At 39.6% G+C, this 133313-nt stretch overlaps 1 protein-coding gene across 1 annotated transcript; it reads right to left on the bottom strand.

The window, feature by feature from the left end:
* Window positions 1-23609: 23609 nt before the first annotated feature.
* On the bottom strand, window positions 23610-115434 carry PREP (prolyl endopeptidase). The gene is made up of 15 exons (XM_082302535.1): window positions 115205-115434; window positions 113836-113910; window positions 107482-107615; window positions 103164-103294; window positions 99665-99874; window positions 98320-98441; window positions 88820-88925; window positions 72762-72953; window positions 63406-63603; window positions 59714-59817; window positions 39643-39779; window positions 33911-34005; window positions 30659-30790; window positions 26353-26509; window positions 23610-25583 (listed from the first exon to the last, which is right to left on the bottom strand). Exons 1-15 carry the CDS (start codon window positions 115424-115426, stop codon window positions 25289-25291), a joined length of 2310 nt encoding a protein of 769 aa, XP_082158661.1. The 5' UTR covers window positions 115427-115434; the 3' UTR covers window positions 23610-25288.
* Window positions 115435-133313: the final 17879 nt, after the last annotated feature.

The raw sequence follows: 133313 nt of genomic DNA, 5'->3' as shown, positions 1-133313 counted from the left end.
AAGCTGTAGGAGACTTTGTGGCCCTGGATCAAGAGAGAGGCTCAGCTGTGGCAAATGCTCTGCACAGAGGGTGGGAAGGCAGCTGGCCAAGGGGCCTCAAGGGCCAGCTGGGAACACGTAGCAGAAAGGGCAAGATTAGTTCCAGCTGGGCTGGACAGGACCCTGAACACTTGAGCAGGCATCTTTGGGCCAGTCCCACTGCTTAGCCATGAAACTGGGCATCATGAATTTCTGACTGCTTGCAAACAGCTCTCTTCTCACACCTGCTATTGGATTTATGGGAGTGCCTTAGACACACCTATACCTGGACATGATTCATTCTATGAGAAGCCTGGCAGCTCTGTAAAACATGCAGAAAGCCTTGCTGTTGGCTTCTCCACTGCCCTGTCTCCAGATGCCTCTTGTACTGTTGCTGCAGCCAAGGCAGGGTTACCCAAGCAGGCATACAAAAGTGCCCCCTTAGAGCTGGCACCAGACCTTCCCTTGGCTGTGCTGGCAATTTCCCCCAGAGGTTTATGACTTCACTGTCTAGAAAAGAGCCCCATCTCTTTCCTCAGCAACTGCTTAGGGAGGGACTGACAGCATCAGATGGCTGCTTTCTGCATTATCTTTGAAGTTAACTAATAGTGTTCCCTGCATCATGCTGTCCTCTAAGAGGAGAAGTTATCAATAACTGTTTAATGGGAAGATTTTTTCTATTTTCTTAGACTTTTTAAGTGTTTAATACATCTCTACTGCATTTTTCTTTCCCTGCATTGTCCTTGGCCAATAAAAATAAGTTATGAAGCAGGGGACATGGTAGCAGGTGGCATGATGAATTACCTCTTTAAGAAGCGATGTTCTTTTCCACTATGGATGTAATGTTCTTCCCAGGTAGTTGTACAAGGGCTCTTCTGTAGGAGCTCTTAGACATTTTGGAACGGGAATTAAACTCTCTGTGTACTTTGAGAAGCTTTCAGCAGATTTATGTATAGTTGAGTTCTAATGAAGCTCCTTTGCCCTTTATTTGCAAGTAATGAAGTAAACAGAATCAGGTTTGTATTTCTGTAGTGAACTAGTTTTTATTGCTATCACTTACAAGCAAGGCATCAACCAAGTTGTGTCATAACACAATGTAATACTGTAATTCAGATCATATCCAGCCTGCAGAACTGAGCAAAATTCAAACTGGAAACCTTTTTTAAAATGTCATTCAACTAACAGTGTTCCCTGCCAGGTACAGATAAAATAGTTTTAATTTATAGTTTAAATTTAGGGAAAAGGCCTTTTTTTTTTTTTTTTTTTTTTTGCACATCAGTAAAATAAAATGCTAAATAGTACATTTAAATTTTTATCTTTCCACATGTAAAGGTTCTCAGATAATAGACTTGGAATTGAGTATCTCCATACCCTCAGCTGTAGTTAAGGTGGGAGAGCCTTAGCTGCTTCTTCACTCAGATTTCCATAAGGAAGGATGTGGGAGACAGCTCCCTGACCAAGTGGCCTCACACCTTGAAGCAGCCTGACCACAGAGATTTCTCCTTCTGGAAACTGCTTCTTCCCATCCTGAGCTCATTTCAAACACCATCATCTGGAAGAGGTGGAAGAAGTACCCAGTGTAGGATTTAGCTGTAACAAAAATACGCAAATCCCAGTCAGTGGCTGCTGCTGGAGGAGATGTTTAAATTCACTTAAGTGAGTGCTTTTCTGGGTTTAGGTTTGTAAAGGGCCCTCTGTGGTTTCTGCATGCGGCCAGAGTCACTCTGCTCAGGGCACTCCACAGCCCTTGCTGGGCTGGACCACAGGAGAACCAGGGTCAGGCTCAGAGCCTGCTTCTCTCACCCTGAAAAAGCATAGCCCTGCAAAAATTTCATCTGTTGTCAAATGCAGGAAGACGAGAAGGCTCTAAGAATTCTATGGGGCAAAAAGAAGAGTGCAAAAACCAGGTGTGTGTAGAAAGCCCAGTGTTCAGAGTACTCAGTGTGGGAGAGGAAAGATCTGCGTTTTTTCAAGATTGTTTCCACTTTGCAGCTGATGTAGTTTAATGCCAAGTTACAGAATCAAATCTGCAAGCCAGCACTAAAGCTGGACTGTGTGCCAAAGCCACTGCCCCATGGCATCGCTGCCTCATTCTGGTACACCCCACAGACGCTGAGTATGTCCAGGTTAGGGTTAGGGTGTTCAGAAGCTGGCAAAGAGAGCACAGTCAGTGCTGGTATGGCGAAAAAGGGATTTAGATTTGAATTGTTCTAGACCTCCAGCTGTGTGGATGGGTGCTTTAACCATGAGTCTGTTGGGGATGTGGCTGAATCATGGCTCTGGGAGACAAGCTGCTTCACTGGGCTGATGTTTGTTGGCATCGCTGCAGAGCTGTAGTTTAGTTCATCCCCCGAGTAAGGTGTCTGCTCAGGAGTGAGAATGTAAAGTTAAAAATACAGAGTGTAAACCTAAAAGCTGTTCAAAGCATTATGTAACTGTGGAAGGTATCAACTGTGGAAGTGAAAAAGTTATGTTATTGTCAGGCAAATAAAGCAGATACTTTCCATCACAAATGTCTAAAGACTTCAGGAATGGAGATTATTTCTGTTAGCAGAATCTGATACTCTCTCTTGCTGAAGTTCTGAGCTGTCATCAGCCTCCTACTAGATGTTTCTGGAATAAGGAAAGAAACCTTTAATTCCCAGCCTAAGCTTGCATGTCAGATATTTCAGTAGTTACATAAAGTTTTCAATAGCTGTTAGATATACACTTCTTATTTTTAACTCTACACTCTCACTGCTCATTTTGCTTTTTCACCTTCTCCCAGCTCTCACCCTTCATCTATTCCCAGAAGCCTTCTGCCTCAGTCCTTACCAATCAAGCTACTTTCACAAGCACCGTCATTAACAATAGATAAAGATCTTTTAAATAAATTATTATCTTTACTCCGAAAGATCCAGATGACCAGATGTGCTAATGCAAGAGATCTCTTTGCCTGGGGGAACCTGTATTCTGGTTAAAACCAAGTTTGGACTAGCTTAGAGTCGCACCAATTTCAGCTGACACACATACAACGCCATTTACCTCTTGTTTCATCCACCGTAGCACTGTGTTATGAAGATGCATCTACAACAATGCATTAGGTTAATTGCAGGTGGAAACTCTGGGTAACATAAGTCACTGAGCCCTAGCAGTGAACAGAACCAAGGTGAGCCCTAGTGGGCAGGCTTGTCATGAAAGCTTATGAAGTTTAAGAAATGCTACTCAAATATTTATCAAAAAAGCCTCCTCTTCAAACCAAACTTTATATCTTAAAGTATTCAAAGAGAGAAAAATCCTGTAGCATGCCAAGATCCATGTAGGTATAGGAGAGTGGCATGGCACGTGGAGAATCCTGTCCATATTCTGGACCCATTGAAGTATAGCTGGATTATGGAAAAATCATTGCAAACATCTGTTCTTGCATGTGGTTGCACTAGTTTAGTTCTAGACATACCTGTGTTATCAGTAATACTGAGATATGAGGCTGAATTCCACCACACATTCCATATTTCTGATCTGCATGGTTTGACTTGATAATCTTAAAGGTCTTTTCCAACCTAAATATTTCTAGGATTCTATGAATTGTGGTCATCAATACAAAGAGGACTCCAACCCTGTAAACGGGTTCCCCTGTTATTAACTATCTCCATCATGATCACTGTTTTTACATTCTGCTTCAAAAAGAAAGCTTTGCAGAGAGCCACAGACAGCAAGGATGCAGTTATATTTAATTCAAAGGTATAAAAATAGGAAGTGAGCATTCACTTTATTATGCTGCTAATGAATTATAAAATGTATATCATCAAAATAAATATTCTTGAAATTACTTCCTAATGAATCAGTTACACAATGTGCCTACTCAGTTGTGTCAATGATTAATTATATTCTTGCCTCCTTCCTGGAATACAAATGCTTTTATTAAAGCAATCCAATGACAGTAAGACAACAGACTCATTCTTATGGTCATTCATTTGGCTGTGGATTGATAGAGTATTCCTTTCAGCGTCTTTAGAGTGCATCTGAACAGCTGCAAGTGGCTGTGACATAAATGAAAGTTCATGTCACCTTAAGCAGAATGAGATGAAAGAAAGTCTATTCATCCAGTTTCAGCTTATCAGTGCACAGTCATTAAATACTAATATTATCTGGAGCACTGTGATAAATACAGAGCACACCGTGCCAGCTGCAGGCATCATCAGATGGGAGCCTTTTTACAACATTCTGATGCACAGAGGTGAATTATTCCAGAATATTAAACATTTCATTAGCTCTCGGCTTCAAGATACAGCTTTAGAAGCAGCCAGTCTCATGGAAAAAATTCTTATCACCAAATGCAAAACTTACAAATTGGTATTTATGAAGTTCAGTGACTGCCACCATGAAAGAGTCTCTGAAACCTTTGTGTAGGTGAGTGACATCGTTCTGCAAGGCTGAAAAGCAGTTGCTTATTTGCATAATGGCATTCACCTCATTGTTGAAAGATTAGGATTCATTTAATGAAAGTGGTCATGGGCGGAGAAAAATGCTTTTGTACTGAATGTAAATAAGGCAATCCTGCACTTAGGTATTCCTCTGGCTTCCTAGCATAAGACACATGGAAAACCTTGACTGCCAGCTACCCTTGGCACTGATGGGCTTCATGTCAGTGAAGATAATTAATAATGTTGCTTCTTATGCCCAGCTGCTTAGATGTCAGTAAGCAGGTTACTTTAATCTAGTAAGTCAACATCTGCAATTACATGGAAAGAAAGAAGCACTGGAGAATTCATTTAGTACGGTCTGTGCTGCATAATGCAAAGAGACCAATTTACGATGACAGGAAATGAGGGTGGTAGTAACTAAGAGTATACCACATGCAGCTGTAGGATGCAATTCTTTCACAGTATATGGTTTACCTAAAATTGATGAAAGTTAAAAGAAAAACCGAAATACAATTAAGCCATTATGAAGAATATCCAGACATAAAGAATCAATCTTTTATGTGCTCTCTGTATTAAAAATGTTTGATTCAAGTGAAATTTTAGTAAAAAAAATGCTCAGAGTTACCTGGTACATAGGCTGCTGCAAAACAAAATGGTAACTTACAGAAGAAGAAAGTAAAGTTTTTTAAAATGTGAGTATTTTGTAAATGCTTCGGATGACAAAGAAAAGGCGGAGTGCCTGAACCACAGCTGACTGCACTTGATAGTGCTCTTTTTCTTCAAAGTGCAACAATTACATGTAGGGAAAATGACATTTAAAAAAAAACACAGCAAAGAAGAACACAGTTTCCTTCGCCTATTAAAATTCCTCTTTCTTGGTTCAATCCTGACTTTGTTTTTGCACATGCATCTCACTGAATTTAGTCAGTAGCCCTCTGGATGACCCCTCTCCAAATCCATCACAGAAAAGGAGACCCTTGCTGAGTTGAGGGGAGCTTAGGGGTAGCTCTGGACGAGGAAGGATTTGGGGTAGGTTCTACTGTTGAAAGTCACATGGGGTAGAACCCACACCATGTTTGCACTGACTCTGTCCCTTTCAGCAGTGAAGTCCTGTGGCCTGGCCAGCCTGGACAAGGCAGGCTCTGACCATGGGTGGCAGGATGATGGGTGCCTCCCAGGCCTGCGCATGGTGGGGAGCAAGTCCTGCAGGATGTGTGGAAGGGAGGGAGGGAAAAGCCAAGTAAAGGCTCTGTCCTTGTAGTCTGCTGGCGTTATCCCGCCTGGGCAGAGCTGTGGCCGGTGCCTCTGTACGGCGTACAGAGCCATGCGAGGGAGGGCAGAGGTGCCGAATGCAGGGCAGCAGCCTTCTCTCCTGGTCCAGGCCCTGACTTGGCACCATCTCCCTAGTTTGCTCGGGCAGAGAAGCCCTTGCAAGAGCTACTCGGACATTCCTGGCAAAATCTGTTTTTCCCTGATACTGCCAGGAAGCGCCTGGCTAGCTGGGCTGATTAGCCTGAAGTAGCATCTGTGACCAGCTTCCTCCTGACACATGAATTTGCTTGTTCCTTCCTCATTCATTGATGTACAGATGAAAAAAGATACAAGCACTGGGGAGCCAGCCCATTGTCTGTGTGGTGTGGCATCAGGACAGCCGCCGTTTCCTCAGAAAAACTCTCCTGGGGCTGCCATGGCACCAGAGAGCATCTGGCTCCTGGACCATTCCCACAGATCCCTCCCTCCTCCTCACCTCCAGATGCTCGCCCAGACTGCCCATATGCAGGACCAGACCGACCGACCATGGGAAACAGCCAGAGAAGAAGCAATTACTGGGTTAATGATCTCCTTTGTGACTACAGAAGCAGATTTCTGTGCTGTGGAAATCAGCAGGAAGGTGCAAGCACAACAGAATATGAAAATTAGTGAGTACTGGTACGTCAGGGCTCGGGGACTTCTTTTCCCCAAACAGGAATGTGTTGTTGTCACTGAGCAGCATGTATGTGAAGCACCTCTGCTGCCTGTGTATTAACTGTACAAATATATTACTGGCACAGCCCAGTGGGGGGGAAACGGATACATTAAGGGAGGATGGAGTTCAGAATATATATACTCATAGCAGGCACACATACACAAGCTTAGATAAGAAAATGGATAACAATTGAAATTCAATTTAGGGACTTCACGGCTTATTTTTTCTGGAAAGTGTCATCCACTTCAACATATTCCTTTATCTTGTTCTCCCTTAATAAGGATATTGTCTTTCAATTGAGTTAATTCTCCTTGTTGCTTAATTACTTTAAAAGAGGATTTCAATTACTCTTTTTATAATCTGTTGTCAGACATGCTTGCCTGCACTTTTTTATAGCAATGGAGAAATTTTTTTCTTTAGTCTTTCCTGGCATTATCTTTGCAATTTGCAGTGTATGCTTTGGCTAAACACATTCAGCCAAAAAATAACACAGACAGATCTAATTGCAGACATACAGGCGAAAACGTACCTTCAGTGGGATTGATCTCAAGAAGTATTTATGAAAGTGGCAACTGAATTGTGTTCCTGGAGGCTGGAAATCTGGGAAGGTCATTCTGCTTACTAATGTGGATTGCCTGCCACAATGCCAACAGGCTGTGTATCACTGCACACATAAAATTAATAGATGCTACTAAAAACTGCACTGCTTTTGCAGTTATTACATGCACAGAAAATTGTATCTGTATGGATGACATGCTCAAATACTATAGTGAATGGCTGCATATGGAAATCAAAGGGGAATAAATAAAAAATACCATGCTATTATTTTTTATTTCTGCTTCAGAGCTTTACTTTCTGGAGCAAACAGAAAGTTGTGTGGACAGATATGTACCAGAGATTTATCCAAGTTAATTTTCAAACCACAGCCCTCTGAGCAGGCTAATTTACTGTGCTACGGCATTTCTGTGCAACAGCTGTAAAGTAGACATACCTGGTTGAGTGCGAAGCTGACTCAGAGCTGTCTGTGCTTGCTTAGTCCTGCAGGCACATAAATGCACTAGAAATCGTGTCCAGAAGTTTTCAAGAAGCAAGGTGGAACCTAGGGGCTTTAATATTTTACTTTTTTTGGTTACTATTTGCACTGGTTACAAAGCATTACACAGGAAAAAATAAGAAGTGGAAACACAATTTACTATACTACATTTTACCAAATGGTCTGTGCAGTAAAGCAACAACAAACTAAAAAACAACCTCGAGAGAGTGATATGCCTGCAGAGCTCCAAAGTATTTCCCAATGTGCTGGTCAGCTCATGTTTATCACTAAACAATACTGTAGCACTAGCTAGAATACAATGAATAACACAAGATCCAACTTGAACAGTGTGAGAATCTCATCCTGCTGCAAATTGCTGGGAAGGGAAGAGAAAGGAAGGGAAGAGCAAACTAATGTGAAAAACATGCAAAGCACAAACATTAGGCTGGATTTAGAGAGCTGCAAGTTATTTTACAAGCGTTATAAATGGGATGTTTTTTCATTTAAATTAAGATTTTGAGATCTCATCTAGCTTACACTATAACCCAAGCATCAGCATTAAAATGAATATCAATAAGGGGTTGGAAACATTTGCAGACAATCTAGTCTCAGTCTTTACCCTCATGTGCAGGCCAAGCAAGCAGTGCTGCAGCCTGGTGATTAGCAGGAAGCAATTCCTGTGTTTGGCTCCACAGCCTAATGCTCCATGCCTGGGGAGCAGCTGATTCTCCTGCTAATGCACCCTGCAAGCTCTGTGCTCCTTTTTGTCAGATGAGGCTCAAAGGAAGGAGTATCCAGAAATAACAGGATCACCTACTATGTTAGAGTTCATCCTGATCTTTTATATTGAGATAATAATTTAATCCCTCCTTCATGAGTTTTGATATCCCTTCCTACACTAGTGGAGAACAAGCAGAAGATCTTCAATTGTGGTTGCCAAACCTTCTTTGGAATCTTGCTGACTTCTTGATGTGGGTGATTTCCTCTGGAAATAAGTGCTGGATAATAAGTCATATGGAAAATCATCTGTTTCCTCAGTGATAGATTCCCTGCATTGTCATTTCACCAAGGAAATTTTCTAATAACAGCAATCCCTTTTGTTAGAGAATAATTGTTATAGCTTTTATAGATGAACATCACCTTCTCAGACCTTCACTTCTTTAAAAATGTCAACAATAATTGAATAAGAAAAAGCTGGCTGTGCTGTCTACTGTAATTTCCAAAAAGCTTTCAGCAAGGTCCTTCACCAGAAGCTTTTAAGGAAGCAAAGCAGCTGTGCGGCAACAGAAAGTTCATGTGTGGATAAATAATTTATTAAAAGAAAGAAACCAAAGGGTGAAAGAAAATGGTCATTCTTCATGTGGAAGTGAGATTTTAAGGGGAGTCCTGCACAAAATTCTTACTGACGCTTGTGCTTTTCAACACAGTCGTACAGGATATGGAAGCAGGGTGAGGAGAGGGGTTTGCTGATAATATGAGGTTAATAATTTATTCTGGATAGGAAAGATGATTATGCAGACTTGCAGAAGGAGCCTTCTAGATTGAATGGGCAATAAAATGACAGATGAAATTTGATGTAGACAAATAAGAAGGTGGGGGAAAACCAATCTTGTTTTCATATACAAAAAGATGGGTTGATGGCTTCCCTCAACAGCAAAAGCTCTGGGGTATGACAGATAGTGCCATGAAAACTATTCATGTTGTTATCAGTATGCAAGCTTAGGAAAAGCAAGTATGAACTATTGCCAGGAAAGAAAAAAAGAGAAAACTGGACATCATCATCATGCCACTTCATACGTCCATGATTTCTCATTTCTTCTATTCTGCATGCATTTCTGGTCTTTCTTCCTCGAAAAGGTGTAGAGATGCTGAAAATGTTTCAGAAAAGGGCTATAAGGATGACCAAAATTATGAAACTGCTTTGGTATGAGGAACAACAAGACAAGGGAGCAAAACAATCTGAAAAAGAGTCAATGAAATAGCAGGGAAGGGAGCCAGCACAGAAGGTAATGAAGTCATGAAAGGCATTGGAAGAGAGGATCAACAGCACACTCCTGGTAGAGGAATGGGGCACTGGCAGATGGAAGTAATAGGAAACAGGTTCAGCTGACAGCACCGGAGGTTGTTCCACCCTCAGGGCGTCCCTGGGCTGTGAGCTCCTGCTCACAGGCATGGATGTCCAAACTTTGTGTGTACTTAAGGGGCACATGACAAACTCATGGAAAAGAGCTTTGCTGAGGACTGCAGGATGCTGTGAGTCACCTTCAGTCACTGCTGGAGACAAGGCACCACGTTAAGAACCTTTCTGGTCTTATGTTGCAATCAGCAGCTTTAAATATTGAAAAAAAAGACGAAAAGCAGAACTTTTTTTTTTGGCCTATGATAAGTGATTCCTCATCTGAAATTTGGAAACAGAAACCTACAGTGAAAAGACAAATGCAGTTTGACCCTTTACATTTGAGCCTGGTGTTGCACCCTTCCAACTTACTTTCCTTCCTTGTCTGTACCAGCTGGGAGCACTCATGGGGAACCCCTTGTTTGAGTAAAAGCTGTGTTTGTGGCCAGTGTGGTCCCCAAACTTGTTTTCACCACTCTACTGTAGTACAATGCAATGTTATTAAAAGCATTTGGTTTTTCAATAAAGGTGGGACTCCTTTGGCCAAAACCACATTAAACGTGACACTGAATCAGCTTTCAAAATGAGCTATCAAAATGTCCCGAACATTTTTTTCACTCCTACCAAGCTCAGCTCACAGTGCTACCTATCCTTAAGAAATTATCAAAGAAAATACAATTGTGTAAAAACTACTGAGCATGATTTCAAGCTGTGCAGGGAAACAGATAACGCTATGAACTGGAGTATAGCCATGCTTTTACTTAGAACTAAAAGCAACCTAAGGCTAACCATGAGTTGGTCAGACTAAGTGCTAGGCTGTGCTTAACATCGTGTTTCAGCTGCCATTTGTTAGCCCGCTACATTTCCTTTGTGAAGGAGAAGCTTCAGTCTGATCAATTCCGTTGCTGCTAACGATGGGCGGGGGATTTTAGAAAGCATCCCCAGGGAACAGAGAGCACTGCTGGGCTGTTTGCCTTCCTCCCAGAGTTTTCCTGTGGAAGGCTACAATTCAATTCTTTGGTTTTAGCGTTAATTTACATCTGTTGCTCTCTCTCATCTGTTATTCCTACTCCCCATGCCTGAGACTGTCATACTTTGTCCTTGGCATAATGATTTTCAATGAGTGTGTATGATGTAATGAAGAGGATTATTAGTTTCTAAATTATAATAAGTGAGAGCAAATGAAGACTTAAAGTAAAGATATCAGTTCTCTGAGAAAAAGACTAGAATGAAATTAAATCAGAGAAGAAATTACAGAAATCTGGAATAGGAGACATAGGCAAAATTGTTTATAATTAGCTCATCGGGTCTTTTCTGTATAGACTACATACTCCTTGCACTCTTTGTTAAATAGACTAATGGCTCCTCTGTGAAACAATCTCTTTGAAAACAGTCAGAAAGCCTTCTTTGGGATCACTGTTGTATATACCATGCTGCCAAGCCCGGCATGTGGCTGGGAAGCTGCCTTCACCCATGTTACACCTGGGACGGGGGAGGTGTGTGCTCTGGTACCACGTCTCAGGTGTTTTCATGCAAGGGTTTGAGTGTCTGGCTTGTAAGACACAGAAGTTGAGGTATGGGCTAAACTCAAAACATGCATTTGCATGTCCAAAAGATGACACTTAAGAAATTTGTGCATTTAAATCTAGATGCTTGTATGACAGAATTGGAAATAATCGAAGTAAACATTTCCGGTCTGTCTAAGCATTGCACTTGGGGGGCCTGCAGAGACAAAGCTTGGTGCCCAATGTCTTTAGTGGCTCTCTGGGGCACATCAGAGCAGGTGCGGAGTGAGTACATGAGACTTTCAGACAGGTGTAGGATGAGATCTCTATTTCTGATCCAGTGAAAAATATTTTCTTTATTCAACAGATGAATGCAAAAAACATGAGTTCAAAAACTCAAGCCATTTATCATTTGGAAGCCAATACACAGCACCTTCAATTTTCAGGTCTTCAATGAATTCATAGTTGGTTTGTATTGAAAAATGGGCATATGAAATAAACTCTGACAGCAGAGAAGAATAGTTGAACAAAGCTGCCAGTCTTTGAAGTAACTCCTAAACCACCACAAAGTCCATACTCACACCAGTAACCAGAAAGCTTTGCACTACAAAGCTTCAGGTGCTGAGACAAACTAATGGAAAAACGTTTGAAAAGAGTTAAGTTGGTATCCCACTATAATTCGTTGTCATCTCAGAAGAAAAACCATTTGAAAACAACAAAATGCCACCTGATAAAGACTGTATTCATATTTGTAGTTGCTGGACAGTTTCTATTTTTGAAGCCAAGTGAGTGAATCGAGTATAAATTCTGTATTTGTGGCAGCACAGTAGTACCAAAACATATTTAAATACTTGGATTGTAAAGTTATGAGTAATCTCTTCAGAACAGGGATATTGGTGTCAGAGATGTACTGGGCATCCACTTTCAAGCCCTGCTCTGGCAGACAAGGTAAAAATAACTAAGTTTTTTTTGGAGGGTGGCTAATTCTTGGGTGACTCTAGGCTTTCTTTCAGAAGTGTTTCAGCCTTACTGTCCATGTTGCGGACATAGAGTGCACTTACATGAGCTTAGATAAGGCTCCCATTATGGCCCAGATGTAAGAAGGTTGTTCAGTTTGAGATGCCCAAGGGTTGTCCGTGATGTCTCTGCAGGGCTGGAACACACCTCCCAAAGCCTGGGAAACGTGCACCCTTTGGGAGAGCCCCTAGAGGCTGAGGCAGTGCTCAAGAGCATCTCAAGTGTCACCAGATGCGTGAGCAACTGAACTGCTCCCCTAGTGACACACCATTGATCAGGCACTTCTTAGCAATCACACATGAGCTGATCTGACACAAGGGCTATGAGAGACTTAACAGGTTACTTCTATAAAGATCTTTTAAAAATATGACTTTGGGTGGTTTTTTTGTTGTTTTCTCTCTTTTTTTTTTTTTAATTTTTTTTTGTGTAACACAGATCTATAAAGCACACATATTAGCTAGCTGAACTACATTTTAACAGGATGCCCTAGCAGTCTTCATGTACTCTCCATTCTCTGATTTGTTTATCCATAATCCTACCTTTTACTATTCCCATTTCCCCTGCTCTGTTTATGAAAGAGACTGTGCTGAAAGCAGTCTGGAGAAGTGTAAATCATTGTAGCTTGCTTGAATGTAATGGAGTTAGAAGAATTTATATTAGGGAAGGATTCTGCTGTTTCATTTTCAGTTGTCATGGGTTTCTCCAGCTATCTTTGCTGTAAAACCCGAGGAGTGCAAACCTCGATGATGAAACAGATTTGTGTCATTTATTCAGATGGTTATGATTTATCTGTTCATTATAAATGACAGATTTCTAGTCAGAATTCAGAAGGTTTAAAGATTTTGAGAAACAAAATTTTCTTTGTGATATTTTGATTAATTCTGATGTGATATGAAAGTCATCATGTGTCTTCCACAGAACACTCCTGTATTAGACAAAACAAAGACTTGGAGGGCAGTAATGGATGTCTGGTCTAAGAGTAAATGTACTGATGTGGAAAAATATTCTTTGTGTAACAGAGGCATCACAGCCTTTAAGACATCATTTTTTTGGGTACATAAAATAGAAGAAAACTTTTTCCTTTCAGCATAATGGAACCTTGTCAGGAATTATGAAGCACAATTTTTCAGGTTTTAACACATTGCTAAAGAAATGGAATTTTTTGCTTTTGACAGAGACAATAGCTAATAATTCACTGTGCATGAAAATAATACCAAGATTGGACAAATCTGCAAAAGACATTGTTAACAGAGGTGACAACAGCCGTTAATCTTAACATTTTTTTTTGCAGCTGGCAAACTAAAAGGTATTTTCCATTTCCCTCTGAAGATGTGTCTATGAGACTCATTGTAGCACTATGGTAAGAGGGCAAGAATGAACTAAAAAATGGGATGTGTAATCTGAATTGTCTGAAGAAGAAAGAGAAACCTTCCAGTAGGCTCCTCATAACTTTGTCTTGAGCATCTTTAAACTGAGTTCAGTGCACACGCGCCTCCCAGTAAAGTTACTGGGAAACACAGCATGGGGGTAACAGCATCCCACTGCCCATTTTACTACTGGAATTGCTCCTGCCTTTCCTTGCATGTCCACAGCACCTGCAGCATCACCAGTGCTCCTGACAGGAAAGGCAGCCCTTGCTTAATGAGGTAGGGTGGCTACTATTGGCAAGTGAAAGTGAGGTACCCAGGCCGTGGAGGATGCCTGGGCACTGCAGGGCTCAGCAGCTGTGGGGAGACCACGGAGCCCTGGTGGCTCCTGCGCCACTGCTGCTGTGTCACTGCAAGTCAGGCTTTGTTCCCTGAAAGACGGAAATGATGAAGGAGGCTGAAACCCACAATTTCTCCCTACTGTTTCAGACTTGTCCTCGAGGATCAGAGTCTTCCCTGCTGCCTCTGTCTGAGACTGTAAGAGAAAGGGAAACCAAAGCACGCAGAAAGAGGTAAAGAAAAAAGCCCATCCACTGGGCAGAAGCATTTGAAGACGACACTGACAACAGGGCAAAATCTCACAGCCAAATATGAATTTAGGAATATTAAAATGTTACTGCTACAAATCCAATGGAGGACACATGGGGAAGTCTCTCAATCCAGCAGAACTGCCACTGCAGTTAAAATAATAAGCAAGAGGTCACTGATTATGAATGGAGGCTGAGAAATAATCCCCCAAGTGCTGTTTTGAACTGGCAAGAATTTGGCAGGAGGCACTGATTAATGCTATTGTGCTCTAGCTCCTGTTGAGAGCTTACAAGTTTTTAGCAGCAATCTGGCAGAAAAAAACAGAGGAGCAGCAGCAGACCTGCTGTTCTCTGAAGAAACCTTATAAAGGTAAAGGTAAAGGTGAAACCACACCAAAAATCTCTCACAGGCTTAGAAGAAGCATGGGAGTCTTATGATTATGTAGGAGCATAAAGGACAGTGAACAACAGTATGCTCAAACAGGACTCCATATTTTAGGACTACACAGTGATGTGTTCATGACACACTCAGTGAATTCTTGGAAAAGTGTGTCACAAAATATTGGCAGAATCAAGTAATTTTATTTTCAAATTGCCTCCATTTTGTGATGGATGTACTTTCTTTTTTGGTTCCTGGACAAATGACAAATTTTCTGCAATTAAATATGAATTTTAGGACATGTGTTTCAGTGAGGAAAAAAAAAACCAAGCAGCAGACATTGAACCCATTATATATAAATTTGACTAGAAAACTGAAAACCACATTTTGCACCAATAGCAGAGGTGGAAAATGGAAGTGGAAAGGCAGAGATCACTGGCATCAATGTCAGCATCTACAGGGCAGTCAGTTAAGTTAGAAGAGAGAAAAAAAAAAGAAGAAAGGAAATCAGGTTAATTATCAGTTGTTGAGCCAGCTTATAATTGTGTGAGTAGAGCAAAGGATGTGTAGGTATTTAAAGGCATTTCTAGTAACGAGCTGGCACCAGCAGCTTAGGTTTGTTTTGATCAGAAAGCAAAGAGCTCGGGAAACTCCTTGATAACCCTTGCATGAATGGAAGTAGTAAGGGAGCAGTAATGCACAGGTACATACGTGGTCCTTTGCATAAAACCATCTCTGAGCATTTCACCCATTTCTCTCTTACAAAACACTGTGCTGCTCAACCTTCCCTCAGGCCAGCCAAGTCACCTCAGATCATCACAGGCGATGAAGACACACAAGGACTGCGCACAGAAGTGCATTCCCTTGGTTGAAAAATCCCAGTAGTCGTGGGGTGTCACATTCAGAGAACATGTGATCTTAGTCTTTATAACTTTATTCCTTTTTATATCTTAAATGGCTTCAGACTGACAGAGTTGGAAAGTGTTTAAGAATGAAGGAAAATGTTTCCTTTTTACAACCACTTCATCACTTTTCTCCCACCATCTCTCTAGCGTGAACAATCTTCAGGATGTGTCATGGAGACTTGAGAACCATCATGTTTGTTTGTTTTTTTTTCCTCCTATTTACAATTTACAACAGTAAATTGTACAAAAAAGTGATTTGCTCCAGCTCAGAGGGGATTGTCCACACTTTTGTGGTAAGGTTCAGACTTCCCAGGACTTGAAGTGGGCAGGTGCAGCAGGGTCTCAGGCTGCCACTTTTCCGATGCCAAGCCTCCTCCGGGGGCAGGGCTGAGAGGGAGATGTTAGGAAAGCCTGCAGTGCTCCCTGGGGTGAGCTGCTGGCATGGAGGCAGGTGGGGAGCTTCCTGGGGATATGGCACAGCTCCCTGGCCTCTTCCCTTTGCTGGCCATTCCCTGTGTTCTCATCTGCCCCATCACTGAGGGTGGCTGTGATAATTAATGACCTGCAGATCCCAAATTGTTCAAGGACTCAGTTATATATAGGCACAAAATTAGCAGTGACAGAACTACCCTAATGAGGTACACTGAAATATCTCGACAGGTATTTGAGGGCTCTTTTGTACCATCTATGCTGCAACTTCACAGTTACACTAGTGTGAAAATCTCCCTGCTGTTTTTGGGTCTGATCTGAAAGTTCATTGCCAAAACGGGAAGATTCACACGGATTGTTGTGCTTTGGATGAGGACTGCCTTCTGATGCCAGTGATTTTTCAGCTTCCAGTACTGAAAACCTTGTGTTGGGAGGATGGTGTTTCACTTTGAGGAATCCCCAAACTCCTCCGTTCTGTTGGATTTAGTTTGATTTAGACCTTGCTGGCTGTGTTTTCCTGAAATGAGAATAGGAAAATGCAGTGCCAGACATGGTATTTGTGTGTCTGCAGGAGATGCTGTAATGAAAACAGCACGGAGTGTGCAGGAGGAGAAGCCCACATTGCCTTGGGGGGCCTGTGTCTCTGAAACAATTACAGGGACAAGTGGCTGCTGTAGAGGCAGAATCACCATCAGGGCTGAAAGCTCTGCGAGCTGCCCATCTTCCAGCGTGGAAAGCACAGCCAGGCAATGTCTTTTCATTAGCAATTTCAAGGAATGAGACGGAAGAGATGCACAAGAGGTGTCAGCAGTCTGTGGGGACAGCTTGCCCTGGTGAAATAATGAGGGAAAGGAAGAAACAACAGAAGCTAAACCACAGCTAGTTCCAGCTAGAGGAGCTAATTAAACAGACCAGGAGGAAGTTCAGAGCAGTATGTCTTGGGCATTACTTGTTTGTTAACTAAGGACATCCAATTCTCACAGAAGCAACTGGAGAGAAGGTTTTTCAGAGCCATGAACGTTCCGGAAGTGTTTCTTTAAAAGCCAACAGCTGGAGTTTGCAACAGATGGTGAAAGCACAGTGAAAGCAGGGATTACAACCAGAGGGCAAAATGGGAATTGTAATGCTAGTACTGAACATTCCTGACATGTGAGATCTAGTCATCTATGGATAATAAGCATGCTGTCACAGTCCCTCTTGCATCCCAGAACTAAGATTTGAGTGAAACAGTCCTTAGGAGGGCCACGTATGTGGGAACCATATGTCACCCAAGGAGAACAGCTAGTCTTCAGAAACTGGCTCAAGGGATTTCTGAATTTTTAGTAAGTGATCTGCAAGAAAGCAGAGAGAAAATGAAGCAAAACCCCAAGGAAAGGTCTCTCTCTGCATGTGTGTGTGTGTGTGTGTGTGTTAGCCTGCAGTTTGCTTGTTTTGCCATCAGCTTTGTAGTCATTCCCATATGCTGAAGCTCCAGGTAATTCCAAGAGTAAACAAAGTTAAAAAGCAGGACAGTCAAAGAATGAAAAATGATCAGGTGTAATGTGACTAGGAAAGATGAGAACACCTTTTGGAGCTAAAAGGTAAGGAAAATTAGGTATTCCTGTAACATGTAACACATTGTAGAGATTGGGATGGGAGAATGAGAAGGATGAAGCTGCTGTTGTAAGATACGGGCTCAGAGTCAATAGGAGGATCTATGTCAGAAAGGCTTTAGGTTTGTAAGGCTGAAGCTGTCATTCAGAAAACCCTGTCAATTCACTGCTTCCCTCCAAAAATACCTCTCATGAAGGCCAGAAATCTCCCTTGGTAGCTGGAGGTCTCTGCTATGCCAAAGGCCTGACCTGAGCAGGACTTCTCCTCTGCACTGAATGACAAGCCAGGCTTAGTTTCCTGCCAGCCTCATGCTTTACAGGACAGCGGACAGCTGAAAAAAATGAGCCAGTGGTAGAATTTTGGCAAGCCCTGGAGAGATTGGGGACCCCCAGCTCTCCTTGCCTTGGGTGCTGTTGCAAGGGGTCTGCATGCTCCTGGCATCTCCCTTATCTATAGGTCTATGTGGATCCTGGGTTGGAAAGCCACGGAGATCAGCTCCACGCTTCTGTTGGAAGGAGGAAGACCCCTGGGAAGCTGGCTTCTAAGTTAAACTGGTATTTTCATTGAAATATGTGCTGGAGATAAAGGTAACATCTTCTCCCAAAAGGCTTGCACGGCCTTCTAGGGCTTGACAGAAGAGTAATTAGCTTCCCTAGATGTCTGCTGTCATCCCGAACAGTGGAGAAAACCCACAAATGAGATGAGCAGGCTAATAAACTTGAAAACAAAAATAGCTTTGAGTGCAGATGTTTAAAAGAAGAGAAAGGTAGCCTCTGTAATCTGGCAGTATTCAGGCCTCCGCTGACGCAGGGCAGGTGGTCCTAGAGACCTCAAATTCCAAATTTATTTCCCTGAGTTTCCCCAAGTGTAAGCCCATTTTTCTCCACAGCCAAGACCCATGTCACACAATCAAGCACCCAGAAGTACTTATGTTGGAAAAGACTTCTAACCTTTGACCGATCACCACCTTGTCAACTACACCATAGCATTGAGTCCAGCTGTTTCTTGAACACCTCCAGGGATGGTGACTCCAACACTTCCCTGGGCAGTCCGTTCCAATGCTTAACAACCCTTTCTGTGAAGAAATTCTTCCTGATGTCCAGTTTGAACCTCCACTGGCACAGCTTGAGGTGAGAACCTCTGAATTTTACCATGGCAGCCAGGCAAATATGATTAAAACCAGACTTCTTTCTTGTACCTTAATTCAGGAGAGGCATCTCCCACTAATCAGATCCTAACAGGGAACGAGTATCAAAAATAATGAAAGCAGTTCAAAATCTCCAATGAAATGTTTTCAATAACCGTCTAACTCATTAGCTGTGGATACAATATTGCTGCTAGAAATAATTTTTCTTGCTTCTTTCTAAGCCCGTGAGATACTTTTCTCTCTCACCAAGATATTTGCAGAGTTCTATAAACTATGAACACCTTTGACCTTGTAGAACTATGTTTATGGTACAGTAGAAAAATATTTTGACAATGGATGTTTTAGGATTTTAGCCAATCACCCCAGGGGGTGCCTGATCCTTTGTCCAATTAGACTGTAAAGAAAAAAGTCTATAAAAGAGTTTGTAAAATAATTAAATCAATCAATCTTGCTGCACAATTCCTGCCTGCTGGATCTTCTCTCCTCACCTCCCTAGGGCTGTGGGATACAGTAATAATTAGCTGGAAGCAATTTTGTAACTTTGATACCCCTCCCCCTCATTTGACTTCCTCTGGCAATCACAGTGGCCCTGGAAGGCTCCACCAGGCAGGAAGAATGGGCGGCAGGCCCATGGCAGCAAACTATTTAATGACTGGACTGTCATCTGTGAGAGGAGGATGTTTTCCAGTTTGTCCTTGGCAGCTGAAGCTTTGCTAAAGGATAACCACATTGCAAAGACAGGGAATTTCAAGAACTGCTTTTGCTTTTAGGCACTTTGAGTGATGTGTGCTCTTATGAAGTTCACATTTGGATCTGTACTTCCTTGAAGCTTAAGGAGGGCTGAGCATCCCTAATTAGTAAAAGTAATCCCTTTAATTTCAAAATACAGCTGGAGGCTTATTTACATATAGTCAACCACAGAGGTTTCTCAAGCTCTTCAATTTATAGGCAGTGATCATCTATGGTTATTCCACTTTTTTACTGTAATGGGAAGTTCTTCTAGTTCAGTCTGGAAAAAAGGTGGCCTTGGGCTGACCTAATTGTGGCCTTTCAGTACCCTACAGGTAGGAAGCCTACAAGAGAGATGGAGAGAGACTATTACAAGGGTGTGTAGTGACAGGACAAGGGGGAATGGCTTCAAACCAAAAGAGGGAAGGTTTAGATTAGATATAAGGAATAAACTCTTCACTACGAGGATGGTGAGGCACTGGAACAGGTTGTCCAGAAAAGTTGTGGATGCCCCATTCCTTAAGTGTTCAAGACCATGTTGTTCAAGACCATGTCCTGAGCACCCTGGTCTAGTAGAAGGTGTCCCTGCCCAGAGCAGGGTAGCAGGAACTAGAGGATCTTTAAGGTCCCTTCCAATCAAAACCATTCTATGATTCTACCTGTGTGCACCCAGTGAAACACAAAATGAAAGGTAAATCCTTCAGGAGCTGAAGCTTGGGTCTCCTATCAATGGTCTTACGTCTAGAGCTTTATGCCATTTATGATGAAAACAAGGTTTTAATGCTGAGAAGCTTTAAGCTAAACCAAAAAGCAGTTTCAGCAGTAGAATGCTAATAATTTACACCAAATACATGAAGTAGGAAGTATTTAACAGCTTGGCCCAGCTACTGAAAGATACCTGCACCTACCTACATTACAAAGCTTGTTCTACTACGCCAGAGCTTTCTCTGAAATAGCAGTACTACCAGAAAACAACATATTTTGCTGAGAAATGACACTGTTTCATGTGAAACAATCAGAAGACAATAAGTATTGTTTATCTGCTTCTGTTACTGTTCCAAAGGATTCTGAATAGTGAAATGCCCAAGCCCTTTATTCAGTTTCTTCCTCAGGAAGGAAACAACAGTCCATGTTACAGCATTTTGTCACTTGCTGTCACAATGACATGCTGTTGTTGCACACCAGAAATGGCCTAAAAGAATAAATCAGCATGGGTAAGAGTTTTTCACCAGTTAAGCACTCTCCAAACTTCTAAAAAATTGCATTAACTGGTGTAAAACTAACTAATGAATACACTCCTCTGTTATTTAGTATGTTTGTGGTTGTCCAGTAACTGCTAGGTGGCAAACATTTTTCTACTGCTCTTGTCTTCTGACACTTTCAATGTCCCACAGCAGAATATATTTGATGGCATGACTGAAATGCAATATATCTTCATGTTCATCTGTTCTTCTACTGAGGAGATGTCAGAGGTTAAGTACAGCTCTTCACAGGGAAAGAGAAGCAGCATGAAAGCCATGGTGCTAAGAACTAAATGAAATTACCACCTCCTATTAGTTCAGGTGCTACTGCTGAACTTCTGCTTTTCTTCTGATTTATTTCCCCAATATTTTAAGAGTGAGACTAAGATAAAAATTACAGACAGTAGTTTGGGCCTAGTGATGCCCTGTATAGGTTATAGAGAAGTACCAAATTTAATGCTTATTCAGCATTACCAGATACCTACCTAGTACACATCTTGCCTAAACCACCATGTGTCCCCCCACCTTAGGGGCTTCAAGAATGGTATCTCCTTCTTTTTTGCACACAGAAGGCCCAAGAGGCATTGAAAGCAGTGCACAAGCACAATTTACAGTTTTCTGAGCAGCACGTGGCCAGCTGGTAATGTCACATTTGCAGGGCCGTCATCCATACACTGATTCCAGCTGTCATGCTGCATCTGCTGTGGGAACTGGAAATGTTTAGTGAAGTCACCACACACTGACTCTTGTTACTCAGACTTTCAGCACTAAACTTCTACTGTGATGGGCAAGGGCATGAGCACCAAGTTTGTTCCTTGCCTCTGTTACTCCTGGTAACAAGGCAGAGGGAAGTCTACAGAAAAGAGAGTCTCACTAATAGGTTATTGCTTAGCTTTGGTTTTAAATGTTGAATTTTCAGTTATTCTCATGGAAAATTAGGAGAAACAGCCAGATCACAGTCCTCCTAGTCCAGAATCTCAGTTAATTTCTGCTCCAGTAGCTAGTCCGGCTTCCACTGAGGGACTCCGTCACTAGGATTGCCCTGCCATGAATAAACTGAAGACATGAGCTTATTCAGAATTTTCTATTCATGAATGTTATCTTGAGGACACACTATACTTATCTTCAGGGACATGAGCATCGGAAGGCTACCCCACCTCACTCTTCTACAAGAGCAAGCTAAAAAAAGCCCAAGGAATGCTATTTTTTTCCCCTGGCAAGCCATATATGAAGGCAGAATTAACACAAGGAAAAATGAACAAAGTTGCCAAACCTGGCTGCTCAAACCAGCATGACCTATCTAAATTCTGAGAGGTCTGGACAAAGACATAATTGCACAAAAGTGGCCTACTACAGATTTTCAAAGTAGAAGAGCTCGGCAGAAAAATGTGTGGTTGTTTATTAGCCTGGCTTTCAAGTCCCTCCCATGGCCTTCCCCCTAAATCCTACTCAGCTTGGAAAACCCCTTTCCCAGGAGAGACTGTCAGGAAGTCTATAAGGAGATCTTTAGGCAATCCTGAGGGGCAACCTCAGGCTAAAAATAAATAAATGAGCTGGCAACACTGATCTTTGAAAGCTGCTGCTTGATGCATTAAATCCAAGAGTACTGCTGCTCATGTTTCTGCCTTCCTACAGACAGATGGCAAAGTAGAACCAAGTCAAGAAAATACTGGTCAAGAAGCCCTAGGTGCCAGGGACAGGTATCTCCAAACTCTGTCTTGAGTGCCGTTTATTCTTACATACCCACAGGCCAGCTGCCCTCTTTCACCCCTGGACTATGGAGCGCAGCTCCCAGCTGAAATCAGTACATACATACATACAGATTTTTTTTTTCATTGCAGATACCAAGATGTAAATTAACTCTAATGCAAAGGAATTCAAATATCTCTCTCTGTAAAGAATATGAAAACTCTCAGCTCTTAAAAATACTTCTGACCTTTTTCACATAAATCAACTCTAACGCAAAGGTTCACTCACGGGAGGAAAGACAACTAAGATACCTTGATATCAGTTGTGAAGAGTATTAGAAGGAGAAATATGTAAAAAGTTCATTTATTTCCACATAAAACCAGATTCTTCTTCATGTAGCGTAAGCCTCTTACAGGACTTTTTTGGGGAGCTGGATTTTGGCACAAAACATTAGTATCTATTTTTCTAACGTCGTTTTGAAAAAGCAGATAGTTGTGAGGTTACCTTGTCCAGTTTGTGAATTTTGCTTCACATACTGGAAACAGAAGCCACAAAACACAAGAGTATTTTCATAAAATAGCATTTCCGCTATAGAGAAAAGAACTTAACCTTGAAACTAGACTCAAAGAAATTTCATTATGTTTTATACAGCAGGAATGGTTTGGCTCCAGGTCTATTTAATCAAAACCCCGAAGGTTTAAATCCCACTATATTACAAGAGCATTACTTGCTCAGACTTAATTACAGATTCCAGTTGGATATGACCCTGTCTGCCTCAAAAGCAGCAACTCAGATAACAGGACAGCTTTGCAACATCATTTTTTTGGCACCTGAATCCTGAACTTGGCACAGCTGATTAAGATCAAATAAATGTTGACGTGATGACCCTGCTACAGAAACAAAATGCCTTCCCAGTACTGACACTAGCATTCTACAAGTGATACTCTGGAACACTTACTTTGTGAGTAGTGTCTCCAGCAAGCAGCTCCATCTTCAGCACTACTGACTGGTGCTCAAAGAGAAATGTTTGTTTCTGAACTCCCCAGATCATGGGTCATCTGTCACGACACTGAGTCATTCAGGGAACTCAGCTTCAACAGAAGGCTTCAGAAGGAAAAGGAGTTACTTTTAACCTGTTCCAGAAGTTTTGCGCTTGAGCAACTGGAGAATAAGGAAAAGCATCCTTTGGAACAGACCTAGAGGTGACTGAGGTGGCTGTACCCAAGCATTTGCAATTCAATGCACTGACACAGTTCAGCTCTATTTCTTGAATGTCTGAGGACTGTGTTTCCACACACCCTATCCTGCAAAGCTCTGTATCAGAGGTGAAGCTCTGATATCGTGACAGTAACTATAAATTCAATAGAAGGCCACATGCCACAACTATGAATATTAAAAGTGGAGATGGCAGAGCTTTATGTGCTTTGTTTCTGCCACGTGGGGAAGCTGTTGAAGATTTCCAGTGATCAAAGAAAGCAGTTCATATACCTCTGGGAAAAGGGGGGTGCTAAACCTGCACCCTGTTTCCACAGCCTGGAAGAAATAAACCAATCCTCCCTCAACTCCCTATTCTGGTTGTTTATTCAATGCTGTGATCAGAATGCAAGTCTACAGTGTGTCTCGTAAACAACTGTAATGCCTGTGGATCCCAAATAAACCCCCAATCACATATGAGTTTTAGGTGTGGTATTTCATATGAAAGCAGAAATAATTTTTTATTTTCTCCTAAAATCAAATTAGCCATACATAATAAAGGCCTGGAGAGGATGATCATTCCTGGACTCCAGAGAGAATCAAAAGAAGTCCAGATCATAAGGGAAACACAGAGTGACTCTGGTACAAATTTATTTTTATTTTTGCCCTCTCTTTTAAATACCACTCCCTCCTCTTCCAGCACTGAGACACTATTTGCTTAGAGATAAAACTCTCTGAGTTAAAATACAGTCCTTAGGGTCTAAGTATGAATGTAATGACAAGCATGATTCTGTAAGATTAGATCAGTTCATCCAAAACTGAGAAACAGTGATGTTTTCTGGAGGGGCAACAAGACTAATAATAGTTGATAGAATACTTTTTTCTCTGCAAAATTGAACTTTAATTGCTGCAGCGCATGAGAGATTAGACAGTAGGCAAATACTCACATCTACTTTATAGCTCTTCAGCTTAGATGGGAAAAATGGCAGTTCAAATAATGTGCCTGTGTCAAATCATTAGGGAGTCTGACTACGAGCTCTTGTTTTGCAGCCAAAACTAGGTTATATGTGCATGTTCAGATTTTCCCTTGTTAGAGAACATCCTGTCAGAAGCATCAGAAAAAAACTGAACCTGAACAATCTGGACAAAGCTGTGGCTTTGGGTTGGGGTGGATTTTTTTGTTCTGTTTTTTCTTGTTAGCTTATTTTTTGTTCATTTATTTAAATCAGTGCCTGGTCTACTCTTCAGAAACAGTTAAAGAAATAACTTCACACAGGTTGTTGGAGAGTATCTGTATAGCTTGACTGAGATTACAGTGAGAATCTAAGACTTCTTCAAGTTTTTCAGCCTCCAGTTTTCTGTGCAGAAATAAATGGCAGAAAACTGGTGAGATTTTGAAGACTCTTTGGAAAGAAAGAACAATTTAGCAACATCATTATTACAGATTGTAACACGATTATGAACAGAATGTAATATAAGCTTTTTTAATAATATTTGACGTAACTGTGTGTCTCTTCAGTTTTTCATGGTTATCACTGAACACCTTCAATTTACATTCTTAAATTACTGTGTAAATAAAATATGCTCAGAGTTCTTGTATGTGAACAGTACTTACATTTAATTACAAATGATCTGGACATGTTTATAGATGAAATACATTAAAATTGTTTACAGGAAATAACCTCAACTAGCACTAGTTTTGAAATCTAAATTTTCACAACAGTACTGAGAGTAGCTCAGCTATTTTTTTGAACATGCTTTTCAAAATGGAATTTGGAATGCAGTAGAAAAAAAACCCAAAGAAATGCCAGAAAGAGGGAAGCACAGAAGATCAAAACTCCATAGCAGGTTGGATCAATAAAATATTAAACTGTAGTTCTTAAATGTAAGTACTACACCAAGTAGTAGTGTGGCTGTTCTTAAATGTTAAAGCCCTTGTTTTCTAAAGGAGACAGTAATAAGCATTTTGCCTATTCAATCCACTCAAGATTTAGACATCGTGCTATAAAAGCAAACATATCTGACACTTCTTCTATAACTTTAGCAGTTGGCTTTCCTGCTCCATGCCCAGCCTTAGTGTCAACATGGATGAGAAGCGGATTGGTTTGTTTGCTGCTTCGGCCCACAGTGTACTGCAGGGTAGCGATAAACTTCAGTGAATGCAGAGGGACCACACGGTCATCATGGTCCGCTGTGAGAAGCAGCGTGGAGGGGTACTGGACACCATCTTCTTCTGGTAGTTTGACATTGTGAAGTGGAGAGTACCTGAGAAAAACACACAAATGTTTCCGTATCCCAACAAGAAGGTCCTTTCCTATTGAAATCGTCACAGTCACATTTGTTAGCACTCAGAATAGAACAGTTCTCAGTTACTTTAATCAGAATTGCACTAATGGCAACTGACACGCAGTAGTGGCCACAGATCGCTGGCTCTTAAACGTGAAGCAAGTGCATTTCTTTAGTTTCAGAGAGACGTATGTGTACATCTCACAGAAATGTCCAAAATATCACGAGTAGCCAGCAGGGTAACTGCAGCAAAACCTGTCAAGTCCATAGCAGGATCCACCCTGCTGGAAACAGGGAAATTGAGACTCTCAACAGAAGCTAAGTAATTAATTAAGATCCTAATATGGTCTAGCGCCACTCAATTCCTACAAATAAATCCCACCCACATTGTATAATACAATTCACAATGGTGACTGTCCCTTCCTTATGGTAAAATATACAATTTTTGTAGGGGTCCACTTGAGAATACTCTGTTCTAATAGCCCAAAAGAGTCATTATTCAGAAAGAAAACTTCACAACTGTTAAAAGCTGCTAGGAGAAAAAGGTCTTTGAAAATATGACCACTTGATTCAACTGGGCTTTCAAGACAGTCTTTTATTCAAAACTGACTTTTGGAAGGAAATGCTGAACTCCCCAAATTCAGGGAAAGGATGAAGTAATCATCAGAATTGGTATTGATCATGATAACCGGAAACTGTTGAGCAGACTACGTTTTAACAACCACAGAAAGTATTTAAAGACACTTACTTGCACAGCCATTCAAACTGCTCTTTACAGTCGGAGCAACCATAGTCAGTGGTCCAAGCATGGCCGATGGTGTACTTGTGGAATTTGAGCATGTCCATCACTCCCACTTGGGCAATAGCACAACCAAATAGGTCAGGGCGCTGATTAGCACAGGCAGCTTCAACAGGAAAACAATTCCATTAGCATTCAGATCTTAAAGAATTAAGCTCAGCAGTAAAAGGTTCACTACCAAGTCGCAGAAGAGAGAAGGCTGTCAGTGAATATGAAGTCAAATAAGACTTTCAAGCAAAACTGTAAGCAAATACACAAATGGATAAAAAATACAACTCTGAGAGATGGTGTGTTCAAAAGACCTTAAGAGCCATTTCTGTGCTCTTCAGACACCAAACATGTTGCTCTATGAAAACTGCCTTTCAAACCACCAAATTGGGTCTGAAGGAGAAATGAACTTTTAAAGCATGCGACATTTTGAACTACGGAACTGAAGGTACCTAACCAGTCGCTGTTTAAACTTTTAATATTAGTATCAAGAAAGAAAAGGGCATTAAGGATCAAAAGCCCTCCATTTACTGATGAAAGCTGTCTTCCATAATTACTATGTAAACCCATACGAAAAGAGTTTTGATAAAAGCAGACTGCTGCAAAATCAGTGGAATAACCTCAAATTAACAAAGGGAATTACTGCTGTTAAGGAGATCTCTCCTTTTAATTATCATCTGATGAACTGTAAATTTTCTCTGAGTTGGAGTTATCTCCAGTCATCCTATTAAACAGCCATCAAAACACAGTTCCCCTGTAAATACAACTATTCCCTCTCTTAATGTTTATTCATCCAGTGTTCATCATATCCTGTAGCACTAAGTTCTTCAATTCCAATTCCTGTTTCTTCATCTAAACCTTTTGCCTGCTGATTTTACAAGTTCCCCTGCTTTTTTTGAATTTTAAGAAATAAGAGCACCGAAATTTTCACCTAACTACTACAATGGGTCCCAGAATCCCTTAATTAATTCAGAACTATTCACTGTGCATCAAGATGTAGGTATAATCTTTCCTAAATTCTTATCTCCTCATTTTTGTCCATTGTGAAAATGGATTGATTATTGCCACTCTTTGCACCCTGCTAACCATGATATTGCTATGACATGACTTTGCTTCCAGCTCAGCAAGGACTTTCTTTCACAGCCTTATGTGAGGAAGCTCTTGAAAATCCAAGAATAACTCCTCCCCTAGATCACCATTACAAGCCCCATATGCAGCCTGACTCCTTCAGATAGCTCTAATACATTTGAAAGCTGCAGCTTCAGCCTGCAGAATTCTTTTCTGTCAGCTATTATTTATTGGTTTCAACTAGCTTGCCCATTAGAGAAGTCAGATTTACTCATCTGCAGTTTGTGTATCACCATGAACCATTTAAAACTTGGCATTACACTTGCCCCCTTCTGTTCCTCAGATATTCAGGCTTAGTAGCCTGCAATTTCATATCAGAGTTCACTTAGGATCCTGCATGTGCACCATCTGGTCCTGGCAACATACTGCTTTTCACTGGATTGATTCATTCCAGAACCTCTTCTGCTGATGCTTCAACTGGAGTCAGCTCCCCAGAATATTCCCCATGAAGACAGACTGGTGCAGGGAACTCCCCACACTCCACAGGAGGGAACATCAATACAAACAGACCATTTAGTTGTTCTGCTTTGCCATTATTTTTCTTTAATGCTCCTTTTACATCTCACTAACCTGCAAGTCCCACGGATCGTCTGGCCAGCTTCCTGCCTCTGATGTGCACAGAAAAATGTCATTGCTAATCTTAATATTGGAAGCAATTTGCTCATCAGTCTCCTGTGGTCTGTCAGTCCCTGTGAAGAGTTGACACTTTACCCTATTTTCTTAATTTAAACATGATTTTTACTTTCTGAAAGATGAAACTTTACTCCTGGTCATCTCTGATATATAACTATGCTAACTCTTCCTTATTTATGAGTCCTTTCGATAAAGTATATACAGATCCTTAAAGAGATCTATGTAAAAGATCTTTAGGTTTTAACTGAAGCTTTTGATCAGATCCCCCCCTTTCAAGCTATTTTCTTTTATGAACATAAATTGCATTCTGGTAGGAAGAAAAAGCCAAAACAACTACCACAACATTTCATTGTAATAGTCTTTATTTCAGAGTATCTCTTGGAGCACTGTCTGTTGCTCAGGATTTTGTAAGAAATTGGTCCTTGCTAGTTCCTTAAGTAGTTACTTCAGTAAGAGATCACCCATGGAGACACTCATCCATGCACACTGCACCTTTTTAATTAGCCATAATACTTAATTATATTAATTAATGAAGTACAATGTGGAACAACAATTTATTTGTGAATTTTATCCCTCTATACATAACTTTGAGCTTTAAAATTCAGTATGAAAATACGCCTTCAAAATGTCGGAACTGGTTTAGTCTAGCAAACATGAGAGGTCAAACACTGCGTTTGCAGGAGGGTTTTCAGCTCACAGCTGTGCCACTCTGCTCAGCTTGGGGATCGCACTGCAGGACAAGGAAGTCTTGTTTTGTGGTTGAATAAGGTAACAGCTCAGGGCTCTGCAGTCCTCAGAGTCACCTCCTGTTAGTCTGACTGAAAGGAAACAGTATTTTGGAAGAGTGTCAATACTCTTCCTTGTCAGCTTTTTCTTCAATAAATAAGAACGGACAAAATCTGGCAGTGAGTCATTAAACCTAAAGGATGAGTTATGATCTCTAATGTTGCACCAACAACTATTGCAAAATTCATTCTTGCTTTAATGAAAAAGACCTTACATGAATTTCCTAAATTCACCTAATTCTACCCAGTCAAGGAAAATCCCTATCTGGTTCACCAAGAGCATGGAAATCCTGCTTGATAGTAATCTACCAGTAAATGCAAGGGGAGGATTCTAACAAGATTTTTTAGAGCAGGGAAGTCTAGATTCCTAACACCTGTCTCCTATCAGAAGGATGTATTCCCTGCAGATGTCACTTGCTTCCCGGTACTGAGGAGCCCAACTGAATAGTTCAGCCAGTAAACCAGGGGGTTTTATTACTGAAGCTGGGTAGGATGCTCCTCATCCTGACTGAAACTGAAGTCCACGTAAGCACAGACCAGTATTTTCAGGCATTATGTAATATGTTCTAAGTTTAACTGCTTTTCCAAACACATATTTAGGCTCACATAAAATTGACTTGTGCAATGCCCACATTCCAAATGGAATGCAAACGGTTTAATCATTAACCATATTCACCCATTTCTATTTTCAATGCACAAACACCTCCTGACACTTGTTACTGAGAAGCATGTAAGCAGAAACCAAAACACAACTTTACAAGTACCTGTTACTTGATCTTTAAAACAACTGCTTTTTAAAAATAATAATGCAGGTCTAGCCAAGATGGCTTAGACCAAAGATCCGTACAATTCCAAATCCTGTTTCTTATGCTGGATGCTAATTCACTGAAAAATCAAATAAAACCAATAGAGTCAGTATACAGCAGCAGATAAATACAAAAAGGAGACCAAGCAGAGTGGGCCTGGTAAAATTGCTAGTTTTCTATAATTCAGTTGTTTGTGAACTTGAGGTGCCTTTTCTAACCCCTTCTCACACAAGTAGCTCAAATCTTTCATACTGTCACTTTTCCTGTTGCTTAAAAAAAGGCAAACAGACCCTGAAATTACTACTTTGTGTCTCCTTTTCCTTTCAAAATTGCACAAAAAAATCACCTTCTTTTTCTTCTGCTACTTTCAGACACTTTCAGATAGGGATCTTACCAGAAATAAATTTTGTAGCTCTTAGACTGCACAGAATATGAGATCTTTCTGTGACAAGACTTCTGCTTAAGAGGAGGCTATTAATTTCCTTGAATTTAAGAACACGGCAGTGAAATTTGAGTGAACAAGACGCATTTGTAACAGACCACACACAGTTTCCCAATGCTACATAACAAATTAATAGTTCAGTAGTTATTTTGTAATGGTTAATCTTAAGAAAGAAAAAAAAAAAAACCCAAATGTTTTTCAAACCATTCTTACTTTCTGTGTGATTCTACCACAGGGCTAGCTCTTACCACACACGACTGTGTGGCTTTTAACAGTCAGCCTTTGCCAGAGACTGCAGAATCCCAAAGTCCTATGCAAACAGCAAACGAAGTATGACTGTACCTATTTAACACCTGGTATACATTAGCGCATTGACAATCCGGCAACTTTTGACAGGCAGATCTCATCAAATTTTGTCTGGTTACTTTAGAAAACCCAGCACCAAACCTGGGAAATAGACAAGCAGTGCTTACCAACTAAGAGGCCCCCATTTGAGCCTCCATTAATAGTCAGCTTCTTTGGGGATGTGTAGCCTTCCTTGATGAGGTATTTGGCAGCACACTGAAAGTCATCAAAGCAATTTTGTTTGTTGGCCAAGATACCACCTAGCACGGAAACAAAACAAATCAGTTGATACCATCAAATCCTTTTAATACCATCTCTTCAGAAAAACATGTGTGCAAAAATACCTGGGAACAATTCCAGTTTCATGAACATTTTAATAATTGATGCAGCTCAGAAAGACAGCAGAAATGAAAGATTCTGTCAACACAAAGAGGCTATAAGATGGTTGTGTCAATAACTCCGATGCTTTCAGAAACTCTGAATAATACATACCTATATTGTGGAGTGAGTGCCAGGTAATGTTCCTAACTAGTGAAGGGAAAGCTAAAAGCTTTGCACAGCAAAATATATACAAAATGACCACATACAATCCACTTGAGGTTTGAGCTAATGGGACTTCAACATCATTAAACTCAGTGACAGTTTCTTAAGGCAATAAAGATTCAGCTTATAAAATAAGCCATATAAAATAAGCACTTCTAATTTCCTGGATATATAATATGTGGCTGGTAATTTACTTTTTTTTCTTTCATCTGTTTTCAAACCAGATGATATATAGCTACGGTCAAAAAGGGACTTCAGAGTTGCATCTTGCTTTGGAATTTTATTCATTAACTTTCAATATGTAAATGCTTAAGATAATGCCATCATGTTGAATGAAACTCCAAATATCATCAGCTGTAAGAAGGAATAAATAATGACAGAAAATGTAGGTCTTGATAAATGTAAGTCTTAATTGATAAGACTCCCAAGTCTGAAAACAAAAAAAAATTTGCAGGGTGGGATAGGGAAGGAAAAGGATGGTTTTCCCTACAATCTTTCAATTATTTCAGTAGAAGAGTATCCACTTAGAGAACTCACAGTTGTCCAAATCTTGCCTGTTAGGCAAGAGACTAAAACTAGCTCCTCCTCAAAGGTTATCCTACCTGAAGACCATGGTAATCTCAGGCAATTAAATGCTAGGAAGAAATGGGAACTAGGAAGAAAATCCTTGCATTCCTGTAGCAAAGGCTGTGGCCCACACAGGCAAGCAGGGCTTAAAGGATGCAGAAATGGAAGCCCAGTTTTTTCTGCTTTCTTTGAAAGCTGGATGTTTATTCCAAGCTGATTGCCTAAGGTTCCCCCTATGGTCCAGGAACCTCCAGGAAAATTAACTTTACACTAAAATAAGTGAGATGATCTACAGTCTGGAAACGTCTCTTTATCTCCATTGTCCATCAAGTGATCCTAGACAACCAGTTTAGAATGGTTACTTCATTTCTATGTTGCAGAAGTTTAGCAAGTCTGATAAAGATCTTGTAGAACTGAAACCAGTACATTTTAATTTTTTTGTCTTTTTTTTTTAACCAATACCCATCATTCTTGTATTAACAAGACCATTGAAGAGAGACATACTGTGAAGAGAGACATACTGTGACAACAAAAAGGTCTTCAAATATGGGGCAATAAAGGAGAAATAAATCTTACTCTTTACTCAAAGTAACGGGCTGGTGTAAGGTCAGAATCCTATCTATACAATTAAACCTAAGCAAAAAAAACTTCTGTAATTGCTTCTGGAACTAACAAAGAACACATACATATTTTATTTGAAACTGCAATAAAAGACTTTGGGTCAAAATCAAGCAGGAAATAGGTGGATCAAAGAAGCATTATCATATTAAGATAAATTTTATTAAAATCTATTACAAATCAATCAGCAAATTAAAATTAAAAATGGATACTTCATCTTTAGCAATAATATCCTGTATCTGCAAGCACATACAGTTTCTATTTATGAAACAATTACATAATTAACTCAATTGTGAGGAAATGACCCACACAAATAGTTACCACAGATGAAACAGTAAAATCAAGATGCAATGATCTGGAAATACCATTTTGCCAGATAAAAAGATATTATGGATTACTGCCATGGCAAATTGCTACATCACAAGCACCACTGTTTTGGTACATTTGGCTTGCTGACAACATTTCTGGCAACTTATCTACCAGATTCTTGGCATATGAGTAAAGCATCACCATTAAATAATGATGGGTATGTTACAGAGATAAGAAGGACTTTTCAAGCTTTTTCCCCTCGTAGAGGAATGTGGACAGTTGTCAACAATAAGGCAAGTGGACAAAGACAATTGAATGATTCAGACAAAGATTTGATGGGAAAAACATGGACAGAAATACATCAAAAGTGTTAAGAAAAGGGGAAAAGAGATTGACAGAGCTTTGCAGTGTTTGACTTTGTTTTTCTGTGGCATAAAAGTCTACTTAAAAAACCCTAAAATGTCAAATAGTTGCCTACAAGTTGGATCCCCCAAGAGTGTGAAGGAGATGATGTCAATGCACTTCTGGAGCTGTTGCTTTCTTATGAACTTCAATCACAGAATCACAGAACCATTTAGGTTGAAGAAGACCTGTAAGATCATCAAATTCAACCATTAACTCAGCACTGCCATGTCCCTAAGACACACCTATGTGCCTTTTAAATACCTCCAAGGATGGTGACTCAACCACTTCCCTGGGCAGCCTGTTCCAGTGCTTGAAAACTCTTTTGGTGAAGAAATTTTTCCAGTCACATTCATCAAACATTAAAAAAAAAAGTCTATTCATAAATTATGCAAAAACAATATGGAAGCATTATATTCTGAACTCAAGAGTTCACACCTTCTGTAAAATTCTGCAAATGTTTTTTTTTGAGTGTGTGTGATACCAAGAGAGTCTAAATAGTCAGTGTTGTTGTCTTGGGGATTTAGAATTGCAGACCTGCAATAACGAAAGAGGTATGTGAAAGCAAGACAGGTCTTTTGCAATACAGACAGACATGTTTTGTAAGATCATTTCAAGATAAATAGCTGCTTTTTCCAGTGTTTAAGTCTAGGGAACTTGATCTTGCTTAAAAAAACCACAATTATTTTCTTGGAAAATACTGTCTTTGTACAAAACTGTTTTTAATTAGGGGGCAAAAATTAAAAGAATCTAACGAAAACCATCAGATTAACACTGGACAACGTACAGCTCTAACATGTAAGTAAGGAAAAAAATCTACTTTTTTTCAGAGTAAGTAAAATGCAAAAGGAGATGTGAGCATGGAAGAGGGAGTGAAAAGAAAATGTTGCAATTTTCATTGCTAAGCCTGCAGTTTTGTTCCTCTGCTTTGACTGACTTACCTTTGTGCCAGGTCTCTCCATATTCACCACCGCCCCTGATGTTCGCCACTGCTAGAACACCTCCCAGGTGTCGCACAAAAATAAGTCTTGACACACTGAAAAAGCAAACAGATAGAGGATTACTTTTATTTTCCAATTTTTATACACTCACCACTTCTGCAGAAATACTTTGAGGGAAAGATCTCTCCCAAAATCAATGATGAAATTGTGAATGAAGTCCCTCTTGATGGCGGACCTGAGTAGTCAGGCTTTTTACAATGGTTATCCATGGAAATGAAACTCCCAGCAGCTTTGGGAGAGGAAGGAACCAGTGCTGGTCCACTCTTCCTCCCTTAGTTCTGCTCTTCGAAGGAGAGTGGCCAGTGGTTTGGCCTGACAGATGGCCACTCAGGATATGCCACAATCTTAAAAAATTATCTTCAAGGTCATTAGTGTGCAGATTAGAGTTATGCAGTACCACTGGGCCTCCATAGCTTTCTGAACTGTTCCTTTTTCATGGGATCTCCACTTCTTCAGAGAGGAAAGCAAGACTTAGGAAGAAAGCAAAGAATTAAAACTTAAGATCAGCACTTGATCTTTGTTTATGAGCAGCTATTTTCAACCTAACCTCTGCTTAATATATTTCTTTTGGACCTTTGTAATACTGTGTTTGCAAAGAAAAATTCTGTATCTACCACTCTTTTGTGCCGTGGTCAGCAGTAAAGTGCTGGCCAATCCCATTCTTATTCATTTTCCTCTTGCACTGCTAAATACAAAACAAATAGTAAAACACAAAATTACAGGTTCTGCCTCCCCTACTATCTCCTGAACCTGTCTGAAAGCCAAAACAGCATATTTTTTTAAAATGCCAAACTGCAAAATGATCAAAAATATTACTATCATTTTTTTTTCAAATGGACTGAAGTAATTTAAATTATATTTAACAATTAAAATAATTTAATTGTTGATCTGTTGAGGCAGTAGCTTAACATAGCAGAAGCTGCAGAAGGCCAACCACACATATGCCAAGGAGACAAGTAAAATATTAAAATTTAACCTCAACAAGTCTTTTTTTCCCCTCTAGTAGGTTTAAATTTCTTATTTACTTGAATTCTTTGCTCATCCAGAAACCACTGTCTGCAGAAATTAAATTTGTTCAACCACAAGGGCAAGGATTGGGTCTTTTTAAAGTCCCACTACTGCTTATTAGAAATGGCTTGAAAGATGGTAGTCCTTCCGTGTGTCTCATGTGGATGTAGTATCACAACAGGTAGAATTTTCATACCTGTTATCTCCGTAAAACAATTATCTCCGTACTGGCACATGTTCTTGAGAGTATATACCAAGAAGTAAGGAAATAAAAAGCACAAGGATAACTGGTAAGAGATTTCTGCATTTTCATGACCATCAAAGGAAAACTTTTCCACCTAGGCTGGTTATGTGGCCATCGGATGGCTCAGGAGGCATGAAGAATCTCAGCTTCTGTAAAATCAATTCTCAAGACCATCACTGTCAATTGCATTTTCCTTAGATTGATGTGACATGCTGATCAAATGCAAGATTGATATTCTGTAAGCACATTGCCCAAAGGCCAGAGAGCATTACACTGACAAACTCCAGGACTCCTAATTTCAACAGGCTGCTACACAGCTAATGTGGAGTAGCCTGACAGTAGGTTGCCTCATTAGAGTGTGGCTTCTTAATTTTTGGTATGTAGAGTCACAAAACCTTCCAAAATATTCTCCACTTCTTTTCCCTGTCTGTCTCAAATGTTGGACATCTTGGTCCAAAGTTACTTGATTCCCTAATAATCAGAAGTAGTAAGAATTGCAGGTAAGGTAAGAGCTTGCTTCCCAAATATATTGCCTGAGAATACTGAAAAAATAAAATACTCCACAACAGAGTCCATCCTCTTCCACCTGCTGAAAGAAACTGTGCCTGTCTCAGGGATCATGGTGAGTCAGGACCCTAACTTGATCAATACTTTGAGACACATGCCTTGAGCTTGTAACAAACTTTCTCAAAAGTACTTTTAAGTTCAAGGAACCAGGTTTTATAAGCATAGAATCTGAACTTACTACTTTTTTAAAAAGTGAAACTTCCAGGTAATCAGAGAGCACAAAGCTCAAGTTTCACACACAACCCTACTACTGCCTCCTGTGTTTTTCCAGGTGGATTCTTGCTTCCAAATTTGATTTCAAGTCACCTTTGTGGCTGAGTCGCAGCAAACTGCCCAGTCAACCTGGATGGCTACAAAATGTCTCATTCTGCAAAAGAAAGTCTGGGTCCCTGCTCTTTCCAACAGTCCCTGCAGCCTTTTGCTCATTACACCTGTTTTTCTTTCTCTCCTGGAAGCAGGATAAAGGAAAGGGCAACAGGGTCAGGATGGAGTCAGTGGAGGGATTAGAAAATAGTTACAGCCCTGGAGAGCTCCTTCCAGACCCTCTCATCACTCTTAAGGAGCATAACACAAAAAATAATAAATCAGGTATTGTTTTTTACAGTAGAGAACAATGTGAGGATCTATGCTTCACAGAGCAAGAACACTTTCCCAGAATTACTAATCTGATTTCAGGTATTAGAGCTGACAGAAAAATGGAGGCTAGCGCACAGGTGATGGAGAAGAAGTCCTGAGTCACTGGACTTGGTTGCTTTCTCAGTTTTTGTGGAGCTGAAGGGAGCAGTAACAGAATAAGCAAAAGGAGTAATCCTCCACTCTGCACTGAGGGCTGCTCTGTTGCTTGACCTTTCTCCAGGCTCACAGTCTCTCTTCCCTGCACCTCTTTGCTTAAAGGCTGGGAACAACCTGGCAGTGAAATGCAATTTCACAGTCTGCTGCACAACCAGCTGTATTCCAGGATGAGTTAGAAATTGCTTCTCCTGTACCCACGCAGGTACACACAGAACAGTGAAGGGAAACATGTTGGTTCCTACAGCGTGGTTAGCCAAATCTGAGGCATTAGTAGTGGGTTTGTGATGGCATCTCCCCAGCAGCTCTGCCAAGCCACTGGTATCAATTCCATCAGCCTTCACTTGCACTTGCTATGTGGGCTGTATAATTAATGACAGTACTCTCTCTAGCAAGCACCATCTCAAAATGCCACCAAATGCAGCTCTCCAGTCCAGAGAAGCATATGAAAGATGCATGCTTGCATTCAAAAATAAACCACTACTGTAAGTGACTTAATGACTTTGGCCTGTCATTCTTGCAGTTATTTCTGGATCCTGTAACCTGTTGGTTTGTTTCTATTGCTTTCAGTGAAGAAGATTTTTTCATTTTTGATGTGAAAAGGAATGCTAGTTTCTGAATTAAGCAGAAATAAGCTACCCAAAGCAGAGAGCTGGCTCACACTAATGGGTGTGAAATACCAGTAAGAAAATACTGTACTGGCTGGAAGACATACAGGACAGAATTGAACCATTGGAAAGAAGATGGAGTGCTTTGTGGAAAGTTCTAAGAGCCTTATTAAGTTTAAATAAAACAACCCAGCAGTGTTTAGCTAGGAATATTTTTTTTTGGTTTTTTAAAGGTAAGCTGGCTACTACCTGGTTACATTTCCATAGCTACATCTCAGCTCAGGACCAGGTGAATGATGTGGCAAGTCTCAGCCTTGGCCATCCTGTGGCTGCTTTCTAGCACTTGTGCCTGTTGCCATCAAAAAAAAAAAAAAAAAAAAGACCAAATAGTGGTGTTGGGCTGTGGCTGGAACAGCACTTGGACTTGGGAACTCCTTGTGGAGTGCTGCAGTATACAGTAACAGGGATGGAGTAAAACATTAGTGGAATCTGCCAGGTAAAGGGTGAACTGGACATCCTGCCTTTCTGTCATAAATTCTCTCTCACAATTTCCTTTCCCTGATTTTGCCTGCCTACTTTTGGAACACATTCCCTCACCAAGTACCCAATTCTCAAGTTATTAGCCATAAACATGTATTTGAAGGCTTTGGCTTTTTTTTCTTTTAGAAAGAGACAGCTGAGAAATCGTATCTTGATATTACAGGGAGAGAATAAGGAGGGAGGTGTAGCCAATCATGTTTTATTTACATGGTCAGTGGGATAAAATATTTAAATCTGAAGGTCACTGATTGTTCTCTGTGCATTTACTTTTAAGCGACTGTTACAGACTCATATTCTTAATTTATGAACTGTATAATGACGGTTTCATAGGGTTCAGGAAAATATAGGTCACTGCTCCTACCTCCCATCTTCCTCTCTTCTAAATGTCAGCTGCACCCTCTTGCTGCTGTTTGCTGGACTCCTACGGGAATCAATTTTTAGCTTGCCAAAATGGCAGAAAACCACCCACTCTGTTTTGCTGGGATAGTTTTCTGTCATTCTTGTGAGGTAAATCAGCTTAGCAAAGGCTCCAGCAAGCACCAGGGCCAATGGATGGGAGATGGAAGTAGGCAATGTGAAATACCTTCTCCTTTTGCCAGCAACCAGCTTGTGTCAGCTCTGCAGTATGTGAAATTTTACCTTAAATCAATAGATCTGTAATATTTATTTTATGTTCTTTAAAAAAGAAAGCATGGTAAGTTTTATCACAGTTTTCAGCATTTACAATAAACTGTAATAAATCAGTGGTTGAACCTAACTAAAAAGGAATTTAAAAACTATGCTAGTTACATAATTGTGTCTCTCAAGAACCACAGGAAATTAAAAGTGTAGTTTTATGAGGCAGATAAAAAGCTTACAAATAATCACAGAACACAAGATGGGAGGTCCATTGTTAGACAAGGTATTTGCTAAAAAGGATGAGAAACTGTAAATGCTATTCAGAAATACAATCACAGCAAACAAGAAAGGCAAGCACTAAAAAGGATTTCTTGAAATGTACTAACTCTAAAGCAAGACTGGTAGCACCTAAACTTAATAGGATTGTTTCGTAACAGATTGTTTTTCTGTGGTGAGTTGCTCTTCTGCTACCTGAAAAACTGTTCTCTATTCAGCCCTTTCCATTTTTTTCCTCTGCCTCACCTAGGAGCATTTCTTAAGTATTCAAACACTGCCTCTTAGCAAGTCTATTCAAAATGCTTTGCTTAAGAAATAAGTCTTTTCTTTAAAGAGATCATCTATGCAATAAAGCTTATGGCTTTTGAGAGCTGCAAAGCCTGTTCTGCACACAGCATTTTTGGTTTAAGTGTTGCTTTGCATTTGTGGAGACAGTATCATTTGCATCTCAAGACACAATCCTCTTTCCTCTTTCTTGATCGTATGGGACATAGAAGGATTTTGCTTCTGACATAATCTCAAAAATGTAATATGAAAACACAGCCAAATTTTAATTATTTACATTAATTTAGCCAAACATTTGATTTTCTATACTATCTAGACATAGGTAATTGTTTAACTTGAAAAAAGAAAACTTCCTATGTTATTAGTTCAGCAAAGGGCTCAAATATTTCCTTAATATATATGTCCATGATTTTCTGTTGAACTCAGTGACAGAGCAGGAAGAGGTTAAAGTGTAATCCTAAAGGCTGGGTGACTGTTGTAAACCTCAGGAGAGCAGAGCACTTCTCTGCTCTGGCAAAATTTCTTCTGTGAGCCCAGGCAAAACCCTTGAATTCAGAACTAACAAAGCCTAACAAATGATGCCTGGGCACTGATGTGCAGGCAGCCCTTATGGCACCCATCTTGCTCCTCAGGGACCTGAAATGCATCCTGTCAAATTCATTGTCCACTCTGTCCACAGTCTGTGACAGTTGTTAACACCAGATACTTCAGAAGAAAGTGGGAATCACCCTGCTTACCTGTAGCTTGGTGTAATTGATATGTTGAAGCCTCCATATCCATACAAGAAAGCAGGATGAGAACCGTCTAATTTAATTCCTTTCTTGTGAATAATAAACATTGGGATCTTAGTGCCATCTTTGCTAGGGTAGAAAACCTAAGACAAGAGAAAAAGAAATACAAAATACTCTTAGTGCTGTAACTCTCCACAAGTGCTGTTAACAAGAATCAGAGGTGATCGTTTCTGTTGTGCCTGATGGGTAAAACCTGAGCAACTTGCACCAATTGCCCAGGTCAGGTTCAGTAATGGGCACCACCAGTTTGGTTTCTTAATAGCTCTGGAAAATGTATCAAAATGAGACAATACAAATGATGTATGATGATATCATGTTTAGGTGTCTTTTCTATCAATTCTACACACAAGAGGGTTTAAGAAAATGTTGCCAAAAGAATACAGTTCTCTGCAAGGGGAGACTGTGAAAACACAAGGGCTACGTGGTCCATCACATGTGAAAGGAGCAAAGACTGAGCTAGCGCAGAGCACAGAACTAAAACCAGATTACCTGCACAGATGAATTCACCAGGGCAAGTCTGTGTCCAGCAAAAGTGGACTAATCCCAGTCTTTCAAGGTTGTCTCAGAGACGCTTCACCTCATCAGGATGGAAACACAAGCCACGACAGAAACTTTTGTAGCACTTGGTGCACTTTCAGACATTATGTAGCAACTAGAACCAGGAGAAGTTGCAGAATCCCCAGTCCATTATGTAAGACAACTGAACTGCCCACTGGCTTTCAGGAAACCAGCTCCCAAAACATCAAGTATCCACATAGCACATGCTTTCATATGTCTTTCTATTGCTTGCTGCCACAGCACTGTGTGAAGTTAAAAGCTGAACTCCATGTACACAAACATAGACTGTAATTGCTTAACACAGTTCCCACATCTTCTTGTTTTGATGCATGTCTCTGCCTGCATACTCTAATTTGGGATCCACTGTGTCATATTTTGCCAGTCAAGCAAAACACGTGGCTGTGAATGCAGTTTATTGCTTGTCCTAAAATTCTGGCTGATTCCTTTTCACTGCCTCGCTTTAACATCATTGCAGCTTCTACTCTAATTAGAACAAAAATGTAGTAAATGAAAAATGACACAGTCTTATAATTTAGTTGCCTGTTTACAATCTCTGCTTTTAAAGGAAATAGTCCTACTGTGATTTATAACGCACACGATCAACAGGTTCTATTTTTACAAGACATGAACCTCACCAGTAATATGAACCTATGCAACACATTTATTCTGAGCATTGCCTGTAATGTGAAACATGTAAATCCACATGGCATGCTGAAAACAAAGTAATCACATTTAATTTTAGTTCAATCATTGCTAAGGAAATGTGAGAAATTTCAAATGAAATCACATCTACCTCCAAAGGTTTTACCAAAACCTCTAGACATATTACAGATAAAAATTCAGTATTTCACAGTGCCCAGTAGATGGAAAAAAACCCAAAAAACAAAAGTCTTGGGGCATTTTTACACAGATGAAATCACTGTTTCCAACTGCAGCCATAACTGTATCTTAACTGACAAAGTGCTTCTCAGAACGGTAGAATATAAAGAATTTTCACTTTAAATAGTTACTTGAACACTATAAACAAACAAAATAACTGATGAACAGGAGAACTGCTGAGGATGATGATGAGGAGTCCCAGAGACTCTCCCATAAAACGCCATCCATCACCTCCAGCTGGTGCTGGCAATTCTCGGGAAGCGAGCACCTGGCCTTTCTACATTTCCAGAAACTTACTGCTGTTGGCCAGCCCTTTCCTGATGATTAAAATATGCCACGAATTTTAATGCTGGTTTCTGAATGAGGACTTTATTTTTTTTACAACTCCCTAAAAACTGACTTCTGTAGGGCTTTTATTGTCATCAGTTAAGATAAAACATACCATTAAATGATATCTCAACAGAAAAAAAAGATGCATGTCAAACTGACACTTGCAATTTAAGGGTTTTCAGTCCTATCTTTGCTAAAATAATGATTATCTCTCCCTGCAAGATGAACACACGAGAGAGGGGGTGGAAATCAATTCAGCGAGACGCTGAGATATGTGAAGCTATTTAAGCATCTCCAGATAGACTATTTTCAACAACTGATTCAATCTCACCTTTAAATTAGCTGTTATCTCTGAAGCAAGTCCAGTGGTTTATTCATGTAACCAATAAAGGGACGTGCTTCTATCTCAAAGATTAAGGTAAACTGCAAAGGACAAGCCCTAAAAAGGATTCCCAAGATGGTGTTTCATGCCTAATTTTAGATGCTGTCAGCTTTTACAATGGTAAATGCTCATAAAAGGGTACTAACATTTTTCTGCTTTATCACAGACAGGAGTGATCCACTTGTGCCAGCCACATTATATTACTCATTGTTCATATATTGTCCAATAAGGTCTCATGTCACTAAACTCAGCATATGTAAGAAGAGGACAAGTTAGAAAAATTTATTTGAAGGGAAAAGGATGGAGAAAAATACTTCAGAAATACTATTATGAACGCTGAAACTCACCATTCGAGGAGGGACCTGCTAAAAATAAGTATCTTCAGCCTTTAGGAATGCAACAGCAATGCTGTGTGGTAGACAGGGCACTCCTGCTGTGTGCAACCCTTGGTGCTATTCTAGGACCATAGTGCTGGAACAGTACAGCAGCCCTGGAATAGCTGTAGCTTTGTCTCCCTCTAATATCCCTGTGTCACATGGCAGTGGGGTCTCAGTGCCAGAACCACTTTCAATTCAGATGGTAGAACCTGAGGCATACATTTATAGCCTCTAGTCTACTTATTGTGATGCAAGGAAAAAGCAACACTATTTGCTATAAATTACATGAAAATTAAGCTGTATAAGCTACACAGAGCCCAGTCTTTATCATTCTTCTTTAGTGCACACATATATATTTAGAGAGTGGTGTGTTGTTTTGGTTTTTAAACTTAGCATTTGAAAGCAATTTACACTCCATCTTCACCTGAAAAAGTCAGTGGAAGTTTATGTCAGAGACAGTTTACAGAATAAGTTTTACAAGCAAATACAGTTAACAGCTCTGTGATTGGGCTTGTAAATTTACTTAGGGGCTGAATAGGATAAAAATGTTCTACACATTCATTCCTGGGGAGCTCTTTGTCCTCCTAATTATTATCTTTAAATGTGAAGTATTTATGTTAGGTGAATGTTTACTTAGGGAAGAGGGGAAATATCAGCTTGCATTGTAGACACAGACACTAATTCAGAAAGACTCTATATTTATCCACCTCTGCCTCTGCTATGACAAGAAGCATCCTCTCCATCTCAAGTCACCAGGAGGCAAAACTAAGTCTTTTAGAAAAGTAAAAAGATTTGAAAAACAGACGCTGCAAATAAAGTTTTTCTTTCATTTATCTACAGAGATAACACAGACAGACATTGATACTTACACACAGAATTAAAAATAATTTTGGCAATCATCCGACATGCACTTCTCTTACGAGCAAATATGAAATCAGTATTTTGAATATTAAAGAAAGTGACACAATAATTCCCACAAATAAGTAAAACTAATGCACTCATATTGTGCCACATAACTAAAAATACCTAAAATTACTGACATTGAATAGAAACTTCAATTTTTAAAAATTAAAAACCTCAACAACTTCTGAGGTTTTATTTTCACTTTTACTCCCTTTCAGAACTATTTTTTCTGTTTATATAATGGAGACATTAAAAGATGTTGGGGTAAGAAAAGTGCACCTGAAATCATCTTGCTTTTACAAAACCTATAATCCTTCTACACAAAAAACCAGCTGCAAACCTGTACACATTTAAAATTAACCTTCTAAGGTATTCAACACAGGTTTTGAAATACTGCTGTAAAACACACATCTAAAATAATCTTGTCCATATGGGTCTAATGTATATATGTTTTGAACTGTGAACAATATCTGAATGTTCAGAAATCTTTTGTCATTTGCCTGACTCGCTCATGAAGGGCAAACCATTAAAATCCAGTTAAAAAGTGACCAGTTTGTCTTGTCAAAAAAGAATTATTTCCTGTAGATAAAACATGAATTTTATACCTGAAAAGAAACTTTAATTTCTGAGACTTGAAAACACTCCTTATGTCACAGTAGGCTAATTATTCTTAGGAAGCCAGTAGTTATTCTAATAATGTCTCTTTCAAACTCTCTTTCAAGATTAGGTATTACATACCAGAAATAGCAAATGTTTCCATGTCTATGTGTGCTTGATCAAAACCAGGTAAGAATTACACTTGTCATTAGATTGACATCCATTGTGTGAAATGCAAAAAAATTTTGCAAAGAGCAATTAAAATGGCATATAAATCAAGCTGGAATGCTCCTTATTAAAAATTCATGTTCAATAATTTAGGTTTATTAACACCACAACAATGCCTTTAAAACAATTTTTTCCAATGTCTCCTATATAATTTTTCTGAGATAATTCCTTTTCACTTGAAACAAACACAGGATTTAGCAGTTTTGTGAAATTTAGTCATTGTTTTCTGCTTCTAGGTAAGAGCAGCTGCCCTCACACACTGCTGCAGCCACCACAAAGTTACAGACAGCACTGGGGAGGCAAAACATTCTGTTCAGTCCCAGCAACCCCAGACACAGTGGCTATAGGGAATGACTACTTCAGGTTTTACTTCTTGGAACTGAGTTTCAAACATCCAGTTTCACATAAAGTATTTCCCTTGTTAAGTGAAGATTTCTCATAACACACCAACATTTGAGATTTGTGGAAGCATAAAGAATTCATAGTAAATCATATAACGTTGCCCATGTTTTCTGAAATGTCAATTCCCAAATGTCAATTCCCAAATGCTTTGTTAAAGGCTCACTGTTTTAAAAATCCCACACTAGTATCTTTGAAAGGTGACCAGGACAGTAAACTTAAAGGAGTAGCCCCTGGAGAAAGTTTTCCTGCACAGATGGAACATCGAGGTTTTCAAACCTATATTTAGGTACCGAGATAACAGTGCCTGAGGCTGAACAATGCCACATAGGAACATGTCCCACCGACAAGCCCTAACACTTGGTGCTTCAGGAAGGCAAGTCACAAAGACCCTGCTCTCACACCAGCAAGTCTGGACACTTCTGCTGAACTGGCAGGCAAGGAGAAATCCTCTCAAGATGCCAGGGCAGAAAAGTCACTGATTCAACCAGAATCATGTGCTGCCTTCCACAGCACCTGTCCATAGCCCATTCCATCCCTCATCAACTCTGACCTTACAAAAAACCTGACACTAGTCTGGGGCTAAAGACTATATAACTCATCAGAAGCAAAACTCCCTATTTATTGCAGCAGTGGCATGGACCCAAGGATAAGATCAGCAGTGGCCCCTTAGGCAGCTCTGGCAGCCAGCCAATGGCCACCCGTAAGAGCAGCTCTTACCAACCACCAGTTCTTGTATTCTTATATAGAGCATGAATCAGAAGTCAGGAAAAATAACAGAGAACTGTCACCACTACAGAGTAAATCCACAGGATCTGAGGTTTCCTTTCTTCAGAGGGGAATCCTCATCCATCTTCTTTAAGACTCTAAAATTAGCTTCAAAGCAATTCTGTGTGGGTTGCAAAGCTTGCTTAACACAGAGCTGGAGAGGGGCCAAAGTAACTCAGTACAGTAAAAATTCATGCAGGTAAAACCCAGAAAGAAGAACACCCACCACAGACGTTTGCAAAAGCACTATGAAAATAATCAAGAATCCGCTCAGAAGAAATTGTTTCACCACCCACCCACCTGCACAAAAAGCAGACTCATGCTGACAGAGGCAAAGTGCCAGGAGATGGTCTTTTAGAAGAAATGTTTCCTTACTACTAGGTTCAGCTGCCTAGCTGCAATTGACTGCAGGGAGGTCTCTCACAGGGTGGTGGGAGGATGTAGGGGAAGACAAGAGAAAAATACAGGTGAAAGATCACAAATCCTGCAAGACTGGCATGGCAGAAATTTAAATCACTCTTTTCTAGATAAGCTAAAAGGTATCATCCCCTTTATATAAAGCCTTAGTGGTAAATGGGATCCAGTGAGACCCCTACACACACTCTACTTCTGCAACCAGAGAGGCTTCGTGCCTCTTCTGTTTATCCTTTGGCCCTTTCAGTGCAATCTCAGAGCTTCCTGCAGCAGAATAATTAGAATCTGTCAGGTACAGTTACTCCTTTCATCAATTTGCCTTGAAGATGACTTAGTGTACAGTGTAGAGACAGACAGATATGAGAGATAAATTTACCTTTTCATTTAAACATACATTGTAGTCATATTAAACAGAAAAATGACCCAGGGGCCTTTGTAAGTTACAGTCCCTTTTCTGAATTGCCTCTGTGCTTATGCATTCAGGAAATGTACTACTATAAAGTAGTATAGCATGAGACAAGCAAAGGAATGTCTCGATGGAAGCACCACACCATTATGAATAAAACCATAAATAACAGCTGCTAGCTAGTCCATTTTCTGTCATTAAATCATGCTTTACTTCACTGAATAAACTGCTCTGACGAGGCAACTCACTGCAATAGTGTGTAGGCATTAGAAAGCAAACACTACTCATTCTTACCATGCTGGAAATCAGTTCAAGCTGTGATGAGAAACATGATAAGAACAAAAATGTAGAGGCAACTTTCCATGGGTAAACAAGAGGGAGAACTCACTTTTTGCAAGCTACCTCACAAGAACTATTCTTCTTTATGGTTTTATGATGGGGTAGGTGCACACACCTAATCCAATGTGCTGAGAAAGAGATACATTCACTCAAACTAGCTAGTAACTAGCTAATTTACCTTTTCTTTCTTTGACTCCATCTTGCTTCAAACTTGCTTGGTCATCTCAACATAGCCTCATTGCTGAGTGTTTACAAGCTTCAGGAGGATGACACAACTACTGTTGGATTTTCTCCATAACATAGGGGCAGCTACACAGTTCAGGGTGCTCAATTTTCACTTGCAAACCCATACCCAAAAATTCTTGCACAGAGAAAATTCAATCTTGACAACGCGGATGTCAAGTGCCAGCTTGTGTCAAAGCCTTGAGAGGATCCATGCGTTTTTTACATGGCCAAGAAGCTTTGTTCATGACTTTCAAATGCCAGGCAATTTCAGAAGGCTCTGCTCTCTCTTCCTTAGAGAATCATACCATGTTTATAGATGCCAAGTTGGCTACCCAAATGCCGAAGTGCTATAAATCACTAAACACCTACAAAAATTCTGCATGTGGCTAGTACAATATTAAAAAGCCATTCATGCTTTTTGGTTTGAAAGAAAACAGAGATCATCTACACCAGACAGTGCATATTTCACAATCAGTTCCAAATCACTTTTCCTGTGAATATTTATTCTGAAGTACTTACTGAAATGAATAGGTAATTAAAAATATTGTGAAGCAATTCCGTGTGCATTTTCTCACTCAAATTATAGCTACATATAATTCACTTTCTGAGATAAACTTGAATTTAAAGTTACTCATTTGTGCCCCTACATGATTAAAAACCACCAAAATGGTAGCAGCAGAAGAAAAAAATCCCTTGAGAATGGTCGAGGAAAAACTTAAGTCCTGGAAAATACCTAGGGTGCTATCTTAGAAAAAATAATTTTAAGGTTCAGATGCTATTGATTTTGAAAATTTGCTGTGGAGAGACTACTATTGTTTTCAGATTTGCAGTAGCCATTTGTACAATGAAGAAAAACCACTCAGTGACTAGCAAGAAGCAGAAGAGAATTATCAGTTTTCATTCACTGTTGTAACAATACTTAGGGAAAAAATTAAACCAAATCTAGTACAAAGCAACCCAGCAAAAATTTCAACTGCTGCTGTAGTTTCCAGACAGATGTCAAAACCAAGACTTTGAAGGTACTTCATACCAGGAACACCAAGGAGTGTGCTGAAGCACCCTTGTAATACTCTTGGAACAGCGCAGAGAAAAATGAATAAAAAAGAGGCATGCTTTTTTTTTAAGAAGCCCTAACACTAAGGACAGTCTGCAGCAATCTTTCCTTTCTTAGGCAAAAGATGAACAAGACAGTAAAAGCCAATAAACTTGTATCAGACATTAGGTAATCCACAACTAATAATCAACTATCAATAAATACACGTATCAAATGTCTAATGATGCCAGATCAACTAGAATGAGTGCTATCAGTTCAAAAACCATCAGTAAGCAGAAAGAAAAAGTCAGGGATGTTCCTACTAGTAGAAGACTCCCAGATTTCAGGCATTCTACCATTACGCTTTGAAGCTTTTTCTGCATCCAGACTATTTTTAGCTGCTAGCAGGGATCTCTGTACACGGCTACTTTCAAAAATAATTGACAAATTGGATGAAAAGCAAGCAGTTCAGGGAGCTGTCAGGGAGAATTTATGTAGCAATTTTTCCCTGTCTATGAGAACAGAAGCTGGAACTAAGGAAATAATCTATTTCTTTATATCATTCATCTACACAGCTGAAACACTGGTTACTGTGAATAAAAATGATAGTTTTTAGAGGCTTTCCTTGTCCCATAAATCTCCTGGGAGATGTCTCAAGGACAGAGCAGAAAAAATCTAAGGAAAGATAATATTTTATCAGTACCTCTGAGCAGTGTTGATAAAATCAAATCAACTGCTAAATGAAGATGCAAACTAGATTACCATTAATAAAATTGCACACTGATGAATTTGTGCTGCATCATAAGCAGACAAAAGCCCAGAGAAAATTAGTGACTGAACTGTTCCTGGGTAGAAAGTGAACTGAAAAAGAGCTATCCTTCTTTCTTTTCCCTCAAAAAAATGTTCTTTCAGATTGCCCCAAGATTTTGTGATTTGTAAGTTTTTACTACTTCAGTTTTTATACTGAGGGCAAGTAAGAGAGGTCTGCAGAATGACTCTACTCATACATGTTCCACTTACGCAAGTTCACCACTCTGCATCTCTGGATACTTATCAAAGCACTTTGTGTTCAGCTTGCCCTCTCTCTTCAGCAATGAACCCAATTTAAGAAAAAACAACCCACCAAATCTGTTGACAAAGCTATTGACTAAGCTTTTTGAGCTCTTTTTTTTTCTGTGTTTAGTATAAATGGAGACTATGCCCTTCAAAGTGGCCAGCAACACCAACATATATATGCTAAGAGGTATGATTGTGCCATCATAAACTGGTAAGAGAGATTCTCCAAAACCTCCTCTCTACTATTTAGCAAAAATTATTTGCTCAGTATAAACTGAACTGCTCACAACTATTATATTATCATCTTTGTTACCATGCATCCTTTTCTAAGATAATCATGTTCACAGTGAATGCAAGAGTTATAACTTTAGGTTACAATACATGTTATAATTTGCTTCCCTTTTTCCCTTTCAATAGCAGAGTCTGCTCCAAGTAGTGGCCACACACACTCATTTACTTCGCAGAGGTTCTCATTTTCCATGTCTATGTAAGATCCCACCAACATTTGAAACTGTTGTTTTCCACTCTCAGCTCTAGTACTCTGCTTTCCACCATGACGATGAATGTTAATTAACAGCAACAACAAAAACAACAACAAAACCCCTAATCCACCAAGCAGTTTTGACCCTGGATGAAGACAGCAAGCATAATTTTACTGGGCTGCGGTGATTATGTGTGTGTATATATACATATCTCAAGAATTTATCTGCATTTTTTACCAGTTTTAATTTGGTTTTGTCTCCTTTAGGTAGTTAATGCACAGCCATCATCATTAATCTTCCAAATGTAATTTATTTCTCTCTTCTGCTTCAAGCTGTGGTTGGTAAGGGCCCTGTGTTGGTCTGCATTTCCATGCTATCCAGCACACTGCTGATTGTGGTCCATGATTAAGACTCTTAAGTCCTGCAATAACCAAGTAAATGAAAGAGCAACAACCTTCTAATTTGTTGTCTGCAGGCTGCCCTACCTCCTTAAACCTCTTTGTAACAGTTGTATGCCAAGCCTAATAAATAACTGCATAAACTAGTTATGAACTTGTGTGTGCCTGGAGGCCTGCAACTCCAAAACACAAACCTCCCAGCTCTGCCAGAGCCACGTCTATTCTGGAAACACTCCAGTTCCCTGGTTGCCGACAGGGACACTATTCAGAATGAGAGATGTATCCACTGTGAAGTATTTAAATGGGAGTATGGAGCTGTGGTGAAGCTTAATTGCTGACAGGAAACACTGAGACACTGCAGAAAAGAGGTGACAAGGGAGTGCTGTTTGGAATGAGTAACAAACAGAAGGCAAAACTAGCTGACACTGTAAAATGCAATCCAGCAAGGCCAGAAATACAACCTACTACAACCTGACAGATGCAATCACATAAAGAATAGTGAACAGCTCACTAAAACATAGTTTAGAAAAGTATCTTAGAGTTGTAGACATGCCAAACTGAACTTGAACAATGAATTGTTAGGGAAAAGGCAAACCCTACGTGAGGACATAAACCAAAATCTCACCCACAAGATGTTATGAAGTACCACTCCTGTTGCATTCACATTTGCAAAGCCTCAGCTGGAGTGCTGTGTTCAGTTGAAACCATGACACACCATATGCTGAGCATTTAAACAGATTCCAGGATGAAAAAGCAGAGTGATAGGAGGCCCACGAAATACAATCCACTAGAAAAACTGAAGAGAGCACAGATTTTTCTTTTGTTTTGATTGTTTTTAGTCTAAAGGAAAATAAAACTGAGGGGGACACAGTGACAATCTCTAAACATGCAGAAGTTGGCTGCAACTAGAAGAGAACTAACTGTCTTCCATGTCAGTGAGGGACACAAAGCAACACATTTCAAACTCAAGAAGGGAATTCAGGTGAGGCCTTTAGGTGGTGTATCCCCTATTCACTGCAAAAGCTTTTTAACAGTAAACTCGGTGCGAACCTGGGACAGATTGCCTAGGAAGTGAAGGCTTTTAAACATAAGGCAGACGGAAACCAGTCAGGAATAGTACAGGCAGAAGTGACCTGCCACAGTGCCCAGGACAGAGCAGTGTGCTCTAGCCACAATGGCCAGTTTTGGGACATGGGTACATGCCCATATCACCACCATGTCCACATTCAGGAATTGTAGCTTCTTCCTCTTCCCAGTCTTTTTGCTCCTTGTTTATTATGGCAGGTTTTTCTGTTCACAGCTGCAGCCACCTGTTAGGCAGTAGGAACTGGTTCCTCTCTTCCTGCAGGAAAAACCAGTGTCCTACCTCCTGGGTCTCCAGTGGGTTAGATGAGCTTCTGAGATTGTTCTTATACAGATTTTATATCATTTTAAGAAGAGAAGCTTCAAAAGCAGAAGTGGAAAAGACAGACTCCTAAAACAGAACTAGTGCCTCCCTTCTCACTCGCTTTTGCCTTTCATAAAACTATGATTGAGAAATGTGAAGGCCATCCAGGGAGTTCACATATATAACAAAATCTACAGGAACAGCTGGTGAACAGAGACATATTGAAAAATCCACCACTTGCATTATGGATCTGTATTAGTTAAACTTGAGAAAATGGTTTATAAATTAAAATATTAAATATTTATATGTTAAAACCAAAGAAAACATTTTTAAAACTTGCCCATATGTATACTACAGGTGTGCAAACACCTATTAACAGAGCGACCAACATTTCATTTTCAAGTAATTTGAGCTTCACTATCAAATAAATGACTATAATTGCTACTGTTCTGGAAATCTGTTTGAATTTAAACACTGTCCTGTGGCACAGACAGATATATATCTGTGTATATAACTCTTACTAAAAGTAAATCCTCTTCCTCGGAAACCTAATGACTATTAAATGGACTTACATGACACTGCTAGCACAGTACTGAAAAATACAACCAGGAAAGTCTGGTTATCTTGGTGGCCTAGTAAAGGAAGTCAATGTGTCTCTCCCTGCTGGGTCAGTGGCTCGAATGCTGGCCCAAACCAATGATGACTGACAACTGCAATCATCTAATGATCTTTTGCCAGCTGTGTGAATAAACCTCATGATTGTGGTCCCAGAGCAATCTGTCCTCAATGCAGCATTATCATCACAATTAAACCCCACCTCCCCGGCCAGGCTCCATGAGGCAAAGTGATGGGTGGGCAGATGAATAGAAATATTCCCACTCTGCAGAGGAGCACTCTCATTCTGAACAATGCTGGCGTGCCAAAGTTTGACATTTATCCTCTTAGTGAGAAAAGAAAAGAGGCAGCTATCACTTTTTTCTTTCAGCAGAGGACTGTGCTGAAATTTCCCATTTTTATGACTACTTGGTTTAAGCAAGAATTAAACAGCTATAAAGAGGCTAAGAGGCTTTAGAGCATTTTTTTTGTGGAAGCATTCTGTGTTTGACCTTCCACCATGGATGGTATCGGCCATTCAATCTACACTATACAAGACACACAAACACCATAATGATCAAAAGACTGCATGTTGTCCGCCTTTATTACTATTAGATGTATTGAGAGGGGGCTTTTTATTGATGCTGAAGTTCTCTGAACTGCTATTTGTGTAAGATTTTAATAACTGTCTTGATGAAGTTTTCAATCCACATCTGAAAACTCAACTCTGAGGATCAGCAAACCACTGCCATTAGAACAGCAAACCGTATCCCCAGAGCAACACCTCATCAATGTAGAGCCACAGACAAATTTCATTCTGAATGCTTCTGTTCCTGTATAGAATGAAGTTAATAATATTCACTACCTTTGAGAAATAACATGGATAAGCCTGTACAAATGGGAGAAGAAAAGTTGGAGGTAGATTCCCACTGAGGAACATTAAATAGAATTCATACTTGTGAGTAAGAGTTAATTAAAATAGCAATGTGTTCATGCTTAATTACTGGAGGTGAGTTCAATCAGAGGAGTGAATATGAAAGTTGGAGGAAAAATAGAAGGGAAGAAGTTTTCAGTGACTTGTTTAGAAAGAAGACAAATCCCAAGTATTTTCACTACAATATTATAATTTTAATATCTCTTTATAAGCAAAGAACCTACCTACTGAGGTTCCTGAAGACTTTAACACGTGCTCATTTAAGGTGTCTGACTGAATGACTTTTTAAATATTTTTGATGGCAAAAGGTATTTTCCCATTTACTGTAAAAATCAAAACTATTTTTTATTTACAATCAACAATGCAATCATTTAAGACATGTGAGGCAATCCTTTAAGCTCCACTACAATTGCTTAAGCTCTTGTTTAAAACTCCTGTGTGTAAAAAGGAATTCGCTACGCTATGTTCAATGGTTACGGGTCTGTTTTAGTCCATGCTATTTTGCCTTGTGTTTTAAGGAATTCTGAGAAAGAAATGGAGCGTGGAATGCATCTTGGGATTAAGTAAGTCAACTAACATCTCCCTTCACTAGAAAAGTGGAAAACAAACCACTGCAAGTTCAAACAAAAGTTCTACTGAGTAAGGCATAAGAATAATATTTCATAATGAGCTTTAGTTAGACTACTAAGCAATCACTTCTCTTGTAGGCTTAAAACAAATGAGCATTTTTATAAAGTCTAGAGGTTCTACAGACATTTCCATCTTAAAAAGCTCTCCAACTCCCTGCATACTCAGCAGAAAAAATTAACAATTTACTATTAAAAGCTTGGAATTAGTGAATCACAAAGCCTATATGACAATCCAAATGAACAGAGAGAGTATTATTTTAATATTTTAGTATTATTCCCCACATTGTGTGGTCTGGTAGTGTGCTAATTCTTTCTAAGAGCAGTTTGCACTCCCCTCCATCCTAAACCACATTTCCATTGTTCTGCATTCTGCTGAACAAAAGCTCCCAACATAAACTGTGCATCAGTCCCCTGTGGTATACAAGGGGATAGAGCAAATCCAGACATTTATACCTTAAAACAGGACTTGAACTGGACTGGTGAAGAAAGCAATGCAAAGTCTATTGCTTCATCCTCTTACTTAGAATAGAGAGATCTGGCTCCTACTCCAGACACCTAAGGAATCTCTGAACTGCATTGGATGGGACTACTTAAATATAATGGATGTAGAGCCAACTGCTACTCTGCTACTCTGGCATATGGTTTTCAAAGTTCAAGAGCATTTAAGGTCATCATAGGAAATCCATCTCTTGATACTCTCTCTAGATGTAAAGTCCTTGATTCTGACAATTTCCTCCTTTAAAAAGGAGTGTAATGTGGCTGCAAATACGTAACATATTTAATATACAATCTCTTGGCTTTCAAGAACTGCAAGGGCCTTTAAACTAGAGCGTTACATTTTCAGTTAGTGTTTCTTCGTTGACCTCCAATTAGAAGAGGTAATGGCAGACAAATGTGGTGTTTGTAACAACCACATGCCAGGGCCATAAGACACTACATTCACACAGGCAAACCGCCAATGCTGTCACAGTTGTCACTGTAATTTTGTTGATGTCCTCCAGAGTGAGACTGGTGCCTTGGTGCCAAAACACTAGGTGAGATCAGAGCCAAAGCCCTCAACCTCCTTCCTGGGAGCTCTGAAAGAAGTGGTTCAAAGCTTATTTCCCCCCTGCAAGAGAGCACGTGTCTGCCATAATGTGGCAAGCACTAAAACTGTGGTGTTTGTCACATTCCTTCTCCCCGCAGTATTTCACAGAATCACTGACTATGCCAAGTTGGAAGGGACCCACAAGAATCATCCCAAGAGTCACACTATGCGTCCGAAAGTATTGTCCAAACACTTCTTGAACTCATTTTCTTCCTTACTGCAATACAAAACCTCAAGGAAATAAAAAGAATAAAATAGAAACAAACAACAATAAGCAACTTGTTTTCCCCAAGCATTAATTCTGTCCTCCCATCCCATGAGATCACAGCAGGATTCAAACCCCAAATACTGTGAGAAGAAAGAAAGTCCAGCTCTTCAAAAATCAACCCCATTTTGGTTGTGATGGATTCTTAGGAAAGGGATGAAAATTATGCCAAAATTACTTACTCCTCTGTAGAAATGGGGAGCATTATTTGTCTCTGCCTAGAATCAGCATAAAGTACATGCCTTTAGCTCTCTGGTGTAAAAGTGCTTTGTCTCAGCAGATAGATTCAAAGCTACTGAACTTTTCTCCAACTTACAACTGATCTATTCATATAGAAAGTTGCACTCAAGAGTTTCGGTCAATGGGGTTGGCATTTGGGCCGGTGCTGCACAACATCTTTGTCAGCAACATGGACAGTGGGATTGAGAGTAGTATCCTCAGCAAGTTTGCTGACACCAAGTTGTGCAGTGCAGTGGATACGCTGGGGGAAGGGATGTCATCCAGAGGGACCTTGGCAGGCTTGAGAGGTGGGACTGTGTGAACCTCATGAAGTTCAACAAGACCAAGTGCAAACTCCTGCACTTGGATCGGGACAATCCCAAGCAAAAATACAGGCTGGGTGGAGAATGGATTGAGAGCAGTCCTGAGGAGAAATACTTGGGGGTGTTGGTTGACCAGACACTCAATGTGTCCCAGCAATGTGCACTCACAGCTCAGAAAGCCAACTGTGTCCAAGGCTGCATCCAAGGAAGCATGGCCAGCAAGTCACCACTCTGGTGATACCCCACCTGGAGCACTGTATCCGGCTCTGGGGTGCCCAACATATGCAGGACACCAACCTGTTAGAGCAGGTCCAGAAGGGGCACACGAAGATGACCAGAGGGCTGGAGCAGCTCTCCTATGAAGACAGGCTGAGAGAGTTGAGGTTGTTCAGCCTGGAGAAGAGAAGGCTCTGGGGTAGCCTAATTGTGGCCTTCCAGCCCCTAACAGGGGCCTGTAAAGGAGCTGGAGAAGGACTTTTTACAAGGGCATATTGCAATAGAACAAGGGGAAATGAGTTTAAACTGCAAGAGGGAAGGTCTAGATGAGATATTAGAAATAAAATCTTTACTGCGAGGATGGTGAGGCACAGAAACAGGTTGCCCAGAGAAACTGTGGATGCATGATCCCTGGAAGGGTTCATGGCCAGGATGGACGGGACTTTGAGCAACCTGATCTAGTGGAAGATGTCTCCGCGCATGGCAGTGGGGTTGGAACTAGATGATCTTTGAAATCCCTCCCAACTCAAACCATTCTTTGATTTTATGATATATATTTGGATAAGGGGAAGAAACAACATTAAGACCATTTTATAACTACACTGAAAAAAACAGAGCTAATTATAGTATCAGCTCTTGCACTGCTTTGCAGGTTGAGCTTACTACAGTTTTCAGAGGACACTGCTTTCCTCTGTTATTTTTATATTAATGAGGGAACCTAATGCTCATGGAATGATACCACCAGCAACAGCAAGATCCAGGAATAGCATGGGCAGGTGCTGTACACAAGTTTCTCTGCCAATCAACCTCAAGCCTGACTCATCTTCTCTGAGTGTTTTATTTCCCTGAAGCAGAGCTTAATCACTGTGCCAAACTGTATGGTGTAAAGTTCCACTTGGAATGACAATGACTGTAGACAAATTTTCCCTATCAATGCCTCATAACTTGAAATCAGTACTGCAAGGGCTCCGTGATGGGAGTGAAAGACTGAGCAAGAAAAGAAAAAAATTCTCATGAGAATTGCTTCACCTGCAAAAGTAATTTCTGCAAAAGAAAGGAGGAAATTCATTCCAGCCTGAAGAGAAATATCCTTTTTAAGACTTGGGCTTCTTGCATCTGTGCAGCAATATCTAAACAGCAGCTGCTTTTTTAATCAAACTAAGTTGCAAAACCAAGTTGTTCTATGAATTTCACCTTCTGCAAGAGCTAATCCAAAATGCATCTCTCAATAGCTGCATCTACTTTTGGTTCATCTCAAAGTATTTTAAGTACTGGAGGGTATTCAAAGAATGGCGAAAGGAGCCAAGCAATATTTTTATTGTTGCAATTTTAACACTTAAAAGCCTACACATCAGCCTAAAAGTAGGTGAGCTGTGAACCACACCAGAAGACTGTTTATCCATGATAAAGTGTCACTGTGAGGTGCTAACATGGGGAGGTATATAAGAACGTAGTTGGCAACTTTACAAAGATAAAATAAAGGCTGCAACTTTAATTTATCTTTGTAAAGGCTTTTTATTTAAAGCAACAGTTGAGTTATTACCACAGCAAACATCTTAGGGCAAGTGCTGTTTTTAAGTTCCTGAAAAAGTGTTTTTTCCTTCTGTAAAGCCCACCACAGGCCATTTCCTGAAAAAGTCTGCCATTGTGATAGATGGAAGTACGCAGGGAAACAAAACCAAATTTCAAGAAGTGCTTGGCAGAGTAATTAATGCAACCTAATGTATCATTTAACAAAAGTAGCTAGGATAAATTTTTGATGTGTGGCAAGCATTTTAAACAGTTTGACTTTTTCATGGAGGTCACAGAGTTTTTCAAGATAAGGGCATAAGCACAAGCTACAGCACAATAAATCAGACTATGTACTTGCAGGGTGTCCCATGGAGCCGATAACTTACAAACATGCTCTTACCCTGGTGCAAAAGTCAGGTATGTTGAAACAGCTCTCCCTTCAGTGCAAGTTGGCTAATTTGTTCTTAGTTTGGGCTGTCAGAGTGTAAGATCTTAACCCTAGGTACAAAAAATGCAGCAGCTCTACCACAACTTTTCCTAGTGTAGTAAATTTTTCACTGGTCCACCCTTGCACTTTACAACTTCTACCAAATACTGTAGACTGGATTTGAAAGACCAAAAAACAGGCACTGTGGCAATTTTCCAATTGCCATTAATTCAGCTTTCATATACACGACACCTTACATTTCAGTTCAAATCTTGACCCAGTTACATTGAAAGACTGTTAAAGAACAACTCATTACAGTTTCATATATGCTACACAGCGAAACTAGGAAAATTGCTAGTATTAGTAGGTATTTCTTCAGGTATATAAGAATGAAGAAAGAACCTTGGCAGGAGACCTGCCTTTCATTAAGGACATGTATTAGGACAGAGTCAGCAACATTATCCTTTACCACTTAGTAATTCTCATGGAAATTAAAATTATTAAATAGATTCTGCAGCATTGTTCATTCTTCTACAGTAATCAGGTTTTGCCTACTTTCAGTATATTTCTTGCATTCTCGTTCTTGATTTTTTTTCACAAATCCCTGCAATGTTGCCCGAGTTTTGAAATGGCTATGCATTCATCTAGGTTGATAGCCATTTATACCCTGCTTTGATACCCTTTCATCCCCTTTCCCTCCTCCAAGCAGAAGCACCACCAAGGCTCTAAGCGAGACCACACAAATGGAAATGAAGACTGGAGTCCATCTGACCTGTGCAGCACTGACAGGCTCAGTTACTACAAACTTGAGCAGGCAGTCCCAGCCCTGGCCCTGACAAACAGCCTTTTTCACAACTCAGCTGAGACTTCACCATGGATCTGAATGAAAGACACCAAAAACTAATTTCCAAGATGTTGGTGTACTGAGATCATTTGTTGGTAGAAGGCAAAACTGGATGACCAGTGAGCCAGGAGTGATCTTTATAAGCACCGATCCCAGTGTAACTACACAGGTCACATTTTCCTAGAGCTAGAACTGAGCAGGAGCCAAGAAAGGAAAAAACCAGAAACAGTGATACTGACTTCCACCACATTACAGCCTAGCAGTGAATCTCTGCCAGTGCTTCAGACAGTGCATGTTTCCAAGGGCATAGCAACAGCATGCTTCCTCCTTTACTCCTCCTGAAATTATTTATATTGCTGTTCTACTTTTCCTTGATTTAATGTAATTGATTTAAGTGTAAAACGAGATTTTTTTTTTCCAGACATTTATTTTATAAAATTTGATTTACTAGAAAAATACATTATTTCTAATTTATAGCAACCTCTCTTATACCCTTTCAAATTACATGGCTATTTGTGTTTCATTATTATCCTTCTGGGTTAGATGGCAGCATTGCAGTTGTACCAAGTTCTTTCCTACAGAGAACGTTTTCTTTCTCTTACCCAGCTCACTCTGCCCTAAAGTTATCCTGCGGAAGTCCCTTAATGAATTTGAGTGAAGCAACAAAAACGTATTCTCTGTGAGAACACTTACAGCAAATTGTCCTCTACCACACTCTTATTTCTGTCTGGAGATGCAGAGACAAACAGCTGGGGCTATTTACAACCACCTCATGCACACATACTACTGTCTTGATGTTTTTAGAGAATCTGCCTTGTGCATATGTCAGAGGCAAAATTAAAAATAAGATATTAAGAGAAGAATCTAATCTCTTTTCAAAGACTCCAAGCCATGCTGTCACACTGTTGCTTATCTTCTACATAATTTCACCTTTTTCAAGGCTAAGCTTATTAAAATTCCACTTCTGGCACTAGACATTGTTATGCTTTTGCCTATAGAAAGAAAAAGCCTCAATTCCATTCTTACTCTTACACCAGAAGATGAAAAAATCCTACATATAAAATAATGAATCCATCCTCCAGTATTTATTCTATAAATTGCAAGTCTAAAATATGCTAAGAATCCCAATATAATGACTGTTTTTCTAGAACCCTAATGATTTTGCTTGTGTCACCATCCCTGCAGGCTTTTAAAAGACAAGTAGATATGGCACTTAGGGACACGTTTAGTGGGACTTGGCAGTATTAGGTTTATGGTTGGATTTGATCTTAAAAGGTCTTTCCAACCTAAATGATTCTATGGTTTCAACAAATTTCCATGAACTCTCTCTAGAAGTTCCATACCTGTCTTAAAAGTCGTGACCAGGGCATAGTATTTTATCAGGGTCTTACCAAAGCTGTGTTTAGTGGAAAGATCACTTACTACTTAAAATGTGTATTTCGTATAATCTTTTTACTCACAATACCTGTTACGAGGTCAAAGCAGTTGTCTGTGAAGAACGCTGTATTTTCCTGAACCTGTTCCATATAATCTGTAGCTTACACTGTTTTCCATTGAAGTAATTTCTCTTAATGTTATGAACCTTAAATTTAGCTAATTCTTATACACTTCCACTATGTGTAATAGGCACCTCCAAAGGAGTCTTCACACTACTACAATGAGTTACTTGTCTGAACCTACAATAGTATTTCAGTTCAAAACCAAAGTATGGTTCTAAAGCAAGTCTCCTCACCAAGAGCCAAGTCCAATTGTCTTGAGCTCTGCCATAGGTGATTAGAGCAAGACAGCAGGGTTCATGTTTATTACCTGAATTGTCTGGTAAACCGAAGGATCAAATCCTTTAACAGTCACTTCTCGGAAAACTCTTGGCTCCAGTTCCTCTTTGGTCAGATCACAGTGATATATAATACCTAAAATACAGAATACAGCGCAAGTTTGACAGCTTAATACATAGCTATCATTAAAAAGACACCAGTTTAGGCACTGTGATGGAGTAATGAATGGTAAAGATAACTCAGCAGGGTGAAAAAACAATACTTCTGGATGCATTTTTTCATTTATTACATCATTTAACACTTACATACATGCACTTCATCTAGGGAGGGTGCAAAGGCTTTCTGTACAGAAAGAGTAATTCTCACCACTCACACAAAGCCAGGGGGCTTAAGCAAAATAGAGCAAAAAAAGTGTTTTCATGAAGTTAGAAAGCACTTATTGAGAATAATAATGCTGGAAGAAAGAAATATAAAGCCAATTTTAAAACACTCCCTTTAGATCCACCAGACTGAGAATAAATATATCAAGAATTTCACTCAGGTCAACATTTTTCTCCTTGTGATAAAATATTTGAAATTAAAATTCAAATGGACTCCAGGTAACAGTAAGAGCTAAACATTCACTTGAAATTGTGGCAGACTAGCACAGGTTACCTATGGAACTGAACAAAATACAGTCTTCTGTAATTTCTTTTACATCCTGATCCTGCAGGTTTGAAGACAACTTCACTTGAGTTGTATATATGATTTCCAAAGGGCTGTGCACATGACAAAACTCGTATCTATAAACAGTATAAAACTTCTAGGTTTCAGCAGGGACTGAGTCACAGGGACTGCAGCTATCTAGACACTACACAGATGTGTAATTAGCCACTAATAAATTTGCATTTAAACGATAAAATGTATTTCCTGTCATTCAACCCTAATAACATTTAAGTATGTGTCATACAACATGACTGTGGTGTTTGCACACTGGTTAACATACTAAAAAATCCTAATATTCATGCCTGTACTATGGATACATGTGATACATAAACTAACTTGAGTGTTAATTATCCTTTCTTTTTCTCCTTTACAACAAGCTGGTCCTTGCAAAATTTAAAACATATATTAGGGAAAAGAACACTAAAAGGTATGGCAGTAAGCACTTTACTGGGATCCTCAATGTAATAAAGTTAACCAAGGTGGGCAGGACTTGACTGAAATACTGCTGTATTTTGTGTATTACAGATACATTCAGGAAACAGAAGTAATTATTACAGAAGTTATAACTATAAAAGTTCATACTGACTAAAACACGAAATAATGAGGAAACTTATCTGATACCAGGGAATTGTCTCTTTAAGTCACTTTTATAGACTAGAAAATCAGGAAGATAGAGATTGATAAAAAAATGCAGATGTAAACTAACATTTCTAGCAACCAATAAAGCCTTTTGCCATACCAGGGCATTAACAGGGGACTAAAAGGACTCCCCTAATCTGCTGGAATTTTTTTTTTTCATTTATCACAAAATGACTAGCAAGCCTAATCAGGTGCAAAGAAGCATTAAGGCAGCATTATCCTTAAAGATTAGGATCCAGAAAATGATGCAAAACTGCAGTGTAAGGCACTCCAGGCAGTAACAGGCAGAGCAGCTGTTTGACACACAGGCAGCTGCCTAGGCTGGGTAATGTATTGGCAAACGCTGCACAAAGAGCAGGCAGAATTGCCACGTCTTAGCAAACCACATGATGAAGGGGAAGCACAGTCACAGACTGCATTTCCAGAGCAAATCAACCTAATGTTATAGTAACATGCAATTCAACCCCTGCTACTGCATCTCTTGTTCTATTTTTAGTGCCACAGAAGTTAATATCAAAAAGCATTGTAATATTTCTAACTATTTTGCTGGGTGCTAAATAAATGCAAAATGACAGAGTGGTCACCTAAGCATCTGACCAGAGTGGACAGCAGGGATAACCATATTTTTCAGGGAATAACAAAAATTATTTCATGGTGTCAACATATATGGGTTTAGAACTGCTTTATTCATTATTTCATATATATGTTTACTATTACCTTTGTTGTAGGTATTAAACACAAGTATGTTAATTTATTTCTCATTAGAAAAAACCCCAGTAATCCAACTTAATACAAGTGCAAATTATATTGATTTCCAATAGTAAAGTAGGAATATCTGGTTAACCAAGGATCAGCCCCATACCCTTTGTATGATTATTCCACCGATGAGGTGAATGAAGGTTTCACACAAACTAAGGAGGATCCATAAATCTACCTAAAAATTACCTCTCTGCTTTCCTCATTCTTTCCTTATCCCCATACAGTCTACTTACATTTCTTACCTTCCCTTTTTCTTCCAGATTTCAGGTCACTCTGCCCCAGCTAGCAGAGCTATGACATAGTGAATTTTTTGTAGATGCTAAGCAAATGAATGAAAAGGAGAAAAACAATCTGCCTAAGCAGCCAGCAGGCAGTGAGAGAAGCCATTGCTGGCCGGCTGGAAAGCCACAGGCTAAAACAGATCTGTGCACTTCCCCTACACAGCTGCAGAGACTCTGCTGGCTCAGCTGAGATGAATAGTGCAGGCCTGTAAAACTGGCAACTTCTGGCCCATGATGTGGGCAAGTGAACTACAAACCATCAAGGTGGATGAAGTTAAGAGATAAATGCAAGAGTGTCCTCAAGCTACTCTCGAGCTGCAATACCTACAACAATCTGAATGCTGTTTAAAAGAGGAACTGAAAACATAACACATCATAGTTCTGTTTATGTAAAGAGTAAGATAATAGGAAATTCATCACACTTCTTATCTGCCAAGTTTGAAACCTAATTTTGATAATTTGACATATTCCTTTCTAGCAAAACCAGCAAACTTATCAAAACTATTATACAGCCATTTTGCAACATAACGTTGCTGTGTTCTAACTGAAACAGAGCAAAAACATAGGTCAGATGCTGTAAGAACATTTTTTATCCCCTTACAATACACATCCTTGGAAGAAGATAAAGATCCTGAAGCCTATCTGCTCCTCCATATTTGAATCCTGTCTTGTATTAGGTATTGATTGTTTGGGCCATAAAGAAAGAAGAAGAAAAAAAGAGTGAACAGTAAATACATTTTCTTGTCATATACTAGATTGACAACTGTGTAGAAACTCCCTTCCAATGCAAAATGCTAGAATATTTACTGTTTTGCCACACCTGTATTATGTAATGCTTTGGACAGCTCCAGCTTTGCAGAACTGTACAAAGAAGATTCCTACAGCAATCCAACACTGTAAGGACAGATAGTAAGGATGCTCATATAAGGCTATGCATAAATGGATCATAAAACTGTCAGAGAACAATTTCTGTGACTTCTATTAATGTTCCTTAAACTTGTGAAAAAAATCACATCAAACACATTAACAATTATCTTTTACTGAGTTTTTCACCTTCTATCCCTGCTGTACGAAGCAAGAACTGTGAAAATGCTACAATTTTATCTCCAATACAAGTTAGTCTTGAGTCTTAATGCAGGTGTCTCAAATACTAGTAGGCACATTATTTAGCCTTGATGGATCAAGGACTGATACATTTTGATATGTACAACCACTGCTAACGTGGGTGGAAGCAGTTTTATCTGCATCTTAGACATACCAAATAACTACTAAACTACAGAAAATGAGAAAGACACTGTTCTCAGGAAAACAAACAACAACTTCAGACAAAAAATCTTACCTGGAGATAAAAAGGAAGTAAACTGGTAGAATATTTCAGTGTCCTTCTTTTGGCCACTATACCCCACAATACTGCCAACCTCTAGGGGAAAAGTCTTGAGATGTGCACCAGTGGCTAGGTCATGAAGCTGCAGGACATTCTTCACGTCATGCAGGTAGCACAAAACCAGGAGATTGGACCTCACACAAGCAACCCATTCTGCACAGAATGGAAAACAAAAACAAAGCCACAGAAAATACAATTAAAAAATGTAAGAAAGAAAGCAATCAGATAAACTCTGATCCTAAAATTCTTTAGCATACCTAAATGCATGCAGCAAAATTTCTGACACGCACTGCCTTTAACTCTTAAATCTTTGTAAATGAACCCAAAATAAAGTCTGGCATTCTCTGGAAATGCATTAACCATGCTGCTTAAAGTTAATTTATGCAGACACAGGAATAAAGAATTGCTTAATCAATATGCTTACGCATTTAGGATATTTATAGATCAAAACTGCTCTTAAATATCACATATTTCAATGCATAACCCAAGCAAAACATTTATCTGTGCCTGCAATACTTATGGAAAGTCACGAAAATCAAAGCACTCATTATAATTTATACAAACTAAACTCATAAGGAAAAAAGACGTGATCCCATATTGCACATTGAGGTGTAGAACCTAGACGTTACTATTAGTCTTGGTTCTATTGCTTAAGTAATCAGGAGACTATTCTTCTAAGCAAGCCCTACTGGGTCTAAGAAAAGGGCTCTTCTGGGGTGAGACTCTCATCATGCCATTAACCCCCCCCCCCACGTACTTATTCAAGATGCTAATGTTGTTAAACAGCATTCTTGAGACTGGAAGGTAATAGGAGCAGTATGCAGCCCAGTGAACTCAATCCAGCAAAAGGACCCAGGAACAAATCACCCTCCAGAGGTTCATTGCCTTTATGCCTCTCCTGGCAGTCCTAGTCCTAGTCCCACCTTGTCTGTGCAGCTATGCAGGAATGAGAGCTTCTGCTCCACAGAACTTTTCCCATCCTGAGTTTGTTCCTTGGAATAATTACCAGAAATATATGAATCTTTTTTTCATGGCATCCTAATTTTTCAACTGGACTTTAGAATATTAAAACCAATTAAAATAAAATACCTGGGCTGGCAATTTCTAAAGATCTCAGTGGTTCTACCAACTATCTCATTTCAATCTCCATCTCTATAGCCTGTAAAGTGTAGAAACTCTTTGGAGCTCCAGTTCACCCATGATATATAATGTAACATACTGTCTCCTGTGCCATTGGCTTTAGATCTCTAGTGACAAGTCTATTTATTTACTCCTACAGACAGGAGAAAGGTTGAAACGCCTTAATCTTGCTCAGTATTTGGTCATTTAAGAAATTAATTTGCAACAAAGGTATTTTAACTTCTCTTTAATTCACAAATTGGATACAAGCAAGACAAAATACAAGCAAGGTGAAAAATTAAAGAAAGTATCCTGAAGGAGGTAATGTGGAACATTTTTATTTGTTTGTAAGACTAGGTGAGGAGGTAATTCTTATCGTCTTCCAAATACATATGCACAACTTCTTCTCTGACAAGTCAAACTGGATATCTAAATAATGGGCAAGGTACCAGTGCTGGACAATGGCTTTTTTTTACCTGCTGGAAGCAAAGAATGAGGAGATGCAACCAAATGAGCAAGAAAACTGAGGAAGGACTGACAGGGGCACACGGTAATGCCAAAGCAGCACTGTCAGATGGAGAGTTTAATGTGACAACACCGGAGGAAAAAATATTAGAACATAAGCATGTAAAAACTGACAGAATTTCAGTTTTATGATACTTTATGTTATTCACATCTTAACAGCTCTTTCCAGTTTCCTCAAAGTCCTATAAAACCAAATAATTTGAATTCACAGAGCTGTAAAGAAGACAGTCTTACAAATGCATCTTTGCATATTCAGGTTCCAGAATAAAAGTTCTGAGTTGTATCATGTGCCCCTTCCATTAAGGTAAGAAGTTTTTTCTGAGTTGAAGGTCAAAACCCATTATTCTGAAAGCATACCATATGCTTTCATACTATATGCTTTCAGGTCTGTCATGACCCCCTAGAGCTCAATGACCTTAAAATAATTTTAGCTTGTTTCTGAAGGACCAGTGAAATGTAATACTTGTCTTTCTAGACACATGAAGTCATGTTTCATAAACACCTAAATAAAGCTTTACTACTCCCCTCTTCCCAAACATCACCACATTTTCATATGGTTCATATTTTTTTATCCTCAAACTTTCTAACTCCCTCATGAGCTTCTAGTCTAAATTTGGGAATTTTCTAACCAAAGCCCCAGAGGACGCTAACTGAAATTTCAGCCATGATCTGAAATAATAAGATAGAGCATAACATAATGTTGTTTATAAATTAGTAATTGATGTGTAATTTTAGCTCTAGGGTGGCTAAAATTTCTTAAGTGAGTCTGGAGAACATAATAAACTTTTTAAGTTAATAGTTCTATTCAATTATGTATTTTGAAAGACAAAATCATTCTTGACTGTATAAACAAGGAGAGCATGTAGTAATTTAAAATATTTTTTACACTGTCACTGCACAAATTTGCCAACATTTTAAAGTGGTTTATTAACACAAAATATGAATTAAAAAGTTAGCATCTCAGCAGTAACACACCTTTTTTGCATGCAGAATTAATGGCTCTGCAATGAGTATAAGATCCCATGAACTCCACTGGTATTCTCAGCAACATCTATAATTAAAATGTCCAGTTTTACTCCAAAATTTCTTGAAAAAAGTTTCACAAAATGGATTATAGACACTCTCAGATCAAGTTCAAATGTATATAACATATAGCTTTACCTCAACAAAAAAAATTAAGGAATTTTTATTTTAAAATTGCGTTGTGGTGATGCTTTATTTCCTCACTAATAATTTGATTAAGCAGTTCAGTTTAATGGATTTTTTCATTAAGAGCTGAAGTACATTATTACTTTGACTTATTATTATTCATATATTTATGAAGAGATACTACTCTTTTTATTAAAAAGGTTCAATTGCCCAGGAGTAAGGCTGCTGTCTTATGTGGGGATTCCTGCTACTAAGGAACTTGCCTAGGAAGCAGCAATATTAACTCTCCATCACCTCTTCAGTTTACAAATTAGATGCTCTCAGCAAGGTGAAAATAACAGATGAGAAGACAATGCAAAATGTTTTTAAAACATTCCATGAGATTTAAGAACATAGCTTCTGTGTACAGTACCTGTATTATAACTGGTTTTGATGCATTGCTAACTGCCTCCAAAACTTACAGTAATGGAAGCTACAAAGAAATATAAAAATCAAAATAGAGGAAAACACTGAAGCAGACTTGAAAGACCAGAAGAAAAAGAAGACACTAAGAACCAGCGCTTATATACACAGCAAGCTAAAACAATGCTGAATTATTAACAAGAGCTAGTTTTTGACTGCAAGCTTTAAGCTGAGTCTCTGCTATTCCCATGCTCAGCACTGACAACCACAGATACCGTCGGGTGTGTTGCATTAGCAGTCAACCTTTTGGTTTTGCTTGTGCAGTGCAGGATGCATCCTGCATGCCTCTGTTTCATAGAAACTTTTAAGACTGTATGCTTTCAAATCTCCTGTCTAAGCCTGACATCACTGCTGTAGGCATCCTTTATAGACAATGGGGAGAAATAAACCATTGAACCATTTATTTTGGATACTCTGTTCTGGGATACTGTGAATTACTTGCTGAGCAGTGTCACTCACACAAGTGGTGTTTTTTAGAAAGCTAACTATCCAAAACCTCTCCAGTGTTGACACTGAACCGTGCCGTAACTCAAGTCCCTCCAGTAAAAGTCCTTGCAAGGAGTTTCAAAGATAAACTGAGACTTTTCCTTGAGTTTCAATGCTTCCAGATAGTTGTTTATTAAGTCTTATCAGAGGAACAGAGCCATTAGCGTGACCCAGGTACAGTATAGAGCACAGAAAAGCAGGAGTGAAGCCTCTCTGTCAAGATTTACACAGCCTTTTAAAGATATTTTAACCAATAGTTACTAAAAAAGTACATTATTTTCACTTTCCTACCAATTATTCAGTAACACGACTAGGAACTGCGGAATTTTCTATCCAATCATTCCAAACTACTTTTACTGCAGAACATGGAGTAGTAGAAGGAGAAGAAGGTTTAGAGAACAACAACAATCCTCCATTTTGATATTTTTTACTCTTACCTATTTACTACAAAGAGAAGCTCAAAACCTCTAAATTTTTCACCCTGTGACAATCTTACATAGTAGTCTATCACCTAATTCACACCACTGTATTTTCTAGTTCTTGTCTGACTGTTGGTAATTTTTTCCAAGGTTGGAGGCTAAAACAGTGTTGTTCAGGGGGGTAAGAATCCTTAAAAACAGGCAGAGAAATATCCTCGGCACTCTGGGTTCCTACAAGTGTATAGGTCAGTTTATTTTCAGTTAATACCAACAAACAGAGCAGTTACCCTCCTGGTTACACCTAAATTTATCGACCTACCTACTTCCAACATCCATCAGGCACAGGATTTATATTCCTATACAATAAACACAAAGAGGTTGCCTTCTCCAACCTGAGCATCTTGCTTCAAGCATCAGAGAGAGACAAACACACTTGGAGGCAGTCCTAAGTAATGAAAGCAGGTGTGAAGAATTATCCTTGGTACTGGCCAGTTCTCTCTGAATATTACAGTGACCACTTGGATGACTACAATAGGTTGCACACAATTCTTCAATAGCTAAATTTGGGCTAGAGGAGATACACTTCTTAACAAAGCCTAGAAAACTGAGCTCAACCATGTCTAGAACTTTTAGTTCAACCTTTCAGAAATTCATATACTGCTACTTTCCAAAAACCTTTTTATCTTGACAGCTGTCATTAGTCACAAAGCCATTAACTTGGCACCAGCAATGTTGCTATGAACAACTTTTTGAAATAGTTTCAGGAGAAAAAAGGGTTGAATCCTCACACTGAATATCTGTGCCACTAACCTTAATGACTTAAAACAGTTTTGACCTTTCCCTTCTGCAACAGTAGCTACAGCATGTTAAGTGTCCAAATGTACAAACATGCTTTGACAGATGCAGGCTGAAATGCTGATGGAGAACACGCCACACTAGAAGAGCCAGGCAGCACAGAGCTTCAGCAAGAATTGCTGAGTTACTTGCTGTACACTGTGCTTATGCATCCACTCAAAGCATGTATTGTTGAGTGAGAATAATTAATGTATTTCAATGGACTGTCAAAGCTGTAGCTGCAAGACAGACCTGGAAGGTCATGGTGGTTTTTTTGGGCATCACAGAGACCATAAACTTCACCGTCTCTGCACATTAACAGGTACCAATGCTGATCTCAACTAAAATGACAGGTAACCACCACTCAAGTCTACTTTTGAGTAGACTTGCAAGTAAAGCATGAGCAATTTACAGAATAAAACGTGAATAATTTACATGTAAGTAAATGTTGTCAAGCCCTCACAATATAAAGCATGTGTCTTCTCACTGAGACCCCATCCTCAGTGGCAGCCTGCCATGCTAAAGTTAATGGGAAAGCTTCAACCAATTTCAACAAATCAAGGATTTGGCACTCCTTTCAGACTTTAAGCATTTATGAATTAGTTAGCAGGTTAAAGGTATAAAGAAAAATACTATTTTTCACTTGGGAGTGGCACATTGTAGCTGAGGGAACAGAAGCATTTTACACGCACTGAGTTTAGGTGTGCAGGTGTGTACAAGGTACAGGGAGCACTGCTAGCTTTGCCTGTGCTTGTTAAATGGCCAACTGAGATTCAAGGAACTGTTCAAGATCCCTCTCCACATCTACAACACATTCAGGAATACGTCTTACTTCTCAGCCCTCCTTGCTCAGGAGATCTATTCTGCTTTTCATTGTCACAAGGAAAGGGCTGGATACTAACTGCTGCTCTCCACTCACCCCACTCTACCAGTATTGAGCACTTTGGGTGCACTGGGGGTTCTCACAGTTCTTAAAAGGAATAATTTAAGCTTCTAAACCCAGCAGGTTTATCCTGTGCCTTAGAACTAGGGTTGCAGTGTCTGTTATGGTCAGTCTGCATTTATGGTTTCATAGCTGCTCTTCAATTCAGCATGCTTTTTGCAGCTATGTGGTCACTTAAAGCACAAGTTCAATGTCAGATGTGAATCTCTCCTGTGGTTTTATTTCAGACTCCCTGAAAATTAAAACTAACACTTTATAAACAAACTCCAAAGGGAAGGAAATGAGTCTCATCACACTACAATATGCTCTGAGGCACCCTCTTCAATTTTATTTTAAAATAGCTGTCATTTATTGCTTCCCCTCAGCTCACAGAGTAGAGATCTAAATTTACCTCATCTCTGTGTGAAATCCCTGCTGACAGTTGTAAAATGAAGTTTGTGTACAACCTCACTGCAGCAATATGCTTGATTTTTCCCTTTATTTCCCAATTATCTCATTTATAAACAGTTATTGAAAAAGAAAGGGTCAAAGCCAACAGAAAAGTCTATCTTAAAGAATATGTGGAGGAAACTAAATGGCATTCGCACCATCACGAAGGCATGTGTGTTTATTTCTTGGTTAGACTGTATTAGCTGTAGCGTCTTTCTAAGAATACAATGATACTTTGTGGAACATCTCTTTATGCCAGTGATGGACACTGGCAGATATTCTTAATTATCAATCCTGAATTTATTACTTGTAAATAAACCTATTTCTGTAACTACAGCTTTTATGAAATTGAATCTAAGCTAAGACACAGAAATGAACAGGCTATGGCTTCCAGGCAGGTCACTCAGAGCAGGATCCACATATCCCAATAAAACACGTTTGTGACATAGGGTATCACTAACTATAATGCTTATAAAGAAATACTAATACAGCTAAACTACATCACTCCCACACATAAGTAAAATTGGACAAGCAGCAATACCCATTTACTCTCTGAATCATTAATGTCTTAGCTTTTGCAGAAAGAGCTTCATTACATTGTCATCTCTTTATCACACAAATCAAATTCACTTGACTGCAAGGTTTTCAAGAATGAATTATTAACAGTCATTTCTATAATTACATCTTCCTTAACAAAGCTTGGAATGACTAAAAAAGTCTGACATGGAGACTGGCTTGCTTGCTGGCTACATCAAGTGATGGAGTGAGGCTTTTTATTTATTCAGGACTACAACTTCCTGAACATGATAAAACTCCCTTATCTTGGTGCTAAGGACACAACACTAATCTGCAAGTGTCTGTCACAAAGAAGCAACTGAACAATTTAAATTTACTTTACTGTAAGATCTACTATAGATTTATTAAGTTCTACTTAAAACTCATCTTCTTATGGAGACTCTTTCATTTGTTAGTTTAATCCAATTTCTTTACATACTGTTCCAAAAAAGCTAGAGAGAGAAGTAGACATATGACTGCCTATTCTGGCTTCACATTCAAATACGGTAAAAGATTAATGACACACAACATATTCCTGAAAGTCACCCTGATGGTTTGATACGACAGATTATGTTTGCTTTCAAGTGTTTAAGAGCTGAATGTCTGTTGGGTTTACAGTCTAAAGGCCAGTGTCCTCAGCAAACCCGTTCATCTGAGCTTTCAGTTTTTTAAGCGCAGTTCTTGTTAAGTCTGTACAGTAAAGGCTGTCATGTATAAGTTATTAAATGAATGTTTTCATGCATGCATGAATTTTTTTTGTTTGTGCATGAACATGAACTCATCATGACTTTGCCCTTAGCATGAAACCAAAATGGAGTAGAGCTAAATACCACAGTGTAGTGAAGAGCAGATCTGGCATTTATCTTACTGGAAAGGAATAGATAGCACTACAGAGCCACTGGTCAAAGCTCCTTTGGCTGCCTAGACCACTTTTCAGGTAAATCCACACATGGTAACCACATTTCATGTCAGTCACACCTTTCTGTCCCATTCTGTTTAGACACTCACCACGTCCAAGTCAATCCTTCAATTTGGTCCCACTTTATAAACTGCTGCTCCTCATAACTTAAGCATAGCTTAACAGACTGTCAGTGAATTTGCACATGACCAAAATTAAGACTTGAAAGCAATTTTTCACTTACATCTATTATTAATTCTCTGCTTAGGACTTGAAACATACTTCATTTAAGATGCAGGTTGTTCCTGATTCAAATAGTTCACAATCTTAAAAAAAGAATTGTGCCTCACCAAGGTCTAATTTGCTATATTTCCATTTGCTAAAATTGTCTCAATATTCTAGACCCCAGTCATTTGCAACATCACTACAATTCTGGATATGTTCAGAATCAACATTTATGTCACACTGGTACATCTAAGTTGTGGCAGAAATCACACAGGACACATTGTGAACTGCAGACAGAAATTAAGACTTTTGTTTGTAAGTGACAAAAGCCTTAAGATGGCTTTGAAATAGTAGTAAAATAGGTTTGTCTTAGTGAGGAAAGACATAAGTTACTGTATATGAACATACCACATCACATACACAAAGAGAGCTCTACTTATTCTACAAAGCAGCTCTTGACTGGAAAAGTAGCACACATGAAGGAATTTGCATAAAAATTTATTAATAAAAAATGCAAAATATTTTTGAGTAACTAATTATGTCAGTCAGATAAATCATAATTGTATCTTGTACTGTATGGAGAGCAAACTACATAAATGTACACAAAGCATCTGTGAAAAACAGCTCAGAGGAGGTTTTTCTGTATTATCTGAAACTAATTCTAAGCTTTCATAGAACCTTCTGCAAAATGATGGGATTAAAAAATACACCTTTATTTTAATTATATCAAAACCAAAGATTTATGTTTTGAGCTTGCTTTTCTATTTTAACAATTCCATGCTCTTCAACCTTCCTAAGGCTTTTTTTTTTCAAGTATTGTTTACTCCTCTTATTCCAGGAACAAAAGAAAATCCCGTCCCAGATTCTCACCAATTCTGCTCAAAGCATGCTGCAGTACAGCCAGATTTGCTCTTTCCCTTTTTTCTGCTTACAAAGTCCCTCTTGTTGTAATCCCTGGCTGTCTAGTAAATATTTATTACACTGACATGAAGCAGGAAAATACTTTCCCTCATTTCCTACAAACACAGAATTAAAACAAGGACAGATGAAGCAACTTCAGTAGGGCCACACAGGATGTTGGAGAGAGAGAGAAAGAGATATTCTGAATCATTTGGATCTCAGCAAGTCTTTCAATTGCAAATCCTAAACAAAGTTTAAACACAGGAAAAAAGCAAGGAGGTCTGTAAAAGATCATTCAACAGACTAATTACTGAATTAATTTGGAAAAAGCAGAACAGAAGGTCTTTAACTTGACATGAACTCTTACCTAGAACATCTTTTTCATGTTCAGGGACGAGAACTTTCCATTTGGATTCCTCTGGATCACTGAAGTCAATGTTGATTAACCGATAATTTGGAGAATGGCGGTTTGTCTTGAAAGTGAACACTGTTCCTTCATTGGTGACATACTCATACTCGGCCTCAAAGTTATCTATCAGCTTCACCCATTGAAGAATTCCTGCAAGATCAGACATAGAATGTCAATTCTTCCTCTCCTCAAACAAAACCTTTCAACACCTGAGGGCAAGGCCTTCCTGACAATTGCTGTAGGCGCTTTCTCAAACAATGGCGGTGACCAGAAGTAGTACAGCTATGGAAAAGCCAAAATGCATACCAAGTGGAAAAATGCCAGTTCACAGACATGTTAACATGACTGGTTTTGAGGAATTTTTAGCAAAATACATGCAACATACTTTCAGAATTCTGGCTAATATTTCACCAGCTTTCCTAAGGAGCTGCTGGAGAGCTCAGATGTTTGCCACAGAAATGCTTCTACCACAGTGGCTGCTGAGAAGCCAACACCATCGAGCACATCAGGTTCTCATCAAGGGAGTTCACAACTGCCCCCTCCTACAGACTTCGAATGAAGGGCTGCAGCTGAGTTGAAAGACTGCACTAAGCTTTCAAGCTCAATTTTATTTTTAACAGCTTTTCTGAAATTATTATTTAATTATAAAGAAATGTTTGGGGATTTTAGTTCCTGCAAAAAATTTTACTTTGAATGGAAAGTTTTCCATTCTTCTTAAAAGCCCAGAACTACTCCAGAAGAGAAATGATGCTATTCGAATGAGTACAATAAACTTCAACATAAGGAATTTCCCTTTCAACTCAGAAACAACATTCCTGAAATGCTGTTCTGCAGAAGCTTGTCACCACCAAAGGACTACTACAGTTAGCTAAAACATCTGGGTTTGAGAAGAATGAAATTGCTTTTTCCCTATCAAACTCCTAGAGTATCACACTCAGTAAAAGAAGAGGACTTTTCTCAAACATGAATTACCTCAGTTTCAGACGGTGGTACAGAGTGGGTAGTACTGACTCAACCTGGAAATGGGATTTTAAGACTCCACTGCTTTTTATTCACATTTTCCTGTTTTTCAATAGGTTGAGAGGTTAGTAGAAAGAAAAAGCATCAAGGCTAGATAAGGTATAGCAATATACTTGTTATATCTACAACCCAACCTGTCATCCAAACTTACTATTTTAAGTATCATACTTTAGCTGTGTTGAAAAGTCAGAATCCATATTGATATGTGAAACTAAAGCTCTTGTATCTTAAAATAACATTTAGTGTACTGTCTGCCCTTTTCCTAAAGCTACAGGTTGGGTCTTTGCTTTTAAGTATAAAGAAATAATCTGTTCATAAATCTGTTTGTGAAACTCTATAATGCAATGTTTGCATCAATATAAAAGCATTTCAGCTTATTTTATAGTATTAAAAGCTGAGCAGAATAATGCAAGTAGATCATAGCTGAGCTGTAATTACTGTAAATTAAAAAAAAGAAAAGAATAATTGAGGAAGCAATAAGATGACTAAGGTCATTTAAAACCCATTAGATGTAATAACAGAGTATAGTTCAGCCTGATACATTCATAAAGTTTGTATTTCTTAATTGCCATTTTGGTTTAAGGAAAACTTCCCTGTCTCTTCATGCAAAGTGATAGATAAGCCAATTAAATTCTACTTTGCATACTGTTGTAATACAAACTTTCCAGATAATCCAGTCAACTTAGTATCCTGAGTGAATACATTGCCCAAATTTTGATTTTTGCTGAGATCCAAAGTTTTGCTCTTCTCAAGAGATTTCATGTTGAAGAAAAATCCTGCTAAGTCATTTCAGCTGCTGTGAGTTCTACAGAGAAAACCTGCTTTGATGCCCAGTAAAAGCAAATCCAGCCTACAGTGAACCCTGGTAAACACCAGTGAAACCATTTCAAGATCCCAAGTCACATGCACAGGCATTTCAGTAAATAAAAACTTTAACTGCAGAGTAACACCATAACAATACTGGTATCTGACAGAATGAAACCATTAAACTGAAGAGCAAGATTTCATAAAAAGAAATTGCCAGACTGTTGAAAACCCCCACTTTTTTAACGGTAAATGTGCACAATAGTTGTAGTCTCCATGAGTGCAACAGAACTTGGATTCCATGAAGAAAAAGGACAATAATGTGACATTAGGGATTTGTATCGCTTCCTTGCAACTCGTTCATCCACTCCCAAATGAACCGCTAGTAAAAAAGTGAGAAGGTTGATGTTCTACAGGGGTACACTTACTTGTTAGTATACAAAAACAAGAGCATCCATCTTACTAAAGTGGCTTTTATGTAGTCCTTAGAAGACAAATACTGCAGATGAAATACTTCTAAACCACTGTCTCACTGAAGTGGTTAAATACACCAACATCTAATCCAGGATCAGAGGCGGTAACAAGGCAACTACAAGCAGCCCTTACATCAGACACATTATTACTGCACAGGGTATGTGCTGTAGTTTCTCCAGGGAGAGGAGGAAACCCTTTGCCATGACACAGATATCAGACATAAGAGGATGCTTCTTTATGGCTGGTTGCAGGTGACCTAGTTGTGGCTGTGACTGAAAGGATGTTCTAGCATTGCCTCAGATCCTCCTGCTTAGGTTTCTGCTTTGGGCTAGGAAAAACAACCTGGTGACAAACACAGGAAGTTCACTGGGCACTAATATGGCTGAAAAGTGATGGGGACAGACACCATTTCTCCCCAGGTCATGCCAGTGGCAACACAAGGAAGGGACAGGCCCACAGAGCTCACTAGCATGGCACTGCGCCCCTGTCAAGCACTCTGGCTTGCTTCTCAGTAACAAAAAGAACAGTAAGTCTGTAAGTTATGACTTCAAAAAGTACTTGAAAAACAAGGTGAAGCAAGGACATTCAGTCCATTCTTCATAAAAAGGCAGGAGGAGAGGGAGGAGTTGAAGAACTGGATCTTGATAAGACACAGGTTTCACCAGCAGCCCTCTGAGAACATGTGTCTTTGAGGAGAGTCACTGAGAAGTGGCATTTGTATAGTCTAAGGCTACTCTTAACACCTGAACCACTGAAGACTTCAGTTTAATCCACATAAGCATACAATGAGACAGATTTATTACATATAGGAAAAGCATGACAGTTTCCTGTATACTGCTGCTATACCCTAATCCACTCCCCTGCCAGTCTTCCTATTAAAATACGTTGCTGAAAAGATACAGATGGTTTTGCCTATATCCTTTGTACCAGTCAGTTATTCATCATCACATAACTGTATTACAATAGGAACTGCAGGTAGAATTCAGTGGACAGTAAAGCCATGCCACACAACAGAAAATCATAATCCTACAGAGCTAGGCTTCTGCAAAGGACAAAACAACATTCAGTGTACAGACAGAATTTTTAAAAAAAGTTTTTGGATCCATAGAAGATCAAAAGAGAAATTATATCAGTAAGCATGACAGAATAAGCCCTCAATCATGTACTGGCCTCTGAACACAGTAAAACATTCCTTGGTCTGCTGAGAGCTCTGTTTGATGAAGCAGGTCTGTGAATGATGACAACTACAGGAGAAGGAAAAGCTAATCTGAACAAATTGTTAACAGCATAAGTTACCACAAGGTCTTGTTACCAACCCCCTTAGACAGAAAAGACAGAGTTGCTGAGAGTCACTGTTAATCACTTCACAAAATGTTCTAATACTTCAATATTTCATGTTTCATGGAAAGGCCAAACAATCAATTCATGGCAAATAACCTCTTGTCTGTGCCTGCTGGAGCGACAGGGTTTAATGGTAGGGTTATCTGATGCTGTGAAAAAAAGTTTTCAAAAGGCAAACACTTGCATTTGGCTTTTTTCATGTGCTCTAGCAATCAAAATTATCAGATGAAGATGTAAATGTTCATCTCCATAAATTCCATTCTGTCTTGACATTTTTTCTAGACAGTTTTTCTAGAAATGGGACAGTGCTGAGAAAGCTCAGGAAATGAACCAGGAAGTTTGGCTCATAACAATAGGACAGGTTTTCTAACCCAAAGAATGATGCCACATTTTACTATGGTACACACATTAAGTAAATAAACTTCTACTCAAGGAAAGATCATGATTTTTTAACTCCTAGATTTTCATAGAATTATAGAATATTTGGGTTGGAAAGGATCTTAAAAGCCATTTAGTTCCAACTACCCTGCCATGGATAGGGTCACCTTCCACTAGACCAGGTGCTCAAAGCCCTGTCCAACCTGGATTTGAACACCTCCAGGGATGGGGCAGCCACAAACTCTCTGACAACTGTTGTTTCACAGTACTAATCCACACTAGGTTTAATGTTCAGTAGAAGACAGATAATCTCATGGTACACAGCATAGATCAGATTGGAACAGACGGTTTCAGGGCCCGTGTGACACGTTCATAACATATTCTGGGAACTGAACAGCAGAGTCCTTCACTCAGACATCTACTTCCACATCAGAATCTAATTTCTTTTTGAATCATGCAATACTCAGCTTGCTCACAAGCCCTTGTTCTGAGCCAGGCAGCTAGAGAAAAGAACTCAGGGCTTTTTTCCTCTTTTTTCTTTAAAGCCACAAATATTTAATTGTCTCACTCCGGTCTCCAAAGGCAAGAGAGATTTTCAAACAATTTGGACTCTCTTTAAAAGCAAGATCTCTCTACGTCTTGGGACCTGACTTCACTTATAAACATCTGAGAGAGGGAATACTGGAAAGGTGATATTAGGATGTTCCTGAAAGGAATGAAACTTTTGTGTTTGTATTGAGAGCATACTACTCATTTTGCAGATGATGGATGACAGCTACTCAATGATCATGGAAAGTTAATGTATTTGCCATCTAAAATATAAATAAATGGAAGGAAGCAATATTCATTCCTTTGAGTTAAAAAGTTCAGACATGTCAAGATATAATCAAAGATTAATTCAGAAGAAAGAAATCAAGCACTTTTATGAGCAGACATTTCTCAATCAGTTTCAAGGCTCCAGTTTTACTTCCACTGGGATAATCACTCAAAAGACGGAAGAGAATAAATATGATTAATTTTGAAAGAGTTATGCCCTCAGACAGCAGAACATAGCAACAGAAAAGCAGGCATCAAAGGTAATCTCTCTCTCTCACACTACACTTTTTCTAAAATAAACAAATAAAAGCACGAATACCTCATCTAAAAAATAACTTCATTATGAATATTATTTACCCTGGTGGTGTTCAAAGTCAAGTTGAATAAGGCCTTGAGTGTAACCTGGTCTAACAGGAGGTGCCCCTGCCCATGGCAGGTAGGGTTGGGACTGGATGATCTTTAAGGTCCATTCCAACCCCTCAACAGTCTATGATTTTGTGATTTATATATGTAATGTCCAGTCAAACAGTAACAGCATGAAGATGTCCTTGCTCAAATTAACAGCAAGCTATTTAATTTCATAGAATAGTTTGTGTTTGAAAGGATCTTTAAAGGCCTTCTATGCCAACCCTCTTGCAATGAGCAGAGACATCTTCAACTAGATCCAGTTGCTCAAAGCGCCATCCCACCTGAATTTAAACGTTTTCAGGAATGGGGCATCCATCACCTTTCTGGGCAACCTGTTCAAATGTTTTAGCACACTCATTGTAAAAATCTTCTTCCTTATATCTAATCTAAAGCGACCCTTTTCTTGGTTTAAAACCATTACCACTTTTTGTATGGCAACAGGCCCTGCTAAAAAGTTTGTCCCCATCTTTCTTACAGACTCCCTTAAAGTTGTGAGGCAGCAGCAAGGTCCCCCTAAAGCCTTCTCTTCTCCACGCTGAACAATCACAGCTCTTTCAGCCTTTCCTCATAGGAGAGGTGCTCCAGACTTCTGATCTTCATCATGGCCCTCCTCTAGACCCACTCCACCAGGTCAATGTCCTCACTGTGCTGGGGATCCCAGAGCTGGATGCAGTGTTTCAGGTGGGGTCTCATGAGAGCATGGCAGAGGCACAGAATGCCCTCCCGCACCCTGCTAGCCACGCTGCTTTGGATGCAGCCTACAATTGGCTATCTGGGCTGTGAGTACACATTGTCGGGTCCTGTCCAGCTTGTCATCCACCAACACCAAGTCCTTCTCAGCCCCAGCAGGGCTGCTCTCAATCCCTTCATCCTGCAGCTTGCATTGATAAAGGGGGTTACCCCAACACAGGTGCAGCACCTTGCACTTGACCCTAATGAACTTCATGAGGTTCCCAAGGGTCCATTCCTTCAGCTTCTCCAGGTCCATCTATATGGTATCCCATCGTTCAGGTGTGAAGCACCACTTGGCTTGATGATGTCTGCAGACTTGCTGAAGGTGCACTCAATCCCACTGTCCATATAGAATCTCTTCCAGTACGGGACCCCCGAGTTCATATGGCCCCATCAGACCATAGACACTTGTCACCAGTGTCCATTGGGACACTGGGCTGTTGACCACTACCCTCTGGATGCGATCACCCATCCAATTCCTTATCCACCCAAGAAGTCCACCCACCAAATTCGTATCTCTCCAATTCAGAGAGAAGGAAATTGTAGGGGATCACAAACGCCTTACAGAAATCCAAACAGATGACACTCTGTAGTGCTTTTTTTGTTGCTAATTTTATTTATTTTTATTGCTAATAATTTGCCTCAAAAAACCCCATATAAAGTATGTATTTTTACTTATATTTATGTATACATACAATAAAAAAATACAGTGACAAAACTCTGAAACTGACATTTAAGGGATATGAAACATTTTTATTAAACACTCTATTGTTGATCCTTCCACATATTTTTCAAGACAACTAATTTTTTTTCTCCCCATTTGTTAGGATACAATAGGCTTGTTTTGATGTTCATTTCTGAAACTTTTTTTTAAAGTTACTTCTATCACGGAAAAGTTTTTCAGAAGATGGAAGAGTATTCTCCCTCCCACCACATTCCACTTTATAGCTAATGTCTGCTGTTGCCTCACCATCTCTTGTTCATTTTCATTACAAAGGTTTTGATCCACTTTTTCAGGCTACACAGCACATACTGACTCATCCCTTTGATGTGACTGTATATAGCACTGGTCATTGCTTATTTATTTATTTAGAGAGCCTGATAAATTGCAAGACTAAACTAAAACACAAAAGGTCAAACAATCCTATTTTCAACACTGAAGTGGACAAACATTACCTTTTTCCACCTGCCCTCAAGCCACATACATGCTTTCCTCAGTGTAGGGAAAAAAAGAACAACCTTTTAAACAAAAACCCAAAAACCTTCTGACAGATAGCCTTGCTCTTACATTCTTTCTTGCAATCTTTCTCTGCCAGTCTGGTACAAAGCAGTTCCAGCTGACAATGACTAAGCAACCAGCAAGCTGTGAACTTCTGTGTTTGCTCAATTTTTATCACATCTTTTCAAGCCAGTGGTTCTCAAGTATTTTTCACTAGCTCCTATTCCCCTACATATGTCCTCCCACCACCTCACACTGTTCCCACCAGACACAAACTACCAACCTCCAAGCAGCCCAGAACCCAAGCATAAGAGCCCCTACCAGTGTTCTCTCTCTGGAAAGCCTTGTACCTCCTACTTTAAACAAACCTGTCTCTAGCTTCCCTTTCCAATACAACAATTCAGGTGTGCTTTCCCATTAGCCAACCCCGTCAGCTTTTTGCATTCCAGAAATCACTGCAACCTTTCATTAAGGCTATGCTTCAATGTGCCCAGAGGTTATAAGAAGAGCCAGCTCTTCTGCTCCCCATGCTGGTTTATATCCTTTCTTTTTTCCCTCTGTTCTCATGCTTCAGGTCCCCCAGGAAAAGCAAAGTGGGGCTCTGCCCAGAGCTCTGAGTCAGTAACTCACAAAACAGTGCTACAGCACTCACAAGAGGATCCTGATTTTTTTATTTCCTAGCTGCTACCACAATACAAAATAAAGAAAAAGGTCAATATTAAGGACAACTTCAACAAGACCAATAGGCAATGTCATGCTGGTTTAAGTTCATAGCCAAGGGTGATTAAATAGCTTTCATTTATTTCTTCTTGCACACCCAACAGATTGGTGCTAAATTCCTTTTCCACTGCACCAAATCACATATTCAAAAGAGTAAACAGTCAAGGCTGACAATCTAATCAAAAAGAGACAATCTCATTTCTCAAGAAAAAGGAAAAAACAAAATTACTACCAGGCACAGAAGCATGAAGAGACATGCTACAAAAAAAACCCCACTGTTTTTGCAGTTTGGTTGTGGTTTTTTTTGGTTTGGTGTTTGGTGTTTTTTGGTTGGTTGGGTTTTTGTCTGGTTTTTTTTTGTTTAGTTTTGGGGTTTTTTTGGTAAGTTGTACAAAAAGGTTTGCTAATATATAATAGCTTGATTACTGTGTATCCAGCTGTTTGGCTACTATGAGGCATTTTCAGGTATACTAAGAACAGTTAAGCAAGGTGATTAATGAGAGTTTTCTTGTTTGACTGGTTCAACAAACAAGCAAACCTGAGTGCTGTATGTACTCTGGAAGACAAGTTTGATAAAATAGCTACTAAAAATTGTGCCTTACAGTGCTCAGCTACTGAGTAAATACATGTGTTTTTAAAGAAATACTTAGCATTAGATCACTTTTAAATGTTTGTAACAGGAGTCAAGAGTTGAAAAGCCTACTAGCAGCTTAGCAAGATAAGTAGGGAAATCTGGAGTCTTGAATGAGGGATAACCTGGACATGAACCCACAGTGCTGTCCTTCCTGACCCAACAGGCACTGCACTCCTGCTACTGATTCATAAAGCAAAATTATACCATACCAGTTGGCTATGGTCAGTACTACATCAGTTGGCTGACAGAGTGGTCAAATCCAGACAAGAATCCCATTACTTTGGCCCTGATCTTTCGAAACCTCACCCCATAAGGAAGTAAAGAGGCAAGCACAAAGGGAAGAGCTCCCATATCCACAGTTACTTGAAACAGAGTACAGCAAGGGAATTACCCCAAAGGCTTAAAGAGCAGCCAGCTGTCTTCTCCCAGTGGGGTCTTCTCACAGCATTGCCTTGCCACAATACTGTGAATTATGACAGGTCTTGAGAAAGCAGTACTTGTAAAACACTGATATGAGCTAATAAAAACTTTTTTAGAAAGTGTGTTTGGTTAGTTAGTTGTGAACATAAAATTCCCATCAGTAAACCTGGCCATTTCTAACAAAGAGTTTTGTCACAAAAACTGTGCCACAAACTGGGTTAACCTGGTGGGATTCACAAGAGGCCGGTGATAGTAGGGGAGGAGGGAAAACAGTACCCCCCCAAATCTCTTATCTTTCAGGCTAATTTAAAATCCCCATTAAAATGAAGCTATTATGTACTTGTCACAGGTTACTTACCACAGCGATTTTCTATTCTAAAAAGGAGCATTCTTGGCACAAGTAGCTCACAATGGCCCACTTAAAAACCCAGCAAACAACCTGAACATTTGAAGAGGAAAATGACTCAATCTGTATACAGTAGAAACCCTGTGAAGAGGGGAAGGGAAGCATGAAGAACATTTTAGCTAATCTGGGAGGCAGAAAAGATGCTCAGATGCTCCCTGCACACTTCATGGAAAGAAACAGAAACACTGCAGTGTAGATTATCTTCTGGGGAAAGCAATCTGACAAGGATTATCACAGGAGACTGCACTGCAAATTCGACTAATCTACAGCTGTTGACAAAAATACGACATACAGTAAAGGGGGAAGATCTATTGACACACCTAAATTTTCAGATGTAGAAACAGACAAGTTAAATCCTTTTAAGTTTCCTAAATATTTAGAAATACACTTCTCTCATTTATTAGATGTGATCTCCATTCAGAGACAAGATGATTTCCCACTCAACACAGGGCAAATTAACTTCCACTGAGCCACAGCCTGAGAAATACATGAAGAATCAGTGAATGCACAGGACACAACTTTCTTCAGTACAACAGAACTAATAAAGTGTCATGCTTCCAGAGGGTCTTTGATGACATCATTATCACCTCACTTATTATTTAAAGGGAGTATATGCAAAAAGAAGCAACAACTCATGCTGTGCAGGAATGAAATGCATTAACTCAAGATTACTAAAGCAATAATTAAGTGGCAAATATTGGACAAACCATGTTTCATAAAAAGTTAACTTGTGAGAAAGTTAAACCAGAGGTTTCCAATTCATCAAAGCAATTTACTTTGGATTGTTAGCAGAATCATTCTGTTCCGTTTCTTCGTGATGCTTGTGGAACAACCTGAGTCTTCCCTTTCAGCGTCTGACTGAAAAGGTGCAAATTTACTTTTTTATTTGTATTGTCTAGACAGACAGCAAAAATGGGATAGGCATGTAATTGAGCATAAATATGGAAGAATTTCACAATTTAAGAAGGCAAAAGAGGGTTTTACAGTTTTGTTTTTTTGATTGAATGTGCTTATCTGCTTAGATGAATCTATTCAAAACAGCCACAAACTGTTCAATTTATTTGACATTTAAAAAGAAAATATTTTCTTGCAATAAAAACATGCCGTATATCAATAAGAGCAAAAACAGAAGACTAAACATTCCTTTCACCTACTAGGGAAAGAAATATTTGAGCTCCTGTAAGCTTGTTATGGGCTATATTGTGTTCCTTGATGATTCCCACAGTAGCTGACTCATCCCTGAATTCGCTGCCATCTTCCAAGTTCTATCAGGCAGATATTTATTAAGCATTTTCTATTTCCACACATGAAACATACTGTTTAATTCTGCACTCCTGTTTCTTCTCTCTTTTCCCAAGACAGATCCCCCCTTTATCACCCTGCTTCTCCACTCTACCCTGCAAATTTAAGTAAAATAATTCAACCAGCTTCTGTGCTCTTTGAGGGAAAAGGACTTTTTTTGTCTCTCAGACAGACAAAATAAAACTTTATTCTGAGCAAGTAGGTCTCTTAACATATAGGTAAAAATATTTTTTTTAAATTGTGCCATGTTTCTAATCTACAGTAAGTTAGAAACAAAGCCCACAAATGAGCTACCCAGCCTTAATTCTAACAACCCTTAAGTACAGCACATTTACTCTTTCGCAATGATGACTTTACAATAGAAATAATTTCAGAACTATGAGAAATTTGTTGACACCAGACTTTAAATATTTAATGAGTATTTAATTTCCCATATGTTCAGCTGTGTGCTAAAGTAGACTAGTTCAGGTAAATCTAACAAGTCCCCCAAAATTAAAATAATAATGAAAAACTACATCAATAAAGTCTATACATGAAAGAGAAGGCTTAATCTTTTATTTAATCATATGAAATCTGCCACCTCCCAATCTCTCCATATCCAGTGCAATATTGCCAGATTGCCAGTTTTCCAAATTTTTAAGTCCTCAGTGAAATGAGAAAAATTATAAAAACAATCACTTCTTCTAAATAACCTGTACAACATACCATCAAAGGGATCTAAACTATGAATCATTTCATGGAAACACAAATGGCTTTCACTGAATGCAAGGGCCTCGACCTAGAAACCACAGTATTGCTATTCAGTACAAGAAGAGTTAGTAACAGGTAACTAGCCTATGAAATGTCTATGACAGGAATAGTTTATTATTGTGATCCCTTCATAGTTGAGGGAAGCCCTAACCGTTGTTTTGCTCCATCCAGACAAGAGAAGTCAGGTCTGCCTATTCATTCTTGCTGCTATAGCCAGGATGCTGCCGCAGAATGACAGTCAGTACATTGAGCACCAGAGCCTCTACAACCAGAGTGTGGCTTTAGTCCATAAATACACACACGTGCATTTATCTTGACCTGCTGCTCAAACAGGACTTAAAATCTGAAGTATCTCAAAGTTAAACAGTGTAAAGGACACTTCTATAACCAGCCTCTGTGGGATTTTAAAGGACAGGTCCAAACACTGGAAGTGATATAAGGAACATAGATGTAAGGGGTCTATTACAGAAGGAGGAAAAAAAACAGTAAGAAGGGAACAGAACAACCTAAGTACAAAATTACTACAAGATTTTAATACCAGTTGTGTCCCTTCAGTTCTGAGGTACATTCCATATATTAGGTCCTTTTGCCTTGATTACCAGCTCTTACTTTTTTTCTCATTACAAAACCATAGTCCTGTCTCTTGACAGAAGCTTTCCTTGGTCAATCAGTTTCAACAATCCAGGTAGCAGTTTAGTCAATATCACCTTAATAAGGTGTTAAAAACGTAAGTAACTACGAATTCAATGGTCATTTTCAGCTTTCAGTTGCAAATTCAGACTTATTTGCACCTCTGTCTTCAGCAAGCACCTCTCAGATGTAAAAGCATTTTGACTGAAATAATCAGAGCCTCTCCAATGTTATTTCACCTCTTTATGGTCACTAAGTTGGAGTTTCACTGTCACGTCACTCTGTCCTTAAAACAGCATCTCTATCAGATAAGTTACCTGCTAGATCCCAGGCTACCTATAATATCATCCATTTTCTTTCATTTTTCAATTTCCCTCATTCCCTTTTTGTCAGTCAGTACAATTTCTGAAATAACTAATATTCACTCAAATAGTCCTGCAACTAGTTCTCTTTTTTTTCTGACATCTTCACAAACATCTGTGTCTTAATCAGATCATTTTCTCTCTCCCTTCAACTTTGTACTTTTTTTCAGATGCCACAGGAGAAATGTTGCCGCTTTAATTTTTTCAAGTTGCTTTCAGTTCCGTGGTATTTCCCTTTTCCTTTTTCTCCCTTTAATGTTAGAAGCATGTGAGCTACAAGCCATGGGCACCTTTTGCAATCAGCACAGGGGTTCAAATCTGTCCAGAGAAATACTTGTATTTCACATGGACTGAATCATCCTGAAGGAGCACAGGAGAGCAGAAGCCTCAGCTAATGGTCTAAACAGGTACATTCAGTCCATCATCTTATCCCATCTACAGTCCAGAGGTGATTCTCTCTTTATCTCCAACACAGAATTTGGCAGTGACCAAAGTCCCTTCATTAGAGCAGAAGGTAAGAAAATTCATTAATCATCTCATCCACTTTGGGTCTCAAAGCAGTCAATGATGTAACAGCTGTTGGATGAACATGTGGCTTAGAGCAACTCTGCCTTGTTATCACATACCCAACTCAGCTAATAGCCCATTCAAGGAAACAGGTTTACAAATTTAAAACCAAACAGCATTACCCCATTTGTCCACCCCATAGGTCCTTTAAATCATACACCTCCCTATCAGCCAGTATTACTTGCCTGTGATAATGCAGTGCATTTTCCCAGTTATAGCTGTTAAACTTTATTTCATCTCTGAGAACACACTTGTCTAACACACTATGAATTGATCTATGACTTACAGTTGTCACTTCTGGGAAAAATCAGAATAGAAAAGAGGTTGTTTAAGGAGCTCTCTAGAAATGTAACTGTGCTTATAACTGCTCCTTCTAATCCACAGGTGGGTTCTGAAATTTCATCATCTCAAGTCACCGCAACCTCCCAGTGATGACAAAGCCCTGCTGAACACCACAATGATCCAACTAAACAGATGCACAGGAAGGGTGAATCTTAAAACTCTTCTTAAGAGAGTACAACACATAAACAGAGTCTTGTATGCAACGAAGAGACCTAAGTCTCTGAACTCTGGAAATAGTGGAACCTAGTGGTGCATGGCTTTGTATAAAGTCATTTGACATTCTAACTCAATTTATATTGCGATTCAACATAAACAGAGGGTCATCCAAGAATTCACACAGGAGAGAGATGTTATGAATATCAAAGTTGGAAGACAAATCTTCATTGACTTTCATACCTCCGATAATCCACAGGGGAGAGAACTTTGACTGAAAGCGGCTTAAGTCTAGGATGATAAAAATTTCTTCTGAAGCCTTCTCCACATCTCAGGTATCCATAAGGGTGCTCATTTGAGTGAATTTTCAGGGTATAACAAGATTAAATTTATGCCACAAGCTTATGTTCTCACCTCTGGCTGGCCAACTGACCTCCCACACACTCTTGTGAGAGTTGGACCACTGGGACTCCTGCCTTATTCCATTACCACTGATTGCATTTGGGAGTCAATACCTCAAAAAGCAATGTGGGATTAAGCATCTCTTATTTCTGTAGAAAGCAGGCTGCAATTAAGGAACAGGAGACATTAATCCATACACATCCAAGAGAAAAACCAATGATTCAGCAGCAATTCTAGGTTATCCCATTCTGTACTATTGCTGCACTGTTGTTTACCTGATTACGCAAGGCAAAAATATCCTTGCAGGTTAGACAACCCAGTAAACAGAGCTTTAAACCACAAAAACAGGAGAAAGAGATTTCTCAACAAGGAAGATGTGGATGGGGTAGGCAAGCCAAGGGCCTGGGTGACAAGAATGAAAGAGACACAGCAATCAACGAAACAGAGCTGAAGTGGAATTTCTCCAAGCATAGGCATGGTAAAGAAGGAAGTGCCTGCAGAATAGCCTCATGGAGAAGCCCCTCAAGCCTGTACTGAGGAATCAGCATGCCCGGGTGCCTGCTTGAACTGCCTCTACACTGATGCACACAACGTGAGAACAAACAGGAGGAGTTAGAAGTCTGTGTGCAGTTTCTGGACTATGACCTCATTGGGATCATGGAGACATGGTGGGATAGCTCACAGGACTGCCATGCTACAATGGATGGATAAAGGCTGTTTAGTAAGGACAGGTTGGCAAAGTAAGGAGGTGAGTTGTCTTTTATGTGAAAGAACAGCTGGAATTTGTGGAGTTCTGCCTTGGGACAGTTCAGGAGATGGCCAATAGCTCATAGGTTAAGATTAAAAGGCAGACCAGCACGGGTACTACTGTAGTGGTATATGCTGTAGAGCATGTAGGAGTAGTCTACTGTATGTAGTAGCATATGCTATAAACTTCCTAATCAGGAAGAAGCAGATGATGCCTTCTTCAGACAACTGGAAGAAGACTCATGTTGACAGACCATTCTCCTTATGGTGGGAATTCTAGCCACTGTAATGTCTTCTGTGTGGAAGGACAACACAGGAGGGCTCAAGCAATCCAGAATTCTACAGTGCCTTGATGATAACTTCCCAAGGTGATCATGAAACCAAAGAAATAAAGGTGCCCTGCCTGACCCGATACGTACAAACAAGGAAGAATTGGATGTGCATGTGGAACCTGCTCGCAGCCTTGGCTTAAGTTTGGTTGTAGACAAGTCAGTAGTATTGTACTCTCTTTAGCCTGAAATATTCTTTTAACAAACAAGAGAACAAGTTACTTCAGATCCAATATTCAGCAAAGAGCTATTGCAGTATTTATTCTGTTTCCAAAGTTTCTGAAGAGAGAAGCTGCAAGAATCAAAAAAGCTTAAGTTGTGTTCTATACAAAACACATACTGAGGAATACCTTTCAGTAATCCAATACTCTGGAAATACAAAAACCACCGATCAATAAACCAGCTAACTATGCCAACCTTCAACAACAGCCGTATGGAGTAAAGTGCCATACTTTCAGCTCATACCATTGCAGCTACAAAGCCCAATACACAAAACCAAAGGCTACTCCAGCTAGAAGGCAAGGAAGGAGCATTTCATGAAAGCACATTTGAAATACAAGTTGACACTTCCACTGTAACAACAGTGATGCTACCAAATAACACTGGAGGACTTTTGTGTATTTCCTAGTACTAGACACAGAAAAGAAATGTTATCCATAAGCCAGTTACTTTTTGCAAAAAAATGCCTATCAGCGCTTGAAGGGACATATGTGAAATTTTTAAAATACGAAAAAATGTTTAAACATGGAAAAGTATTACTGGTGTAGAATGAAATAGAACATACACTGGTACAGCTGCTTATACTATTCCAATTTTTCCTTGTGACCTTTCAAATAAACTACAGGACTAAGAATGGAGTTTTTCATCTACTCATACACAACAGAAAATGGAATGATAGTAGTGCTTATTTCATCCATTAATTATTATTTTATCCTTAATTTCTCCATTAAGGTAGCTAAGCAATAGACATATTTAAATATATATATATTCATTCAAACATAAAGTATTTCTAATTTCATTTTGTCTTAAAAGGAAGCAAAACTTACAAAGCAACACATACCTGATATACCCTGAGACTCTTTCTGTAGATCACAGTACCACAGTCTGTTCACTGGATCACAGCCTTCTCTGATAGACAGCAAAACATATCGACCATCATCTGACACCTGTAAGAAGTTACAGAAAAATCAAAGACAATTCACTCTCTGAAAAAAAGACTGACTTCAAAAAGTGAGTTCACACACGCAGAAAAATGTAGTGCTGCTGTTAAATGAACATTACAACCTACAATCACGTTATCAATTATCTGAGGAAGCTTCTTGGTTCGCTTTTGCACATGCATGCATACGCACACCCCAGAATTTCTGAAATTGTGTCTGCTAGCACAGAAAGTCATCAATTAATCCTTCTTGCTACTCAGGCTTTGCAAACATACCACATTTCTTGACAAAGCTTTTGCAAGTCCAACAAGGAAAGGCAGGAAGTAACAAGAAGTCATCAACTTAAAGTCTCCCTCTCCTGACTGAGCTGTTTTGAGCATATTCCAAAATTACTGTATCTTGATGTTTTATCAACAGAGCTGATAGAGAAGGCTGTTTCCTGTCCACATTCTTATGACCATATCTAATGGAAATTTAAGCCCCCAGTCACAAAATAGGAATTTGGCTTCTGGAAATTTTCCACTTGGCACTATACACATCTTCAAAACAATTCTTACACATATACCGTAATTACTTCTTAGATATATTTCAGTTTACATTTGCAACATTAGTTATGCAAAATATCTGTAGAATGAGTTACCCAAAATAAATTCCATAAGAATTAGGTTCTAATTATACTGCTATTTCAACAGATCCACAAGAATGGGACCTAGTAGAACAGAAACAAATCTCAGTGTATGAAAGTTAAAAAAACTCCAACGATCACACACTCCTTGAAACAAAAACAATCCTCGAGTGTTTCCAAATCGTATTTTTACAGGCATTTTGTTAAGAGTTAATTATACCATGAATAAAGTCCATACAGTCAAAAGCTCACAAGACAAATAGAAAAGAACACCCAAGATTCCTACTGAGGCCAAAACCCACCCCATTATATGAAATGGCAAAGACATCTTTAACAGTGCAGCCTGAAAAACTGAGATATTTTGCCTCCTCCTTCCTTGAAACAGGTATATCTGGAAATGGAAACCAAGATTGGGTGATCTTTCTTGAAAGATGCATCTTCAGTGGTTTTAGATAAGCAATAATTGCAGGTGTCAATTTTAACTAAGAAAATAGCTGCAATATGCTGCTTAAGCATCTGTCTGTACTCGTGAAAGCACCAAGTTTCCTTCACTTCCTCACCAATGGAAAAACCATACAAATTAATTTTAAGTTTTATATAAAAGTACAAATTTCAGTTAACCTCAAGAGTAAATTCTTGTACTCATGGTCAGAACCCACATAAATTTATTCTTTGATTCTGTGAGTAAAACAGTTAGAGAAGACTGATAACTTTACTCAAGAAAGAACAGAGATTTGTAAATTTCTGATGTTTTTGCAAGGGCAATTCAGAACCTCTGATGACAGCAAATCTGAGTACATCTAACTTTTCCTTCCATATTCCCAGCTGGACTAGTTAAGAGTTGATAGCAGTTTATGTTTAATTTGAAGTTAAGAATTCACAAAGTATCTTGCTGGTGGGATACCAATTACGTCTGTCTCTATCACTAAAGCTATTCTTATACCAGTTCTACAACCCAAAGGAATTTGACAGAAACAGGACAAGACAGTTGACTGCAGCAAGCTAAAATGTTCAGTATTATACTGCAGATTTAGACATCCACATTGCAAAGTTACAGTTTGATGAGCAATCTTGGCAGCAGCATCATCTTATGCAGTCTCCACCTCTAGCTCTTCCTACTGCTATAGTTGCTTGTGTCCATGCAAGTTCATTCCCCATGTCGTGACAGTACAAGCATCCACCATTTGTGAAGTAAACCAGTTTGGGGAACTGATCTAACTGAAAAAATGGGATGTTAAAGCAAATTTTAAAACCCCCAAAAAACAGAAAAGAAAAAAGAATCCAGAGGAAAAAAACACCCAAACAAACAATCCAGGAGGGGAAGGAGAAAGAAAAAGGAAAAAACCCCAAACAATCCACAACAAAAAAAGAAGACTAAAAGAAGCCCCTCTGCCAGATTAGTATCTCAATCAGTTCACTGTTCAGTTGCACAAATGGCCAAGCTAACACACAGCATCCAACAGCTGGAAACATGAATAATGGGGGCAGAGATTGCTAAAGGCAGCTCATATTGCAGCATTGAGGAATGTGTAATCACAGCCCAAATGCCACTGACCCTACACTGTAAACAGACAAGAGCCTGGGTTTCAGGATGGCAAAAGGAAATAGGATTTACCAACTATCATTTGGATTGTCCTTATACTGCTACATCATCTTCATGAGCTGAGCTGCAATCCTTGCTCTTGGCTCACGAATTTATGAACTGAAATTTTATACTAGTACCTCACTCAAATCTCAGAACTCATTCATGGTTCAGCATAAGGGGGACAGCTGCAATGTCAGACCTGTTTCCCACATTTAAGATGAAAAGGAAACATATCTCAAGAATTTCAGAGAGAAATCTGGAATGCCAGTCAGTGCACATTTCTCTCATTAAAATAATTATTATAATTTCAAAAAACACCCACTGGTAAAAGGTAAGCAGGTTATAAAGCAATTGCAACTCTTAAAACAACATTAAGTATGTGTCAAAACAGGACAGAAGAAATCCTGCAGCCTTTCAACTGGAGCTTTTAAAAACCTGCAGCATAACAATGATTTTACTGGCATAACACAGCACTAATCCCTACTCAGCACGAGTAAAGGAAGGATTATTTCAAGAGCTGATGTTGGTATGTAGCTTTTAGTTTCACTACAACTGTCATCCATTGAGTTGGCAATTTTGAGTTGTTAGATCTATTATTTCTTAATAATTTGTTGTGACCATATTATACCACACCAACATACACAACAGTATCACTAAGCTAGCTGTACTCCCAAGTACTATTTTATTTGGTCTTTCAAGCATCAAAATCTTTAAATCCTCCTTTATAGAAGAGTTTTGGTTTATAGTAGGGGCTTTTTTTGTGGGTTATTTTTTTACCTAGTAATTTTGTTTCAATGTTACCTGTTCTCTCCATTTTGATGAAAAGTAACCACTGCTTAGCCAAACATTAAGAGTGATTTACACGTCACTTCAATATGGCAATGAGCACCAAAATAAGAAAAATTAATTAAAGCCTAATTAGTAAAAACAATCTTCTAACCACTCAAATATTTTCTTTTGTTACAAAATACAACTAAGTCATTATACAAGCCATATAAGGAACCCCAAAGGGTTATGAGGATCCACAGCAAAAGAAAAGTTAAAATATTTTGTCTAACAGCAGCAGCACATTTCAGACCAAAAATTCATACATAATTAAACAAACAACAAAAGAATGAACAGGAGAAAGCTGTCAGGTTTTTAGACTTCCTGACTCTATGTATCACTCTAAAATGTCAATATGAACAATATTAGAGTGCTCTACTTTCAAGTCATGTGCATCCCAACAGTGAATATTAATGCAAGTTCTGTGAACACTACGTGGACAGTCACCACTGCCAGTCTCAGGATAAGGAAGAGCTCTCTATATTTAGTTCACAAATAGGGGCCCTTAGAGTGCATCATATTATATTAAGGCAGCTATATACACATATCATTCCTTTACAGACAATAAATTAAAAGTTTTACTACCTTTGCCCTTTTTTATTATCAAGGTGGAAAAAACCTAATAACTGTGTAATTTGTTTCTGTGTAAAAAGGTACTAAAAATAAAACAAATAAAATTCAGTTATTAGATCCTACGCCCGTGCTGAGAAAAAGATAAACCCTCCTCCTAACTGCAGCCATTAACACTGTGGTAATCTACAACCTGATCTGCATCTGCAGTTATTTCACAAACTACTGCTCTTCATGCACTGGTGCCCTTTGCATATGAGACAGCACTGGCATTGCTATCCAATGCACTTTCAGTGAAGCACAGCAAATGAATTATGTTAAAAAAAAAAATCGAAGTTCACAAAAAATCAACAGACAGAATCAAAGCCTTCCAACAGAGCTAAAAGGTCAAATTACTAACTGAACTCCATGTATCCAGCCAAGAAAGATCAAATAATCCAGAAAAAGAAAGATGTGTGGCAATTAAGATGCAGCCATGCAATGCATTAACAACTAGGAACTAAAAACTCATTGCATCAATAAGCTGCATTTTAACACTGCTACAATTTTCACTATATGCTATGGATGTAACAGCTTAAAACCACCCAGAGCGAACGACTAGATTTTTTTTAAAATACTTATTTAGGACTGCACCCAGTCACCACAATAAAACACACTCATGACAGTAGTTACCTCCTCAACTTTAGATATATGCTGCACAAAGATTTTGCATAACACCACTGACCCTGGATATAACTTGACTAAAAATAATTTACAGGCAAGAAACTTTTCACTTGCTGCAGAAATTACCTCTTTTGTTATTTATGGGTATTTTAAAGCTTTCTATCAGATGAACAAAGGAAAATATTAAGCACAAAAATCCAAAAAGTACGTGGCTTCTACAGAGAAAAAAAATTACTGTAAACATTTGGCAAGTAAAGAGCAATTACACTGTCTGAACAGCCTCAAGTGTTCTAATACCACAGATGTGCAGATGCACCTGTGCCACAAAGATCTGCCTGCAACGACGACAAAGAACCCCCACAGTAGTCTCCCAACCTTTCAAATTCCACTTTCATTATCTCAGTTTTTAATAGAAAAATCGAAGTTATTTTCTTTCCTAGAATAGGAAACAGTGTTTTCATTAAATGATTGTAAAGGGTTGTGGGGTTTTGTGGGTTTTTTTATGGGAGTTGCGGGGTGTGGCACTGGTTTGTTGTTTTTTTAATGAAGAGAACATAAAGCTGTGTTCTGATACTATCTTTGCAGTGGTGCCAGAAAGTCACTGAAGCTTGCAAATAGCTCCTATCACATTTTATGTTCTCGCACTCTTTTGAGACGTTGAGGATTGGGGCACGAACTTCCTCTCACAAAGCAACCTCTTGGGACTGTCTGCACAAACCAAGCCACCTGAAGCTGCTACTCTCAGGCTGTAAAGGCTTTGTTCTGTTTTCTATTTGCAGAGTACTGGTCAGAATCAACTAGATTTCAGAAGCCCTAGTGATGGGTGATCACAGGAATGCATAATTTCAGGATGAGGTCCAACAGAATCACCTTCCTACATTCTGAGGCACTGACACACTTTATGCAGGACATGGACATGGTTATACGTAAACAACATTCTGATGTATTCTATCCACCCACTCCCCAGGTTAGAAAATTTGCTCTGGGCATTAATTCAAATTTCTTATTCCAGCTGGGTTTTTATTCTTGGATTTTAGATATGATGTCCAGTATAAAGAACACTTCTATTCTGAACATATCCTTTTGAGCATCTGCTAAGTTTGGGGTTAAAGGAGCACTACCAAAGCCAGAGAACTGGGATTTTGAACCTCGATCATTCTGCTTATGACTATTTCAATTACAAGACACCAGGCAGCCTTGTTCAGAAGAGGAACACAGCAACCATGTACACACATATTTACATGCATTCTCTTTCGTAAGTCTAGCACAGAATAAAATCAGTAGCCTTCTGAGGTGACAAACATCACACACAATTTTTACTGTGGCTTTCAGCTTGTTTTTGAGCAATGAAAGCACCAAAGCATCTGGAACCTAACTATGTAAGAGATTATCGTATACCACAGTCCCATGTGCAGCCACGATTACCTGCCTCTTTCTTAATAGCAAAACTCCCCAGGCCTACTGCCAGGGCTGTAGGAAGATTCTCATACTAAGCTTCTATTCCAGATTCAGCCTTCACTAAGACAGTGTAAGGCTTTAGAAAAATTCCCACAACCCTGTTTTACCCAGCAGTGTGTCTCACTTGAGCAAACTGACAATGTTTTCAGCCCTTCCCCTTCATGCTGCTCACTCTTTCCCTGTGGATGCTTCAATGTTGCTGCAGTGAAAACACCACAGCCAGCACACATCTGGCACAGCTTACTTCTCTGTGCTCTGAATTTAATTTGCAAGATCACCTCCCTGGTTTAGAACCACGGATGTTAACTGACAGCTCTAAATATAAAATAAGAAAATTTTAAAAAAGTAGTAGTCAATTCAGAGACAGTGCACCATGTTTGTTAGAAAACATGAAAAACTGTATTTATTTTACTGCTGGCAGAATTGGGATCAGAGTTGATCCCAGAATTGAAGGCTCCCTTCACCCACTCCTTTCTGTTCTGTTTACTTTCCTGCTGGTACCATAGGGACTTCTCACACTACCAACTGTGAAGGAGTGTTATATAACTTATTGTTTAACTTTAAGAATAACAGTCTGTCTGTGAAAGAGAGATATGCTCAGTCAGTCTGGAGATGAAGCAAGAACATGCCACTTAAACAGAGAAGCATGGGAAGCTCCTGTTTTCCCAGAGTACCTATGACATTGCCAAGGTTTTAAAAACCTTCATACCAGACTGCCCTCTGCTGGGGTGTCATTCAATTAAACTCTATTCCTGCTCTTCACAACTCTCCCACCATTCTACATCTGTACTAGAAATACATACTCTTTTTAGACTAAATGAAAAGGTTTCATAGCCTCTTTTTCAAAACTTACATATCTGACTAACAACAAACAGACTTTTTCCTCACAAACAATCCATTCAAGTAAAGAGCTAGAAATGCATCCATATTTCTCTGCCAACACCATTTTCAGCACCACAGATTTTAAATCAAGCACACTTGGGGCTGGTGTTGAATGTATAGTGAGGAAAAAAACCCTGAAGCTATTTTCTTGCATATTATCTTGTAAATATATTACACTGACAAAATTTTATACAACCCTCTTTTGTCCTTATGAATGACCTAGTTTCCCATCTCCATTGAGAATACACACCACTGACTCCCTACAGTGCACCTGAGATTGTTTTTCTGAAGCATCATGGCAACATTATTAATTTTGCAGTATCTGAAGGATCTCCTTGTCAGGTGCTTTTCACCTGCAAGCAAAGTATTTCTCTTCCTTGACCTGGCTGCAAGACCATAATCCAACTGTCTTCACTGAAGCTTGTGTAAAACATAATGTCTCTACCTAGTGGGACTAGCAAAGCTGGTAAAATAAAAACACTTTTTAATCTGACAGTAGCACATGAAAGCATACATTTTATAACATGTTGAGCTGTGCAAAGTAGTATTTTAAAATCTATAGCAGCATCTTAGAACCAAGGAAGCATATTCAGGACAGCACCAATAAGCCATATAATTTGATTTTCACTAATGATATTTTAATTTTTCCCCTATTACTTTGTGGTCTTCCACTTTCTCAAACACTTAGAAAAACTGACCAGAAAAGTCATTGGAATGGCCTGAAAAGAAGATTTTTAACCCACTGCACAAGGATGAAACCACATTTTGCAACTGCACTGCTTTGGTTTGCTTTTTGTTGTGTTTTGTTTTTTTTTTTTTTTAATTGCAGAGTATTTTTCTCCTGACCATTAAACCCATTTTTTCACTAGTATCAGTACAACAGAGCCACGTTTTACAGCTGGAGCCCACAGCACAACTCCAGAATATCAGCTGTTTTAAAGTATTCTCACTTAGAAAAGTTAATGATTATTTACAGAGGTGGATCTCTGCTTTTCCACTCCTCCTTAAAACAGCATTTATTCTTAAATACCAACATCTCTGGAAGTTTATGGCTCCTAGAGGTCAGGAAAACCACCATAAGCAGCCATACCATCCCTATGACATAACTTTATTAAACAAGAGCCCACAATAGGAAGGTGTTTCTCTATGCACTGTCCTCCCCACTTTCACAACAGTTATGGGGCTCTTCCAACTCCAGTGGTTTCAAGAACTCGTAGCTGTGCTACATTCCTTTACCTCCCTGTTCTGCAGCAAAAGTCTAATTAATCAGACTGCAACAGTCCTTCCCCATGGAAGATGAATTTGCCTTCACAACAACACGTGTAGTTTAGCTCATGATACTGGAAAGGAATAATAATAATAATATGCATCACTCATGTGAATCAGGGGAAACATCATTACAAGACATCTGTCAATAACAGAAAGCCCATTTATTTATGGAACTAGAGGAAAAATAAGGATAATGATGTCCAAATTCCATTTTATTGCCAGTTAAACCCAGAAGTGACTAGTTTTTGAACAGTTAAAAAAAAATCCCAAGTCCCGTTTGCAAGCTTCCATTGATACTCAGGTCAGTTGTTAAAGATATGTTTCATGAATACATGAGATTGTGTAAAAAAGGTTGTGGCTACTTGCAGAACCTACAGGTAAGTCTGATTTGTTAGAGAAAGCTCAGGGTCATCACCTTGTTGGGAAGCCCTTCACATTTTCGTGTCTCATTTCAAATCCCACTGTTCAAATTCTTTGAAAGAGCCTTTGTTTTCTGGCAGCCTACAGAAAAGACACCCCGAACATTTTCACAGGTTAAAGTGTTGAAAAGTGACACAAACTGATGATCACATTTTTCAAAAGAGGTACTCGCAGAGAAAAGTATTTCTAAAAACTGAATACTCCAAACCAGGCTAAAAACACTTCATGTTCCTCAAAAGTCTCAGATCAAAAAAGACCAATATAGAAACAAAACGTACTGTACAGAGCATTACAAGTATTCATCCACAGGAAAAACATCAGTTCCCTGAAAAATGGAATGACCATCACTACATTCCAGCAGCACTTTGAAACAGTGCACTCAATTGCACATCACTAAATCTAATATGGAGAATAAAAAACAGATTAATTACAAAAGGTTTACTGGGAGTTTGCACTACATAGCAGCAGTTTAACAAAATAAGCTTAAGAAAGCAATTCCAGCAGCAGTCACTGCTTTCACTTCCAGTAACACAGTCTGTACCATATGTGTGCTGATAAAGGTTTTTGTAGAGAAACTTAGAATTCTTCAATTGTACACGCAGTATTAACAAATTTTGACTTGTATATCTCCATTCCTCAAATAAGCAGAACAGATATATTTATTTTTCAGGGAAGACATCGCAAAAATAAACATAACCCCATACATGGCAGGGAATATCCAGACATGCTGACTATTAGAATAAGCTTTTTGTGCAGGAAGTAGAAGCTGGGGCTAAACACTGACCAAGAAGAAACAAGAACAGTGACACGTTGTCTCTCAAATGATCTTCTCTGTCTTGGAATGTCTATCAGGCAGAAGGACCTCAGTGAAGAAAAAGAGTATATGATTGTGTCATTGCAGGCTGGAGGAGTGACTTAAAGCAAACTAGGTAGTCTTATTTTCAGGAATTCTTAATCAATGATTCTTAGTTCAACTGTCAACTCTACAACACTAATAAAAACTGTTCTTTTAACAAAATATTTTCAAATTAATATCCACTATCAGTTGTTAGAATCTGAAAAACAGAACATGATAATGATAAGGTGCAGGACATTTACCATACCTCAGCTCCACCCATCCATTTTGGTTCATCAGGAAATTCAGCACATAGGATATCTTCTGACTGGTTTGTTCCTAATACGTGGTAATGCAGCTTTTGATGCAGATTAGTGGAGGTCTCAGTGCCTAGTGAAATGCAGATATTTAAACCACTAAGTTCTCAAAGAAATCCAACAATCATATGAAATCCCTAGAAACTTCTGTATCCCTCTGTATATAAAAGAGAAATTCAGAAGAGAGAACTAGGAATGGCTCCACACTACAACCATTCTGCTCCAAACAAACACCCTCCTAAAAAACCAGATAAAACTTCACGCTGGAAACCTGTTCAAACAGTATCCCTTTCCTTTTACTGTTGATAATACCTTCTTCAAATTTGAAGATTTATCATTTCAAGCTTTGCTTTCTAGAAATACAAGCAAGCAAAGTGATGAAAACCAAGAATCCCTGCCACCATCTAATGATGTTTTCATTTCCTTTTCACCCAGGGCAACTAAGAGGAGATTTATTGCTAATTAACATTCCTAGAAACCTTCATACTTCCATTTGCTGAAAATATAAAAGTGATGTATAAGGTGCCACTTGATTTATTTTTTTAAAAATTTTATTCTTGCAACGTTTTCCAACACTTTAGCTTTTGAACTACAAACAGGAAGTAAAAAAACCCTCAACAAAACAAGGTTGGTATCTATCTTGCAAGTCTGGCAAAATTATAGGTTTCAAAAGCAAATACAGAGGTAAAATTCAGGTTCTCTCCAGTTTAACAAAGAGAACATCTCCAGAAGAAACTTTTCAGTAGCTCTGCCTTATCATAAAAGCTGCTAAATTCCTTCCCCACTGATGCTCCACTGCAATTCATTCCACTTTGTGTGGTGCTACTTGAATTTAGCTAGCATAAACATTTTGTTTTGCTTTGCTGTGAACCACAGATGAATTAATCTGGTTGAACAACAAAACCTTATGCCCCACATTGCTATTCATCAGGTCTCTCAGAACAATTCATCTATGCCCACACAAATGGGTAAGGGGAAAGATCTAAGTAAGCTGTCACCAGACATCAAGTTGTAGCCAACAACACCAACAATACGGAACCTGAGTAAATCATCCCAAAGAAAAAGAAAAGGAGCAGCAAAGTTTTATGAGAAAAAGAGGGGCAGGGAGACAAGAAGGGACTCACACTAATTGAGCATAGGCTTTTGCCATAAAAGACATAATTTGATCTCTAATTGCATAACCAATACAGCTACTTATCTCAGTATAAATTTGTAGAGCTAATTATTTGTTGCAGCAATTTACTGCAAAAGTGATTTTGCTTCCACATGGCACACAATTAGTACAGTCATACCTACCATCACTTTTCCCATCTTGTTTTGGGTAGCAGTTATAGAACATGCCTTTTCCATCATGGGTCCATGCCATGCAACTGAATTTAACTCTCTCCAGTGTATCTGGGAGATCCTCAGGACCTTCTACTTTCATAAACTTGATAGTAACCCAATCAGAGCCACTAGAACTCAGGCCATAGGCAAAGTATTCACCGTCTTCGCTGAATGCATAACCTAGGAAATCGGAAAGAAACAAAATGAAGAGAGATTAAATTGGGATGCTAGTTAAAGGAACTGTTCATCAAACATTGAGAGAAGGTTTATTTTCTAAATAACAGTGTAAGCAACTACATCTGTTATCACATGGGATTCACAGCACTTTTCCAGTCTCTGAGTGTACTTCTCAGTTCACAGATCCACGTTTAGGCACGGATACTCAGTAAGTATCCATGTTCAGTGGCATAACTTATACCCAGCATCTGAATTATGGTTTGAATCATATTTCTTCTACTTCCCTGAGTTTGGCAGGAGGAGCTGGAAAATGAAAATGCACACAGGTACGGAACTTGTGTAAAATTTTAAGAGAGAAACAGTACCAAAGAAGCTAACAGAGATGCATGCTATGTATCCTGAAATAGTGTAAACACCACCTAAAAGATGGAGTCACTGAAAACTAGACCCTTTTAAACCCTGAAAACTGAAGTAACTGGGAAACTTTGCCACTAGCATGCAAGTGGTTAATTACCCGTATTCTCAGCTAAGAGCTCTGATATATATTTCACTTTATCCAAATTGTGAGGAATAAAGAGCTTCTATCATAGTTGATATGGATCAAATTCATGCTTGCAAATCAAGTCAGGTGAAGAGACTGAATTATCACAGGCCTGTACAGACCTGAAAGTATCTACCAAAAAACGACCTAAGAAAAAATAGCCAGAGATCTGCCGGGATGAACCACGCTTCTCATAGAGATATGATGGAACTCCGTTCATTCTATTGTCAGACCCATAGTTATACCCTAATTCCCCAAGCACGCGTAAGCAAGCTCCATACTATTGGGTTACAGCTACTGTTCACACGGCCTTTAATAGCAAGCAATTGGTTACAGATTGGTTACAGATTAATATGCACATAACTAACATAAGGCTTTCTCTTTCCATGGTCAGCATCCCCCTCTGCAACATCCTGTCGGCTTGCCACATCAGCATTGCTCGTCTCTTTTTTCCCTAGTCAAGGACAGTTCACTAATGTAGCTTGGATTGTGCATGTATACATGTCCCTGTTCACTCAGCCATTTCTCTACAAGAAAATGTTGCATTTCATAGACACGGTAGTTTTGAGAGGCACCACTGTGCCACACCAATATATTCTCCCCCATAAGAACATAAGAGTGGCCATTCTGATTCAGAACACAATCCCACCTAGCTGTCCTCAGGAGTAACCACAATGTGGTGCCTACACAACTAAGAACAACCATATAATCATTGGATCAACCATATGGAACCATATGGAACAACCATATAACCATTGGGTTGGAATGGATCTCAAAGATCACTTAGTTCCTACCCTCCTGCTGTAGACAGGAACACCTTCTGCTAGACAAAGAGTGCTCAAAGCTCTGTCCATCCTGGCCTCCAGTGATGGGGCATCCACAACTTCTCTGGGCAACCTGTTCCAGAACCTCACTACCTTCACAGTAAAGAAGTTTTTTGTAATAGCTAATCTAAACCTATTCTCTTTCAGTTTAAAGCCATTCCCCCTCGTCCTACCACTTCATGCCCTTGTAAAAAGTCCCTCTCCAGCTTTCTTGTAGGCGCCCTTTAGGTACAGGAAAGCTACTATAGGGCCATCCCACAGCTTTCGCTTTTCCAGGCTGAATAATCTCAACTCTCTCAGCTCTTCATCATAGAAGAGGTGCTCCAGCCCTCTAATCCCACTGCTTTCATTTGATATTCCCTCATTCTTCTAACAGAAAAAATGACTAATTAGCCCTTATTCCTCCTCTCCATCCTATTGCATGCCACAAATGATTCTGCAGACCTCTAGTATCTTTGCTAAATTGTCCCTTTTCCAAGCTGATTAATCCAAGCACACTCCGTTTCTTCCCTTGATTGTTCCTACTGCTCTCCTCCAAACTGCATTTCAGAGCCCCTTTTGAGCTGAGGAGACTGGGACTTGATTTAGTATTCAATGGCACAGTATAAACTCCTGGGTTCCTAATCTAACAGTGTCTCCTGTTTTGTTCTTTATTTCATAGAATCATAAAGGTTGGAAAAGAGCTTCAGGATCATAGACTTCAACCTTTAACCAACCACCACCTTGTCAACTAAATCACAGCATTGAGTGCCACACTGAGTTGTTTCTTGAACACTTCTGGGGAGAAATTTCTTCCTTATAAATAAATTGATACTTGGTGTGCTTGTTTCGCTTCTACCAAGAACCAAGTTGACATTTTCATGTATTACACTCCAAGCATTGTTCCCAAGAGGTTATGGTGAGCTCAAGAGTTTGCTCCATCCATTCCTCCATAAATGAGGTTAGGATTGTTTGTCCCCTGTGCATCACTTAATTCATCTGCACAGAGACTTTTACCTGTTAATTTATTGCCCACTTACTATTATTAAGGTCTTCCTGCAGCTCTTCAGTCATTCTTCAGCCTGGAGTAACTTTGTATTGTCACCAAGCTCTGCTACCTCACTACTCACTCCTTTTTCCAGTATGTAGCAGCATACTGAACACTGCAAGTCCTAGCACAGTCCCTGACAAGGCTTTTCTGGTGATTTCCATTTGACAGCCCATCAGTTCTTCCTTTACTTGCCCTTAAATCAATTATTTATCAATACCAGGAGTTCTCCCTCTTGTTACACAGCTCTTGGTTTTCTAAGTGCATTTGGAAGGAAACTATGCCATAAGTCTTCTAGAAATACACAGAGATTATATGAATCCAATATCCACAGATTAAGGCAGGACTTCTCAATAAAAAAAGCCATATTGATTCTTTTCAACTAGGTCACTCTTAGAGAAACATTCACTAATTCTGTCCTCTGTTTTTATTAACTGTCCTTGAACAGACTTAGAGGACTTTTAGGTCCCAGAGTCTGCTTCTACAAATCAGCAACTAGGGAGTGTGAAAATGGACAGCTAAGAGAAGTTACAGTCCTAGTGAACACCAACAATTTTGTGATGATAAAAGTTAATGCTATGTTCCTTCACAGTCTCTAACTTGCTGGCTTGTGTTAAAGATGCAAAATACAACTTCAAGGGAACTAATCAATATAAATACATAAACTTTTTGTCCTTGCTATGGACAGCTTCAAGAGCTGCTCATATTCCATCGGAAACCTGTTGTGAAAAAAAGCACTGGGAAACTGAACCAAGTTAATTGTGGATACAATGTAGATTTAGAAGTGTTCTTCTAAAACACCATACAAACCCACACACAGCTATTGTGATTACTTTGATTAAATGTTCAACTTCTGCTGAAGACTGAGACTTACTCAGCAGGAACTGCTGTCTCACTAACCTCGTAAGGCCACAGTGCCATCATCAGAAAGCTTATTTGGATCGAGAAAAACTTTGGCATCAGCATCCAAGGAGTCTTGTACATATAAAACTCGCTGATTCTGGAGCCCTGTATTGTAGAAGTGAAAATACCTAAAAGAACACAAGAGGGAAAAATAAGTAGGAAGAACTCTGATTCTCAGTTAGGCAAGCACAAAAAACTTGTATGAGATTGTCATTAAGTGAATAAAAGACAGATGAATATGTTAGGGAAACACAAGTTTCACATCAGAGTAGGAATCATGGCTAGGATGCATCCAAAATATCCTTTAAAAATAAAAGCTGCATTTGCCACAGTGCATTTCAAAGAATTCTAAGTATACTATAAACTCCACATAACTGTCTATGTTAAACATTTCTGGCAGCTGCAGCATTTCTCTGTTACAAGTACTGGCACAGGTTCCCATCCCTTATGTTCTCAGGTTTGTCATTCATATAGCTGCTTTCAACCCATACTGAGTGACAGACTTATGTTCAAATGAAACAGAATGAAAACTGTTTCATTTGTATTTACCAATGCCCCTAAAGATGCGTTTGAAAAAGTTGCAGGAACAGACCACTACAGAGTTGCCTTTAGTGAGTGATACTCTTCCCATCCTAAGACACTACAGATATCAAAGAAATTAACACCCATATTCTATGCAAGTCAGAGGTACTACATTTTTCTTCCTTCATAGAACTTTACTACACAAACATGTGACTTAACAAACCAGACAGCAGCTTCACCTGGGGGAACAGGGGAATTTATGAAGCAATGTTCAAACCTCAAATCAGTTCATATATTCCCTAAGACTGACCAGTACTTGGGTACAAACTTGGGTACAAACATGGTGTCATAGGTTAGCAAGCATAGTCCCGGAAGGGATGTCCTTGCTAAGGGGTGCTTACAGCTTCCTCTGGGACCTGATAGAACCTATCAGCTGGCCAGTTTGAATATGGACAATTCTCTAAGCCACTTAAAGTTGTGACCGCCTCTGTGATCCACATTTAAGAATAGACAAACTCCCCCTCCAAGCTCTCTCTCGTTTCCGGCGCTGGCACAGGTGGCTGCGGGCCCCGTGTGGGGGCCAGCGGGCACAGCCAGGCCCTGCTTGGGCCAGGCCGGGCCGGGCCACGGCCATCCTGGAGCCATGGACCTGTTCCAGCCATGGAACCCCCCCCACTGCCTTGCCGTGGGCAGCCGGAGCGGCTCGGCTCTCCCCCCTCTCCACTGCGATAAGAAAAATTCAACATTCCAGCTGCAAAGCTGCAAGGCCGAGGTGAGATTAACCCTTTTACTGCTGTGAAGAGCTGAAACCTGAGGGAAGAGAGAGAGGAGATGCTTAAAGCTGAAATTCTGTTGTGAAGCTATGATATATCAGAGTATCCCGTTGTAATTCCATGAAGATATGGGGGGTGGAGTGGTCAACTCGTGCTTGTTAGCAAAAGCACCTGCGCTGGGATAGGCAGATGCTGACGCAGCTGTAATTTCATGAGAAGTTTGGACAGGGAGAGATGGACCAGATGAGGACTTTTGCTCCAAACGGGAAAGGAGAAAACCTCAGTCCCTAGAGATGCTCCCAGAGATAGTCCTAACAATGAAGATGAGGAAGACCCTTTGCTCCCAGGGAAGGAGAAGGGCCTCTGTTTTTGTTTCTGAACGGCTCTACCTTAAAATTGTACCCCAAAAGACTTCAAGAGTGGACTCTCGAAAGCAGTTGCGGGAAAAGCTGCAACTTGGGGGGACTCACATGCGAGCAGAGAGACTCCTCTTCCTAAATGGACTGAACAATATTTGGAAGTGGGCGGCTGTCTCATTGTGATAATGTTTTCATAGCATGAGCAAGAAGAGACTTCTCTTTCTAAAGGGACTGAACAAGGTTATTATAGAAGTGGTAACAGACTGAATATCTTAAGGGTTATCTTTTTACAGTCAGTGGGAGAAGGGAGGAAAGTGGGGGGAGGAGGAGAGTTCTGAAGGTGCTATAATTTCTTTTCTTCTTTTAGGTCTGTTAATAAACTTCTTTATATTCTTTCAAGTTTGGTGCCTGCTTTGCATTTCTCCTAATTCTTATCTCACAGAAGATAAACAGTAATGAGTATTTTGGACCAAGCCACTACACATGGTAAAGCCAGAAGGGGAAAATACACTCACAAAGGCCTGGTTAACAATATCAGTAATACATTACTATTACAATATATTTTTATATATATATATAATATTTTATATATATTAAGTACAATAACAATATAGTAATACCTTAAAAGTAATAACAAAAATGTTCAGCAAGTGCTAAACTGAAAGACTTAAAAAAATAGAAGAAAAAGAAATTTTCCATTTGACCATGCATTTTCTTGCCAATTTCACCTCAGCAATGCTGGGCAACAAGCTGGGAAGCAAAGGTCAAACAATGAGACAAACACAGCACCTCCCTGGGCACCCTCCCTTTCTGCAGCCTCTACAGAACAACTCTTCACACACTGTCCTTTAGCAGCTGTTCTTCATCCAGAAACCAGAGTAGTTAAATTTAAGAATTTTTAAGTGTCATGGGAAGTTTAGAAAATTCTTGAAATAGAATAGTTCCTTCCCCCACACCTTACTTAGTGTTACTTAACTTGGTAGAGACCTCTTGATCGCCTCAAACACCACAATATAGGGCTTTTCTGTATTATTTTTGAACTGCTCTGATTTAAGTCCAGGACATGCCAAAAAGGAATATCACTCAGAAAGACTAAAGAGACATCTATTAAAATCAATGTAAAGTGTCATAAATTACAAGCACATTAAGCTCCTGGCAGGACAGTCAGCTGCATCAAATTAAGAACTTGTATCTCTTAGCAGAGACTGTATTTATCACTGCCATGAGCACTTCTGCAACATTAAGCCTTAATAGCACTGAAGGTACTGACACCCAGGCATGTTTGCACTGCACAGGGAGAATGGGTCAGAGAATCCAGAGCAGTCACTGACCAGACCTGGTCACCTGCTACATCTGCAGGAGCATCACATACAAACTAACAAGCTTTGCCTGACTCACTCAATAAGGCATCCATCCCCAGATGCAGCACTGTCCTAAACAGCTCCACTGCTTCTGAGCTTAAACCTCATACCTCGATACACTGACATGCTGTGCCACATCCATGACAATTTAAATCCACATTAAATCCACAAACAGTTTGGGTTCACTCCCTGCCATATAGCTTCACAAAATCCCATACAGTACGGAATTTCCCTCCCATAATAACAAGTATCTGTGCCTTCCTCACAGCACAGATCACTAAAACAAATCCCTCTCAATATCTGTGTAGAAATCTTAAGGCAACAAGATATCCTCTGCTCTTTCTCATCATCTGTGGATGATGGTGAACACATAGCTGGTATATCTGGGTGCCCACTCAACACGGATCAAACAAATTGAAAATATTGAAAAAGATTCTCTGTGTTTCCTGTGACTAAGAGTGGCTGGTTGCTTGCACTACCCCTTTTTCAATTGCTAAAACAATCTCTAGATGTTATTAAGTTAGTAAGCAGCTTCACCCCTTTACTTCCTTTCTCTAGAAGCTTTCTGGTGTTTCTAAAAGAGATCACATAAAATTCAGTAGCAGCTGCAGTCTCCAGACCTTGAGTAAGACACAGAAACACCACATCTTGACCTAGCCACAGATTAAAACAGGGATGTAAGTAGGCTAGGCACTGGAATAGAGCAGGATTTCTTTATTTCTACAAAGACAGATCTTTTTGCATCAGTTGCTTTAAGTCCTTCAAATGATTTTTCCCTTATCCCTTGCAGCTACAGGAACAGTTTTTCACAAGGGAATTCCTACTGCTTTTCACTGGCTATGACTAGACAAAAAAAGCCCACTAGCTGCTCAAAGAATGACCAACATAAGAGCAGTGTTCTAGCAAATATGTGGAACAAAATGCACATGAGGGGTTATACTGTTTTCAGATGATGTGCCTATAACTATACTAACAGTGATCAAGCTTTTCTGAAAGGAACTCCTCAAAGCTTTACCTTCATAACAATTATTCTACAAAATCTGAGTTCTGATAAGCTCACAAATTATTATTCTTCCTATAGAAAGAAAGACAACAAAAGAAGAAGATAATATGACTGGAAACTGGAGAGAGACAAGCACCTTGGGCTCTCCATCATGCAATCACACGTTAACATTGGCTTAGTTTTCCTACTTCACAACTATAAAGAAATAAATACAATTTATAACTTGTTTTCCTAATTAGAAGTTGCCTCTGACTTGCTTCACATTCATCACAACCTAAAAAGACATTCCTCACATACCTTTTTCCTTTCTTGAAGTGGCAGCTGTACTTGGGATAATCATAGAGCTCAGTCATTCGTTCCTTGAACAGTCCTCTGACAGGACACTGCTCAAGAAAGGGTACTGTGAGCTTGTTCTGAGCCTCCACAAATGCCTGAAAGAAAACAATCCAAAAAATTTGAATTCAAGCAGAAATGCGTATTTTCTACAGAAAACATTTTCAGAAGAATGCATCACAGTCATCTTTCCCCCATATAGATTATGCAGTGTCACACATGAAGCATCCTACGTGCTTATTTGCATTATGCTACAGTTCTTTAATAAGACTCAACTTATATATTGAATAATGACTCTCCAGGGCACACACTGGGGTAACCAGCCAAGGACAAGACCTTCCTGCCTTTCCCCTTAAAATACCCCAAAAACCCAAAACAGAACCCCAAGGACCAAAGAAACCCTAAGCAAACAAACAAAAACCCCCAAAACCCAAAGTAACAACCCCAAAAAGAACACCATGCTTTCAAAAATCTCTCCCCATATTTGCCTAAATGACAAATATTGCCCACAGACTGCACTATTATTTCAGGAGCTGGGAAAGGTTTTAAGATGGCACAAAATGTCATGTGCATCATCTGTTCATATTATTAACATAACAAGCACAATTATTCCCAGCGAATATTTCATGAGAAGCCCGAAGTACTGTTCACAGATCAGTTCTTAGGAAAAAAATACCTAATCTCTGAAAACTTTGGGAAGTCTGGCTTCTTTAAAACACTCCAGCTCCCTGTCACAAACACTTAAGGACAGGGACCAAAACCATTACCACTCCAGCTGTTCATTGCATGCATGGAAAACCTGGTGCTCTGTTGGTGTTTCATCATCCCTATTTATAGCATGGTACATTAACATAAAATTAATACCTAAGCATCTTAGGGTGAATCACAGCTGCTAACAAGCAGATGGGCAGGCTTTTCTGTCTCTAACATGAAGCAGGTAGGACAGGACACTGTGTACGGCTGTAACTCACAGACAAATGCCACAGTGGCAGCTGCAGTGTCACCCTTGGACTCCAGCCACTCACCTTCAGCACGAAATCCCGTTCACTCATCTCTTGCTTACACGGGGCTCTTTCCCAGAAGAGGGTTTGAAAGAGCCTACTGTTTCTACCTGTCCTGAATCCGTCACACAGCAATCAGATCAATGCATTTTAACATCTGAGTTATACTTCATTGCAGGGCATGACCCACAGGAATAGCAGGGCTACAATCCACATTGCACAACTTGTGCTTCACAGACCTTCAGAAAAGCCAGCTGCTGTACAGACAGAGTACCTGGCACACATCAGCTGCTATCAGTGTTTTGTCACAGAATTAATATGTGCATAGCACATCCCAGTGGTAAGCCAAGCAGCCACCACGTTCTACTGCTATAACCGTCCCCCCATCAGATGGTGAAAGAACTTAATCAAATCTCCCCAAGAATTATGTGTATCTGAATTGGTTTTCTCTAAATGGAAACACATGAATTTCAAAGACCACATACACAAAAATCTGGACAGTGGATCCCACACAAATAAACTAACTTGTCACAGCGCTGTGACATTTACAGGAAAACAATGGCTTATAAAAACATGTGTAAGACCATCACCATCCAGTGTACTGAACGAGCAAAAGCACTTTCCTGTTGCATGTAGTGAACAGAAACTGGCACACATCTTAGTTTCATCCGTCAATAACAGGACCAAAATGATAACATTGCTGCAAGGGTATACTGGAACTGTTTGTTACTCACTTTTAACTGCACAGACACATCTTACCACATCTGCTTTCATTAGTGATATTCAAAGAAGAAACACAGACTTTTCCTTACAAGCATTTGTTGCACAAGAGCATGCTTACATACTAGCTATTACACTCACAACTGTATCACTAGTAATTTTGCTTTCAGGAACTTAATCGATTTTTCTCATTTCCAATTACTATACACTAAAGGTTCCAAAATTAATTGTAAAAGGAATGCCAGTGCTGTATGAAAAAGGAGGAAGGAATTACAGATTTTTCAAAGAGTTTTACAGAGAAGAATACAGTCCAGTCTGGAAACTTTCTGTTTCCATACTTCTGGGCATAAGGTTGCACTCATGTTTAAAAAGCAATATATAATTGAAATGTTGCTCCAGGTAAAGTACAGGAACATATGTCAGCAGAAACTCTCACAGTAAACAGCTTCATCTACCACACTGAGCTAAACAGATGCCACCCAGGCTACAGGGCTAACAGTAACCATACACCTTCATGAATGGAGAGAGAAAGATTTTTATTGTACCTATAGATACCTCCATCTGACAATGTATCATAAACCTTGAACCAGGACAGACCCTGCTAACAGAAGAAAGGACAGAATAAGGGTCCAAGTAAGGCAACTCCTTATGGCTACTTCGGAAAATAAGGTAATTTGAAAAACAAAACAATTTCTGAAGCATTGTACTAAGAGTAGAGACGATCTACTTGAGGCTGAAGTGTCTGGCCATTACTTACATAGGCCAGTTGTTATTTTAAACAAATTGTTTAACTAAATTTCATCTAAGAAACCTACACCACAAATTCTTTTTAACCATGCTTTTTTACAACCTATCAGCTTTCCACATTCTACTAAGCTACTCTATCAAGATAACTATTCCACTGACAGTATGACAGTACACTTTCCAAGAAAGTCTCAGAATAGAAACTGTTTCAACATTACCAGTTTTTATTATTAGTCTGAAAAGTATTTACAGTTTCTATATATATATATTCAGTCAAGCATAGTTCAGTCCAACTCTTACAAGAGAGCACATACCTAAGTATTACAAAATACAAAATAAAATTAATCAAACTTCTTGTGACTTGCCCCTTAGCATTTACTCTTTTAGTGTTTAACAAATAAATATTCAAAGTACAATCGGAAAATTTATCAAAACATGAACAAAACACTACTCTATTATAACTCCAAATCCATTTAATTGTAGATTTGAGAGTTTCAGTTCTAGTCCTAATTCAAATATATACATGTTCAGAACAGTACAACCCAACCCCACACTATCCCTGCTTTTTCATCACTTGTCCATCCCTCATGTCTGGAACAAGCTCAGCATTACTGCCTACACTGTCAGTGAGTTAAGGTACTGTATATGACTGACATAGCAGCAAAAGACTTTGCTGTAGTCTAAAAAAGAGCTTATTTCCCACAAAGTGTTAAAACAAACCAAGAAGCTGAAAGTCCAAAGCCAAGACAACAGTGAAAGTGTGGTTTTGCAGTTTGTGGTTTATGTCATTACCAGAAGTGTTTCACCTGTGTAGCACATTACAGCTATGCTGGGGATGTTTCCTCATTTTGTTTTAGAAGTCAATGGCCAAACTGCAGCAGAGCATGAACTCACATTCTGCACTTCCCTTCACCAAAGTGAGACAGGAACTTCCCCATCTGAACAGGGGTTCATTTTAATTTACATATCTGGAGAAGGGAGTTTGTTTGCTTATAGCTGCCCTTGACTGCTCCAACCAAGCACACACGGGGAAAAAAAAAAGGTGATACAGTAAAGCACATAGATAGTGAATATGGAAGTGCACACTTCTTGAACAACAGCTTTTCCACAAGATATTGAAGATGTGACTTCATGATTGGCTTTATTAGATCTGAGACTGTGCATTGGGTCTGCTTAGCCATCTGCAGATTTCAATAACCTTTTTTGTAGCAGATACATCCACTGCATACATAAGACCATCGTTGTGACCCGGCTGAAGAATTTCTAAATTTGACTTTCACCTAATTAAAAGTAGACTGTGGGTGGCTAGAAAAGGAAAGATCCCATTCTTGGACCATCTTAGATCCAACTATCATGTGGCCTTCGGGTGACCTAGATTAAGCACATATGTCAATAGAAAACTAATCCACAAACATGTTCGCTCCCAGAACATCACCTTATGATGGTTATACCCATGCAAGGGAGGGACGGAAGCATTCGTATCAGTGCAAGAAGGGGAGGGAAGGCAGAGAAAAACCACACAACCACTTAACTTAATGGAAACCTGCAAATTATACTGGGTCAGGTACAGCACCATCTTGCATTCTACTCTCACTGCAAAAATACCTGATTAAGCCAATTACGAAAAAAAATTCCACCCTTCTATGTTCACTGTTTGTAAACTGCTAGCTATCAAGAGTCCACATAATCATTTGGACTAGTCACAGAAAATAAATGTAATTTTTTATACTCATAGCTGTTGTGGGCAATTTCTTTCATCTCAGTCCCTTTAGCTCTACAGTGGATATCAGGTGAAAGCACCATGGACGTTTCAGAGTTAAAACCAATCTCACACACCTTTGCTTCTTTCTCCATGCTTCGGGGAATAGCAAACTTTATGCTCTGCTGACTCAATACAGAAACTAAGTGAAGCCTACTCATTTATTTTCTGTGAGAGCACCAATGTTTGACATGTCTATTCCTGCTACACCTAGAAAAGCAGAGTCCCAACATATTTGTGTATCTATTTGACAGCATTTTTTCTGACCTCTTCTACGAAAGAGGTAAACCAGCAAAATACTTTAATTCCCTTTGTCCAATAACTCCTGAAACTTTGGAATAAAATTATATACTTGCATACTTGCTTACACAGGAACTGTTTCCACTCCTTTTGTCATACTACCACTGCACAGCAAAATTCTGCCAAGGTGTGTGGTTTTTCCAGTGTAGGCAAGTAAGATATAACAAGACCTTCATTCCACCAATATGACAACTTGTGTCTGGGCTGCTGCATTTTTGTGAGGATGGTGTAATTCCCTATTCCTTATTCTGCCTCCTGTATAAACTACAAGCTCTGGAGAATGCGATTCACTGTCCTCCAACTGTTCTCACCCAACCTGTTCACAGTATGTGGCTATAGTATTGAATACAGGGACACAAGAAACCAGGTCTTTGTATTTTCTCAATCCCTAATCTTTTACAGGATCCCAAAAAACACTTTAGTAAGTGTCTGTAGGGCATCTCGAAAAGGAAGACATAACCACACATACATCCATCTCAATTTGGCACAAAATTATCCTGTGTTTACTGTTTCTTAAAGATATCAGAATTAAAAAATCAATATTCTCCCAGCTTTCTAAATATCTCATTTTCAATATTAATGTCCATGGCAGAGTTTTTCACTAACACCTGATCCCAAATCAACCTTTTTAATCCACATGAGCATTTATATATGCTGACAGATTTGCAAGTAGGGAAACAGTTCCTAACTGTACACATTTTATCTTGCTCTTGTCAGTTGATGTAAGTTCTATTTGACCAGCCTCAGGCTCATGAAAATGTATAAGGTAAGCACATACGCAGAAGAAGCTAGAAGGAATCTCACTAATGGAAAGCCACACTGTTGGATATTTTTGAAAGGAGATCCTGCCCTTCATCAGCTTCCTGACACAATCATGCATGCTGGGTAGATGCCAGTGTTTCAGATCTGGAGCTACAATTGTCACTAAGTCAGTAGCCACTGCAGAGGAAACCCCCTCCACACTGTCACCCACCATTTTCTGGCCACCATCCCTCCAACCCCCCATGCCATGAATATCAAAGCAACTGGCTCACAGACATTATTTAACATGATTCTCTCTCAGTGAAAGACTGGTTCCAGCAGCACATTCTCACTATACCAGACTGCAGGCTGAAAACACTGCAACACCTGCACTCTGTAATAGCATACACTAACAAAGCCTAACTTCAGGAGGAAAATGTTTTTGGTTTTGCCTTTAAAAATGAGTTTTAAAAAATGCACTCACACACTTTGTCAGCTTTTGAAGAAAGCAAGCCAAAGAAGCTTTCCTTCCACCCTTTCCTAACTATTTTATTATGGCAATTTTAGATTTTAGATGTACTTAAGACAGTGGACAAAGCACCCTAAAATTTAAGTGTTTCTCTTCAGTATGACACCACCACCTTGAACATTCAAACCGGCCAAGAAAAATGGGTTCAAGATAAACAAGGGTTTAGTTTTGCAAATTCTGTGATCTAAGTTATACAAAGTGTTCCGGACTTTCACAGAACCATGGAATGGTCTGGGTAGGAAAGGACCTTGAAGATCATTTAGTTCAACGCCCCTGCCATGGGCTGGGACATTTGCCAGTACACCAGGGTGCTCAAAGCCCCATCCAACCTTTCTCCCATTAAAACACAGGGACAAAATAATGGCATTCCTGGTGTAATGGGATATCACATGATGTACATCTTCATTCACTATGTAAGTTTTCAAAAAAATATTGGCAGGTTCTTCAAAAGCAGAGTACCAATGCACCTGGTCTATAGAAGAGAACCATGTGAAAACAGCCATTCCCATGCAAAGAAAGGTTACCTTTGTCTGTTCGCTATCGGGATCTTCAAGCCAGCAGTATGGATCACTGATTTTACATCCATGGTAATCCGATACCTGAATTTATAAAAGACAACAATTTAAAAAAAGACATGCACACAAGCAAACTCTATCCATCAAGCAATGACAGTCAGCATGATGAAGGGCATTTGGAATTTCACAAAACCATACAGTGCTAAGGAGCAAAGAAAGAGAGAACCAACACATTGCTCTCAGGTGAGTTACTAATATTACCACTCTTTGCTGAAGGCATCACAGCAGCAGAGTAGTCCTCAGAGAAAAGCACAGAGCACCAGAAAAATGGTGAAATGCACATAAATTCCTTCCACGGGATAGATTAGTAGGCAAAAACGAAACCCCACCAACCAAACCAAGATCCCTAAGGTTTTCAAGCCAAATTATAAAACCTCATTACGGGGTGTACCCAAAATATGGTTCCTGGTTATACAAACGGTCTCTGGTTTAGCCCTCCCCACTACTCTTGCCCACAAATATGTGCATAATGTGTATATATATAAATAGTAATTTTTTTAAAAAAATCAAAAGCCCACCCCCCAAAACAACAAACAAAACAAACAAGCCACAAAAGATTAACCCACGTGGTTGAATTTACCTTCTTTCTTCCTCCAAAACACAAAAAAGGATTAGACACTTGCTGCTAGGGCTTGCACAGGTCAGCCTTTCAGTCAACTACGAAAGTAAATGCTTCAGGATTTTTTCCAGCTGTGGCTCATATCGGCAAACATTTTCATTTAAATGCAATGTAAATACTACCCCGGCCGGTGTCCAATTCACAGAGGAAGGGAAAGAAAATCGAACCCATTTTAACCAAACCTACACCGTAATCCCGTGTGCATCCAGGTACGGCAGGAACACAGGGAGACGGGACTATGTTACAGACGTGCCATCCTATACAAATAGACTATTTGTTCCTTTGCTCACGCTGCTGCAGCCCGGGCGGAGGCCTGGGTTTCCCTGACACAAGCCGCGGTACCGAAGCTCCGGGATGCGCCGTGCGGCCGCTGCTCCTGCACCCCCGGTGCCGCCGCCCGCCCCAGACCGGCTCCCGGCCCCGCACACGCGGGACGTGCCCGGAAGCACCGGCGCCAGGGCCCGAATCCCGCCCGAACAAGCGCCCGGCAGCTGCCGCGGCCCGCGGGCGTGACAAACCCTAGAGCCTCTGCACGGAGCACGCCGGGCGTTCAGCGGCCGCAGCCGAACAAAGCCCCGAGAGCCGAGGCAGCAACCCCCGCCCCGAGGCGGCCCCGCGGGGATTGCGAGCCGGGTGCCCCGCGCCCGGGCCCGGCGGCCGCCGCACGCCGGGGGCTGTCCCAGTCAGCGCCGTACTCACAGCGGTCTCGTCGCGGTACACCTCGGGGTACTGGAAGGCCTGCATGGCGGGCTGCGGCGGAGAGCGGTGGGAAGCAGAGGAGGAGGAGGAGCAGGCGGAGGAGAAAGAGGAGGAGGAGGCGAGGCGCGGAGGCGGCCGCGGCGCTGGGGCCGAGTTTCGGGCCGTGGCGGCAGCAGCCGGCAGCAGGCGCGCAGCGCGGCACAGGCGGAGCGCCGGCGCCATACGGCCGCCCTCTGCCGGCACCGCGCCTCCAGCACAGCGCCTCCAGCACAGCGCCGCCGCGCCGCGCCCCCTGCAGGCCCCGCCGGGTAGACGGCAGCGGGGCGGGGCGCGATGGCGGCGGCTGCGGGAGCGGCGGCTGAGGGGTGGGCCCTGCCGCCCCGCCGCCCTTGGTCTCTGCTCCCCCTCCTGGTCACCCTGCTCTAGCGGAGTTGTGTACCTGGCACCACCCGGGTTCCATCCTACTTATAGTAAACGTTTGCAAAAAAATAAAATCGCAGGTTTTTATTATTTTTCCTCTCGGCTCCCCAGCCTTGGCACACGGTGAAGGAAGAGGCTCGGGTCTGGCTCGCAGAGTTCCACTCCATGTTGACCGGAAAACAGAGCTGCTTCCTGGGTGGGGTTGATTCTTTGATTCTGATTCTGTGGCTCAGGCAGCTCGAAGCCAGATCACAGAATCGATTAGGCTGGAAAAGACGTCTGAGATCATCAACCTGCGACAGAACACCACCTTGTCAACTAAACCGTGGCACTAAGTGCCACATCCAGTCTTTCCTTAAACACTTCCAGGGATGGTGACTCCACCACCTCCCTGGGCAGCCCATTCCAATGTCTAATCACCTCCTTCTGTGAAGAAACTCCTCCTGATGTCCAAACTAAACCTCCCCTAGCACAGCTTAAGACTATGTCCACTCGTTCTGTCTCTGGTTGCCTGGGAGAAGAGACTGACCCTCAACCTTCTTTCAGGGAATTGTAAAGACTGGTAAGGTCACCCCTGAACCTTCTCTTCTCCAGGCTAAACCCGGCTTGGGCCACTCAAACCTTTAGTGCACTTCCATCAAACATGTCTCTGCAAGTTTCCAGAGATGCCCCTTCACCCTAAAAGCAAAGGACAAGTTGGCCACCTGGTCCCAGTGAAGATGGCCACTCCAGAACACCAGCCCGGCTGGCTGGTGCTTGTGCATCTCACCCCCAGTGTCAGGGCGTGTAGTCCCACGCCAGCCCCGACTCTGGCCTGTGCAGCCAGTCTGCATGAAAGGGCACCCAGTAAAGGAGTTTCAAGTGGATGACTTCAGGGTCACCCATGGGGTGTTTATTTTACAATAGGATTTTCTGGGTCAGAAAACTTGCAAACATTTTTCCTCCAGGGAGAGACCAGGTGTATTCCTCCTGCACAGTGGAAGCATGAAGGGGACAGGAGGTGCTTTGGCAACATGGCTGAACTGCTTTTCTTCCGAATGAAGCTGCTTCCCACAGCTTTTGCCAAGCTGTCCTGTCAGCCTGGGGGACTTCACTGCAGCTCTTCTTCCAGAGTAAACTCGTGTGTATGCGTGATTGATGGCACCAGCAGAGGTTTGTGTGTGGTCTTTAAAGGTCTGGTCAGCCCAAAGAGTGCTCATGGTTATTAATAAAGTAACCACCTGGAATGACAATGACCTTAAACATTTTAGAAATGGCATCAAACCTTTATGATTATGAGCTCAGAACTGTGTCTTGATTGCCTTCACTTAATGGAAAGAGTTACCATCTCTAATTGGACATCCTGTGGAGGCTGAGGGTTGTGTACACATGAAATATTCCAGGCCCATAGTGGTCACTAAGTAACATAACCATGTTCATCATCTTTGCTTACATCCTAAACAACACCTATGCAGCTTCTTTTCTCTCATCCCTTCTCTTCTGGTCATTTTTCCTTCTTACCTTGTTTCTTTGTTAATCTTCTCCCTTTGCAAGGCAGCAGGGCAGCTGCTGATTACAACTACACATTTTCTTCTGGAGCTCAAGAACATGCCACCAGCAAGGAGGTTAATGGCAATGCCTTGATATGCCCGATGCTGATAAAAGCTTGCTAATTGTCTGAGCAACTTGCTTAGGTAGATACTGGCAAGCCAAGGCTGTTTCTGTCTAAAGCTTCCCAGACGGAATTGTATGTGCACACAAATTTGCATTACGGGGAGAATTATTATCTCAATACCTCTGTCAAGCATTTGGCTTGCCAGTGTGCAACACAAGCTGTATGTGCACAGTTTGTCTGGGAGTTTTGGGCAGCCGACTGCAAATTCATTTCATAGACAGCAGCGGCCGTGCATCTCATTCAGAGCTGCAGTTTGCTTCATGAAAATGTCTTTTTCAGCCTGATGGTGTTGTCCAGAATGACTAAATGTTTAGCAGCTCGAGCAAGGCTTGAGAATACCTCTGACTGAGCAGCCGAACATCCCAATATCCTGGGCATTACCACAACGTCTCCGAAGATCAGCTTCATGCTGTAAAAGCAGCCAATGTGAGGTGTAGTGAAAGTTTTGGGCAGCTGCGCTTCCTCCGCACAGCTGGAGCTCCCTGAGCTGGCGGGAGAGGGCGGCCTGACCACACGGGTGCTCCGCAGCTCCGCATGGCAGCGCCCGTGGTTCCTCAGGCTCCAGCAGCCCTCTCAGAGCAGGGCAGGGTAATGCCTGTAGGGGCTGGCAAGCATCCAGTAAGCACAGCAATTATCCGTCACAATACCTTTCAATTCTTCCTAGACACAGAGAAGGTGGGAATATACAAAAAACCCAAAGTACAAAGTTGTCCAAGATAAGATCTTTGGACCTGTAGTTTTACAAGCAGTATTTTCTTTCAAAGGTGAGCACTAGGGACAGAAAGTGAATTTTCTCTGTACTGTAAACTTCTCCCTTGTTTGTTGGGGGTAGTGGGGGGAGAAGGAAGTGAACAACAGCAAAGAAGTAAATCTACACTGTCAGATCTTTTCTTATCAGAAAAAACAGTTAATACAGGTTTACACAGTGTCTAAAACACTGCCCAAAACATCTTTCTTCTCTGACACCATGCACCCCCTGTAGAAATGAAAGAGTGAAGTGTGCAGTCTGCTAACAGAAATCCTTATAATGAAAGGAGTAGCAATCTTCTCTCTTTTTCAGTGTGTTTGCTTAGCAAGAAATTAAAAGTGATTCACATTAGGACAGTACTGTGACTGAAAATTTGAAGCCTCTTAATTGCATAGTGTTGTAGCAGAAAGCAAATTTCTACTAAAATGTTACCTTTTCTTAGGCCTAACCAACACCAGCAGAGTTCAGCTTTGATATTTGCTGTGTTTTGAGGATAAATTGCTGAGTAAGCAAAAATTGATCTTCCTATATTTAAAACAGAAAGTTTAAAAAACTCTCAGTAGTCTTTGTCATCTTATCACACTCCCATGTTAGCATGATTCTGATCATTTTCAAAACAGATACTGGTCTCTGCTGATATTAATTATAATTCTGCTGATCATCCAGTCATTAGCAAATCTCTTTCAGCTTAGTCAGCATCTCCACAATTACTCACTGCAAGTAGTATATTGACTCAGTAGGAAGTGAACTCATCATCTTGGTCAGGGAAGATCTGACAAAAAATCTAGCAACAAATTTTGTTTTTACCTTTCCTTGTCACCCTTTCCCCAGCATCACTCGCATTATGACTTACCAATAACTGGAAACTTTTCTGTTATAGAATGAAGACATGTTTGTACCTTTACTCCTGTTTTTTTATACATGTTTTTTTATTTCATTTACTTAATCGTGGGACATCAGTTCTGCTGTTCAGACGTTTATCAGCAGGTGTCAGCAGAACCTCAGTCTTGTGCTACGATGAGCGTCTGCTGAGGTGTACAAATAACTCCAGTTTCGGAGGAATGTGACTTTCAAATTGTCTACCCTGATGGGTTTCTATTTTGGAAGCACTGACTCAAGAGCCTAAGTCCTGTTGATTTTCAGTGATTCTTTGATTCCTAAATGTTCATCTACTCTACACATTAATTATGGTCATTGTATATTGTTTATAGATAATTAAAGGATTTTTAAAATTATTTTTGAGCTGAATTATGAAGTAGCTTACATAATAAAATATGGTTTTATTATCTCAGTCACAGAAACTCCTACATGACACAGGTCTGGTCAATATTTGAATGTGCAATCAAGCAAAACAATATTTAATTGTGGAAAATTTCTCAGTACACCATGGGACCGGATGGGTGCATTGAAGTCAGTGTCATGCTGCAGAATCATTCTCTAGACTGCCCTGGGCTTGTGCATTGGTGTGCTTATGTGTGCTTACGCTGCTGGTGCTGTGAAGCCAGTTTGGTGATGTAGTGATGTCCATGAAGCATTAGTATGGCATTGCAATTACGAAGTAGTATTAAAAGGTGTTTTATCAGGTGGGCAATCTAAACCAACATATCTAAACTGACATATCTAAACTGATGTAGGAGAATGAACACACAGATCATAGCATAACTACATCCAATCCAAAATAACTTTTCTTTGAAGGAACTTTTTCAGATAGATGAAAGTTAAGGTGTCTTAGGTTCACCTTTTCCTTGTGCAAAGGAAAGCTGAGGCAAAGAATGAACAAAATTCTAATCATAGACAAGACTGACGATGAATTTTTTTAATTGATTCTTTTTTATTGTTATTAAATTTTAACATATAATTTGCCATTACAAGAAGGATTTGCCCAAAACCAGAGATCACATAGTAAAAACTGTGCCCTTGTGTCCCTGGATAGATAGTCAATACTCAGGTCTCACTGCATGTGGTGTGCTTGGGTCATTTAATAAGTTTTCACAGACACCTTCAGTATTTGCAAGGTTTGTAGGTCTGGTCCCTACTTATGCACCAAATCACCGTGTTCCTGACACCTAGATTTTACTTACTTCAGCATTTCTGGAAATTAGTCCTAATCTTATACAATTCAACTGTGACTCATGGCTCAAGTATTTTGCCATATTCTTCTTAAGAAGGCTCTTGCAGAAGAAAAGTTAGGAGTTGAACTTTTCTTGCTACACAGTATTTAACAGGGGAGAAGGGTGTGACATAAAGTCCAACAAAGTCAATAGAAGTTTTCATGTCTACTTTTGTCCTGCACCTATTTCACTGAATCTTGAATCACCCCTTCCTCCACCTTTTCCCACCAAACATCACTCTGGAAAAAGAGCTATCTTTATAAATATCATTTTCTATATAAAGAAATGATATTAATTCTTTGGTGTGGAAATGTAGCAAATCCATATTAGTAAAATTTAAATAGAAGTGTTAATTTTCAGTGTTTACTTTTGCCTTTCCAAAGTAGCTTTTGTTGTTGTTGTTATTGTAAGCAAAAATACTTTATATGCTAACTCCTGCTTTCAGCATCAAAAGCAACTAAGATAATCTTCATACAGAAAAGGATGACAGTATAAATAATTCTTACATGGCAGTATCTGAAAATGGAGATAAGTATGAATTGGAAGAAGGCTTTTCATTCTTTTCTGTTCTGAAAATGTAAGGATAAAAATTTTCTTCCTTTGGATGAAATCTTCTGCCTATTAAAATCAAAGGAAGTTTTGTCACTGATTTCAAAAGCATAGGAATGTCACCCCTAATCTTGGCAGTGAGCAAACCAGTAGGCAGCTTCCTGTTAACAGATTATGACATGTTGACACAATTTGAAAGACACTAAACATAGGGAATCTGATATATTTTTCTTGGAAAGGAAAACAGTTTTAGCTCCTTTTAAAAGGCTCCACATCTAGAAATATCTTCCTCTGCAGTCATCATCTAGCCATGTTTAATACATTTTGAATGCATGTGTTCAAATGGCTTAGAAATACAACTTTCTGTTATGCCTCAGAAAACATTTGGTTTGGGTTATAAAAATATAGAAACTATAGATCCCTGCAGAAAGAATAAACTTTGGAGTCAGAGCACTAGAAAATGTGCTTCCAAGAGAGACTTGCACGTGCCTTTGAGAAGAACCTCTCAATACTTGGGAAAGAGAGAGAAAGAAGCCATATGCAATTCAGTGACTGCTGAATCTGACATTCAAACTAAATTGGACATTGTGCAAGCACAGTGGGTGCTCTAGCCCCCCTCTATAACAATTCATTTAAAATATTGCTACTGCGATTCCATAATGAAGGCAAAAATAAGAAGAATGAAAAAAAAATAAATTCCAGAAGTGCCTTTTCCGAAAGGCATTGGATTTCAGTAGATGTTAATAATTATAAATCATTTTTTTAACATTTAGGGATAACTTTAGCCTCTTCTCTAAATGTGAGTCAAATCTAGTCCTGAAACTGAATAACACATTCCAATGATCCTGGATATTAAACCTCTGTATTTCTGGTGCTGCAGACTCTATGTAATTCACATGTGGACCAGGGCTTCACTGTGCCATTTTCCACACGTGGCCAGGTGGTAGAGATGCTCCATGCATTTATGATCTACTGCTTTCAATCCAAGTGAGGAACACAAAACCACAGGTAGCTTATATTCAGAGACGTGGAGGAAAATTGTATGATGTTACAGGTCATTGTGCATGTAACACTTGCAGCATGCCCACAATCTGGTGTTTTGCAGCCTGTGAGAAAGGAAAGCTCCTGGGGAAAGGTTGAAGGTGTATAATGGCAAAGTTATGTATGTTTTTACAGCTTCACCTTGTTTTAGAGCTTCACCTTGACTGGCAAAGCAATGTAAAAAGAGGACATTGCTGATGTGAAAGTTTCCCAAGTGCGTGATGACAGTTGGTGCCATGGCTTGTCCAAGATGGCAACATGGCTGCAATTTGCATGGAGGAGAATTATGTTGTGCTTGATGTCAGGGGAATGGATGGGAACACGAGAGGAGAGGGGAAGCCTGCTTGCAGCTGTGGGCATGGATGAACAAGCAGGAAATGGGCTCTGTCAAAATCAGGGAGAAGCATCTTGTGGTGAAAGGATGAACGCTGGACTGGTAATTTTAGCTGTGTGGAAGTATGAGGAAGGTCAAAGCTTTGAAGTTTTGTGCATCAAAATTTACAGAGAGCCTTGAGAGTCCTAGACTGAAGGTACTGGACAAGCTCAAGGCCCAAGCAACAGAACAGCCAGTGATGTTAACCACAGTGACTGGAAAAAGCAGTATCAAGGAGAGCTTAGAAGACAGATTAAGAGCTCTGGTGAGCCATACTGAGCTTGAGCCGATGGCGAGACATTCAGAAAGAAGCAGGCTGGGCTTTGGGCTTGGACAGAAGGGAGCAGACAGGTGGATTTGAGTCATCAGTGTGAGCAGTTGGGCTTGTGTTTATAGCTGACCTTCCCCAGAGATGAAGTGCCCTCTCCAGTGGGAGGAGGGAAGCCGACCAAGGACAGAGCCCTTTGGAGCTCACAGAAAGCTGGAGAAAAATGAGGACATGTTATTCTCCTGTTCCAATATGTGATTTGTTGATAAGGAAAGCTTTTAATAACTAATTTTAAACCCTACAACCAAAACTTTTCAAGAGATACATTCTAATGTAGTGTGGAGCTGGTACAGAAGCCCTATGTGGTTTACTCAGTAAATAGTCACTTTTTTAGAAGAATTTGGAGTTTTTCAAGTTACAACAATATTACTGAAAATGAATGTCTTTCATGAATTTTGTTATTCCCTTCTCTTGGAGAATTGTGCAGGAATTTCAAGGATCCAGTACATACTAGAACAAGTTAAACATTTTTTTCACCTGGAAATTTTAATTAAATTTTTGCAAACTTTTTTTTTTCAGGTTTTCTGTTCCTGTGGTTTCAAGTTCTGATAGAAAATGTGGAGAAGGAGAAATTAAGACAAATTTATGGAAATAAATTCCTCTTCTGAATATTTTTATTAGATGTTCTCCCTTTGCATTCAGTCTAGACAGAGGAGATATTTTGCAGTGCCTGGAACAGGTTCCTGAGTACAGCCAGAAAGCATGGAGCAAATCAGAGAAATTGCAGAAATAAGTATGACACATTTGGGAAGAAAAAAATTCCCTCTAATTCGCTGCATCTAGTTGATCTAATTTATTTTTGCCTCTTGGCATGTCTTCTGCTCTAAACTCTGCACATGCCTGAGAGTCATCAAAATGCACAGGACAGGGCCAAGGTAAAACAAGGCCTGTGCTCTGTAATTTCATAGACCAACTATTCCAAAGCACTGCTGAAATTACTCAGGTCAGAAGAACCCTTTATGAATCTTGAGAAAAAAAAATTAAACGAGCATTTGTGCTAAATAACAGTGATGTTATTTAGCTCCACTTTGCCCCATTCCTCTCATACGTAGTGGGATGTGAAGTCAATATTCTTCAGCCATTTCTGATGTTTGGCTTTTGTAGAACCAACAGACAACCACTGCAGGTTATTTGATCCTTTACAAAAATTATTTAATTATCCACAGTTAAATATTCTAGAGGAAATAAAAGTACTTTGGAAAGAAACCTAAATGAGAGAAAAGTAAGAATTAAAGACTAGGACACCACATCTTCTGCAAGAAGGGTCTTGCTTGCCTGGTAGACTTTCTTTGATCTCTAATTATGTTAGATGTTATGTTGTTGATGTTAGTGCTGTAAATAATCCCTCTCTGAATTCACTAATTAAATCTTTTAATATTATTCATTCCCTCATACCAAAACTTACTTCAGTAATTAAAAATGTCATGGTAATTTATGCTGGCCGTATGACTATTTTGTCAGTTATTTATTTAAATAATTTTATTTTATTACAACCTCACAAAAATTCATCCTCATCATTTAATTAGAGATGTATGTGAAAAGCCAAGAGGTATTTGGAGTTAGGCTGTGTTTGTTCACTTTATTTATGTGCTTACTCTTGCAAACTTCAGGGTATTTACAAAGGTATAAAGGGTAACAGTTGTTACCACACCAAGTAAAACTTGCAAAATATCTCCATTTGCTTCATGATAAGCATGTTATCTAGATCTTGTAAGCACTAAAGAGATCAGAGAAAGAAATGTACCTTTCTCTTGTGTAATGCTACCTGGATTTTCTTTTTGTCTTGTGGGAGACTGGCAAGTTGCTGTAAACCAGCTTTCTTAATCACTTGTGCACTCACTGCCCTTTTCCTGATACCACTCACATGAAGAAAGAGACATTTCTACACAACACTTAGGATTTCTCTTTTACCAGAGCTAACTGAAGGCGGCTGCCTACGTAAGATCTTTCCTCATGCTGGCAGCTCTGAGCTGGGGTGTTTCAGCTAAAGACACATTGGGGCATCAGACAGACTTTCTCCAGGACTCAAACCTTCGGAAAAAGCACAGTAAATTTAGTAACCATGCCCCTACACCTACTAAAGAAACAGAATTTGTCTTCTAGTTTCAGGATAATAAACCTAACAGCCTCATTTCCTGGAGGGCGCTGAAAATAAATTTAGCCAGACCCCTTGTTCCAGGGAGTGGAAAAGTTGGCAAGTAGTGTTCTCCAAGGGAAGTCAAACAGAACAAATCCCTTGGTTGGAAACACAGGGCAGCCTTCCTTTTTCTCTTTGCAGAGCACAGAGCTGAAATCATGGTTGTCTGAGTTAACAACCCTTTTTATTCCCTGGAGGCTGCCTGATATGCAAAATAGAGATTGTGCCAAGCACCAGGCTGGAGCAGGTGGCTTGCCTGCTGAGCCATCCACTTCCTACAGCCCACCATAGCCAGGGGAGATCAACTCCCCCTGATTTACTCCTCGTAACTTCTCCTTTTAAGGAGGATTTGCTCACCAGTGGGGAGAGGCACTCAGTGATCAGACAGAGCACTCCACCTGAGCCTGACGCTTCACAAATCACATAAAAAAAAGAGATTTATCTATGTCTTCCCCGCTGCCATTCAACCCCTCCTATCCCCCTTATAATCTGTCCCTGAATGGGCAAGATCCGGTTTGGAATGACAGCAAGGAAATGAGGAAAGCCTTAATTCCCCAGCTCCCTGGGAGTTTGCCTTAGAAACCACTCAACAAGCCCATGGCTCATGGCTACACTAATCAAATTGTCGAGCGCATGTTTATAAGCAGGTCTTCTTTGGAACCTCATGGTTCTGTCCCTCCACCAGGTCCTCACCTTTCCTCAAGTACATTGGAGGACGTCTTCACCATATGTGAGCAGAAATCTTATGTTACCTTATGCTGTGTTGATTGAACTACTTGAAGATCTTTCTGCAGTGACTCGGGGAGGACCCCACCTGGTCTAAAGAAACAGGGAATTCTGGAATGGCACCACTGGAGGACCATCAGCAGGTCTGTTGTCCAGCTTGAACCTACAAAGCAGGTGATGAGTAACTAACACATAACCAAGTTTCCAGCCCATATACCTAAACCTTTCTGCCAACATCCAACTTAACCCTGCAGTGAAGAGATCCTCCACTGTTTTGCTACAAATCTTGCAGAATCCAATGCTGCCCAAAAGCATGCTCTGAAAGCTCATTTGCCAGTACATACTATGCTGTCTGGTACGGTAAAAAATGCCCAGTCCCATGAACTCAGGTCTCCTCCTCCTTTCCCCTGCCCTTGCATACCTGCACACTCAGCACTTCCCTCGCATAAAGCATGATCTGCCTCTAGGTTTGCTTATCACAGTCTCAAGAGTAAGTACTATGCAAAGTTAAAATCTGTTGAGCTCAAGGGCATTTGACCCTGACCACAACCTGCTGTTCCTTTAACAAACAATTAAGACATTCCATGTGTGACTAAATTTGAAAGCAAACCCAAGAATTAACCAGCTTGTTTTAAATAGGGATATAAATAAGAACCAGCCCAGCCATTGCCTAAGAGATAAGCCAAAACTTTGGGGCTCAATAAAAGTTCAGTCACTTCCGAAGGCTGGATATTTATTTAGGGAACAGGGTCATAATTTAGGGAAAAGGTCTTTTTTTAGGGATTTTAGGGAACACAATGTCCCCCTGAATCTCATTTCTATTTGAGTAAGTTTTCTCTGAGTATGGATGATGCTAAAGGAAAATAACAAAGCCAAATCCATTCTTGCCTAGCACAAAAAGTACTTCTGTGAGACTTCTAGTCCTAGTGTGAAGTAGCAACAAACAAAATAGTTACAAAGGTATCTGCATAACTTTGCACTGTGTATCTATCTCATGGCTTGTGAGAAGAGAATGCAGTAAAGAAAAAAATCTGCATTTAAATCAGGTTTGACATAAAAACTTGGCTGGCCTAATAGAGATTAGCTTTTAAAAAGATGCTAACAAAAAATATTCAAATTTTGAAGTTAGTGGCACCTTGCTTGATCAATTTCATTAAAATGGCAAATATAGTTTCTTATATGAAATGGTGTATTAGATCCTTGAGTAAGAAAATTAAAATACATCTTCGAGAGGTTCATATAATTATGTGTTACAGTTCTGGATCATATAACTTAGGAAAACCTAAAATAGTTTTAATGCTCTATCTAGGTAAAAAATGCTATGATAAAACTGCATGTATCAGGAGAATTTGAAAGTAGCTTTTTAGCATGAAAATTTTCTCTGTGGCAGAAAAATAGATGGAAGGAGAACTTTGGTTCTGCTTAGTAGTGTGAAGTTAACAAAACCGGTAATTAAGTTATGGGATCAAGGAAAGTGACTATACCCACACATTTTTCGAGGTGATACGGAGTGCAGAGAGTTCGTTTTTCAGGGTTTGTAGATTGAAGATTACACATTAACCACTAACCTAACTGATAACTCTATGGACAGAGTCCATTCTTCCATGTAACATGGCCTCACTTGTCCCATGCATGATGTTTTATGAGAGCTCTAAAACTTATGCTTGCACTGTTTTCTTGCAAATTATTTTCCATGTAGGTAAATAGAGCCTTTCCTAAAGGATTCAGCAAAATATCTGAGGATTTTCATGCAGATAAAATGAAACCTTACATGAAAACTACTACAAGGAGGAGTTTTACTTCAGAATACGAAGTGATCAATTATTCCTATTACTTTTGAATTGAATTTGGAAGAGCATTGCTGTTTGCCTAAGAATTTCACACTACAGCCTATCACTGCTGTGTAAAGCTTAAATACTTGAAAGTATTTAAGTACCCAACAAGTATAGTGATTTCAAAGAGACTGGGTACATGAGCATATTTGAAATCTTAGTGCCCTCTACATAAAATCAAGGGCAGTAGCAAGGTCAGGGGGTTTTTGTGATGTTTCTGGCACTTCTCCTTTTTGTGAGAGATTTTCTTTGAGTAGCAGAGAAATTGCTAATATGTCTGAAGTTGCTGGTTTAATATTGTGTTTTAACAGCAGAGGAAGGTAAGCACATTGTTACAGCAATTAGTACAATGGTAAGATTTGTTTTGAAAAGAAGTTTTCATTCAATATTTTAAATAGATGTTTCATGGCAGTATGAGGGGTCAGATGAAAGTCAGAATATCCATTTGTTCTGTAAAACACGGGAAAAAATATAAGCACACAATGGTGTTATTATCTTTGTAATTAAAACCTTTAGTGTCTCATGCTACAAGTGAACTACAATTGTGTAGCCATTATAGTAAGTTAACACTCAGATATAACACAGGGGTATTAATATTGAATTCTATCGCTGTGTAGATCCCTTGTGATAGCTTTTTCTTGAAACTTTATGTAAATAAAGGGAACACATAGCATTCATCAACTAGTACACAATTTTCTGTATGCATTTATAGCATTAACAAAACATTCATTTTTCAACCACATAATTTTTTCTGTCTCTTTTTCCACAGATGTGCTACAAAAGTGTTTCAATCACCATGATGCTGAGGTTTTTTCTTATTGGTAAAAAGAAATTATAGGTCTTTTGTTGAAATCAAAAGGATTCAGAGCACTTCAATGTCCGTATTTGCAAAATAAAAGTCATATCAGTATGACTTTTTTCACCCATTTGTTCTCACTTCACCATCCTAATCCATTTTCATTACATGGCATATTTTATTAAACATACATTTATATGTGCCTGCTATTTCAAATCTACTAACTAATACTGATATTTCAGCAGGATTTTCAAAAAAACCACCCCCAAAAATTTGATTGCTTTCCCCCAAATTTCTGCTTTTCCAAGAAATTTCAAATTAACAGCTTTTCCACAATAAAAACTGAATATCAAAATGTAGAAAAAAAATTGCGCTAAAAAAAGTTTATTTTATAACTAGCAATGGTAATTTTCATTTGGAGTCATCTAAAAACTGCATTTCTTCTCTGTAACGTACAACAAATAAATTAAGTTTTCACTTAACTGTGGCAATAGTTACATTTTTGAAAGGTTTCAAACCCAAAAATATTTCAAATGTTTTAATTAACTTCAGAGAAATCATATATATTTGCTTTCCTGAAAACTCACTTTAAAAGGCAGATAGTACCTTCTTGTTTGATTTTTGCCTCTTTTGAGGAGCTTCTTAAAGATCAGAAAGTTTAGAGGTCAACGAGATGATCTGACCCTTAGTAAGTGAACCCCTAATTATTCCAAAAGACTGAGGCACTGAGGATCTGGGATCTTCATTATTCTCCGAAATGCGGTGTTTCCACTGAGCTCTGTTGAGAGATCTCTTTCCTCAATCAGCTCCTTGCCTGCCCAGCAATTCTATACTTTACATTCTTGTTTTGCAGATAACACAAAATCTGTCAAATGAAATATATACTTGATCTTTCTTATCATATCATTTTACCACAAATGATGCTGTGCATGGTATACAATTTTAAAATAGTGCTAGAAACTATTATATCCTGCTTCCAAAAGTGAGGCTGTCTGAAGTCCGCAGATGCTGGCAATGTCTTTTGAAAACCTTCAGAAGCTTGATCCAAAACCAGCTCAAGCTAATGAGACATTTTCCACTGCCTTAAAAATGTGATTCCTCAGAGTGCAATACATGCTGTGTGTTACAAAGAAATAGGTGCATTTTACTTTCAGGCTTTTTAGAGTGTTGCGGTGTGGAGCTCCAAAGTCCACTGGTCTCAGAAGGCTGAATCAAGCTGAAAATTCTGTTCTGTGAGTATTAAATATTTCGCTAAGGCAAAACTCAGCTCACAGATGCACCCATCACTTACCCAGCTGACTAGATCCTTCCTCATCCTGCTTTGCCCTTCTATTGAATATGAGTGGTGCCCATGTTTGCAAAGAAGGACCCTTGTACTGAGGCAATTTGTTTATAGCTAGATTTAAGGACTGTGACCTGTGCTCCTAAGCTGTAATGATTAATGATACAATAATGCAAAGGTTTCAGGCACTAGACCCCCTTTTCTTTGGGTCTGATATTAACAAAATGTCTAAGTATTTTCTGACCCATACTCTGAGAGATGCCCATTTTTTAAAGGTATTTTATCAACACACACATGCCCAGTTAAAAAAAAAGTAAGAACTGGGGAATTTATTCAGTAAAAATAGTGACTGACCAGGAGTGAGCTCCAGTTAGGAGTTCTGCATGAGTTAAATATGATATTTTACTTCTTCACTGCTATCCACCTCAGTGAAATGGGCTAGTCTTATTATAAAGAAACAGCCAGATTTTTGTCTTTCACCTATTTTTTGTTGCAGGTTCCTGTCTTTTAACTTTGATTTGTATAGCTGCACTGTCTGCTGTGTGCTGGTGTCCCCACAGGACCCTTTGTTTCCTACCTCTGAAAACATTCAAAACAAACAAGACCCTTTCTCTTCCCATAGACAGTACACATAATATTAATGGTTATCTACCTGTGATAAGCAGAGCAGTATCATTTTACATGACTTGAAAGGGTCATCCATATCGTCAAGCACAATTAACTTGTCTTACTCTCACAAAATGGGCTGGGGGAAGTAACTAAGAGGCCATACTTCTTCACACACCTGGAAAAGAGTTCCAGGACAAGAAGACACCTAAAAGACAAAAAAAGCTTCTAAAAAACAAGCACAACAGGCTTTCTATTGAGAAAAGAAGCTGTACTGCACCTTCTTGATGTGATACTCTCTGTGGTGCCTGTGTCTGTATTTACTGAGATGACCAGTTGCATACAAGCTTGAACAAGTTGAGCTTCAGGATTTTAACTTCCTGCTATCCCACTTTTAAAGAAAGCAAGCTCTCTGAAATATTTCTGGGAAACAGAGTGAAAGTTGTTTTGAGGATATACCCAGACTTCAATAAAAAGTGTTCTGAAATGTCACAGAACATGCACTGTTTCTATATGCAGGTTTTGTTTCGCAGCCTACCTAGATCAGAAGAGCAAACTAAGAATGAGTGGTAACTCCAGTTCTCTGAAGGAGGCTTTCACACCCTACGTACATTTCAGTTCTCGAAACTAGTAAGCGAAGCGAAGATTCTGCTTAGATGAAAAAAGGTCGAAGTAACCACCGTGTGGAGAGCAGTGTTTGTAATGTAGCATGTGAGCATACCCCCTCTGAGTCAGCACTGAATCAGTGTCCAGCTGATATTTAGTGGAGTGCCATACTATTTCATTAGGAAGAAATGAAGTTGACCACTTGGCTGTGGAGAATGGCATAGCAGTTGTCACAATAACACAGCTATTAAATGCGTGACGTGAGCAAATGCCTTATCAAAGTACTGCTCTAGCTACATACATTATTCCTGCAATTAAATTAAATATATTTCACTTCCTGTCTTAAATAACTGTGTAGTACTGCTGCCAACAAGGTGCTGACTTTCAACAGAAGAGTGACTGACTGTCAACAGCACATCCTTTAGAGTTTTTTTCCTGAAATGCTTTAGGATCCTTTAGGAGAAAGTGACCTGGTTAATGTAAATTTTTTTCTTTATTAATAAAATTACAAGTTTCAATCTGTCATTTTCTTTTTACTACTAATGAAAAAATCTTTACAATGTCAATCATGCTGTGTCTTTTCCCAGGTTAATATACCTATATAGGGAGAGATGGCTGGAAGAAAGTTAGCCTTTCTTGCTCAGATAAAGTTTAAAATAGAGAAGTAATTGAACAATGTCTATTTTCTGTATTTTTACAAAAAAAAAAAAAAAAACAACAACCAAAAAACCACAAAACCAAACCACACCAAAACAGTAGGTTTATTTTCTTCAGCAGAAAAAAATGTCTTGAGAAGAAAGCAAAAGTATTTCCAGATAATTTCTATCAATTACAAATTATTCTGTGATTCTGTGAATAATTTCTATGTTTGTTTTCACCTTGATAAGGAAAAGGAAATTGGAAATGCTTCAGACATCCATTTTTATTTCTTTGACAATGACTAAAGCTAAACTGCTATGTTTTGGTAAAGAAATCAAAACGTCCTTTCCTCCTCTTATCCTATAGTGTCAAATTTTTTGCCAGCTCTACGCTGAGCGAACGCACCCTGCATGAAAACCGGGAGGTTCACAGGGGTTTAGAGCGGGCTGTAGAGGGCGAGTATTTTCCCGCAGGGAGTCCCCGCGATGCAGCGAGGGGCTGAGGACGGACCAGCTCTGTCGGTGCTCACAGCCCACGGCTGCTGTAACATGAAGCTCGGGAAAGGTCAGCGGCCGCGCTCTGTAGCCTGCTCTCTGCCTATCTGTGCTATCTCTTGAAATAACAGCGACTTCCAGGACTCCTTCACCTTCTTCCCTCTCCGGCCCCGGCAACCCTTCCCTCCCCTGTCCTTCTCTGGCACACATCCTTCAGCGCCACTCTCTTTTCTTCCTTGAGCTTTTCCTGTTGTCATCACAAAGACCTCTATGTCCTTTATTGTACTGTGTCCTCTCGTTGCCTGGCTCAAAGGCTATCTCTGGCTCTGGAGATAAAGTCTCCACTAAGAAAAGGAAAAAAAAACACCATAAAGGGTTAAGAAAAAGAAACATGCTGGTGCCCTGTTTTGGGAACAAATCCACTCTCTCTGTTTTTTAGTCACATAGGTAAGTTCAGAAATTGCTCTTAATTATCTACTCTCTCCTTATCATACCCAAACTTTGTGAATTTCCTGAAAAATCTATTTATGATCTGTACCCTTGAAACTTGGAAGAAGTTCTTTTGAGAGAAGCTTCCATATTACTCTGCCAAGAGGATTACCAAAATAGACCTCCATTGTTATTTTTGAGTATTCGTGACCCTTCATTCGTTTGTTTGTTTAAAAGGGATATTTTTGATTGAAGCTGTTCTGCCTTGGTGACAATGAAAGTTGAAAAGGGTGTTTTAAGCAATAAAAAAGTAATTGTTTAAGTTTGCAGTGCAAATTATTTCAGAGTGGTTTGTGTATTTGAAAGAATGAGACTGCTTCTGTAACATGCTATATTTTATGGTAGATCAGGTACTAAAAACTTCACTACTCTGGAACTGGAACCTTGGGTAGAAAAGTAATTTCTTATGTACTTTTAGGGTATAAAGTCTTGATTAAATTTTCTTCTGAAATGAAGAAACCATCCTTGCTGCAAGAGATCTGCTTGGGGCTGCGGGGCCACCTGTGGTTCCTTTTCCCACGTTTCTCACAGATGTGCCAGCAGTGGGTCTTTTGATGCTGGGAGTGTTTGCCACTAGCAGGGCATCCTTGGCACCTGCTCAGGTGGGGCACCAGCCTGGTAACTGGCAGGGGAGGGGGAGACAGGCTTTGCTGTTCACAGACACCAGTGCTGTGCAAATTAAAGAGCTGACTGCAGAGAGATACTTTGGTGAGTACCTGAGTCCCTTCTCTCGGCAGTACATGTAGCAGAGGAAGTACCCTGTGCACTGTCACACCACAACACTGTGATGGCATTGAGGAGTAACAGCAACCTCTTCTCCTCCTTGCATTGCTGAATTGTTTTGCTGCAATACACATTTCACATTTGAAAAAAGGCAAGTAAGCAAGCAAACCAAGTGAAGATTCTTAACCTAATAGAAATACGATGAGCAGTGCACAGAGTTTAACACATTTTGTCATTAACTGTTCCCCAGTGCCTGCTGAAATATTTGACCAGACTCTCCAAGGAAATTCAGTTATAATTAAGTAAAAAAGACAGTAGGGCCTATTTAAAAGGGATGTATTTGTGGTAAAATACCTTGAAAATGTTCCTAGGACTGAGAGATAATTTCTAAAAACTTCTGTGCGCTTTGCCACAATGCTGTTCCTGGTTTCAAAAAGACATCTCAGCTTGTACCGACAGAGGAATCAGAATAAACTCTGATTGCTGAAGCTACATTACAATTTAGGAGCATCCTTATACCCTCTCTACTGAAGATAACAAATGTCTTCTTCAGCC

This window comes from Coloeus monedula (genome assembly GCF_965178545.1).
Source record: "Coloeus monedula genome assembly, chromosome: 2".
NCBI lineage: Eukaryota > Metazoa > Chordata > Aves > Passeriformes > Corvidae > Coloeus > Coloeus monedula.
Note: the sequence above shows the minus strand (reverse complement) of the source record. Positions and strands in the feature narration are given on the sequence as shown.

Coding starts and splice junctions, on each gene's coding strand:
- PREP (XM_082302535.1), bottom strand. CDS start 115,426: ATGGCGCCGGCGCTCCGCCTGTGCCGCGCTGCGCGCCTGCTGCCGGCT. Junction 63,604..72,761: donor ACATGAAAAAGATGTTCTAG/GTAAGAGTTCAT, acceptor CATTCTGTGCAG/AATGGGTTGCTTGTGTGAGG. Junction 59,818..63,405: donor TACTTCCTTTTTATCTCCAG/GTAAGATTTTTT, acceptor TCTGTATTTTAG/GTATTATATATCACTGTGAT.